The sequence below is a fragment of the Miniopterus schreibersii genome, assembly GCF_964146895.1.
Source record: "Miniopterus schreibersii genome assembly, chromosome: 1".
Classification (NCBI taxonomy): Eukaryota; Metazoa; Chordata; class Mammalia; order Chiroptera; family Miniopteridae; genus Miniopterus; species Miniopterus schreibersii.
Window position 1 is genome coordinate 133322474 of NC_138101.1, and position 101962 is coordinate 133424435.

At 49.1% G+C, this 101962-nt stretch overlaps 15 protein-coding genes across 27 annotated transcripts; 8 read left to right on the forward strand and 7 right to left on the reverse strand.

The window, feature by feature from the left end:
- The first annotated feature begins 8908 nt into the window (after positions 1-8908).
- TINF2 (TERF1 interacting nuclear factor 2) lies at positions 8909-14656 on the forward strand. Of its 3 annotated transcripts, none has more exons than XM_081157386.1 (9): positions 8909-9434; positions 9579-9683; positions 9764-9865; positions 9945-10052; positions 10138-10234; positions 10407-10866; positions 10956-11023; positions 11131-11222; positions 13601-14656. In XM_081157386.1, exons 1-9 carry the CDS (start codon positions 9243-9245, stop codon positions 13679-13681), a joined length of 1305 nt encoding a protein of 434 aa, XP_081013512.1. In that variant the 5' UTR covers positions 8909-9242; the 3' UTR covers positions 13682-14656. The 3 variants fall into 3 exon arrangements, with proteins under 3 accessions (XP_081013512.1, XP_081013510.1, XP_081013511.1); XM_081157384.1 differs by lacking the exon at positions 13601-14656 and adding an exon at positions 11356-11638; XM_081157385.1 differs by lacking the exon at positions 13601-14656 and adding an exon at positions 11356-11638 and having other exon boundaries at positions 9945-10043.
- Positions 10161-18741, reverse strand: GMPR2 (guanosine monophosphate reductase 2). 2 transcript variants are annotated; one of them, XM_081157415.1, is made up of 11 exons: positions 18532-18741; positions 18067-18180; positions 17839-17958; positions 15317-15400; positions 14972-15145; positions 14055-14136; positions 13857-13963; positions 13627-13669; positions 12808-12967; positions 12448-12607; positions 10161-10247 (listed from the first exon to the last, which is right to left on the reverse strand). In XM_081157415.1, the coding sequence occupies exons 2-10, from the start codon at positions 18151-18153 to the stop codon at positions 12451-12453; spliced, it is 1014 nt and encodes a 337-aa protein (XP_081013541.1). In that variant the 5' UTR covers positions 18154-18180; positions 18532-18741; the 3' UTR covers positions 10161-10247; positions 12448-12450. The 2 variants fall into 2 exon arrangements, with proteins under 2 accessions (XP_081013541.1, XP_081013542.1); XM_081157416.1 differs by lacking the exons at positions 10161-10247; positions 15317-15400 and having other exon boundaries at positions 12082-12607.
- A 220-nt stretch (positions 18742-18961) lies between these two features.
- NEDD8 (NEDD8 ubiquitin like modifier) lies at positions 18962-28852 on the forward strand. The gene is made up of 4 exons (XM_081157495.1): positions 18962-19134; positions 27743-27790; positions 27959-28041; positions 28482-28852. Exons 1-4 carry the CDS (start codon positions 19117-19119, stop codon positions 28576-28578), a joined length of 246 nt encoding a protein of 81 aa, XP_081013621.1. The 5' UTR covers positions 18962-19116; the 3' UTR covers positions 28579-28852.
- A 738-nt stretch (positions 28853-29590) lies between these two features.
- On the forward strand, positions 29591-31052 carry MDP1 (magnesium dependent phosphatase 1). 2 transcript variants are annotated; one of them, XM_081157440.1, is made up of 6 exons: positions 29591-29723; positions 29833-29893; positions 29972-30082; positions 30416-30523; positions 30623-30708; positions 30797-31004. In XM_081157440.1, the coding sequence occupies exons 1-6, from the start codon at positions 29687-29689 to the stop codon at positions 30886-30888; spliced, it is 495 nt and encodes a 164-aa protein (XP_081013566.1). In that variant the 5' UTR covers positions 29591-29686; the 3' UTR covers positions 30889-31004. The 2 variants fall into 2 exon arrangements, with proteins under 2 accessions (XP_081013566.1, XP_081013567.1); XM_081157441.1 differs by having other exon boundaries at positions 29631-29723; positions 30623-30718; positions 30797-31052.
- A 574-nt stretch (positions 31053-31626) lies between these two features.
- On the forward strand, positions 31627-35626 carry CHMP4A (charged multivesicular body protein 4A). Its single transcript, XM_081135429.1, has 6 exons — positions 31627-31782; positions 33582-33731; positions 33818-33995; positions 34455-34569; positions 34741-34876; positions 35296-35626. The coding sequence occupies exons 1-6, from the start codon at positions 31677-31679 to the stop codon at positions 35352-35354; spliced, it is 744 nt and encodes a 247-aa protein (XP_080991555.1). The 5' UTR covers positions 31627-31676; the 3' UTR covers positions 35355-35626.
- A 914-nt stretch (positions 35627-36540) lies between these two features.
- Positions 36541-44170, reverse strand: TSSK4 (testis specific serine kinase 4). Its single transcript, XM_081135435.1, has 5 exons — positions 43506-44170; positions 38491-39472; positions 37927-38141; positions 37154-37547; positions 36541-36766 (listed from the first exon to the last, which is right to left on the reverse strand). The coding sequence occupies exons 2-5, from the start codon at positions 38713-38715 to the stop codon at positions 36584-36586; spliced, it is 1017 nt and encodes a 338-aa protein (XP_080991561.1). The 5' UTR covers positions 38716-39472; positions 43506-44170; the 3' UTR covers positions 36541-36583.
- A 13-nt stretch (positions 44171-44183) lies between these two features.
- On the forward strand, positions 44184-49510 carry TM9SF1 (transmembrane 9 superfamily member 1). Of its 3 annotated transcripts, none has more exons than XM_081135415.1 (6): positions 44184-44576; positions 44892-45256; positions 46006-46624; positions 46911-47096; positions 48017-48290; positions 48859-49510. In XM_081135415.1, the coding sequence occupies exons 2-6, from the start codon at positions 44909-44911 to the stop codon at positions 49250-49252; spliced, it is 1821 nt and encodes a 606-aa protein (XP_080991541.1). In that variant the 5' UTR covers positions 44184-44576; positions 44892-44908; the 3' UTR covers positions 49253-49510. The 3 variants fall into 3 exon arrangements, with proteins under 3 accessions (XP_080991541.1, XP_080991543.1, XP_080991542.1); XM_081135417.1 differs by having other exon boundaries at positions 44185-44576; positions 44877-45256; XM_081135416.1 differs by having other exon boundaries at positions 44414-44539.
- Positions 49511-49625: 115 nt separating this feature from the next.
- Positions 49626-59619, forward strand: IPO4 (importin 4). 3 transcript variants are annotated; one of them, XM_081135393.1, is made up of 30 exons: positions 49626-49929; positions 50008-50094; positions 50194-50273; positions 50357-50398; positions 50821-50950; positions 51039-51218; positions 51449-51514; positions 51624-51725; positions 51808-51891; positions 52137-52301; positions 52400-52453; positions 52618-52727; positions 53011-53119; positions 53258-53387; positions 53573-53686; positions 53790-53903; positions 54153-54273; positions 54404-54515; positions 54623-54738; positions 54856-54933; positions 55009-55066; positions 55163-55268; positions 55357-55550; positions 55703-55750; positions 56149-56274; positions 56369-56577; positions 56672-56804; positions 56885-56989; positions 57743-57812; positions 57935-59619. In XM_081135393.1, exons 1-30 carry the CDS (start codon positions 49861-49863, stop codon positions 58063-58065), a joined length of 3243 nt encoding a protein of 1080 aa, XP_080991519.1. In that variant the 5' UTR covers positions 49626-49860; the 3' UTR covers positions 58066-59619. The 3 variants fall into 3 exon arrangements, 2 of the variants coding, with proteins under 2 accessions (XP_080991519.1, XP_080991520.1); XR_013998691.1 differs by having other exon boundaries at positions 49772-49929; positions 56129-56274; positions 56375-56577; positions 57935-58279; XM_081135394.1 differs by having other exon boundaries at positions 49772-49929; positions 56375-56577; positions 57935-58283.
- REC8 (REC8 meiotic recombination protein) lies at positions 58407-64369 on the reverse strand (the record flags this gene model as incomplete). Its single annotated transcript, XM_081135425.1, has 19 exons — positions 58407-58498; positions 58592-58698; positions 58773-58904; positions 59013-59079; positions 59332-59380; positions 59599-59765; positions 59870-59936; positions 60289-60423; positions 60749-60804; positions 60969-61060; positions 61138-61210; positions 61302-61431; positions 61733-61812; positions 62372-62456; positions 63488-63608; positions 63715-63790; positions 63879-64021; positions 64149-64217; positions 64314-64369. 19 exons carry the CDS (start codon positions 64367-64369, stop codon positions 58407-58409), a joined length of 1797 nt encoding a protein of 598 aa, XP_080991551.1.
- Positions 64370-68377: 4008 nt separating this feature from the next.
- IRF9 (interferon regulatory factor 9) lies at positions 68378-73654 on the reverse strand. 2 transcript variants are annotated; one of them, XM_081160580.1, is made up of 9 exons: positions 73252-73654; positions 72129-72309; positions 71666-71849; positions 71289-71419; positions 71107-71200; positions 70940-71011; positions 69989-70330; positions 68949-69064; positions 68378-68807 (listed from the first exon to the last, which is right to left on the reverse strand). In XM_081160580.1, the coding sequence occupies exons 2-9, from the start codon at positions 72306-72308 to the stop codon at positions 68679-68681; spliced, it is 1248 nt and encodes a 415-aa protein (XP_081016706.1). In that variant the 5' UTR covers position 72309; positions 73252-73654; the 3' UTR covers positions 68378-68678. The 2 variants fall into 2 exon arrangements, with proteins under 2 accessions (XP_081016706.1, XP_081016707.1); XM_081160581.1 differs by having other exon boundaries at positions 68385-68807; positions 71107-71197; positions 73252-73365.
- A 279-nt stretch (positions 73655-73933) lies between these two features.
- On the reverse strand, positions 73934-84880 carry RNF31 (ring finger protein 31). 3 transcript variants are annotated; one of them, XM_081160542.1, is made up of 22 exons: positions 84733-84842; positions 84478-84588; positions 84244-84390; positions 83941-84096; positions 83630-83698; positions 83463-83538; positions 83071-83242; positions 82201-82588; positions 81736-82026; positions 81218-81466; positions 80914-81099; positions 80601-80807; positions 78191-78364; positions 78012-78110; positions 77834-77923; positions 76256-76370; positions 76028-76146; positions 75647-75760; positions 75443-75500; positions 74647-74743; positions 74185-74353; positions 73934-74070 (listed from the first exon to the last, which is right to left on the reverse strand). In XM_081160542.1, the coding sequence occupies exons 6-22, from the start codon at positions 83536-83538 to the stop codon at positions 74017-74019; spliced, it is 2658 nt and encodes an 885-aa protein (XP_081016668.1). In that variant the 5' UTR covers positions 83630-83698; positions 83941-84096; positions 84244-84390; positions 84478-84588; positions 84733-84842; the 3' UTR covers positions 73934-74016. The 3 variants fall into 3 exon arrangements, with proteins under 3 accessions (XP_081016668.1, XP_081016667.1, XP_081016666.1); XM_081160541.1 differs by having other exon boundaries at positions 81736-81996; positions 84478-84880; XM_081160540.1 differs by having other exon boundaries at positions 84478-84880.
- A 181-nt stretch (positions 84881-85061) lies between these two features.
- Positions 85062-89162, forward strand: PSME2 (proteasome activator subunit 2). 2 transcript variants are annotated; one of them, XM_081160605.1, is made up of 11 exons: positions 85062-85792; positions 86101-86133; positions 86569-86631; positions 86851-86937; positions 87042-87072; positions 87157-87254; positions 88048-88116; positions 88263-88330; positions 88508-88562; positions 88858-88944; positions 89037-89162. In XM_081160605.1, the coding sequence occupies exons 1-11, from the start codon at positions 85745-85747 to the stop codon at positions 89115-89117; spliced, it is 720 nt and encodes a 239-aa protein (XP_081016731.1). In that variant the 5' UTR covers positions 85062-85744; the 3' UTR covers positions 89118-89162. The 2 variants fall into 2 exon arrangements, with proteins under 2 accessions (XP_081016731.1, XP_081016732.1); XM_081160606.1 differs by having other exon boundaries at positions 85662-85792; positions 86589-86631.
- Positions 89163-90180: 1018 nt separating this feature from the next.
- EMC9 (ER membrane protein complex subunit 9) lies at positions 90181-92396 on the forward strand. The gene is made up of 5 exons (XM_081152300.1): positions 90181-90636; positions 90764-90840; positions 91742-91811; positions 91900-91994; positions 92155-92396. Exons 1-5 carry the CDS (start codon positions 90439-90441, stop codon positions 92333-92335), a joined length of 621 nt encoding a protein of 206 aa, XP_081008426.1. The 5' UTR covers positions 90181-90438; the 3' UTR covers positions 92336-92396.
- On the reverse strand, positions 92393-95318 carry PSME1 (proteasome activator subunit 1). Its single transcript, XM_081152291.1, has 11 exons — positions 94989-95318; positions 94371-94403; positions 94164-94226; positions 93939-94049; positions 93808-93850; positions 93592-93689; positions 93266-93334; positions 93113-93180; positions 92955-93009; positions 92793-92879; positions 92393-92614 (listed from the first exon to the last, which is right to left on the reverse strand). Exons 1-11 carry the CDS (start codon positions 95025-95027, stop codon positions 92534-92536), a joined length of 747 nt encoding a protein of 248 aa, XP_081008417.1. The 5' UTR covers positions 95028-95318; the 3' UTR covers positions 92393-92533.
- A 1827-nt stretch (positions 95319-97145) lies between these two features.
- On the reverse strand, positions 97146-100161 carry FITM1 (fat storage inducing transmembrane protein 1). Its single transcript, XM_081135202.1, has 2 exons — positions 98311-100161; positions 97146-97943 (listed from the first exon to the last, which is right to left on the reverse strand). Exons 1-2 carry the CDS (start codon positions 98574-98576, stop codon positions 97331-97333), a joined length of 879 nt encoding a protein of 292 aa, XP_080991328.1. The 5' UTR covers positions 98577-100161; the 3' UTR covers positions 97146-97330.
- Between the last annotated feature and the right edge of the window lie 1801 nt (positions 100162-101962).

The window sequence follows — 101962 nt, forward strand, 5'->3', positions numbered from 1 at the left end:
AGTGTGAACCCACTGTCTGTCCTGGGGACACACCTGGCATTTCTGGTCCCTGGTTCTGAGATGCATGGCTGGCAGGTCAGATGATACCAGCTCAGCAGCTCTTGAGATTAGGCCTGCTTAGCATCACCACAGCCTCCAGAGCTTATGGGACCAACCCTCCCCCACCCAAGGGTGCTTCTACTGACCAAAGCCCTTTTGAAGCCCCCCGGGTTGGGGTGGAACTGCCCCTTCCATGGCACCCACTGTGGGAGAGAAGGACCTAAATTCCCTTTTGTAAGCACATGTTTGAGGTGGAAATAGGCTGGAGTACTCGCTGAGCAGCAAACGCTACTTTCCACTGTTTATTTTCAAATATCCTTGTGTAAGAATTTGTATAAAAGTAATACATGTTCAGAGTTGAAAATTAAGAAAATACCCAAAGTTGTAAAGAAAATAACAATAATCTTCAGCCACCACCATGTACATAAAAGAACTGTTAACACTGTTTCATATGCTGCTCTTCCCCCACCCCCACCCCAAGTAACCTCTGGTGAGCATTCTCTCCCAGCATTAAATAGTGGTTGACAACATCATGTTTAAAGACTGGATGACAGTCTTCACTTCCAGGCTGCCCTCCTGGTCCTCCTGAGCTGGGCTGCCCTTCTCAGTCTTCTTGGCTGGTGCCTCGCTTCTGCTGGGCCTCGGGGCGGGGCGTTGGAATGACGCCAGCCTCCCCCGCAGGCTCTCTCTCCTCCAGTTCCACTCTGCCTAGGTGAGTTCTGCCAGTCTTGTGGTTTTAAGGACTGCTGGCTTACAAAATTGTTTTCAATTGAACCGCAAATTTGTATATTTACAACTTTTTCAACATCTCATAGATGCCCCCAAGCGAAATATATCTAAGATCAAACTCTGGACCTCCTCCAGCATGTCCTCCTGCAGCCTCCCCTATATCAGTAAATGGCAGCTCTATCTTTCCAGAGCCCCAAAATCTTGGAGTCATCCTTAACTCCTTTCTCTCTCACATCCCACATTCAGTCTGTCAGCAAATCTTAATGGTTCTATTTTCCATTCCTGTGTGTCCAGAATCTGACTACTCATCACTGCTCCAGCTGCCACGCTGCCAAGCTGCCTTCTCCCACCTGGATTATTGCCCCTGCTTCCTAATCATATCCTCACACCCACTCTTGCACTTTTACTCTGCTCTTCACACTGCAGCCAGAATGAGCAGGTGAATTTGATCTTGTCAAACCTCTGCTCAAAACCTACTGGCTTGCACAAATTCCTGAAAGTGCTGTGACTCAGCCCTCGCCTCCCCTTCTGCCCCAGGCTCAGTCTGTTCCAGTCCCGGGCTCCTCTCCTGCAGTTCCAGGCATGCTCCTGCTCTGGGGCCTCTGCGGGGCTCAGCGCTCTGCCTGACAAGTTCTTCCCCAGACGTTTCCATGGTTTGCGCCCTCTTCTCCACCATCTTGCTGAGGTCTTTCCCGCCATCCCATTTTAAAATTGCAATGTCCACCCAGCCGGCATGGCTTAGCAGTTGAGCATCAACCTGTGACCCAGGAGATTGCGGTATGATTCCCAGTCAGGGCACATGCCTGGGTTGCAGGCTTGATCCCCAGCAGGGGGCCCGCAGGAGGCAGCCGATCAATGACTCTCTCATCATTGATGTTTATCTCTCCTCTCCTTTCCTCTCTCTAAAATCAATACAGATATATTTAAAATAAAACAAAAAAAAATAAAACACATATCTTTATTAATTTCAGAGAAAGGAAGGGAGAGAGAGCGATAGAACATCAATGATGAGAGTGTCATCATTGATCAGCTGCCTCCTGCCCGCCCCTGACTGGGGGTCAAGCCCAGAACCCGGGCATGTGCCCTGACCAGGAATCGAACCTCGATCTCCTGGGTCATAAGTTGATGCTCAACCTCTGAGCCATGCCGGGCATGGGCTCACACCCTCCAGTGGCTCCTCACGGCTCAGAATAGCAGTCATGGTCCTCCCTGTGGCACTCGGAGCCCCCCTGATTTTATCCCCCTACTTCCCGTCACACAGCTTTACCTTTCTTGTTGTTTCTTGAAGCCTCCACCTGAGGGCCTTTAAACTTGCTCTTTCCCCTGCCTGTCACACTCTTCCCCCCACCTCCCCATATCCATATGGCTGGCATCCTCCCTCTTTTGAGGTCTTTCCTCAAATATCTTAGTAAGGTCTCTTTTGACCCTATTTTAAATTGCAATCCACTCCACTGCTCACTACCACTTTTCCCTGCTTTATTTTTCTCCATAGCATTTATCCCTATCCAACATACTAAATATTTTAACACTAAATTCGTTTATTGTGTGTCCCCTCCCCCAACCATAATGCTAACTCCATGAGAGCAGAGATTTTTGTCTGATTTGTTCTTTGCTATATGCTCAGAATTTAGTGCCTAGAGATACTTAAATACCTGCTAAGTGAATAAGAATGTAGGCACAGCCTGGCCTGTGTGGCTCAGTGGTTGAGCGTTGACCTAGGATCCAGGAGATCAGGGTTCGATTCCCGGTCAGGGCACATGCCTGGGTTTCAGGCTCAATCCCCAGCACAAGGTGTGCAGGAGGCAGCTGATCAATGACTCTCTCTCATCATTGATGTTTCTATCTCTCTCTCCCTCTCCCTTCCTCTCTCTGAAATCAATAAAAATATATTTAATTAAAAAAAATAATGTAGGGACCAATCTATCTATAATAACTCATGTCATCCTCACAACCACCTCTTTAGGGAGGCTGTATTGTTAGGCTTCCTCTACAGATGAAGAAACTGAGGCAAAAAGGGTTAGGTAGTTTGTCCAAAATCATTCTGCAATCTAGACTAGGACTAGAACCCAGGTAGTCTGGCTCCATAGACTATATTCTATCTCAGACTAAAAGCTCCCTCACAGCCTAGCCGGTGTGGCTCAGTGGTTGCGCATCAACCTATGATCCAGAAGATCATGGTTCGATTCCAGGTCAGGGCACATGCTGGGTTGCAGGTTGGATCCCTAGTAGGGGATGTGCAGGAGGCAGCAGATCAATGACTCATCATTGATGTTTCTATCTCTCTCTCTCCCTCTCCCTTCTTCTCTCTGAAATCAATAAAGATATATTTTGAAAAAATAAAAGCAACCCCACAGAGCTCTTAATTCCACCCTCAAACCATTCTTTCCCTAATTTGTCCCATTTTATTGTTACTATAATGACCCAGTTGTTCAACCATAAACATACAAAGTCACCCCTGATTCCTCTTTCCTCTCCTCCAATATCCATCAGCAAGTCTTCTCAGCTCTTCCTCTGAAATATATCTAATCTGTCATTCTTTCCACTTACACTGTCACATAGCCTCCTCATGAGTTTCCACTCTTGTTCCTGCACAATCCAATTTCTACACAGCCAGTGAGCTTTCTAAACTCTAAATTAAATCCTGGTACTCTCCTACTTAAAACCTTCCAGTGCTTTCCCATCACCCTTGGGACAGTCCAAAATCCTACTCTGATCTACCTGGCCCTGTAGACCTCTTTAACCTCATCTCCACCGCATGCCCTGGCTCTTCTGCCTCAGCCCCAGGGTCCTTCTGCTTCTCAGCTTCACCACCTTCTACCTAAGACTTAGCCCCTGCTCTTCCTTCTGGATGAGCACTGTTCCCCCAGGTGGTATGGGGGAGGGGGATGGGGGGGGACTCCTCTTATTTGGCTCTCTGCTCAAATGTCACCTCCTCAGGGAGCTCTTCCCTGACCATCAATCTGATTCATTTTCCCACCTCCCAGGCTCTTTAGCATATCACTGTTTTATTTTGTGTCCTACATAGCACTTATTGTTTACCATTAGTGTTTATATATTAAATGCTGTCTCTTTTCTCTAAAATGTGAACTTTTTAAGAGTAAAGACCTTATCTGTCTTCTTCATACTCCTATCCCAGAACCTAGAACAGGGCCTAGCACAGAGCTGCACACACACAAAAAAATGTTTGCTACTTTCAAATTTAAAAGCAATAACTTGCAAGATATGGCATGTTTCAGATGGTTGATGACATTTTATTAAATTGGTTTCCAGAAAGATTGAGCAGTAACACAACAGTGTCTTTTTTCAGTGAACACCTGGGAGAAAGTGTGAGACTTTAAGATTTCCAACATCTTTGTAACTTGCTTCACCTTTGTTCATTTTACCCTGGTTCCTTGTATTTATTAGAGCTCAAAGATGCTTGAAATCCTCAAGATTTAAAGTTGGAAAGATTAGTGTGGACTATGGTAGCTTCAACTAAAGCTCAACAGCAGGGAAGGGGATCATCCTAGGCTTGAACTGGGCTGGATATGAGGGTCCCTGAACTCCACGTGAGTGGGTTTGATTTGGCAAAACCTGTGGCTAATGCTGGAAGCTCCTGCAGCCTCTGGGCTCAGGGAGCAAAGTCTGGACTGGGTGTGGAATCCTGAGACCTCAAATACCACCCCCTTCAGCTGGTTTTCTAAGAGGACACAGTGGGTAGAAAAAATATGGCAGACCCCGTGAACAGCAGAGCTCACTCCTAACAAGCATGGAAGCTGCCAGGCCTGCCCCTTTGGTCAGGTTTCTTGGAAAATTCTGGGAGAGGTAAAAACACCAAAAGGAAGATTTTATCTTCCTTATAATGAACAAGTAAGGTGAAACTAATATAAAAAAAAATTTACAAAATGTGACTTATGTTTCTCAGATTTATGGATCAGACTATAGTGGTTGCACTTCATTTTAAACAAAGTTAATTTTAAAAATAATGATTAGCTTCAGCTGTTCTAAGGTCCATTATAGAAAGGGATTTTTGTCCACAGTTGGACCAGAATTTTCTCAGAGACTCTGACTGGCAGGGTCCAGCGATGGTGGTGGCTAATGGACCCATTCCTTCACCTATTTAACAAATATTTAATAACATGTGCCAAGCAATGGGCTAAGTGCTAAAACACAGGACAAACCTAGTTCCTGCCCTATGGAACTTAGAGTCTGAGGGAAAATACAGATTAAAGGAATAAATGCATGAGGCAAAGGAGAGTAGATAGCTCTGAAGTTTACAGTGAAGGTGTGTGACCTAGCCTTGTGGTGGTGGTTAGAAAGGCTTTACCAAAATAGTGGCCCTTAAGGATAGGCAGAGAGGGAAGGGAGATCACTCCAGGCAAAAGGAACAGCCTGTGCAAAGACCGTGTCATATTAGGGAGTCTAAAAGAGTAAACGAGACAATAGTCACGCCACATAATGAAGTTTTGGTCAATGAAGGATTGTATATATGATGGTGGTCCTATAATGTTATAATGGAGCTGAATTTCTTGTAAGAAATGGAAGGATATGTAGTTCAGAAGGAATCTTTTTCTTTGATGGGAACAATATCTGTGGGGTTTAGCAATAGATTTCCTCTCATTCACAGCACCTCAATTTTAACTGCACAGATTATATCCCATTCAATCCCTCACCGACCTGTTTTAGCACAGAGGTGTCTGTCCCCTAGTGCTACATATTCAGAGGGTCCCAGAGCTAGCTGGTGGTCTTCAGAGCACATTGCTATAGATGTTTGAGGACCCAAGGTCTCATACAAGACACAGGTCCATAGGAGCTACCTTAACAAGTATTAAATATCACTGCCACTTCAGTAAAAGCTTTCTGCGGTAGTGTAGAGCCAGCCTGTCCCTGTACTTTGGAAATATCTTTACTTGTAATGATGTAAAGCATAGATAAGTTTTATTTCTTCCATCAATTCAATGTCAGAAAAAGCTCTTTATGCCAGAAAGGGTCAATGGAACCAAAACCAAATGTCAAGAGTCAAAATATTAAATCCTCAGTCCTATATCCTCTCCATGTTAAATATCCTTGTTTTAAAAATAAATAAATAGCCTGGCTGGGCGTGGCTCAGCGGTTGAGCGTCGACCCAGGATCCAGGCAATCCGGGTTCGATTCCCGGTCAGGGCACATGCCTGGGTTGCAGGCTTGATCCCCAGTTGGGGGCATGCAGGAGGCAGCCGATCAATAACTCTCTCATCATTGATGTTCCTATCTCTCTATCCCTCTCCTCTCCATGAAATCAATAAAGATACACTCAAAAAAATAAAATAAGTAAATACCACAAAATTCCTTAATGTGACCACTGCTCCAATATGTAATGGTCAAAACCACATCGCCATGACAATCCGTGTTCCTTTACCTCTCCATCTTGATTTCTTATTCCTACTAATCCTCAGGCCGCCTTTCCCTCCCTCCTGACAGTCACTATTATGATGATCTGCCTGGATAATAATGGGAATACAATGGAAAGATCTGCACATCTCAGATCTTATTTAGAGAACTCCCCAAACAACAGAGGAGACAATAATAACACCAGAGGAAATTTTAGCTTCTGACACCTACAGCTACAGTAAACAATACAGACTAACTCCTAGCCAGGTAAACATACAACTTAACACTAAAGGTTTATTTACCTCAGTTCCTTTTACCAGTACATCTGACTTTCAACAAAAAACTACAAGGCATACTAAAAGACAAAAATACACTTTGGAGAGACAGACTAAGCGTCAAACTGATACCGGACACAACGGGTCCGAAGCCGAGTGCCACTACTTGAGTCAAATTAAGTAGAGACACGGTTGAATCATCATGAGCATTTATTCCAATTACGCTGGCAGTATGGGGAGAGCAGTAGGTCACCCTGGAAATTCTGCTCTCATCCCCCTCGCCAATTGGCTGATTATATATGGGTCAGGGAGAACATAATTATGTGCAGCTGCAAGCTGTGAGTGTAACAGGGAAAAGAGGGTAGGGTCTGTAGTCTGGCCTGCAGGAGCTCGAAGTCTGATAACAAGGTGGCTAACCTTCTATGATGTTACAAACAGCTTAGCCCGTTCCTGGGACTGGAGAATGGTGAGCATTCCTGAAGCAAACTCCCAGATGGGGGTTAGGGTCAAGGCACAGCAACCAAGTAAAAGCATGTCCTGTCCTTGGTCTATTCTCAAAATGTATTTCTTTTCTGTGTAATGGGCCCATCCAGGCATCTTATCTTTTTACAGCCATGTCTCATCCTCCAGTTTCCCAGGGTCTGTAAGACAACCTCTTATCTCTAGTTAGTAAGGTGAATAATTATTCAAAACTGTGGCTCTATTCTTATTATGTGACCTTACCCCTATTAGAACCAGACTCAGATATGGCAGAGATACTGGAATTACCAAACCAGGAATTTAAAACTATGATCAATACGTTAAGGATTTTAATGAAAAAAGTGGACAAAATGTAAGAACAGATGGGTAGTATAAGCAGAAAGATATAAACTAAGAACCAAAAGGAAATGCTAGAAATAAATAACACTGTAACAAAAATGAAGAGTGTCTTTGACAGGCTGATCAATAGATGAGCACGGTTGGGGAAAGAATAAATAAACTTGAATAAATGTCAATAAAAATTTCCCAAACTGAAATGCAAAGGAAAAGACACAACAACAAGAACTGTAGGACAGTTACAAAAGGTGTAAAATACACATGAGAATACCAGAAGAAGAAAGGAACAGAAAAAATATTTGAAGCAAAAATGACCAAGAATTTCTCAAAATTAACGGTAGACACCAAACACAGATGGAGGAAGTTCAGAAAACACCAACCAGGATAAATTTCTTTTTAAAAAAAAATCTACACCCAGGCATATCATATTCAAACTGAAGAAAAGAAAACACCAAAAGAAAATTTTGAAGCCTTGGAGGTAAGAGGGGGAACACCTTACCTATAGAGAGGAAAGATAAGAATTACATCAGATTTCTCTTCAGAAAGCATGCAAGTAAGAAGAGAGTGGAGTGGAATCTTTAGTATATTGAAGGGGAAAAACCACCAGCCTAGACTTCTGTATCCAGCAAAATTATCTTTTACAAGTGAAGGAGAAATAAAGACTTTCTCGGACAAACAAAAAATTTTAAAATTTGTCACCAGAAGACTTGACTTGCAAGACATGTTAAATTTTTTCAGAAAGAAGGAAAATGATATAGGTCAGAAACTCAGATCTACATAAAGGAAGAACTTTATGGAAAGAATAAACAAAGGTAAAATTAAAAGGGAGATAACTAGAATTTCATACATATCCCATTTGAGTACTAAATATATCCAAACCAGATGTCCCACAGACAGTTGAATATGCGGATCATCACCTCAGACCTTGGGTGGAGACCAGGAGAGATGCAGAAGCCATTACTCTAGGGAAGGAGCTAGCCCATGGAAAGGGTAGTGTCACTAAAGCCCTGTAAGGTAGTCAGGGCAGGTAATTCATTCGACCAACAAAGAATATAAGCTGTGTGCCACGTTCTGCACTTGGCGATGGAAATAAGCAGACACCAGGAAGGGTGACAAGGAGACAGACAGACAATACAACAGTCAGTTACATTAGGGGCTGTCTGGACTAAGTACACAACAGAAATTCTTAAAAGGAAACTATTTTACTTTTTTATTTTTAAATTACACGATACAAAAATATATATACAGAAAAGCACATAAGTGTCACCAACCAGAGAAAACCTAAGATTTACAATCTGATGAATCTTTTCAAACTTTTAAAAGGTGGCGCCCTCTCCTGCTTTGTAAAAGGAATGGTTAAATTCTTACTGGAAGAGGTGTGCCAACCCAGAAGGCTTTGCAGCGCGGGTTTGAGGCCTGGGACTTAAGTAATCGGATTTCAGTGGGTGATGATGATGGAGAGGACAAGCGGCATGATCCCGCTTGACTAGAAAGTGACGCCTCAGAGAGAGACGTGACTTTCATGCAGGCTCCGCAAAGAAAGGCAGGCGCTGGGAGGGCCCGGGCCCGCCGCGAAAGCAGCCCAGCAAGGAAACAAGGAACTTGACAGAGGGCGGGGGCGGGGCCGACCCGCCGGGGCGGGGCCTTATGACGTGTAGTCACGTGTCCCCTTGACGGTGGCCCATTGGTTACCCATTACCGCCCTTTTCCGGGGCAAGAAGACTGGTCGCAGGCCCGGAGGCGCGGCAGCTCTCGGGTTCGAGACAACGAAGCCGTTTAAGGCTGAGCGAGCGACCTGGTGCCATTGGAACCGGCTAGATTCTTCACTCAGGCTCCTGCCCCAGTTGGAGAACAACTTCCAAAATTCGGGCGGCCTAGGGAAGGGCGCTGAGTCCGATCGCAAAGTACACGGCGCCCATCGCAACAGCTGAGCTACTGAGAGCCACCGGAAGCCCCGCCCCTGGGAGGAGCCAGAAAGCCTAGCGGTGGAGGAAAGAACCCCACGTACTGCCCCCGGGGCGGAGCACGCCGGCCATGGCTAGGCCCCCGGGGGCTGGTCCCGCGGCTCTCCGCTTTGCTGCGGCTGCTTGCTGGCTGGTTGTACGCGGACGCTATGTGGAACATTTCCCGCGAGTGCTGGAGTTTCTGCGATCCCTGCGCGCTGCTGCCCCTGGCTTGGTTCGCTACCGCCACCACGAACGCCTATGTATGGGTCTAAAGGCCAAGGTATTAAGAGCCCGGGAACCGGGAAAAAAGAGGAAGGGGCGGGATGCAAGGACCTGACTGGGGCAGACCGCTTGGGGAGTTGGACCGGTAGCAAAACGGGAGCTTGCTCGGAAGTGGGAATTCTTAGTTCAGTACCATTCACAGGTGGTAGTGGAGCTGATCCTCCAGGGCCGGCCTTGGGCCCAGGTTCTGAATGTCCTGCATCACCATTTCCCAGAGTCTGGGCCTGTAGTGCGGGACCCCAAAGCTGTGAGTAATGTCTGAAACAGTCCCCACCCCCAGTTAACCCTTGGTGCCCCTAACTTGTCTGCCTTCTTTACCTTGAAAAGACAAAGCAGGATCTGAAGAAGATCTCGGAGGCACAGGAAGCCTTTTGCCAGCAGGTGAAGCGGCTGGCAGAAACCACTGTGGATTTGGCTTGGAAGTTGCAGGTGAGGCTGGCTAGTTTGGAAACTATGATGTGGCTTTCTTCTCTAGTCCTCTTCTGACCTGCTTTTTTCTATTCTGCAGGAACTTGAACAAGAGTATGGGGAACCCTTTCTGGCTGCTATGGAGAAGCTATTTTTTGAATATTTGTGTCGGCTGGAAAAAACACTGCCTACCCCACAGGCACAGCAGGTTTTCCTGGGGCAAAACACAGAGGGCAGAGTGTGGGGTGGTTGGATCAAGGACTGTAGTCTTCATGCTCTTTCCCCGCCCACAGCTTCAGGATGTGCTGAGTTGGATGCAGCCTGGGATTTCTATCACGTCTTCTTTTGCTTTGAGCCAATATGGCGTGGACATGGGGTGGCCATTTCCAGGTACCAGGACCATCTGGGAGAATTAGGAATTTGAGGGTGGAATGTTTAGCTTGAGACCTTTTGAGACAGCCAGTTCATTAGAAGAGTTACATGTGTCTAAGACACAAGAAACCAGACTGAGTTGATATGTTACTCTCTGTTCTCTTTATAAGGAACATTCTTTTCTTTTTAGAGTGCTCTATTACTAATTCAGTTAACATGACAGAGCCCATGGAGCTGAGTCCGCCTCAGCAACCAAGACCAGCACTCCATCAACCTCTGCCAAAAGCCAAGCCTGGCCCATACGTTCCTCAAGGACCAGCTTCAAGGAAGCATCCAGAACTTTTGGCTGGCCACCACTTCAATCTGGCCCCTCTAGGCCAGCGAAGAACCCATTCCCAGTGGGCATCCACTAGGGTAGGCCATAAGGAACGCCCCACAGTCATGCTATTCCCCTTTAGGAATCTGGGTTCACCAACCCAGGTCATATCTAAACCTGAGAACAGGAAAGAACAAGGGACACACATGGCAGTTCCAGCAGGTGATGCCAGCACAGGAGCAACCTCCACTGGGAAGTCTAGGAGTCCATCCCAGTCCCTGGGCGGAAGGACTGTGGAGAACCCAGTTGACTTGTCTGCCTCGGAGCAAAAGGAGTGAGCGCACCAGTTCCTTCTGCCTACTAGCAGCACATTCCTTGCCTGCTTTGCCTTCATCCTATCTTCTTTGCTTGTTTTCACCCCAGGAATAGCTGGGACTGCCCCTTGGAGCCCCTGAGACTGTCATTATCACCTCCTAGGGCCAGGAAGCCAGGTAGGTATACTGTGTCAGGACTGGATCAGACAGCCTCCTCTCTTGGGGGCTCTTGAGGGCCTATGTTCACCTAGAAGAGTACTTTGACTCTAGTTTCCTTCCTGCAGTGTGTTCTCCATCTCTGTGCAGCCCTGTCATTACCATAGGGGACTTGGTTTTGGATTCTGATGAGGAAGAAAATGGCCAGAAGGGAGGAATGGTGAGTAGAGAGGAACAGAACACTGGGGAAGGAAGGGGATGGGGCAGAACAAGACAGAAACTTCCATGCTCCCGAATGCGGAGGGCTCTGGGAATGTTCAGATGACAGGATCTCCCTGCTCCCTTCTCTGCAGGAATCTCTGGAAAACTATGAGAAGACAAAGTTTGACACCCTAATCCCCACCTTCTGTGAATACCTCCCCCCTTCTAGCCCCAGTGCTGTGTCTGTCCCTTCCCATGACCACATAGACTCCTCTGATAAGACTGGAATACCATCTGCATCCTGCCTTTCTCCTTCCTCCTCACCTCTACAGGCAGTTTAGTGGGAATAAAGTGGAATCCCAGGCTTGGGTTGCTTGACTACATGCCCCAAATTACTTTGTAATGCTTGATAATTAAACTTTGGATTTGTTAAAACACTGTGTTGGTGTGAGGGAGGGGAATTAGGCTTCTGTAAGGTCAGTGTAGATCATTCCTTAGAAACAGGCCTCTCCAGGGCTAAAAGAATCCCTTTGCCCTTTACTTCCCTTGGAAAGTGTTCTTCAGTTGTACCAGAAAGATTACCACAGGAAATTTCCTTTTGCTATTCTGAAAATGTTTGTCCTGACACCACAATATATACTCTGTAAATTCTTATGCTGCCAGGTTATCTGAGGGTTGGTGTCACTTGAATGGAGATGCTGCATGAGAAAAGTACTCACTATCCTTGACTCCACTAGGTCAGTGGCACCTCCACCTCCACTTTCCTGGAGCAGCACCTGCATGCCAGGCTTGTGTGGAAAGCCCCAGAATATCTTTATAGTCATTGGGATCTCTATTTATAGAGATATTTTAAAAATATAAACACTTCTGAGCTTTTTAGATTTCAGAGATCATATTTAATGCAGCTGATTAGCAAGACATGATTCTAAAAGCCTACCTCTTAAGACCATGGCCATTTATAAAACATTTATGTATGAATCAGTATATTCCCATTTTATTATCTTAACTTCATTTTCTCAGCCTGTCTTCCTTGCTTGCTCCCCAGTGAGTGCCGCGGGCATTTTGTGGGTGCCAATAGAGAAGTACAGCATTACTGCAGGAATGCTCATGAGTGCAATGACCAAGTAATAGTCATAGTAGCTGGGATGGGTGAGAGGCCTACTTGGGAGGCCCTGTGGTTTGGTGCTGGTGCCTTCGGACGGCAGAACTCAAGCCTAGCTCATGTCACTGAATCTTGGATTCACCTGCTAGGTGACATGGATGAAGGTAGTCCTCCGGCTCAGTTCCTTCAGCTTAGCTGCTCCTACGTAGGTACACGTGGAACGGATGCCTCCAAGTATGTCTCGGATGGTATGTTCCACATCCCCTTTGAAGGGCACCTCCACCGTCTTTCCCTCTGAGGCCCTTAGAGAAGGAAAAATTTTTCTTACCTCTCTAGATTCCTTAAGCCCAGTGACTCTTCCCCAGTCCATAACATTAAACCCTGGTTCACCACTTTTCTCCCAAGAACTATACCATCCATCTCCCAACAGCCCTGAGTTCTGCCACCACCCTACTTGGTGACACCTTCTAAGAACCCTCAGCTTCTGGGCCTCAACACATACCTGTACTCAGCAACTCCCCCAGCATACTTCTTCATGGCTGTTTCAGAACTCATTCCATAGAAGAGCTTGTACTTCTTGCCATCCCTCTCGATGAGCTCACCACCTGACTCACTGTGCCCAGCCAGCATGCCACCCAGCATTACGAAGTCAGCCCCTGCCCCTATCAATGAGGGGGGAAAGAGATGAATCTGGCCCAGATGTCCACTTGCGCACCCACCCTCAAAAGCAATCACACCAAATCTCAGTCCTGACAATGACACCAGCATCTTCCTGGTTTTCTCTAGCTGGTCCACAACCCACACAGGCCTGCTCTACCCTGGCCTCTCTTCCTCCATGGGCCTGACTTCTCCAAAAAAAATTTTAAAGCCACTAGAGATTCCCTGCCTAGCTTTGCTCTCTCTTTTTGCTGCTTTTGCTATCTTTTGTTCATTTCCTTTTACTGTGCCCAGCTGAATAAGACTCACTTCAAGTGTTCCAAGAGCAAAGGTCTTCAACTTTAGTGTGAGCAAGGATCACCTGGGAAGCTGTAAAAAATGCAAATCTGCAGCCCTACTCTCCAGAGCTGGATTTTGTAACTCTGAGGTTTAGGCATTTACACTGCCCAATAGCCCAGGGGATGGTGCAGATGGTCCTGCCCACACTTGGGAGAGGCCATATCAGAGTCTTATCTGGCTCACCCCAGATAACACCACAGGCTTCCGGGTCACAAGTTCATATAATGAAAGAACCTGAATGGCTTCCTCAGCCTTAGCCTGATCCTAGACCCTCAAAGATGATTCATCCTCTTCTATAGGATCCTTCTGTGCTCTCCGTCCTTACCGAAAGCCTTGGCCACATCTCCAGGACAGCTGCAGCCTCCATCCTGCAAAGTTAGAAGCAATGTGAAGAGAGGGCATGATTTCCCAAGCCCTCTTAACAATGTCCCAACAGCCCACCTCAAATCTCACAGGAACCCAGGAGTCCTGATCCACCTCTATCAAAGCTTCCATACCCAGCAAAAAACCCAGATGTTTGGCAGCCTCACACCCTACCCTGCCCTAGGACCTTACTGAAATGATGTGGCCTTTGAGGCCATGAGCAGCATCTGCACACTCCATCACTGCACTGAGCTGTGGATACCCCACTCCAGTTTTCTTCCGGGTGGTACACACAGAGCCTGAGAAGAATATGACAAGGATGAGGGTCAAGTACTCCACAGGTATTTGCCACTAAAGATGTAGCCAATAGCCCCCAATGAGCAAGCTTACCTGGTCCAATTCCCACTTTGATGATGTCAGCCCCAGAGAGGATCAGCTCTTCCACCATCTCTCCTGTTACCACATTCCCTGCCTGAAAGCAATCAAATCAGCATTCTTAGGGTCAGAAACAAAGAGGAGGTTGTGTGCTCTCAGCGTGCCTGGATCAGGACCTTCCAACATTATTACAAAGAAGGGTACCTGGGTTCCCTCTGCTGGGCCCTCTGAAAGCTTTTAGACTAGCCACTTCAAAGGACCCTGCTACCCCAGCTGAGGTAAGGGGGTTAGTGGCCAGTGTCACTGTTGCACTAGGGTAAAGCTGGGGTCCAGCTGGACCAAGATAAAATTAGATTTACAGTGGACTTATCTCTCCCTCCCTACCAAGAGATCCAAACATTTCCTGCCCTTAAGCTGTTATGTGATAAAACCTCTCCAGCTTAGGGAAAAAGGGAAGACATGGTAATGTCTCATCTACTTAATACTCATCTACTTAACTGTATTTTCTTTTGATGGACAGAAAAGACAGATCCCTCAATGCTATGAAGAAAGTGAAGCCTTGCCATCACCCCTAAGCTTGTAAAAAAAAATAAAACATTGTTGCATATGATCCCTTTAATAGGATTATATTACCATGTCCATTTCAGTAGGCAGGTATATATGTATGACAGGTATGTACAATGCATAAACACATCATGGTTTGGTGAGTGATGTCAGGAACACCGGATTTACAAAGACTATGTATCAAGGGTCAAAGACTGCAATGACCAATAAACATTTTAAGTATGGAGCCATGGATAATCACCCAGTGACATGATTAAGCAGACCAGGAAAATCATAAAGCAGCAGAGGAGATATGAACTGACAAAAACTGAGTGGCACAAAAGAGTGGAAGAGCGGGATGTACCAACTACAGGGTAATAGAAACATACCATGATGGTGTGTTCAGGGAAGCGTTTCCGTACATCCTTTACAAATTCAACGAAGTGTTCAGAGTAGCCATTTGCCACGTCCAGGCATATATATTTCACCTGGGGAATAGCTTCCAGGATCTGTTCCAGCTGCTCAAAGTCAGAAGAGCCTGTGCCTGAACTGGCAGCCAGATGCTGTGGAAGAAACGGGCATTGGCATGAGAGGCATTAGACAGCCTCTGGCATGTCTGAAATGACCTGATAAGCAGCCAATGGGTGGGGAGGTAAGGGCTGATCCCCAGGAAGCCAAGAAAAGATTCGTGGAAAAATGGGATAAGGAAGGGATCAGGGGAGGGCCAATATTACCTCAAGACAGTCAGGATTCTGGCTAGCAAACTCTTTCCACTGCTCGAGGCTGTAGTGTTTATGGACAGCAGTAAAGAGGGAGAACTGAAGAGAAGAAAGAGAGCCATCAAAAAGGAGAGAACTTTACGAGGGTCTCTTTTTCCAGAAATAGACCTTTATACTATTCTGAGGGGGAAAAAGGACCAAAGTCTGGAAAGAGAAACTTAAAGAACTCGGGTTGAGGTGAGATTTCTAGTTCAACCATTCATCTCTACAAGCCCCAGTATGACTTTTTACAATAAGCTAATACTGTCAGATACTTCTACCAGAGTACTAAGTTATCTGGTTTGGATTTCAACTGCCAGCACATAGAGTGCTTTTGACTTAAAAGGTGACAGGACAAGCTGTTGGTGCAGTGGGACAAGCAATAGACAAAGAACCCTGAAGATGCTGGACAGAGCCAGTGTCTGCCTACACTGACTCAGCCCTTCCTTCTATGGTAACCCAGTAGAAGACCTAACCTATTTTGGGTATCTTCTGGTCAACTTACCCGCAGTAATTCAGTTAGTCTAAATGCTCACAAAAGGTGCCCTGGCCAGGTGGCTCAGTTAGCTGGAGTGTTGTCCCATGCACTGGAAGGTCGAGGGCACATAACCTGGGTTGTGGGTTCAAACCCCTGGTCAAAGCGTACCCAGGAGGCAACTGATCAATGTGTCTCTCTCACATCAATGGTTCTCTTTTTCTCTGTCTCCCCCTTCCTCCCTCTCTCTAAAAAGATTAATATATTAATAATTGCTCACAGAAGGTAAGGTCTTAAGGTTACCAGAGCCAGTAAGATGCTACCCCATCCTTTCTCCATCTCCACTGGAGTAAAGAACAAATTTACTTGAGACATGGACCAACCTGAAAAGTTTATTTCATTCAGTCTATTTCAGTCAACCAAGTTCAAAGATATAATGACTCACTGGACTTGTATTTCCTAGCTCAGCAAACAAAATAATATCCCAATACTTTGAGAAAGGCATTCAAAGGCCACTGTGAATGCTGGTGTTTGTGCTTTAAAAGTGCATCATGCAAAAAGATGAGGCAGCAGTTGATGGAGACAGCACAAGTCTTACAACTGGCAAGAAATCCAAGGAAGTCATGCATAAGCCAGCAGTAAGGAAATGTTATTGTTATACTCAATCAGAGATCATCATCAACACTACCTAGCTAGTATTGAATTCTACTCTCAGCAACACTCTGCCATCAACATAGTGACAAAGAAAAACCATTCTAGGAGGTCAGCAGACCTTGGAGATACACTGGCATAGTGTGGCATGATAAGCACATCCAATTACATACCAAACTAGAGATCTAGAAGAAGATGCATCGTTGCATTCAAACTTTTTATTATTACTGTGAGACTTGGCTCTATCTTGAAAATCTGATTTCTTTAACACTCAACGGTACTGAAAAGCCAGTCAACATAAAACATCAAGGCAGTGCCCATAAGTTCCATGTGTTACAGCAGGTCTGTTAATACTGAAGTCAGATTCACCATTCCTCAACTCTACAGGGCATCAGCAGGATTCCTAAATAGTTAGTGCACAGCAACAGCAATAACTATCAACCTCAGAGAAATGACAGCAGACATTCCACAAAGACTTACAGCAATAAAAAATAAAGGGAGATGAAGTCCTTAAGGTTAACAGCCTCAAGCAGCAGCAGAATCCATCAACCAAAGGCCACGTGGATCAACTAGAAGTAGTCCTCAAGAGTGCCCAGAGTAATTAACTACCTTCTCAACTACAAGTACAGAGGTAGGGTAACATTACTGACAAAAGTAGCATCATCTACTTTGAAAGTGAACAATAACCTGTACATAGGAAAAACCCATTCCATTTTGGGCACATCCCAGAAACTCCCAGGAACCTAGGGCTTAAAATAAAAAAGAAGATTAAAAAAAAAAAAAAAGAATAGGCATATAATAAAATTAACAAGCTGCTTCTCTCTAGAGTCTTCTAGTTAGGAGTTTTTAAATGCTCAAACTGTATTTAGTTTTTTAACTAAAACAGTGAATGTTTAGTTTCCTAACAGTGGTGTAACTGGAGAGATGCCTGTGATTTGGAGGGGGTGATCAGGTTGGTGGGGAAAGTTGGCAAGGTGTATAAACTCTTGGACAGGAGGAAAAGGGAAAGTTCTTTTTATGTAGAGTGTCCCAAAAAAACGTGAACACACTTTGAATAATTATTAATTCCAATGGGTTAAATCTGAAAAGAAAAACCATCAATTGAACTTTCAGAAAAAAAGTGTGTATACATTTTGGGGGACACCCTGTATATCAGAAAAATAGGGTCAAAACTTAGCTTTGAATCCCATTAACTGACATGGCTCTTTGAACTTACCAGATAAAGGGGGTTTAGTACTGGAGAAAATAGTAAATTGGAGCATCCGGACTAATTGCCAGAGAGTTGACCTGGGATGGGGATGGCGATGCAAATAATTGCAGTCAACCCATAAAGCTGGACACCATTGAGGAAGTGGCATAAGAGAAGTCCTACCTTACAGAGGACCTTGGCCATCTCAAAGGTGCCCACAGTATCCATATTGGCAGCAATGATTGGGATCCCAGTGTATGTCTGCTTTGAGTTGCGAAATGAAAAGGATCTTGTAAGAGCCACCTGCAGATATGAACAGGAAACTGAGTAATTCATCCAAAAAAAAAAAGTATTGGAGGAAAATACCAGGCATCTTTCTCAGTCCTGGCCCACCAAGGGAAGCGAGCTCACCTCACTTCGAGACTTAAGGGTACTGCGTTTGGGCCTCAACAACACATCTTTGAAGTCCAGTTTGATGTCGTTATCGATGTGAGGCATGGCGGGGACCTCGGGGTAACAACGAATCTGAGGGTTGGAAGGTAAGAAAAGACACGAGGCGGGGGTAGCTGAATCAACAACAAGCCTTAATGCCCTGTTAGGGCTGGCAGCAGGGCCCAATTCTTTCCTCTCAAACTGTGGAAAGTCGGGGCATTGGTCACGGAGTGGTCGGTCCCTGAAGACCGTCACCTCCGACCCGTCCCATAGGGAAGAAGAATTAAGATGGAGTCGTGAGTGACTCTAAAAAGGTACATTCCTTACACTACTTTTCCTTCTGCCTCCCCTGCAAAAAAGTAATTTGCGGTAAGAGAGTTATTTGGGGGCGAGAGGAATGGGGAGAGGAATCCCACAACCAGTTTCCGGAATAGGGGTACTCACTTCCTGTCGCCTTGGCCAAGGTAGCAGTTGACCGAAGCTCCCCTTGCTTAGCAACTAACCTAGCGCAGCCCCGCTGAGCCTCGTGGGCCACGCCAACAGGTTCCGCTAATTGCTGGCGAAATCGATTAACCGAGGAATTCCAGCTTCAGCGGTGGCTGTGCGAGGGCTTCTGGTTAACAAAAGTTCACACACTGAGGTTGCCGTTGGTCTGAGGAGCAGGAGACTACAACTCCCAGGGTGGAACGCGCGGAGTTGCCCCCTCGCATGATGGGAGAAGTAGTTCGTTCTGCCCCATCTTTCCACTAGACCCGACTCGCTAGGGACTCTCAGGATCGCGGAGGCCTCATCTCTGCTCTAACTAAACTGGCTGCCTTCTTTTTCTTTAGGACGCCACCGAAAGGGAACGCGTGGAGCATTTCTGAGCCTTTTGGGAACCCTGGCGAAAGAAGGGGGGGGGGGGGGTGGAGCCAGACAGTGACCCGGAAGGAGAAGTGACTCGCAGCGACCGAGCGCTGGGAGCGGCAGCGGCCACCGCAGCGGTAGAAGCAGCAATTTATCTGTGTGCAGACCCAATATTGGACGAAGATGCTAATTAAAGTGAAGGTGGGAGCACCTCCAGCTTTGCCAAGACGCAGTGGTACTGGGCTGGCCGCTGTGCCTTACGGGAGGAGCAGGGAAGGGAAACCACGCCTTTCCCGAGGGCGCTGACAGTCTCAGGGCTACGCGCGAGGGGCCATGGGAGGTAGAGGGACACTAAAGGCTTTTGATTTCTGGGGGGATGGATCAGGTAGATGACCGGATGGATCAGGTAGATGACCGCGGGGTTTCTGCCATTCCTTCTTTCTTGCCAGAAGTAACATGACCCCGAAGGAGGCCTCCTCTGTCCGGCTTCTCGCTATATTCGAACTCCCGAGGTCAGGGAGAAGGCCTAGCAGCAGCTTAGCTCTACTCTCTTAGCTTCTTGGAATAGGCTCTGATCTCCATTCTTCATGCCCAGGTTACCAGCTTCTCCCAGCCCCTAACACAGGCTGCCTTCGAGCACAGCACAAAAACGTTAGCCTGGGATCCGGGGCGCGAGGGGGAGGGGGGTGGCTAGTCTGTAAGCCTTTACTGGTTGTCGCTAAGATGTGGTATCCCAGCCAGCCTTCAGGAGCCAAAGCTGGGAGTGTGTTCAGTCAGCATCTGCCTTTCTGAGCCCAGCAACCTGGACCAGCCTCACTTCCTTGATTGAGGAGGGTTAGTTACCAGTGCCCTAGTTCTTGGTACTAGCAGTGTTTCCTTCATCTCCATCTCTCAACTCCCGTGGTTCTTCAATTCCCAACCCTCATTAGTTCTGTCTGCTGTTTCCTCTTTTGTGCCTGCAGACAGACAAAAACTAACAATTGATGCAGTACATTAGTTTAGCTTCTTTACTGCCAAGTAAGTATCGGTATTTCATCAGCTCCTTAGCGCATTTACCATGTATAATATCCATTCTTTACCTCTTCAGTTCTTCCAACACCTCTTCCATAAGGATTGAGGCCAAACAGCATGGCCAAAATATGTTTTTCAAATTTTGAGTAGTGACCTATAAAAGAGTCACTTAATTGTGAAATCAATTTAATGGTTCATGGGCCATGAGCAATGTTAAAAAAAGAAGAAAATAGCCTGGCCAGCGTTGCCCAGGGGTTGAGCATTGACCAATGATCCAGGAGATTGCAGTTAGGGTTGCAGAATCAATCCCCGGTGGGGGGCATGCAGGAGGTAGCTGATGGATGACTCTCTCATCATTGATGATGTTTCTCTGTCTCCCTTTCCCTTCCTCTCTCTGAAATCAATAAAGACATTTTTTAAAAAAGAAGTAGAAGAAAATAGAAATATCAGGGTATACTTCTGGGTAAGAGTATTTTGTGATTTTTTTCATTTTATATGTATATTACACACATGTATGTGTTACTAGTTCACATGTATTTCTTAGTGTAGATCACTGTCAGAAAGTGTGAAGAACACTAGCAGATCAATGCTTTTATCTTCTTTTCAGTGCATAGGGTTTCTTGTGTTCCCTTAGTATTCTCTTAGTCCAAAGAACAGGTTATTACTATACTTGGTGTTCAGTGTTTTAGAAACTTTTTTTAAAATCTCAATATACACTAAAAAATTTTACCTTGTGCCCCAGACAGACACAAAGAAACTTACTATGTGTGACATGCTTTGACATTTCAATTCTATTCTAAGTTGATTTCATAACCCATTGATGGTTGAGACCTGCAGTGTAAAAAAAAAATACCGTTATAGATGGGCCTCTCAACTTAAAAGTGCTTAAGAATCACCTGGGGATCTTGTGAAAATACTTAATCTAATTCCGTGGGTCTGGAATGGAACCTGAGATTCTGCATTTCTAATATGTTCCCATGTGATGCTAATGCTCCTTGAGTAACAAGGTTCTAGATTTTGTCTCTTTGAATTCATTTTTATTTAGTACTTCTCTTAAATTGTCAGTCTCCTTTACTGAAATACTTTCTGCCTTTAAACAGGTTTCTCTGTCCTTCATTTCTCTTTTGTTTGTTTGCTACATTTCTCTATATGTTAAATACATATAAAACTGATTAGTTAGCTGTTAATTACTGTATAAACGATAGGTTTTATTGGCAGGACTCCTTTATAAATTACTCACTTTTCAACTTTCCTTTCTTCTTGGCTGACTTTTTCTATATCTCTTTCTGCAGTCCTTTACAGATCCTTCTGATTTAAATCTTCTCTTAATACTTTATCTTTCTAAAATTAAATACATCATCTTCTGTCTTAAGCCATCTCCCCAATACTCATCTCATATATTGATCCTGCAAATCTACCAGGTATCTGGAACTCAGTTCTTTGAGTCATTTTTCTCTTTTAGAACCTAATTTTTCTTACTTATTTTTGCTTGATTTTCTTTTCATTCCCATTACCCTTATTCTGGTCTGGGGTCTTATTAACTTATGTCTTCATTTATGTGTGATACCTCCAACCAGATTTTCATACAGCCATGTCCCCTCTAAAGTTTAGAGTCTAAACCAAGGCATGATATACAAAATCATAGTGTACAGATCTTTAAACTTCTTTTTCATCATATTGCTCCCTAACCCCACATCCTGCATTGGTACCCTCTTAGCAGACTACTTTGGGCAACCATTTTTGTTATCTAAGCCCTGTTTTTCTCATTCTGATAGACTTTTTTAAACATAGAATAAAACAAAGTTCTTAAGGGTTCAGTTCAGTGAGTTTTTATGGTTTTTTTTTTCTTTGTTTTATCCTCACCTAAGGATATTTTTTCCATTGCTTTTCAGAGAGAGTGGAAGGGAGAGAGAGAAGAAAGAGAGAGAGAAACATCGATGTGAAAGAGACACATCGATCGGTTGCCTCCTGCAAGCGCCCCAGACCCAGGGCTGGCGATCAAGCCTGCAACCAAGTTATGAGCCCTTGGCCAGAATCAAGCCTGGGACCATGGGCCAATGCTCTAACCACTGAGCCAAACCAGCTAGGGCAGTTCAATGAGTTTTTAACCACAGTACCTACTTATGTAACCATAAGATCTAGAACATTTTTACTACTACCCTCTAAAAGTTTCCATAGGTTAGTTTTGCTTGTTAGAACTTGGCTTCTTTCGCTCAACATTATGTCTGTTGTTAAGTGTATCTGTACTACTTGTAACTGAGTAGTATTCCATTTTGTTTATCCATTCTCCTATTGATGGATGTTTTGGTTGTTTCCAGTTTCTGGCCATTAGGAATAAGGCTCCTATGAACATTGTTATGCAAGTCTTTATGTGGACATATGTTTTTCCTTTAGATAAATACCTAGGAATGGAATTAGTGAGTCATGTGGTAGATATATATAATTTTATTTATTAAATGTATTCACTTTTAAAATTTATTGATTTTAGGGAGATAGAAACATCGATTTGTTGTTCCAGTTACTTATGCATTCATTGGTTGCTTCTTTTATGTGTCCTCACAGGGGATTGAATCTGCAACCTTGATATATTGGAATGATGCTCTAACCAACTGAGCTACCCAGCCAGGGCTTGATATATATAACTTTAAAAGAAAGTACTAAACATTTCTTCAAGGGGTTGTACCATTTTACATTCCCACCTGCAATGATTGAACATCCCAGCTGCTTTGCACCCTTGCTAACTTTTAGTCATGTCAGTCATTTTTATTTTAGCTATAATAGTGGGTGTGAAATGTTATTTTATTCAGGTTTAAATTAATGAGCTTTGATTTTCACTCACCATAGCACTTTGTCATTGCACCTTGTATTTGGACAATACTACTCAATATGGCACTTCCTTGTATATATAGGTTTGTTCTGTTATATGACTCATTGTTTCTTGGTTGTAAATCTTCACTTGAAAAAGATTGTTGGCAAAGGCTGGATCACTTAATTTTTTTTATAGCCCCTCTGGTGACTAAAGCAGTGTGTTGGGCTTAGGTTCACCGCAGACTTGTTAAATAGTATTGAATGCATTCCAGGATCACAGTGAGCAGATCTGAAAGAAGAAACCCAGTATCACATGATATATCAAGAATATCTTTTAAAATTGTTCACTTTAATTATGGACAACTTCAAACATATACAACAGCACAGAGAAAGACATAATGCACCCTTTACCCAGCTTAAAAAACTATCATTTCATGGTCAATCCTACTTATACTCACCAATTCTCCTTACCTGATGTTTTATGAAACAAATCCAAGCATGTTATTCATACATGTTTCAGTATTTAGTTGTAAAAAGGAACTCCTTGTTTCTAACATAATTATAATGATCACACCTAAAATATTAACAGTTATTTCTTGCTATCATCAAATGTACTCTGTCTCATTTATTTTTACTGTTAGTTTGAATCTGAATCCAACTACGATCATACATTGCAGTTGGTTGTTACGCATTTTTAAGCCCCTTTAATCTGTAATGCACCCTTTTCCATATTTTTTCTTGTTGAATAAACTATGTTGTTAGTCCCATAAGAGTTTCCTACGGTTTGGATATTGCTGATTACATCTTCATGTTGTCTTTTAATACATTCCTCTTTGATCTGTTTTTCTTATCAATTGGTAATAAGATCTAGAGGCTTGATTAGTCTTTTCTGTGTGTTCATGTGTGAAAATAATTCATAGGCAGTGGTGTGGTATGTACTTCTTTTATGTTTTGTTAATTCTCACCTGAGGATATTTTTTTCCATTGATGGGAGGGAGGGAGGGAGGGGGGGAAACATTGGTGTGAGAGAGACACATCGATTGGTTTCCTCCCGCACACGCCCCAACTAGGGCCACGGATGGAACCTGAAACCTAGGCATGTGCCCTGATAGGGAATCAAACCCAAAACCTAGTGTACGGGACGACACTCCAACCAACTGAGCCACCTGGCCAGGGCTGAAAAACTTTCAAGTATGTTTGGAACAAGTTGGGTATATAAATCTACTTTTTCAACTGTAAATTACAAAATTTGAATACAGAGCAAGTATTTTAGATGCATATTTACCATTTAAATTGAGATATGCTATAAGTATGAAATACACCATTTTGAAGATTTGGTTTTAAAAACAATGTAAAATATATTAATTTTTATATGGGTTACATGTTGAAGTGATAATAGTTTGAGTATATTTAAGAATATTAAAATTAATTTCACCTTTTAAAATGTGGCTACTAGTATACTTAAAATTGTATATGTGGCTTGCATTACTTTTCTATTTCTATTGGATAGTGCTGCTTTACAGAATTGTTTTATTATACTCTTATCAAAGACAATTTTTTAAAAATATTTTTTTCTCGTTACAATGTATCCATGGTAGAAAAATGGAAAATACTGAAAAGCACAAATAATATGGTTAAAGTTACTCATAATCTCACAACTCAAGGTAGAAGCACTAATGTATACTGTATATCCTTCCCAATTTTTTTGAAAGCAGATACACGTATTTGGGTTGTTTTTTTAGCTGGTTGGTTGGTTTTTGTACAAAATGGGAATTATACCATTATTCTAAACATTATTTGAGGACTGTGATTTTCCCTCTGTGTTTGTGCCATAATTTATTTAAGTCTCAATTGTTTGATATTTAGATTGTGTTTCTAGTTTTTTAGTGTCAAAAGTCTCAGTGACCATTGTCAAAGGTATATTTTTGGACATAGTCATGATTATTTTCCCAGAAGTAGTATCCCAGGAATCCTATATTGCCAGACTGTTTTCTGGATACATTCATGGGCTTCTACAGTCAATTTCAGAAACAAAGGGCCAGGCCTAGAGTTTTAGATTTTACAAGCCAATTATTTTTTTAATGTCATAAGGTCTAAGCGTCTTACTCTTGGTAGAGCAGTTCTAGGCCTTGTCTTAGAATCTTTTTTACTCTTTAAAATTTTTTATTATTAAATCAGAATGAATACCTTTTTATTAATATTCATGTGATAAAGAAATATATTTTCATTAGAAATTTAAATAGTACAGATTAAGGGAGAGTTACCCTTGATAAACCTTCCCTTCAGTTCTCCCCTTCTCAAGGATAATCACTGTTATAAGAGATATGTATACTTTTAATCCTTTCTTCTGTTTGTGTACATATGTATATATCTGCATATAGAAAATAGTATATAATTACACATTCTTTAGATTTTTCCATATTAGTGTACAAATTGTTGCATAATAAATATATCATTCTATGGGTGTACCATAGTTTAATAGTTTTCTTATTATGAGGCTATTTCCTGTGTTTTGCTTTTACAAATGTGCACGTTCCTCTTTGGATACATGCTCAAGTTTTTCCCCCAAGTTACTTACCTAGAAATAGACTTGCCTGTTTGAAGAATCTTTGCATTTAAAGTATTATGATCAATAAGGTGAAATAATTTTTAGACAACACAGAATTGAAATACTTTTCATTTTGTCAGGAAAGGGCCTAAAAAAAATGACCAAATATTGTCACCGTCATTTCACAAAAGAACATTTTAACACTTGAATATATTTAGTTTTATGAAAACCACATTGCTGTCAGTATTTTTCTCATTTTATCATAGACTATTAAAATTTTTCACACAGGCCAGCTTGAGTTGGGGTAGAAACTTCAGAATCATTGTAATTTATTCTTTTTCATCTAAACAGGAAAAGCCAAAGCAGTTACTCTTGCATTTTTGGAAATACTATATACTTAGGACTGACCCATTCTCATAGTTGAGAAATTAGGCCCTAAGTACTTTGTTCATGCTGGTCTGTGTGACCATAAGTAGAAACCAAACATTATTTTGTGAACTTGCCACAGGAGCATACATTGGTTCCCAATGCTAGATCAGCCAGACTGTTAGGCAGTACTGAGTACAGAGCTAAGAGCTCAGACCAGAGAGTCTATGTTTAGATCCACACTCTCCTTTTGACTCCCTAGGCATGCATTTTTTATCTATTTTTTAATCCTCACCCAAGGAAGGGGGAGACAGAGAAACATCAACTGGTTGCCTTCCGTATGCGCCCTGACCAGGGGTGGAATGTGCAACGTAGGTATGTGACCTGACCGGGAATCGAACCCACAACCTTTTGGTGCCCGGGAAGACGTTCCAACTGAGTCACCTGGCCAGGGCTATAGGCACGCTTTTTAACTTGACCGACCCCAATTTTTCTCATTTATAAATTTGTGATAGTGATTGTTCATATCTCAGAAATACTAGCAAGTATTAAATATATTGATGCATGTTAGACAGCATAGTTTCTGATTCTTGGAAAATGTACAGTAAATGTTGGCTGTGATCATAACATGGTCACCGGTGTATTTAGCCCTCCCACAAAATTTTTTTTTTTGTTTTTATGTCAAATACTGTACTTTGTGCTTAGATTAGAACAGTCTCTGTCCTTATAGGACGTTGGAAAGTTTGACACTTAAACAACTAGCTGTAATGGATATTGAAGTGCACTGGGGACAAGTCATCGATCTTATTTTAAAGGGTCCTTGAAAGTTTGAAAAAGAGTGGAGAAGAGTACGACAATAAGGAATACAGTAGAAGCAAAGAAATGCCCCTAAATTAGACCCTGCATTGTGTGTTTGTGGTCTGGATTACTGTAGACTGGTATAGATATGAGCTTTAAGAGCAAGGATGGATGAGAGATCAGATTGAATGGAGCACACATTTTTTCTTTTAATCTTCACCCGAGGATATTTTCCATTGCTTTTTCAAAGAAAGTGGAAGGGAGAGAGAGAACAGGGGTGGGGTGGGTGCAAATCGATGTGAGAGAGAAACATCAACTGGTTGCCTCCTGCACTCACCCTGACCAGGGCCGGGGACTAGCCTGCAACCAAGGCATGTGCCCTTGGCCAAAATCAAACCCAGAACCCTTCAGTCCCAGGGCCGACACTCTAACCACTGAGTCAAACCAGCCAGGGCAATGGAGCACAACATTTTTTTGTTTTGTTTTGTTGTGTTTTTTTAAAATATATCTCTATTGATTTCAGAGAGAGGAAAGGAGAAGGAGAGAGAGAGACAGAAACATCAATGATGAGAGAGTCATTGATTGAGCCCACAACCTGGGCATGTGCCCTGACCGGGAATCAAACCCCCGATCGCCTGGATCCTAGGTCGATGCTCAACTGCTGAGCCACGCCCGGCCGGGCGAGCACAACATTTTTAAGTGCACAATCAGTATATTGTATTTGGATGTCAGCAGCCCTTAGCCTGTGGAAGAAGTCAAGAAGACCAGAGCTGCAGTTTAGGATTACATAGAAGTCTGGAGAAGATATGGGAGAATAGAATGTTAAATTCTAGTGTTACTTTAAAAGCTAGTCAGAGGTGCTCTCTGGTGTCCTTGAGAAACCTTTGAATTATCTAAATGTTAATTTCTATCATTGATATAAAACAAGATCCTTCTGACTCAAAGAAATGCTTTCTTTAGGATACCTCTCATTGCTGTCTCAAGCAAAATAATACCAGTATTCTCATGGATTCTAGTGGGGTGGGGTGGGGTAGTGTGAAATGACCTGTGGGATTAAGGTCAAATCGCTCACAGAATCTTGCCCAAACATGTTCACAGCCTAAAAATGTTTGATGAATTCAGGTGTGGTCAAAGCCTTTTGATTCTTCAGAGAAGCTTTGCCAGAATTGTTCATCTCTTAGAACGTAGTAGATACCCAGAGACCCAGAAAGGATATTTCACCTAGGAAACAAGCTGTGTATTGGACTGTAGGACTCATGAAACGCTTGCCTGTTTCAGACGCTGACTGGAAAGGAGATTGAGATTGACATTGAACCCACAGACAAGGTAATGCCCAACACCTCTTCATGCATATCTCCCTACATGTACATTTGTTTGGATATGCTGATCAACTTAGTCCTTTGCTTTCATGCTATCTGCTAGCTCTGTTCTTTCCACTTCATGGTCCTACCCCTACCTACCACGGGTAGCCCCTGACTGCTTGTACCCCTAAAGGTGGAACGAATCAAGGAACGTGTGGAAGAGAAAGAGGGAATCCCCCCACAGCAGCAGCGGCTCATCTACAGTGGTAAACAGATGTGAGTTTGGAATGGGATTGAGGGTGTGGCAATCTTATGTGAAGATGAGGGAGCGAATAAAGTTATCAAAATACTAGAAAAGCAAATTTGTAATATAATATATGTGCTTTTTTATTAATACATTAAGAACTAATGGTGGGACTAATACCATAATTTTGAAATATTTTCAAGATATCTGCAAACAATTGTAATATGATATGAAAATATCTAATTTCTATTGTTAATAGGTTACCCATTTTGCTAATACCACTGTGGGTTTGCCTATGTTCAAAATTTAAAGAAATATGAGATATCAGTTAGGGGTTAGTAAAAATAGAGATGTGATTTTTTTTTTCCCCTCATCTGAGTTTATAGTCCCCCAGAGAGATCCGTGAAACCCAGGTTAAGAGCCCTGTTCGAGATGATAGTTCTAATCCTTTTTATGCCTTCTTTCCCTGCAGGAATGATGAGAAGACAGCAGCTGATTACAAAATCCTAGGTGGTTCAGTCCTCCACCTGGTGTTGGCTCTAAGAGGAGGAGGTAGTCTTAGGCAGTGATGGACTGTTTCTCCATTTTACCTCCTTACCCTGTCTCTCATAATGAGACATCATATATCCTATCACTCTCTGGGACACCAGAGTCACTGCCCCCTCTCCTGGATGCCCAGTCTTGTGGGTCTACTGGTAGGAGACTTTGAGGACCCCAGGATGCAGTGTTCCTGGCCCAAAGGGCCCTTGCTGGCTATTGGGTTTTAATTTGCAGTCCTCTGTGCTTCCCTCTCTTATGGCTATGTCCCTGGTTGTCAATAAAATATTTCCTGGCCTCCTGGAATCTTTCTTCTGTTTTACAAATATGACTGAAATCAAAATGGACTCAATGCACACCCAGTTATACCAGGCTGAAAGAGTAGGACAATGGAAGGGAATGTGCCCTTAGAAAGATTACCAGACTCTTGGTAGCAGTGGCATACTGGAACCAGCTGTTACCAGTTCATGAGAGCTAATTATTGGCATCTCTTTACAACCCCATGTTAAGTAACTTCATGTTGGTAGCTTGAAATTGGCCATGGTAGGAATATTTATAGTAACTGGCAAACAATGAAAATCAGTCTCTCCCCCCAAACTGGTTGTTACACATCTATCATCATACTACTGATACGGGTGGTAGAAACCGGGAGAGTGAATTCTCTCCCGTTGTGACCCTACTGGACATTTGGGCCTCATTTGATAAAGGCCTGAAGGGTTTTACAGATACCACATTCTTTATGACTGGAATATTGCTGAGGTCTCTCAGCTCAAAACTATGGAAAGACGGTGATATGAACAAAGGTTGAGTGAGGAGTGGCACAGGGTGTGATGGATCACTTTGGTCTTAGTTGGTGAGATGAAATGAGGGATGGGTGCTAGAAGAAAGGTCTTCCTTTCCCTGGCGTCTCTAAGAGAATCTCAGGAGGCTGCATGGAGCAGAGAAGTAAGGGAAGGAGAGAAACTTGGAGACCGCTGCAGTCCCGAGTGCGGTGGCGTTGGCGCTTGCTGCAGTCCTTTCCCCCGTCCACCATCAGATGGCGCCCTTGCGCGGCGTCGGGCTGACCGCAGCCGCCTGGAGGGGCTGCGGCTGCTGGAGAGCCTGGGGCCCCGCCTCCCTGCGTAGCTCCGGGCGCCGGTGATGGCGGCCCTCCCAAAGCTCGCCGTCTTCGATCTCGGTGAGGGTCCCTACCGCGAGAGTTTCGTCGGGCGCTTTCCTTTTCCAAACCCTAGTTGCAGCTCTCGAGGCCCTGCCCCTCCAGGCTGAACCCTCCCTGTCTTCCACAGATTACACACTCTGGCCATTCTGGGTGGACACGCACGTAGACCCCCCATTCCACAAGGGCAGGTGAGGCGGGCGAGGCCGGGCTGGGGAAGACGGTGCAGGGGCTCAGGCAGGAGCTGAGCGCACTTTCGCCTTCTCCAGTGATGGAACTGTACGAGATAGGCAAGGCCAGATCATCCGACTGTACCCAGAGGTGCCCGAGGTCCTGGACCGATTTCGGGGCCTTGGGGTGCCCATCGCAGCCGCTTCACGGTAAGAATGACTGGAAAACACTCAGTCTAACGTTGACAGATGCATGCGTGAGACTTCCCGTGTAACCCCTTGGTTACAAGAATTTAGGCGGTGCAAATTTGCAAGTATTGTACATTTTTATAATTATGACTTCTCCTGTGTCTTTTATTTATTAAACATTGGCTTAGCGCCCCCTGTGTGAGACAGGAAGGATATGGAGTAGAATAAGGGCCCAGGAATCTTACCCATCCATCCTGGAAAAATAGCAAGTTGATTTCCCCCTGGTTATACATAAATTTACTTGCACCTCTGGCCCTTCACTCTCTTGATCCCATCTACTACACCTTTTTGCAGGACAGGTGAAACTAAAGGGGCCAACCAGCTACTGGAACTCTTTGACCTTGCCGGATACTTTGTTCAGCGGGAAATCTATCCAGGCAGCAAGGTCACACACTTTGAGAGGTAAGAGGGAGATGAGGGTAGGAGCAGGGGGACAGAAGAGCAGAGAGACTGGAGGAGCTAAGAGGCCAGAGTGGTTACCCCCTGCCCTGTCTTACGCAGGCTGCAGCAGAAGACTGGAGTTCCTTTCTCCCAAATGATCTTCTTTGATGATGAGAAGCGGAATATTGTAGATGTCAGCAAACTGGGTATTGAGTTGTGAGAATAACCATTTGGGAAATGGGGAGAAAGGGTTCCTAGGAGAAGTTAGGTATAAAATATATCTTTTCTTTCTAGGTGTTACCTGCATTCATGTCAAGAATGGAATGAGTCTTCAAATCCTAAATCAAGGATTAGAGACATTTACAAAGGCCCAAGCTGGACCATGAGATCCAGTCCTGTGGACCAGCCTCATTTGAGGCATAAAACAAAAGGAAACCAGGAAGGCATTTTCAGGTGCTTGTGTAAATTATTAAAGTGTATTTGTGTGACAGAAGAAATCTTACCCACAGTGTGGAGTTTTTTTTCTTGCGTGTGAACCAGGGTTGGCTATCCAGAGGTGCCAAGACTAGAGTGTGAGGCATTAGACTGCATCAGGTTGTGCCTTACAACCTTGTGGCAAACCCAGGACTGTCATCCGCTTGTGCTTGCCCAATCCCCACTCCCTCTCCTGAGCTGTCAAGGGCATGAAGGACTAAACCTTCCACTATCCCCTGCATATTTCCCTCCAGGAAACAAATAGTTTATTTTGGAGTGGGGGTGGGGACGGCCTTTTTATACTTCAAAGTGAAGCAGCCTTAAAAGGAGCCTGGCCCTAACCAGTTTGGCTCAGTGGTTAGAGCGTCGGCCTGTGGACTGAAGGTCCCGGGTGCATTCCGGCCAGAGGGCACATACCTGGCTTGCAGGCTCTGGCCCCCTGGCCAAGTGCAGGAGGCAACCAATGGATGTGTCTCTCTCACATCATGTTTCTCTCTCTCTCCCCCCCTTCCACTCTCTAGGAAAAGCAATGGAAAAAATATCGTCAGGTGAGGATTTAAAAAAAATAAAATAAAAATAAAGGAGCATGTGTTTTGGGGGCTGGTGACTCGTGTCACGTGATAGCAGTGGCTTCCTTGGCGCCTGTTGATGATGCTGCCGATGCCCCAAGAAGGGATTGGCCGAGGCGGGCCTCTGAGTCATGAAATGCACTCTCCCAGGAACTTGCAGAAGTGTGCGGACGCCTCGGGCAGAGGCGAGGGAGGCTGGGCTTGCGATGAGTGGTCTCGGCAGACTCTTCGGGAGGGGTGAGCACGGGCGAGACTAGTCTGCCGGGAGGCGCTGGCCACAGGGGTAGGGGGGAGACCATGGCCTGGGGCGGAGAAGAAACCCAAGAGACAGGCTTTCCCGAAAATCCTGGTGATGGTCCAACAAGGCCTCCAGTGCCAGGAGGCCTTGTCAGGGAGCCTGGCTCTGTCTGCCTGCCTTCCACGGAAGGAAGAGCTCGAGGCCAGGGAAGGCACTGAGTGGATGGCATGGCGGCTGTGCTGGCTCCCGCTGTTTAGGTTTGGGCGACCAGTTTCCTGTCTTTTCCAAAAGTCTGGTGCTCTCTTGATGCTGGGCAAGAGGGAATCTGAGTTGAGGAAGAAAGGGGCCTTCTCAAAGCTCCTATCTGATGGGAGAAGACAAGCAAAAACTGACATTTACAGTATAGTGTGCTAGAAGTATGCCAGGTGGAGAATTGAGATACCCCAGGAAGAGGTAACTGTGTGTGCAAAACAAAGACTGGAAAGAGGATGGTTATATTTAGGGGAAAGAGTAGTTCCAGTTGCCCCATGAATGTGTGCCTGATAAAGGGGAAGAGGAAAGTAGAAGGAAATGTAGTTGGAGAGGTAAACAAGGGCCAGAAAGATCTTGTGTGTCTCATTTTAATAAAGTTTTGATTTTATCCTGTAGGCTGTAGAGAGTATGGAAGGATTTTAAGCAGGCAAGGACATCAGATTTGGGGGACAGAGGGAAATAACTGTTAGAAGTGCAGAAGATGAAAGGAAAATTGAGATCAGGTTGTTTGTTTTTCTCTAGCCCCCTTCATTAAATTTGAACGTGTAGTGTCAGGATCGTGGGCATCTCCTAGGATAGCAAGTGGAAGGAACAGTGATTATAAAAAGTGGCTGAGCCCGGCCGGTGTGGCTCAGTGGTTGAGCATTGACTTATGTATGATCCAGGAGATCTCAGTTTGGTTCCTGGTCAGCGCACATTCCAGGATTTCAGGCTCCATCCTCAGTGGGGGGTGTGCAGGAGGCAGCCAATTAATTACTCTCTCATCACTGATGTTTCTATCTCTCCATCTCCCTTCCTCTCTCTGAAATCAATAAAAATAAATAAACTGTTATAAAAAAAGTGGCTGAACTCTGGTGGGGGTGTGATAATGGGGAGGCTATGCACATGGGGCACAGGGGCCATATGGAAAATCTCTGTATCTTCCACTCAATTTTGCTGTGAACCTAAAACTGCTCTAAAAAATAAAGCCTATAAATTTAAAAAACAAAAGAATGGAAATGACTTGAAAAGCAGCTTGGATAGCAAAAGAATATTGGCTTTGGAAGTCATACTGCCACATTTCAATTACTGCTCAAGCTCTTACTAGTTAGGGTTTTAGACAAAAAAATAAACAGTATCATCATGCCTGTTGTCACATTTGTAAAATGAAGATAGTACATTCGTTGTAGAGAGTCATTTTTGGGATTAAAATAACAGAGTCAAGCCCCAGCCAGTTTTGCTCAGTGGTTAGAGCATCGGCCCAGAGACTGAAGGGTCCCAGGTTTGATTCCGGCCAAGGGCACGTACTTTGGTTATAGGCTTAATCCCGGGCCCTGGTCCAGGTGAGTGCAGGAGGTAACCAATTGAGGTGTCTCTCTCGTGGATGTTTCTCTCTTTCTCTCCTCCTCCCACTCTCTGAAAAGCATTGAAAAAAATATCCTCAGGTGAGGATTTAAAAATAATAATAAATAGCACAGTCAAATGCCTAGCACATACTGTACACACCATGATTGGTGGTTAATTTTTTTCCCCTTTACACAATATGGGCCTTCTCCATTGACTCCAGGGAAGAAGGAGAAGGGGCCAACCCCTGAAGAGGCGATACAGAAACTGAAGGAGACGGAGGCGATACTGATCAAGAAGCAGGAGTTTCTGGAGCAGAAGATTCAACAGGAACTACAAACAGCCAAGAAACATGGGACCAAGAATAAGAGAGGTGATAGGGGAAAGATGCCAATAGGGAGGACCCAGGTGGGAAGCAGGGGCTTCTGACTCTGATGTTCAAGGTATGGGCTGGGTCAGCTGCCCTACAGGCTTTGCGGAGGAAGAAAAGATTGGAACAGCAGCTGGCACAAACTGATGGGACATTATCCACCCTGGAGTTTCAGCGTGAGGCCATTGAGAATGCCACCACCAATGCAGAAGTGCTTCGCACCATGGAGCTTGCTGCCCATAGCATGAAGAAAGCCTACCAGGACATGTGGGTACGGGGGGAGGAGTGGAGGGGGCCCAAGCACTGGGAAGAGTAGCTTGATACTGTACTTTGGATCTTAAAACCTCTCAAAATGTGAATTTACAGTATAGACGCATATAATGGCCAGGCCTCTGTCAGCCTCCCTGCTTCCTGCAAGAATATCTCTTTTCTGGCTAGAGCATTCTAGCCAGAAAAGACGATTTTCCTAATTTTTAAAGATTCTTCAGAGAATGGAGTACAATCTATCTCCCTCCCCCTCCCTGCACCCCACCACCCACACCCCTCAGTATGAATTCTTCCCACTTCTCAGCCCAGACTTGCCTAGTTACAATTTTCCAGGGATCTCTTATACCTGGTAGCCATGGATTTATCAGTCTGAGGCCACAGACAAGGGGCTTCATTCATGTGAGATGAGAAAGTCAGGGGGCTAGTTGCCTGATTTCTTGGCTGTATATATCTTCTCAGGGACATTGACAAGGTGGATGAACTGATGGGCAACATCACAGAACAACAGGAGGTGGCCCAGCAGATCTCTGATGCCATTTCTCGGCCTGTGGGCTTTGGAGATGACGTGGATGAGGTGATTGGGAGTGAGGGGCCAGGAAGTCTCGGAGAAAGCAAGGGACCAACCCAAAGCAATTCCCAAGAGAAGCGTGGGGCAAGTTTAGGGAGGGGGGACTCCAAAAGTGGTATGATTTTAGAAGCAGAAGTTTCCTTTCTTCGTTTTGAAGTCTTGTCGTCCCCTATCCAGGATGAACTGTTGGAGGAGTTAGAGGAGCTGGAGCAGGAGGAATTGGCCCGGGAGCTGTTACGTGTGGGCGACAAGGAGGAAGAACCCCCAGTCAAACTGCCCAGTGTACCCTCTACCCATCTGCCTGCAGAGCCAGGTACCCAGGGCTGTTCTAATGTCTCAAGGACTCAGAGGGTGGGATAGATATGGGGAAAGATTGTTCTTCATCCATCCTGCCTCAAAGGAACCAGGCAGAAAGGGCTGCTGCTGAAGTTGCACAGGTTGTTACCTGCATAAAGGCACCTGGCTAAAGGGGAATGGGGACTGAAATCCAGCCTGTGCACCACTCAGCCAGCTGTGTACCCTGGCTTAGGGCTGCAGATGCTGCGAGAAACAGGCAGCTTTTTAAAATTTGCATGAAGATACGGGATTAGCAGCAGCCCAGCAAGCAGAAGGACCACGCCTTTAGGTTCTTTGCTGGGGAGAGATAATTCAGCAGGTTCTGCGTGTTGTAGGGGTGGTTGGAAGGGGCTAAGGCTTTGACACATCTTTCTCTGGGTCTCCTTGTCCCCAAAGCTCCCAAAGCGGATGAAGATGAAGAAGCACTAAAGCAGTTGGCTGAGTGGGTATCCTGATGAGTCTGGGCTTATCTTCTGGACGCTGCCTTCGTTGGTCTCTTTTCCTTAAGTGCCAAGTGCTGAGCTAAAGGAACATAGCCTTTTTGGGGGACCCTGCTGGGTGGTGGTATTGTCCTGCCTGAGAAAGGGTCTGTTGCCCTCCCATCCCTGGCTCAACTCTGAAGAAGGATCTGGGTGCACGAGGAGCCCCCGGGCTCCCTTCTCCTTGATAGCAGTTACAGTGCCCTTGCTTTCAATAAAATTGGGCAGGTGGAACCCTAGTTCTTATACTACCTTGTCTGCACTTGAAACTCTTCCCCTGGTCCTTGGAGCTTTGTTTCAGGCAATGAATAATAACAGAGTAATCAAGGGGCGTTGGAACATAGAGCAGATGGTTCCAATCTGTTACCTACTAGGTTCATCTTTCAAGTAGGTTTTTCCTAGAGTTGCCTAGTGCCGAGGCTGAGGAAACTATCATCTATTACTTATCTTAGAACTGGAGCTCTCTCTGCATCTTCCCTCATCACTTTTCCCCTGTCAGCCTCTCCCAAGACAGCCCCTTGATTTACTACCCATTTTCCTTTTGAAAAGCCCATTTTCAAGGACAAGGAGGGAGAATACAGGGATAAAGGGGCAAGTAGCTTTCCTTTACCCAGAACCCATGCTTAGTAGACTTGGTTTGAACTGTCACTTCTGTGTCTAGGAACAATAATGTGAGGGGCCATGATTCACTAGGATTTTTTCAATAGTGAATTGAGGAGGAAGAAGGAACCAAGATACTTCACATATCCTGATACCCATTTGTAAAAAACAAACAGTTCTGTCCCTTTAGACTATAGACAGAAGCAGAGCCATGACCAAACAGAGCAACCAGGGCCTCTACCCTATGACTTGAACATTTAAAGTGCCAAGAGATATAAAATAATGAACATATACTTAGCCAGAATAATGAAGCTTCCTTAAAGCAGGTATTCATCTGAGCATCCCCTCCCCTGTGAGCCACATGTGAGCTATGCTGCGAATGACAATGTGGACTTCATGGCTGTCAAGATTATTGGTCACAGGCTCAGGACAGAAATCTACCTCTTATCCTCAACGGTGTTCCCTGCTAAGGTTCCCTGAGGAAAGAATGTCTGACCCCAGCTGATGAAACTAAATCAGAATTAGATTTATTTTTGGTATAAAAGCTTTTTAGCCGCAGATCTCTCCTGCTTTGCTCCTTTCTCAACCCCCTGCCTCAGCCACTTTCAGATACTGATTTCCAAGGATTGGTGACGATTTGCCGTGCTGGGTGGCGGGCACATGGCCTCAAGCAGCCTGATCTCATGGGTGGGTTGCTCAGGCTGGAACTTGAGCACCCAGGGGTCCTTGATGATGTCCAGGATTGTGGCACGCTTGGTGGCTTGGCGTAGCATCTGGAAGATCATGTTCTAAAGCGGGAGAGAGAGGTCTTGGCTGAGGCTCCCATTGTGCCACATAGGCAGTGAACAGGGGACTTAAGAAAGAAGCAGGATAGCCCATCACACCACTCTGATGGAAGGGGGTGTGGCCCTGATTTTATCCTGAGGAGCTAGGCCTTTAATTTCTTGGGGGAATCCCTTGCATAATCCCCTCTGTCCTAAAAAGATACAAGCTGAATCCTCCTCACCACTCACATCTAAATGTGGAGTCCAGTGGTTCCCACTATTCTAGGGCAGGGACTTGAGTGTGAGATGGCTCTGGTGGGGAAGAGCCTTCTCCAGGGTTGGGAGGCCTAGGTTGGGTTCCCTCCCTGTGGGTCATCCCTGAGTCCTTAGTCCTACTGGGGGAGCCAGCACCTTGCACTCCTGGGAGATGGACAAATTAGGTGGAAAAGTGACCTCCTTCTGAGTCTCCTTCAGCAGTTTCTTGAGATTGGTGTCATCAAAGGGCAGACGGGCGACCACTAGAGTGTAGAGGATGACGCCCATGCTCCAGGTGTCGGACAGGAAAGGGTTGTAGGGCAAGCCTAACAAGATCTCTGGGCAGGCATAAGCAAAGCTGCCACAGTAGGTCTGGCTGAGGTGGGTAAAGCAGTTCGTTTGGCGGTAAGAAGGACTACTACGCACAGCGTGGTTAGAAGTCACCATTTTGGCAAAACCAAAGTCCGATATCTTCACGTTCTCCCGCTTATCCAGCAATAGATTCTCCAACTTTAAGTCCCTACAAGCAGCAGAAAGGCTGGGGGTCAGGGAGATGGCTTAGTATTAGACCCAGAGCTGAAAGGCCAGGGTTCAGAGGCTAGAGATGAAGAAAAGCATAGTGGAAAAGAGATGCCATTGTGAGAACACAAGGTAGAGAGGAAGAAAAGCCATGGAGTTGTGAGCAGAGCCCAAAGAGGCGAGAGGACGGTACCTGCGGACTCCTGGGAGCTCACCATTTCATAAAGTGCTCTGCTCACAGTGGGTACTTAATAAATGTTCTTGACCAGATGACTAAAATAGAATGGATGAATGGGCCTAGACACTGAGGAGGGAGGTCAAAGGAGGAAAAAACAGGGCGGGAAATGGGAGATGTGCATAAAACCCCCTTGAGGGCCCAAAGGCCCCAGTCCGGATGGCAGCACACTCACCGGTGCACGATGCCCTTGCTGTGCAGGTAGGCGATGCCCAGGGTCATCTGGGAGAACCACTTGCCAGCAAGGGCCTCAGAGCAGGCCCCATAGCGCTGGACCCATTCAAGGACGTCACCACCCTGAGCCAGCTCCAGAATTATGTACACTCGGGATGTGGTCTCGATGGCCTGATAGAAGTTGATGAGATACTTGTGCCGCAGGACCTTCATTACCTGGCCTCAGAAGAGGGACCCATCAAACCTGAGAAGGGAGAGCCCTGGCTATGCTCCCAGCCCCCCTACTCTCCCAGTGCTGCTTTCATAGAACTTTGCAAAAGGATCAAACCCGAGAAGGTTGGTGGCCTGTGGGCAAACCCTGTGCTTTGCATTTTCCTTTTTTTGAGGGGCTGGAGGTCAATGGGTGGAAAGAGGTTGAATTTATATCAAGTAATTTTCCTAGCTGCATAGTGAGACATTCAGTTCTGGCTTGGGGGTTTCTGGCCCCACCCCCTCCTAACCATACCCCTTCTGAGAAGCCTTAAGCAGCTTGGTACCAGTTCCCTCTTCCAGTCCCCTTTCCAACCTGTATCTCACGGGGCAGGAACTTGTTAAGATAGTCCTCAGAGGCTTTCTTCTTTGAGATGATCTTAACAGCCACCATGACCTTCTGCTTTGTGTAGTAAGCCTCATACACTGTCCCATAGGAGCCATTACCAATGGCCTTGCCCACTTCATAACCATACTCCTCCATGACAGAGCGGTAGGTTGAGGTGGGTGGTGCTGCCTCCTGGGTGTCTCCCTTCCCCATGGCGCTGGGCTTGCTGAGAGCCAGGGAGTTTTGCTTCTTAAAAACCTCCTGTCTGCTCTGAAAGCCAACACCTGAGCCACTGAGGGCTACGGTACCAAAATGAAGTTAGTCTCCAAATGCTTGCCTGTGTAGTCACACAAGTCTGGGATGCTGAGTTCAGCTCTCCACTGGAAACTTGGACAGGGAAAAAGGGAGAAGCAATTCTTTGTCTCCACTAGCTGTTGTTACATCATTCTCCTCTCGGTTATGGAATTCCCCAAGGTCCCATGTTCCACACACATCACAATTCACCTTCTATTCACCGTTGGCCACAAGACTTGAGAATAAAGTACAGTTTGGAACATATTCATTCCTGGAGGCGCATTCACAATCTGGTGAGACTCCAGAGATCTGGTCCCTCCAACCACTCATGTGTTTTGAGCACCTACTATGTGCCAGGTAGAATGCTGAGTACTGGGATAAAATAAGAAAGGCCAGTAGATCCTGTGCTCCCAGATTTTATAGTCCAACATGAGAAACACAAGAGTGTGAGAATATTAAAGAGAATTGCAAGGTATTGTAGAATCATGTTCTAAGGAATCTAACTTTAAAATTCGTACTTTTTCTTTTTTGGCTTAAAACAACTTTTTTTTTTCTTCAAATTGGTCTAGGCTTAGTTGGGTGTTTCATCTGGTGGTCTCATCTCAGCTGGGATGGTCTGTTTCTGCTCCATATTCTTTATCCAGCAGACTAGCCTGAGTTCACTCACATAGTGGCACTGAATTTCAAGAGAGAAAAAAATCACGAGTTGCATGAGCAATTGAGGCTAGGCTCTAAAACCACAAAGCATCATTTCCATACTTTCATATGAGTAAAGACAATTACAAGGTTATAAGGATCACTCAGATCGAAGGTGTGTAGAGGTAGACTCCACCTCTTAACCTTGAAATGCATTCTTATCTTCCCTTCCATGACCCTAAACTACTTCATCCTTAAGTCCAAGGCATAAATCTAATTTTATTTCCATTTAAAACAATTTAATGTGTCATCATTCTCCTCAGGATCAAGTACAAATTCTTTTGTGTAACTTCAAGATCTGATCCTGCCTACTTCTCCAATTTTACCTTCTAACATACACTCAATGCTGCAGCCAAACAATTGCTTTTCCTTCAGTGTTCCTAGTTTTGGCAAGCTCATGCTCTCCCTTCAAGGCTTAACTGATGAGCTATTTTAAGGAAGCCTTTACTAACTGCTCAAGCCCAAATTAGATGTTCCTGCCTCCTGGATGCTCCCAATACTTTCTGTCACAGCACCTGCTGTAGTGTCTGTAATTGCTTTTCTTGGTTACATCTCCCATTAGGCTAACAGGGAGGTCAACTGATGAGGCAATGAAGTCAAGGGTTGAAAATGGGTTGTAGAGAATGGAAGACAGCTGATTTGGAAAATGAGCAGGATTACTGGGCAGCACTGAGGACCCAACTGAGGTTGGAGAGCACAATTTAGAGACACATTATCTTTTTAAAAATATTATTTTATTTTTTCCATCACCATTTTTCCCTTCTATGCCCTCTTCCACCTCCACCCCAACCCTATCCCCATGAGACACATGATCTTAACACATCAGTGTTAAGATTCTTTTAGTCGGCTGGGCGTGGCTCAGCGCTTGAGCATTGACCTAGGGTCCAGGCAATCGGGGTTCGATTCCCAGTCAGGGCACATGCCTGGGTTGTGGGCTCTATCAATGACTCTCTCATCATTGATATTATATATTTTTTAAAAAATTTCTTTTAGCATTCTGGGTATAGGTGCTTGTATATTGACAGATGAATTAACCCAAGATTAAGGTTTCACTTGGCAGCTGCACTGAAAGAATGCAGGCATCAAGAACATAGCAAGGCCCTGGCTGGTGTGGTTCAGTTGGAGCATCATCCCCTACAGCAGAAAGTGGCAGGTTCAATTCCCAGTCAGGCACATAGCCAGGTTGCAGGTTCAATTCCCAGTTGGGGCAAATAGGGGAGGCAATCAATTGATGTTTTTCTCTTTCCCTTCCTCTCTCTAAAATCAATTAAAAAAAAAAATTTTTTTAAAAGCAGGTAAGAATGCGGCTGAAATGATGGAATGCAGAATCTAAGCTGCATGTGTTAGAAAAACAGTGTAGAAAAAAGCCAACAGAGCAGGAGGAGGGGTTCTATGTCCCAATGAAACAGAAGAACAAATTTGGTGGGAATGCCAAGACAAGAGGTTGTGGTCAGAGAGGTGGTCTGGATTTAAGATTTAGAGGGAGGAGCAAGGGGCATGCAGAGGAAAAAACAAGAGAAGAATCAGGTGTCTTTTTTTCTTCCATCCTCCAAAATAAAACAAACTCCAACAACAGATTATGCCATAGGCTACTGCTCCAAGTCCTGTTGAACACTGGATCTACATCCTCAATCTATCAAGATGAGCAGCTGTCCAGGGCACACTGTGGTAAGGGGGTGGGGGTGGGGTAAGCATTTCATTCGAGGATCGTGTATTAAGCTGCCTACTATATACAAAAGCACTACTAGGTCCTGAGGATACCAAGATGGATAAATTTCTGCAAGGAGTTAACAGTTAACAAGGGAGACAGACACATAAGAAATAGATAACAGTACAGTGAGATAAAGTGCTGCAAACCTGGAAGGAGAAATGTAAGGGAAGGCTTTATAGAAAAGGTAGCACTTGCACTGTTCAAAAGAAGTCTCCAGGCAGGTAAGTAGGGAATGGTAGATTGGGCAGTTTAGGCAGCAGGAACCACATGAGGCTTGTAGGCTTGAGAGGACATGACATTTAGAATTTCAATTTGAGCCCTGGATGGGTAGAAGTTGGTTAGAGCATCGTCCCAATATGCCAAAGTTGGGGGTACGATCTCCAGTCAGGGCACATACAAGAAGCAACCAATAAATGCATAAATAAGTAGAACAACAAATTGATGTTTCTCTCCCTAAAATCAATAAAGAAAAAAAAAAGAATTTTAACTTGCATACAGGGTAGGATTATAGAAGGGGAATGTACCTAAAAAAATAATTAAGATCTACGTCTGACAAAAAAAGGCTAAAGGAGTTTATCACCACCAAACCAGCACTGCAAGAAATGTTAAAGGGACTGCTGTAATAATTAGAATACTTGGTAAGGCTCCCCTATGAAGCCATCCAGGCCAGGGCTTTTGTTTGCTGGGAGTTTTTTATTACTGCTTCAATTTCACCAGCTGTTACTGGCCTATTCAGGTCTTCTGATTCTTCCTGATTCAGTTTTACATGATCTCACTCATATGTGGAATCTAATGAACAATATAAACTGATGAACAAAACAGATCCAGAGACACAGAAGCATGCAACAGAATGATGAATCTTAGAGGGAAGGCAGGGAATGGGTGAGTGGGTGGGGAAAGGTTAATCAAAGAACTTTCATGCATACATACATAACCCATGGTCACAGACAACAGTGTGGGGAAGGCCCGGGGGTGGGGCTGACGTGGGATGGAGGAGATCAATGGGAAAAAGGGACATCTGTAATACTTTCAGCAATAAAGATAAGTTAAAAAACAAAACAAGCCCTAGCGAGTTTGCTCAGTGGTTAGAGTGTCGGCCCGCAGACTGAAGGGTCCAGGGTTTCCAGCCACGGGCATGTACCTCGGTTGCAGGTTCAATCCCCAGCTCCAGTCAGGGCAAGTATGGGAGACAACCAATCAATACACCTCTCTCACATCGATGTCTCTCTCCCTTCCACTCTGAAAAGCAATGGAAAAAATGTCCTCAGGTAAGGATTAACAAAACAAAACAAAAAATACTGATGCCCAGTCACCTACTCCCCTAAGATCCTGATTTGGTGGTACCCAGGTATCTGTTTTGTTTTTCTAATATATTTTTATTGATTTCAGAGAGAGGAAGGAAGAGGGAGAGACAGAAACAATGATGAGAGAGAGTCATTATTGGCTGCCTCCTGCATGCCCCCTGCTGGGGACGGAGCCCAAAACCCAGGCATGTATCCTGAACAGGAATCAAATCTCCATCTCCTGGATCCTAGGTCGATGCTCAACTGCTGAGCCATGCCTGCAGGCGGTATCTTTGTTTTTAATAAGCTGTTAGTTAAATCTAATGCACAGGAAGATTTGAGAATCACTGTTGCAGGACACCTTTAGGATTAAAAAATAAATTCTTTCAGCAGCAGAGTGGGAAATGTATCCAAGTGGGGGAGGTGATGAAGAGATTAGCTAGGTGGCTCACTCATGGTAATTTAGATGAAAAGATGGGCCTGAACCAAGACAACCACGGAGGGCAGGTATTTGGAAGATATTCAGGAAATATGCAGAAGGGGCTTGGTGGCATTGATGTGGAGGACGGAAGGAGGGTAGTAACTGAGAAAGAGACGCAAGTTTCTGGCTTTAGAGACGGGTGGTTGTCACTTAAAGACTATTCCAAAGCCACTCTAAACTACTTTCTAATTACAAAATTCACTGATTGTCTAAAAAGATTCAACCCCCTACTTCCTGGAACCTCATCACCTGCAGGAAGGAGGGCTGGATCAGAGAGGGCAGATGTAGATAAATGAAGGACATTTCATGTCAGAAGCCACTTGTGACTTTCAGCATCTTTACCCAGGTGGCCCAAGGAAAGTCACTGCTTCTAGGTCTGATCTCCAGGGGAAATGCCCCTAAAGGCAGATCCCCTTAAAACAGAGTTGAGACAGACAAAGGTAAACTTTTCCAGGATAATCTGCAATACAAAATTAGGAGACGTCCAAATAAACAAGAACAAAAACAGGAAAGAGGAACGCATGGTAAGGTACTTCACCTGCAGTTAACAGTACCCCTGTCAAGGCTGCTCAATTCACAGGGTAAAAGGGCAGACACCCTCTTTGTGCGCCTCTACATCAGACCTCGCTCAGGCTTGCCTATCGTCAGACATTATCGTCGATAATGGCTATATCGTCATTATATAGCCAAGGAGGCCTCCAATACAGCCCCGGGAAGATACTTTTATCTACGTATTTTTTTAGCGGGAAGCGATTCAAGACGGGTAAGAGTGAGGCGAGATCCACACTCCAGGACCTTCGTATAGGCTGTGCCCTCGTTGTCCTAACAAAGCGATGCCCAAAGCCTCACCCCAGCCCAGGTTGGGGACCATGAACCACTCAGGTCTCGGCCTCAGCAGTCGGTGGCGAGTGCCACTGGTGCAGCCGGCAAACGCATGGGGGTGTCCACTAGACGTGGTTAGGGTCGCCGCTGGGGTTCAACGTCCTGGACGGTCACTGGGCGCGTGCGCGGCGGGCACTGCTCTCAAGGCCTCTGTCCTCAACCTTCCCGAGGACAGGAGGGCTTCCCAGCGACAACTCTTTTCCCGAAAAGGCGCCTGCATCTTGGTAGGCAGGCATCGACCACAGGCCCTGCCCAGAAAACCGTCAGCGGGGCCGTCCGTGCGCCCCTCTACGGTATAGGAAGAAGCTTCCAGCCGGGCTGAGGTCCCCGCGGATGAGGGCGGAAGTGGTAAGACTGACGTGTCCTGGGCTGCTCTCCCGATCGCCGGGAGAGGCCCCCTCCGGGGAAAGGCTCGCTGATCCTTGAGCGGTCTGCAGAGCTGGGCCGGGTCTGCCGCTGTACAAAACTCATCGGCGAGCACTGCACTGAGCGGTGTGCGGTGTCCCTCGCGGTGTGACCGCAATCTCTACGATCAGGCACAGCGGCGGCCAACCCCGTGGAGGTCGGTCTTCAGGTCCTCAACAGGCCGCCGCTAGCGCGCAGCTCTGGGGGAGACCCCAGCTGGAGCCCAAGGGCAGCTACGGGGCCGCAGAGGCTTCTGGCGCCGCCTCGGCCAGCCCTTCCCGCAGGGTGAGGACCCCGGGACTTCGGCGGGAAGGTGCCCTAGGTACGAGGCCGCGTGGCGTTACCATGGCAACGGGCTGAGGCGCGCGGGGGTGGGGGGGCGAGGCGGCGGGCTGTGGCTGGCGGGCTGCGGCAGGTGGGGAAGCCCGGGTTAAGTACAAGAGAGCAGAGTACAGCCCAGTCTTTGGGGTAGAAATACGGTGTAGTGTGGTGCGCCAGGAGGTGGCTTCCTGAGGGAGGGTCCATGAGGCCAAGTGGAGGAATAGCAATCATTGAGCATCACTCAGTTTGAAAGGTTTGACCTGGGGCGTCCTGAGTTAATCCCTGGTTTCCATAACCTCAGGACTCTCCCAAACAGGTTCCGCTGCCTTAAGGATGCCAATCCTAGGGCACCCTCGAAGTTGGAGCTGTCAGTGGTTGCCACTCCTGCTGCTGCTGCTGCTGAACACAAGCCATGAGCCAGGGGTGGAAGGTGTGACACACTACAAGGCTGGTGACCCAGTCATTCTATATGTCAACAAAGTGGGACCCTACCATAACCCTCAGGAGACTTACCACTACTATCAGCTTCCAGTCTGCTGCCCTGAGAAGATACGTCACAAAAGCCTTAGCCTGGGTGAAGTGCTGGATGGTGACCGAATGGCTGAGTCTTTGTATGAGATTCGCTTTCGGGAGAATATGGAAAAAAGAATTCTGTGCCACATGCAGCTCAGTTCTGCGCAGGTCAGCCTCTGCACATTGGCTAGAATTTAGCCCTCCCTCCCGGGAACTAATAACAGTGCATCACATTTATGGTTTTCAAAACATCTTTATGGAAATGATCTGACTTCATTTTAACTACAACCCCATGTGACAGGCAGGGCAGGTGGTATTATTTGCATTCAGTTGATGAAGAAACATAATTGCTCAGAGGTGACTTTTTCAAGACTATGTGGATAGTAAATTACAGAGCCGATATTAGAGCCCAGGGCTCCTGACTCCAAGCTACTCTGCTGGTAGTAAGCTCCCAACTATCAATGCTACATAGTTATTTCCTTCCATACTTACTTCATGGCCCTTTCTTAACTGGGTCCTTTACACTCTACCTAATCTTCCCTGTCATGCTATTTTCTTTAGCAAATCTTATATTAGGATACTTTTCCTTAATCTATTCTAGACTTTCTTACACCTTCCCTCTCTCCTTTTTCTAGGCCTTAACCCTGTCAAGTCATACTTGCTTTTGGAAAATCCTAACATACTAGGGTCTAACACAGTGGTTCTGGACAGGGGGCAGTTTTGACTCCCAAGGGACATTTGGCACTATCTGGGGATATTTTTTATTGTCATTATTGAGGGGTGCTACTCTAGTGAGAAGAAGCCAGGGATGATGGAAAGAATTATCCAGCCCCAAATGTCAGTGCCAGAAGTTGAGAAAACCTTCTCTAACCCTGTGCTGGGGAGGCCTTGATTCATTCTTGACTTGCTCTTTGTAGGTGGAACAGCTGCGCCAGGCCATCGAGGAATTGTACTATTTTGAATTTGTGGTGGACGACTTGCCACTCCGTGGCTTTGTGGGCTACATGGAGGAGAGTGGCTTCCTGCCTCACAGCCACAAGATAGGACTGTGGACCCATTTGGACTTCCACCTGGAATTCCATGGAGATAGAATTATATTTGCCAACGTTTCAGTGCGGGACGTCAAGCCCCACAGTTTAGATGGGTTACGACCTGATGAGTTCCTAGGCCTCACCCACACTTACAGTGTGCGCTGGTCTGAGACTTCAGTGGAGCATCGGAGTGACAGGCGCCGTGGTGATGATGGTTTCTTTCCCCGAACGCTGGAAATCCATTGGTTGTCCATCATCAATTCCATGGTGCTTGTGTTTTTACTGGTGGGTTTTGTGGCTGTCATTCTCATGCGTGTGCTTCGGAATGACCTGGCTCGGTACAACTTGGATGAGGAGACAACCTCTGCAGGTTCTGGTGATGACTTTGACCAAGGTGACAATGGCTGGAAAATCATCCATACAGATGTCTTCCGTTTCCCTCCATACCGTGGTCTGCTTTGTGCTGTGCTTGGTGTGGGTGCCCAGTTCTTGGCCCTTGGCACTGGTGAGGTGATAAAAATTAACCAGGGATTTTTCTCAAGGGTTAAATCTAAGTAGTTGGTTTGTTCAGAAAGGATCTGCAGATCTGTCCAAGGTGAGGGGCAGACCTAAGGGTGGGATGACTCTAGCAAGGATGTGTATATTCTAACTGTGAGTTTTCTAGGCAACAGAGTTGGGAGATAGTGTTTTGCTGGAGGCCTTGGGTCTGGGAGAACGGGGCTGATTCCTCTGAAATTGCCAGAAGAGGGATAGGTTAGACCTAACACAGATTTTCCACTACCATCCTGCAGGCATTATTGTCATGGCGCTGCTTGGCATGTTCAATGTGCACCATCACGGGGCCATTAACTCGGCAGCCATCTTGTTGTATGCCCTGACCTGCTGCATCTCTGGCTACGTGTCCAGCCGCTTCTACAGGCAGATCGGAGGCGATCGTTGGGTGTGGAACATCATTCTTACCACCAGTCTCTTCTCTGGTGAGAGCGGCCCTGTCCCTGGTGGGCCAACTTAGGAACTTAGAACACATTATTATGTAACTTGGGATAGAGTCAGAGGCTTCAAGGGATTGAAGATAGGCAAAACAAAACAAAAAACCAAAACAATGAGAAAACCATTCAAAAGACAAGAATGCATTTATTTTGCATAGTTAAAAATATTAAGCCCTTAAAATGTCCTAGGCACATGGTAAGCACTCAACATGCCTTCATCTCATTTAATCCTCACAATAACTGTATGAGGTAGGTAATATTGTCCCCATTTTACAGATGAGGAGATTGAATTTCAGGCTGCTTAAGTAGCTTGCCTGAGACACTTCTAAAAACTAGTGAACCAGGTTTCAGATCCAGGCAATCCAAACTCTAGAGCCTGTATTCTCAACCATTACACTGAAATAACACTCTTGAATTTATTTTTTGATACATATTTTTTTTAGTTTTCTTATTTTTGAGGTGGGCTACCCCACTCTAGCCTTTAAGTTGACTTGTCCTTTCAAAGGCAGTAGTAGTTTGCATTCTAAACCTTTTATGTTCTCAACGCTAAGGGTCTGATTTATATTCTATCACATTTATGGTTGAACCAGGGTTTTCTGAAAACGGCCTCAATCCAAAGGAATGTTTCATGCTAGGAATCATTGATGCCACAGCAGGACAGGCCCTTGGAGGCAGGTGGATTTGTGTCACTCTTAGATCATTATGTAAAGCTACCTTGATCCTTAATGATAATGGGGAGGGGGGCGTTGGTAAGATAAGGAACAAGAAATGGGACATGAAAGGGTGGCATCTGCCCGGGAGCAGGATGTTTCACTCCTCTCTCCTTTAGGTCCAGTCTGAGTGGGTGCCCCCAGGGATATAGTTCCTAGTGCTGACCTTCCCCTCCCTCTGGGGGCCCATCCTTACAGTGCCTTTCTTCCTGACGTGGAGTGTGGTGAACTCAGTACATTGGGCCAATGGTTCAACACAGGCTTTACCAGCCACCACCATTCTGCTGCTTCTGACGGTCTGGCTGCTGGTGGGCTTTCCCCTCACTGTCATTGGTGGTATCTTCGGGAAGAACAATGCTAATCCCTTTGATGCACCTTGTCGCACCAAGAACATCGCCCGGGAAATCCCGCCTCAGCCTTGGTACAAGTCTACTCTCATCCACATGACTGTTGGAGGCTTCCTGCCTTTCAGGTATCCTCCCTTTGTCCTATAGCCATCACTCTCAGGTTTCTGACCTCAACTTTTCCGTTCCCCGCTCACCCCATACCCTAACCCAATGTCAGTGATAATCTCTGGTACAGCTGTACCATTAAGAGATCACTAAAGGGTTCCTCCTTTCTCCAAGCAGGACTGAGCTTGAATCAGTTGAGATGCAAGGTGTCTCACCTGTAAAGCTCTCCAGTAACATTGCTCCTTTCACCACCTCCTGGTTTATGATGTTAGTGTTTGCAAGTGCTATGTGGGTTAAAGCCCATTTGATTACTCATTCAATTTGTTGAGTACTTCTTAGTGATAGGCAAATAATGCAATGGAAAGTAAAACAGACAAGATCCCTGCTCTGAGCCTATCAATGTTTTTAAAATGAAAGCAGCTAATCATAGGTAAAAGAATCCCCAACAAGCCAGGAATTCCTGGGCAGAGAGTAGATTGGACCCACTTGCCCCAGTGACCCAGTAACATGGTGGGGTGATTTTGGCCTGGCTACTGTGCTGGCAGTGCACAGCCCTTTAATGCAGTGTCTTGTCTCTTCTCTTCACAGTGCCATCTCTGTGGAGCTGTACTACATCTTTGCCACAGTATGGGGTCGGGAGCAGTACACTTTGTATGGCATTCTCTTCTTTGTCTTCGCCATCCTGCTGAGTGTGGGGGCTTGCATCTCCATTGCGCTCACCTACTTCCAGTTGTCAGGGGAGGATTACCGCTGGTGGTGGCGATCTGTGCTGAGTGTTGGCTCCACTGGGCTCTTCATCTTCCTCTACTCAGTTTTCTACTATGCCAGGCGCTCCAACATGTCGGGGACGGTACAGACAGTGGAGTTTTTTGGCTACTCCTTACTCACTGGTTACATCTTCTTCCTCATGCTGGGAACCATCTCCTTTTTTTCTTCCCTCAAGTTCATCCGTTATATCTATGTTAACCTCAAAATGGACTGAGTTTTGGGTGGCAAAACTGCTCTTCTCTCCCTTTCTTCACGCCCCTTTTATCTCTTACCAGCATCTCTTCTGATTGACTGAATTGTGTGATGGCATTGTTGCCTTCCCCTATGCCCTTTGGGCCTCCCTTCCCCAGGGAAGTTCCGGAAATTATAAATCTCTATTATATAAGAAGTATATATTTGAACTTTTTAAGTTGCCTTTAGTTTTGGTCCTGATTTTTCTTTTTACAATTATCAAAATAAAATTTATTAAGAAAAAGGATCCTGTGGTTGGAGGGTTTGGTCTGGATATAGGAACTCGAGCCCTGCTGTTGACAGGCAGTGTCTCTCAGGAAGCCCGCTGCCGCGGAATGCGCCAACCTATAGTTCACGGAGCTTGGGAACCTCGGCAGGAGGAACCTACATCGCCAGGGCGCTGTTTCCGCGGCTCAGCCGCGCTTAGCCCAACGGAAGTGGAGGAGCCGGAGCTCTACTTGCGAAGCGAGCTGTCACCCTGGCGACGGGAGGGTCGCGGAGCAACGCCCTTTCCGCCGGAAGTGGGTTTCAGAGCCTCCACGTGCTGTCCCTCCCACCTCCCGGCCAAGTAACGGCCGCTCCGCTGCTGTCATGGACCCTGCCGGCCTGGAGCAGATCCTGCGGGAGCTGCTGCTGCCGGACACCGAGCGCATCCGCCGGGTACGGGGCAGGCGGGGCCGGACTGGGGAAACGGGAGGTTGCGGGAAGAGCCCTATTCTGATCCCTAGCCTCTTCCAGGCCACCGAGCAGCTTCAGACCGCTCTTCGGGACCCGGCCTCGCTGCCCGCGCTCTGCGACCTGCTGGCCTCTGCGGCCGATCCTCAGGTGAGGCTCCTGCCCCTTCCAGCTGAGCTTCCCGAAGTACGCCACTGGTTAAACCTCTGCACCTGCCCGGACTCTCACATGCCTGCTTCCTTGTCCCAGATCCGTCAGTTCGCAGCTGTGCTGACCCGCAGAAGACTGAGCACCCGCTGGCGACGGCTGGCAGCGGAGCACCGGGAGAGGTGGGCAGGCCAGGGGCGGGGTGGGGCGGGGCCAGGCTGAGATGGGCTGGCAGAGTACCAAACACCTTCCACCTGTGTTCCAGCCTCAAGTCCCTGGTCCTGACGACCCTCCAGAGAGAAACAGAGTAAGTGTCTTCGTCGTCCCGTCCTCGTCGTCGTCTTACCCCCCCCCCCCCATCCTGACTGACTCCAGGCTAATAACCACTCAGGGTTTCAGCTCCAGGCTGGGAATTGGAGGGCAGGGACTTCAGTTTTAGACCAAAGATAGAGCAAGGATTCTAAAGCTGGGTTGAAGACTGAAGTTCTTGCAAATGTGCTGTGATGGAACTGAAATTCAATCCGAGTGAGGTCAAGCTCACCAGATTATACATCCCCCGTGCTGTTGATTTCCCTTTGAGCCTCTGTCTTATGTGTCCCAATTTGGCAAAGACCCTGCGCCTCCACCTGGAAGTTTCTCTCCTGGCCACCCCATTGAGGCAGGGCCAGCATGGGCAGGGGAGGGTACTGGAGGGTGATTGGGGATGGGGGAAATCTCTTCTGTTTGCAGGCACAATGTGAGTCTTAGCCTGGCCCAGCTCTCAGCCACTATTTTTCGGAAGGAAGGCCTGGAGGCCTGGCCTCAGCTCATGCAGCTTCTTCAGCACAGTACCCATAGCCCCCACGGCCCTGAGAGAGAGGTACTATTACATGGTTGGCAGGAGGGAGGGGCCCAGAGGCTGGATAGACCATGTAAGCTTTTCCCTCTCATCCCCTACTCCTGGACAGATGGGGCTTATGCTGCTAAGTGTAATGGTGACCTCCCGGCCTGAGGCCTTCCAACCCCACCACCGGGAGCTTCTTCGGCTTCTGAATGAGACCCTTGGTGAGGTGGGCTCTCCTGGGCTTCTCTTCTACTCTCTTCGCACTCTGACCACCATGGCCCCTCACCTCGGCACTGATGACGTGGTGAGTTGTGGGCCCACACCTTCCCTGGCTCCCTATCCTCAGGCCTTTATGTCCTTACCCTTGCAGGATACAGAGCTACTTTAGGTTATTTCTCTGCCTTTTGTCCTTCCTAACAATTGAGAGGGGAGACTGGGTGGCTGCGCCTGGGCTCAAGGAAGCTGCCAGCTTCTGAGGCCTGAGACTAAGCTACATCATGCTTTCTGTGATTCAACTCATCCTTTTTCCTCCAGCCTCTGGCACGGATGTTAGTGCCCAAGCTCATCACAGCTGTGCAGACTCTGATTTCTGTAGATGAGGTGAGGACATTTGGGCAGGAGCTCTGTTGGAAGGAGAGTACAGGAACATCTAGCCTGGATCACTGAATAAAAGCATGGTAACCTTATGAGTTGTCTATCTGTCTGGCAGGCAAAGGCCTGTGAGGCCATGGAGGCCCTGGATGAGTTGCTGGAGTCAGAGGTGCCTGTCATCACCTCCAACCTCTCTGAGATCCTCACATTCTGCCTGGGGGTGAGCCTGGGGTGGGCATGGCCCCTGCTGCTTGTTCTGGATTTTCCTTGCCTGTTTCTGATTTGCCTTAGTCTCTGGGCAGGTGGCTGGAAACGTGGCCCTGGGTGATACAGTGCGTGTACGTATTCTCTGCTGCCTCACTTTTTTGGTCAAAGTGAAGAGCAAGGTGAGTGCCCTCTGACACACACAACCCCACCTCCATCCCTCATCTCACTCCTGGGGCTTTTTGACAATCTTGGGGTATCTAAAGTACCATAGCTAAGATACTTAAGACTTGTTCTGTCCTCACCCTGGCTCCTGGCTCGGAGATTTGGAATCTCTTGCTGGACCCCTTTCTGGCCTGGAAGGTTGGAATTTTTAATGTGAATCCACCTTGGGAGCAGATTGTCAGGGACACCTTTCCCTCTCAAGGCCTTACTGAAGAATCGTCTCCTGCCTGCCTTGCTGCACACCCTTTTCCCCATTATGGCTGCTGAGCCCCCCTTGGGCCAGCTGGATCCTGAGGACCAGGATTCAGAGGAGGAAGACCTGGAGATTGGGCTGGTGGGAGAGACACCCAAGCACTTTGCTGTACAGGTGGGATGTGAGACAAGGCTGGGGGGCAGGTCCTCAGGTGGCTGTGGGAGGTTGGGATCAGAGATGGAGTCCAGCAAAGTTTCCCTATCATTTTCCAGGTTGTGGACATGCTGGCACTGCATTTGCCCCCTGAGAAGCTCTTTACCCCGCTGGTAAGTGTGGATCCATCCTTCTGGTGCCCCAGTGCTCCTACCCCCGGGTGTGCCTACTCCCCAAGGCGGAGGATATTTGGGCCCTGGTGGGTGTGGAGGGCTGTTGCCACAAGAATGGGCAGGCTTGTGCTGGGGTTTCAGGAGAATGCCCTGTGCTCCCCTAGATGCCCATGCTGGAAGAGGCCTTGCGGAGTGAGAGCCCATACCAGCGCAAGGCTGGACTTCTGGTGCTGGCTGTGCTGTCTGATGGAGCTAGTGACCACATCAGGCAGAGGTGCTTATTCCCGTCCTGCAGCGAGAGTGGACCATGGGGAGGAGGACCACATGGCCCATGGCAGTCTTGGTCTGTGCTTATCATTCATGCCTAATCATCAATAGTGTTTACCCTATAATCTCAGAAGTATTCTGATTTGAAAGATAAATTAAATGGCTACCCCAGCTATAGGGACCAAGGGGTGGTAAAGCCTGAATTTTCTCCGGGGAAACAGGAGAACAGCTCATCCTAGGGCTCTTGGTTCCTGCCCCTCAAATATGTTCTCTTATCCTGCTTCATCCAGACTGCTGTCCCCGCTACTGCGGATTGTGTGTAAGGGCCTGGAGGACCCATCACAAGTTGTGCGTAATGCTGCGCTATTTGCCCTGGGCCAGTTCTCAGAGAACCTACAGGTCAGCGGGGCTGAATGTGGGTAGCCACCCGTCCCAGGGACCAGCTTCATGTCTTCATGCCTAAGTGCCTCTGTTGCCATAGGCACTTAGGTGTGTGCCCTGCAGTTGAGCTGACTCAGGGCCCACTCTCTCCTACAGCCTCATATCAGCAGCTATTCAGGGGAGGTGATGCCACTGCTCCTCGCCTACCTGAAGTCAGTGCCTCCTGGGCACACACACCACCTAGCCAGGGCCTGCTATGCCCTTGAGAATTTCGTGGAGAACCTAGGTAGTGATGGCAGTTGGGGGTGCGAGGGAGGGGACAAAGCTATAGCTTTGGCTGAAGGGGGCAGGGTGTGCAACTCCTAGAACCGCTGCCCATGGTGGGACCACAAGTAAGGTCAGCCTGGAGCCAGGTGGACCTCCAGATGGGGAGACCTGGTTTGGTTGTTAGAGGGGCGCCCTTTCCCACAGGGCCTAAAGTGCAGCCCTACCTTCCGGAGCTTATGGAGTGTATGCTGCAGCCTCTGAGGAACCCCAGCAGCCCCCGGGCCAAGGAGCTGGCTGTGAGCGCCCTGGGGGCCATTGGTGAGGAGAAGGAGGCAGGGCATGGGGTTCACCCAGAAAACCTGTAGCAGTTGGTCCCGGCACTTCCCACCCTCCACCCCCCACACCTGATTCTGTCCTGCAGCCACGGCTGCCCAGGCCTCCCTGTTGCCCTACTTCCCCACCATCATGGAGCACCTGCGGGAATTCCTGGTGATAGGCCATGAGGACCTTCAGCCTTTGCGGATCCAGAGCCTGGGTAAGGAAGGGGCTCCCAGGCAGGGTTCCCAGGGCCAGGGAAGGGCCGATGCTCACCTGGTGTTCATCGAGACCTCCCCCAGGGCCACACAGGTGTCTTCCTTCTCGTCGAAGGCATTCCCATTGTGCCTAAGAATAAGTGGGATTTCTGAATTACCTCCAGTTGCCATCTTTGGTAATTTGGACTTGGCCCTGCATTCCTCTGGCCCAGCTCCACATCCCAGTGCTAACCAAGTCTTTGCCCCAACAGAGACGCTGGGGGTGCTGGCAAGAGCAGTGGGGGAGCCCATGAGGCCCCTGGCTGAGGAATGCTGCCAGCTGGGGCTGGGCCTATGTGACCAGGTAGACGACCCTGACTTACGGCGCTGCACGTGAGTGAGCCCTCACTTGTCCCTACTCCAGACCTCAGTCTTCTGGTTCTGGACCATAGGCTTCCCCTGGCTCCCCCATTCTGTCTGGCTGTAGTAGGCAGGACTGTACAGCTTCACCTGCCTCCACTAGGTACAGCCTGTTTGCAGCCTTATCGGGGCTGATGGGTGAGGGCCTGGCACCCTACCTGCCACAAATCACCACACTCATGCTGTTGTCACTGCGTTCCACTGAGGGCATTGTGGTGAGCAGAGTGGGTGGGCCGGGCAGTTGGGGAAGGCCAGCCCTGGTGTGGGATTTATCTCCTTGTCCCAGCTGAACCATAGTTCCCACTGTGCCTCCTCTATCCAGCCTCAGTATGACAGCAGCAGCTCCTTCCTTCTGTTTGATGATGAGAGCGATGGGGAGGAAGAGGAGGAGCTCATGGATGAGGACGAGGAAGAGGAGGACGACTCAGAGATTTCAGGGTGCGGAGGGGTGCCGTTATAGGCATGGTTGGAGGAATCCTAGCTTTGGACAAGGGCCCAGTGCCAGACCTGCTCCTCCTGGTGCCTGAGCGCTGTTATGTCGCTACCTTACTCTAGGTACAGTGTGGAGAATGCCTTCTTCGATGAGAAGGAAGACACCTGTGCTGCCCTGGGGGAGATCTCTGTGAACACCAGGTGAGCATTCGCCCTTTCCTTGCACTGGTACCCTGCCTGGGAAGCTCTTCCCCATGGCCATGTGTTTGTTCACAGTGTGGCCTTCCTTCCCTACATGGAGAGTGTTTTTGAAGAAGTATCCAAACTTCTGGAGGTGAGTGGATGGTGGGTGTAGTGGGTGGGGACTAGAGGTTAGGGGCCCTGTGTTTGCCCTGCACAGAGCAGGCACATTCTACTCCTCATCCCACAGTGCCCTCACCTGAATGTGCGCAAGGCAGCCCATGAGGCTCTGGGTCAGTTCTGCTGTGCGCTGCACAAGACCTGTCAAAGCTGCCCCTCAGAACCCAACACTGCTGGTGAGAAGGATGCAGGGGCCAGGCTGGGGCTTCTGGAACCAGGGGGTAGGAGGGAGAGGGGCAGGGCTTCAGCCAATCATGTCCCCAGCTCTGCAGGCCACCCTGGCCCAGGTGGTGCCGTCCTACATGCAGGCAGTATATGGGGAGCGGGAGCGCCAAGTGGTGATGGCCGTGCTGGAGGCCTTGACAGGGGTATTGCGCAGCTGTGGGACCCTCACACTGCAGCACCCTGGGCGTCTCGCTGAGCTCTGCAACATGCTTAAGGCCGTGCTGCAGAGGAAGGTGAGCAGGGCAGGTGGGCTGCAGGGTGAAGAGGTGGCCTGGCCCCAGGTGGGATGGTCAGGGACTACAAGTCCAGCTCCCCCATGCCCCACCCAATGGAGAGGAGAAGGGGCAAGAGAACCCAGGCTGAGTTGAGCTGCTTCTTCCTACAGACAGCCTGTCAGGACACTGAGGAGGAGGAGGAGGATGACGAGGACCAGGTGAGAGCTATGGATGCAAACTGTGAGACCAGGTCATTTGTTTGGTAGTCTCCACAGGGCAGGGTGGACAAATGCACTTGGGCTTGGCCTAGGGGAGCCAGGGCTGCCAAAAGATTGGTAATGGCTCCGAATGATACAACCCTGCTCCCACTCAGGCAGTGGGGGTTCAGGGAAGGCTTCCTGGAGGTGGAGATTCAGGGTGGGCTTGGATTGATAGGTGAGAGTAGGAGGGCCAAGAGAAATATCTGAGCTACAAACAAGCACAGCCTGGGAGGGGCCAGTCCTGTCACCAAGGGCATATCTCACAAGGACCACCTGTAGCAGTGGAGAAACATAGTGGGAGGTGTCACAGTCACAGAGCTGGTGCTGGTGCTCCAGCCCCTGACCTGGCCCCACAGGCTGAATATGATGCCATGTTGCTTGAGTACGCTGGTGAGGCCATTCCTGCCCTGGCAGCTGCAGCTGGGGGAGACACTTTTGCCCCCTTCTTCGCTGGGTTCTTGCCATTATTGCTCTGCAAGACGGTGAGTGCTCCATCCTCTGGCTTCAAACCCCATTCTGCCCAACACCCCCACTCTCTCCCAGTCCCGGGCTGACTTGCACTCCTCCCTATACCAGAAACAGGGCTGCACAGTGGCAGAGAAGTCCTTTGCAGTGGGGACACTGGCAGAATCCATTCAGAGCCTCGGTGCTGCCTCAGCCCAGTTTGTGTCCCGCCTGCTCCCTGTGCTGCTGAGCGCCGCCCGGGAGGCAGACCCTGAAGTGCGGAGCAATGCCATCTTCGGGCTGGGTGTGCTGGCTGAGCACGGGGGCCGCCCTGCCCAGGAGTATCCTTGGCTTGCAAAAGTGGCTGAGGTGGGATTGGGAGAGTGTCCCTGGGCTCAGGGATGGGAGAGTGCCTTTTCCTTGACTGTGGACCAGGTACTTCTCCAAGCTGGTGGGACTCCTGTTGCCCCTCTTGGCACGGGAGCGCCATGATCGTGTCCATGACAACATCTGTGGGGCACTCGCCCGCCTACTGATGGCCAGTCCCACAAGGAAACCAGAGCCCCAGGTGAGAGATAGGGGCATTGGGCAGTGGTAACATGCTGAGGAAGGTGTAGGGCAAGAGACCAGAACCATCTGTATGTCCAGGTGCTGGCTGCTCTGCTGCATGCCCTGCCACTGAAGGAGGACTTGGAGGAGTGGGTCACCATAGGGCACCTCTTCAGCTTCCTGTACCAGAGCAGCCCTGACCAGGTAACCCCAGTGCTGGAGCTCTCAGGGGAGCTTAATGCTCCCTTCTTAGTCATAGGCAGAGTTGGTATCAGTAGTAGCTGATGCGGAGTGATGGTTTAAGCTGCCCTTTGACATTCCATATTGTGCTTTCTCATTGATCTGCAAGGATTGGCAGCCAGGCCTATCATGTGAGAAGAAGGGCTTCCTCTCACCACATAGCATTTTTCCTCAGGGAGCCTCCATCCTGCCTGGCCATTTCCATCCTCTGGTCTGAGCCAGAAGTCACAACTTGACCGCTGATTTCCTAGACCAGGGATCTTTCAGGCTGTGCCTCATTGAGCCTGGGTACTGGTCTGGGCCACCTCACCATCCATTCCAGTCAGAACAGCTCTGCTTTCTGTTGCGATTTGACTGTACCAAGTGACTAGGTTTGGACTGATGTCCCAGTGTTTCTGTGTCTTTCACCTTTGTCATATACCTTTAGAGATTCTTGTGTTTGTGGAACTCCTGTGTGTTTAGACTTTTGATCTTGAGGCTATGACTTTAATCACCTTTGATCACAATCTCCTGTCCTTCCCATCCCCCAACCCCAAAACTATCTTCATGGTGTTTCATGGGTCCTTCTCATGTTTCACAGTTATCTTGGATTCTTATGAATTAGTGTCAGGCTCCAACAGCCCTGGTGGGAGACTCTGTCTCCTTGGCCCCTACCACCCACCCCAGTTCTAGGGCTCAGGGGTGCTCCTGCCCGAGTTGGCCCTTCTTTTCCCATAGGTTGTAGATGTGGCTCCTGAGCTCCTGCGCATCTGCAGCCTCATTCAGGCTGACGACAAGACTCCACCAGGTGAGGCTGGCCTTCGTTGGCAGGGTGAGGGGAGGCAAGGAGCAGCAGGGCTTATGGAGCCTGGGGCAGCTAGGGATTGGGGGCCAGTCCTCCCTGGATCTCTCTCTCTTCATCCCACCCAGACACCAAGGCCTCACTGCTGCTGCTCCTGACATTCTTGGCCAAACAGCATACCGACAGCTTCCATTCAGCACTGGGCTCACTGCCTGGCGACAAGGCTCAGGAACTCCAGGCCATCCTGGGCCTCACCTAGTAGACTGTGGGCTGCAGCTGGGCGAGAGAGAACAGCCTGCCTGGGCCCCAAGACCACCTGTCAGCCCAGTTCCACCTCATGCCTTACCAAAGATTCTGGAGTCCCAGCCCTGCTTGCTGCCTTATAGGGCTGTCCCTGGGGCTGGATCTGCTATGCTATGGGACAATACAAATGGACCCGTGACAACATACTGTAATAAAGGCAGTTCATTTTCTGCTTAAACATCTCTGGTCTGAGAGCAGGAAGGATAGAAGTGACTGTCCAGAAAGGAGACAGACAGGGTCTAGTAAGGCAGGACATGGTTTAACACAGCTGGTTTCTTGGCAGCTTCTAAATTGGCTCTAACCACAGTGGAATCGGGGCCCTGGCTGGATCAGAAGGCGCCCATATGGCTTCTCTTGTTCCAAGCGAAGGATCTGCTGGGCTGCGAGCACTGTCAAGACATGAAGAGCGGACTTGTCAAGGGGAGTCCCTACAGTGGCCTCTGGCCGATGTGTGTCTCCCACACACACGTGTCCACACTCACCCAAGAGCAGGTAGAAGACCCGGGCGGCCATCCTGCGAGGGCTGAGAGGTGACACCAGGCTGCTGAAATCTGGCTCCCTGTTGGCCTGCAACTCCAGTGCCACTGCTCTGTAGGGGTCAAGAACTGTTTAGCTAAGGCCCCGGGCCAGACCCACCCAGTTGAGGCACTCCCTCGCTGGTACCTGTGCACAGCCTCAAGTGAGAGCAGCTCGGCCTCCGGAGGCAGCTCCAAAGGCATCTCCATGGGCACCTCAGGGAGTTCAGGCACCACAGGCAATGCAGGGGGCTCTGGCTGCTCTGCCTCAGCCCAGGCCCTGGGAGAACATGGGAATCAGGTGGAGCAGGGAAGTGGCAGCTGTGATGGTGACCAGGGGCAAACCCATCCTAGCCACTGCCCCACGTGGCCAGGGCTAACTGCTTACCACCGCTCTTCCGGAGGGATGAGGCTGATGCGAGACTTCTCCTCCTCAGCTGTTTCTATGGAGAGCTCTGTAGGGGGAGGGAAAGGTCCTGATTCAGTCTGCTTAGATCTGAGTAGTTGGGACATTGGGGCCACCTGGTTGACCTGGACGCCAGAGCTGTGCAGTGACTTGTTACAAGCACCCAAGAGGGAGAACTGAAGAGAACCAGCCTATGCCTTCTATGTGAAATACTCCCTCTGAGAAAAACTGTCAGCAGTTGGGATACCAGTTTCCTGGGACAGTGGTTAGGGTAGTGCTTTTCACTTGTTCAGGTGCTTACCTGAAGACAGCATAAGGGGCCCACTGGGCTCCTGGGCCTCCCTCAGGACCTGGGGGCAAAAGAAAGAGAATTAAGACCCCAAGCATCACAGAAACACTTGGGGCAGGATGAGACAGTCCCCACCCTGAACCAGCCTTGGCTCTGGGTTAGGACACTCCAACCCCATGCCCAGGACCTGATACCATTGGCTCACATGGGAAGAAGACAGACTGCTGGAGCTCAAGCAAAGCAGGCTGGTCCTTCAGGAAGGAGTGAGGGTGCAGTTACCTCAATATCACTCAGAGTTTCAGCCTTTCTCCTTTCTTCCTCAGCGGCTGCCTCCCTCTCAGCCGCCGCCTCTTCAGGCTCCAGGGCCGGCATTCGCCTGAGTGCTTTAGGGGGCGGCTGAGCACAACGGGTCCAGAAAGCCAGCAGTTCTGGGGGTAGCCAGCCAGCTGGGTGGGGACAAGGTGGCAGCAGGGACAGGGTTTGAGGCATAAGGAACACCAAGATGAGGAATATGGGGTCAGGATCCCACATGCCAACTTGCACCACTCACAGTAAGTTGAGGTTCGGAACAGCTCCGTGGGGCTTCTGATGGTCCTTTCAGGGGGCTGCACCATTGGCTGCGTGGTAGGGAAGGCCAGAGCCCAGTTAAGAGGGAGTCATTCCACAATGACCCTTCACCTCTGCAATACCTTATTCCAGGGCCTCTGGCCTTCCAACTTCCAGGCTCATGCCCTTGCCTGCTGTGCTCATTGCTAAATTTGGACTTTTAACTGCTGCCAACAGATGTGCTGGGCAGGGTCACTAACGGAGCATGGAGAGTTGTATATGTGCAGACTCCCAATGCATGCACTTAGGGGAATGTTCCCAGTGCCTCCCCAGGAGTTTACAAGGCCCAGCATGTACCTCAGAGTTTCAGTCTTTCCAGGCCCTCCCTGTCTCCAACCCATGCAAAGTCTGGACTGCACTCACACACTCCCAGCAGTGAGCTCTGGTTTGCAGTTGTTTCTGGAAATTCTCTCGGGAAATCTGAGTCTCTTTGTCCCAGAACAATAACTGGCGGCGGCGACGGAGGCGGCGAGCAGGTGGGGAGGTTGGAGGCCTCCTCTGCTGAGTGGGAGGGGTGGTGGGGGCAAGGCTACCAATTACTCCTTGACCCTGGTGGACTGAAGCCCCATACTGTTGTCCCAGAGGTACCCTGGGAAAGGGCTTGGGTGGGCCTTCCAGGAGCATGTGCAGCTCCTACTCTGCAGGGGCTTACCCATCTGCAAGAGCAGCTGGTTAAATTGTATAGGCAGGGTCACCTCTTACTAATTTGCACAAAGGCTTGTGTAGGTTAGCAGTGGCCTGGGGCTTGGGGAAGCTGAAGATAGGCGAGCAGTTCTGGGTGAGGAGGGTGAAGAGAAGGAGGCTTGGAAGGGCTACTACTCACCTCTGGGCTGAGTGGGGCTGGGAGCTGCAGCTCCTGCGGTGGTGGGGGCGTCACCTCTGCAACAACATGCTAGGTCCTAGCTCCACCCCACACCCTCTGCCCTCACAGCCACCCAAGCAAGAAGCTGGAGAGTCCTGCCGTTAGCAAGTGGGAATACAGGGCCCTTTGCAACAGCTGTGCAGGTGCCTCCTGGAAGGATCCAGGCATGGTGAGTACTCACCAGCGAGTAGGGCCTCAGGCTCCCAGACTGCTGGCTTCACTTCCTCTGGGACCAGGACCTGGCCTGGAAGTGGCTCTGCTGCCTCTTCTACCCTGAAGGAAAGTGGGTGAGATGAGAACACTCCTCCCAGCACTGATCCCCTACCTGGCCCAGGGGTTCCTGCCCTTACGGTGGACGAACTAGAGGCGAGAGTGGGGGAACTATAGCTTCCACTTCTGGGGCCCGGGGCTCCTCCTTGGACACTGCAGAGAGAGAGAATCAGGGCTCAGAGCACAGAAAGGAAGAGACAGGAGCATTGCTCAAACCCCAGATTGCCCATGCCCGGGGCCTGACTGTCAAGCACCAGACAGGCCCCACACTGCTGGACAGGCCTGCCTTGTTCCTCCAACAAGATAGCTTCATCTTCCTCAGCAATTAGCAGGTCCAATTCTCGACGGCTAACCTCTGGGAGGTCCCGTTCACCCTGTCATGAGAGGAAGAAAAAGGAGAGGAGGCTAATTCCACTTATGAAAAAAAGAAGTGGATCCAGGAGAGAGTCTGAGAGGCATGCCACAGGGCAGGGTCAAGGAAGCCCAATGGGTACTCAAGTGCCAGGGGCAGGAAGGGGTGAAATGGAGACAGAGAAGGCAGGACTCCAGGGCAGACAAAAGTAGATGCAAGGGAGGCTGAGCTGTCAGAAGTAGGACACCAGCCTCAGGCTCTTTGTGCCGCGGGGGTGGGGAGGGTGGGGGGGGTGGGACGGGACAACAACCGGCTGGACTCACAACTATCTGCAGCATGCGTATGGGCTCTGCCTCCTGGAGCGTGATGGCTTCGGGAGACAGCACAGTGACCAGGGGCCTGTCTGAAGGGGCAGGGAAGTCACACCAACCGCTCTGCTTCTTTCCAAGTTCCCACACCCATGTGAGGCAAAAGCATGGACTCTGGAGTCAAGTCAACCTGAGTTCCAGTCAGGCCCAGGCCAGTCACTGGCATTTTACCCTGAATACATTGCTTAGCCACTATGGGCTTCACTTTTCTCATCTGTAAGATGGGGAATAAAAGTTCTGATCTCATAAAACCAGATCCTTTTTTTTAAAAAAAACTTACTTTTAATCCTCACCTGAGGATATTTTTTTATTGATTTTTAGAGAAAGAAAGGGAGAGAAATGTTGATGTGAGAGAGAAACATCAATCGGCCGCCTCCCGTATGTGCCCCGACCAGAGATCGAACCCGAAGCCTAGCTATGTTCTCTGACCTGGAATCAAACCCTCAGTCCTTTGGTGTATGGAATGGTGCTCCAAAGAACTGAGCCACCTTACCAGGGACAGGGCCTGGCTCTTAAGAGAAGCTCAAAGATGGTTATTTCTTCAGCTGTTAGAGCTTCCTATGCCTCTCACCAGAAAGAAAGCCCTCTGCTCACCTGGCTTCCCAGGCTCTGTAGGGACTTCAGGAGGGATCTCCTCAGGAACTCTCTCTGGGGTCACAGCCTCCAAAAGTTGTCTAATCTTTGGGGAGGGATTGGAGACAAAAGATAAGGTTCAGCTTCCGGCTTCTGCTTTCCTACTTTCACAATCTTATTCACACAATGGACAGCAATACCCTTTTATGCCTAATTCTTGTATTAGCATGCAGTGGACCCACTCACCATCTGGTCTCCTTTCCTCCCGTTCCTACCCTCATAGCCCCCTTCCCCCACACACCAGTTACATAGCTTTTGTCAATTTGACTGTGCAAGAAGTACTGCATCCTTATGTCAGGTATTGTGGGGGACAGCAGGAAAAGAAATGATTCTTGATCTTAAGGAGCATATGGTCTAGAGGGGAGACAAGTTTGTATATGACCTTAGTAAGGGTCAACGCAAAGGATAAAACAAGGCCCTATGTGCTGAGTTCCAGAACAACATCTGGTTCTGGCTGGGAGTGGGACAGAAGCTGCAAGCAAAAGGGTAGCATTTGAGTGAGGTCTGTAAGGATATGTAGGATTTACTAGTAGAGAACAAGGGACGACCATTATGGGCTTAAGCAAAAAACTGAATGTGGCATCTTTTGGATGAGGGGCCAGGCTGGTGTGTTTGGGAGACAAAGATGCCCAGAGAATTTGCTGAGATGTCTGGGGATGGCTAGCTCTGAACCAAGGCAGAGAGTCTGTTTGCAGTGGGGAACCACTGGAGGTGTCTTTGAAGGAAAGAAATAACATTGTCTAAGTTGCAGGGGTGTTGGAAATGGATGGAGAAGGACGTGGATAGGGAAACTTAGTGCTGAAGGGCAATGAGGGCCTGGATTAGGGCCTCAGCAGTGGGAACAGTGTGGAGATGAGTAGGGACAAGAGCTGCCTCTAAGTTGGTCTTGAGTAAGTAAGTGGAGTAGGCTTGTCTGGATTGGTCCACCATGACAGTTCCCCAGCACTGACTCCTGTGGGGCAAAGCTGTGGCAGCTCCCTTTCCCTAACCCCAGTGTCAGACTGGTGCAGGAGCAGCACTGCCCTTCTGTACTGTCAACTCATCAATCTGAGGGTGTCCTGGGAGAATGAGCCCCACCTGAGGTATATCGAAGGGGCTTGGAAGTCTGGGATCTACAGACATCATTCCAAAAAAGGGATCTGGGGCATCTTCCAGGGTCTCCATCATGGCCAGGCAGTTAGGAAGCAGCAGGCTGGGTCTGAGAGAGAATGTGGCTGTCAAGGACTGAGGTTGAGATGGGCTGAGGCCAAGCAGGGAGGTTCCTCACCAAAGGCTGGTGGTCCCAGTCCCAGGGGGACACTCACAGTTCAGTCTCCACCATATCTATGCGGATCTGCAACTGGGCACGGTGCAGGCGCTCCAGGATGTGCTGGATGTCCTCTGTGGGTGGGGAGGGCAAGGTAAAGAGCCAGCCTAGCTGAGGGCCGCTCAGCTCTGCCCCACCTCCCTGGAGCCTTCCCAGCCTTACCTACGAGGTACTGGCATTGTTGTGAGTAGACCCGGATCACGCCGATCTGGAGCTGGGCTGAGAGATAGAGGGAGAAGCGGGGCCGCGGCAGGCCGGGTTGTGGGGGTTCCACTTGTACCAGCACATAACTGAGGATTTCCTCGCTGGGGGAACAAGATGCCCCGATCACTTCCGTGACTGCCCCAGAACCAGCCCCAGAACCTTGCCTACCCCAATCCACCCCCTAACCCACGCCAGCACCAGGTCACCCGTCCCTTTTCTGGGCCTTACCAGGTCTTTACCACATTCACCTTCAGATATTCACGCTTCACCAACCGGCTGCCACGCGTTGCTGCCAGCCTGGACAGGGTGGAAGTGGGGAAGTGGGGGAGGCTGTCAGGCGGGGATCCCGGGGCACCCCGCCCAGCTCGCCTACCCTGGCTCCGCCGCTTTTACCAGATAGTGGAGAAGCAGCCGGTGTGGCGCTGAAGCACATTGGGATAGTAGAACATCGTCCCTCCGGGGTTTCACCCTCTTGTCTCTACCACTCCTCTCTTCTGATCTCAGTCTGAATTCTTTAGGGCACGGGATTTCCCAGCACCGTAGGAGAAAAGTAAGGATTTGGATAGGTGGGGCAGCGGATGGACCCAGAATGCCAAATAAATGAACCGATAAACACGTGATGAATAAACGATTAAGGGGACAAGTAAAAGGAAACGCAGGCTAGATATACAGGGATGCTCCCTCCATCAGCCCTGAAGGGTTCGCACGCCACGTGGGTGCGCGGAACTTACCCGAGCAGGTTGGAGATGCAGAGGTCCCGAGGAACGGCTGCCCTCCGCGGAGATGCCGGGCTCTGGAGCCTTTGCTCTCAGCTAGGGCAGCCACCGTCTCACCGGGTCTCGCGTCTGCGGGCCTAGATCCCGCCGCAGGGAGCACGCGCTCGGATGCTCCTCGCCGCTCTGCTCACTAGAAGACGGTGGCCACCAGAACAGCCAATGGGAACAGGGGTCTGCGTGGCTGAGCTCGTTCCAGAGAGCAAGCTGCCTGCCGGGGTCGAAGCGAACCAATCGGCAGAACCCTGCGCGCTGCTGGGCCATTGTGAGGTGTCCTGACCAATGGGCTCTCGTTCTCTTGTCTGGTAACAAGGGTTCCCCGAAGGTGCTGCTCTGCCGACCAATGAGAGCAGAGCAAATTTCAGCGTCTCTCGCACTCCAGCCTGGTAACAAGTGTATTTCCACCAGGAGGGTCACGCCTGGGGCAACGGCCTTGGCCTTGTTCCGCGCCTGACCTGTGGTTAGTGCTTGCCCTCCTCTCACCAGATCCCCCCAGGCAGCAATTGATTTGTCCATCTTTGTGCCAGCTTTGGGCCTATCCTGAACTGGGCAAGTAGAAACGGTGTGAGGTGGCCTGGGAGCCACCACAGTTCGATGGGGGAAAAGTCAGATCTCACAGGAAGTAATGAGAGGATTTGCTGGGTCGTTTCCTAAACTTGAACAGTTTAGGTTGCAGGCATGCCTGATCTGGCTGTTTTCCAGTTGTGAATGTTTTCCTGGCTGAAATAGAATTTAGCTTTGTTGGAAGCAGGATATACTCTGAGCACCCAAAGACCATTTGTCTCAAACAATTCTTCGTGTAAAATTATGTTCTGGTTACAAATATCTCTTGTCTCCATGCCTCCTGCATTTGCACAGCCATTTCTTTAGTAGATGCCCTTCCCAGGCTTGACTCCAGGGCATGCTTCTGGCTCTTTAAGACTCAGCTTTTATTGCAGCTCAGCTGACACTACTTTATTTTGCTCTTTCAATCTGGGAGCTCTTGAGATTGGGGTCCTGTGTTTTCAATTAGTGCCTGGAACTTATAAGGTTCAGTAAATATTTGCCAAATGACTGTGCAATTACTCTAAACTTACAACCACAGAATGTCAAGGCTAAAAGGGATTTCAAAATCTAGGCCAAACCTTGCCTTTACAAATGAAAAAATGGAGGCCCATAGAGACTCTTTCTCCCGGACCACACAGCTCCTTAGTCACAGCCTGGTTGGGAACTCTGCTCTCTTGAATTTCATGTTCCCAGTCCCTATTCCACCATGTTTGGCTAAATTGGCTTCTACAAGAGACTTACAGTTGTTTCAATCATTGTACATAATTTGTCAGTATTCACAAGTGTTCACATTAGGGCACAAAGATGATAAAATGGGGGCGCCTTCCCTTAAGGCGCTTAGAACCTAGTTTAGGAGATAATTTGTTCACCCATCCATCCATCCATTCATTCAACAAGTATTTATTACACGCCTACAATGTGCCAGGTGCTCCTCTAGGCACTGGGGATATAACAATGAACAGAACAGTCCCCGTTCTCATGGAGTAAGGAAGGAGAGAAGATAGACAAGTAGAAAAGTAGAAGTACATGAAGTGGTCAGTGCTATGAAGAAAAATGAGGCAGCGTAGGAGAACAGAGAGTAGTGAAGACCGCTATTTAGGTAGGGAGCTCAGGGAAGAGAGGGGCCAAGTCATGTGCCTACCTGAAGGAAGAGTATTTTAGACAAAAGAACCAGCGAGTATAAAGGTCCAGAGGCAAAAATGTGTTTGGTGGGTTCAGGGAGCCTGGAGCAAAGTGACTGAGGTGAAGAATGGCAAGGGGTGATGTTAGAGAGGAAGAGAGTGGCCACATCACAAGGACCATGGAGGCCATTGTAAGGATTTGGGCTTTTAACCTGAGTTGAGAGCTAATGGAGGATTTTGAGCAGAGTGACATAAAAGATTTATGTGTTGAGAATAGGCTGCAGGTGGACAAGAGTGAAAGCAGGAAAGATGTGGAAGGAAGCACAAAGAGGTGTGAGAGAGAATGGCGACTAATTCCAAAGTGGTGGTGGTGGAAGCAAAGAGGTCAGATTTGGGATAGCACTTTTTTTTTTTAACATCTTTATTGATTTCAGAGAGAGGAAAGGAGGGGGAGAGAGATAGAAACATCAATGATGAGAGATTCATTGATGGACTGCCTAGCCCGCGACCCGGACATGTGCCCTGACTGGGAATCGAACCCTGATCTTCTGGATCCTAGGTCGATGCTCAACTGCTGAGCTGTGCCTGGCTGGGCTGGGATAGCTTTTGAAGGCATAATGACAGGACTTGCTGATGGATTGGATGTGGGGCCCGAGAGAAAATGGAGATCAAGGAGGTAGCAGGTACAAAGGTCCAGGAGGGATTTCAGCAAGTTGAGGGCACAACAGGGCTTGTGCAGCTGTGCACTCAGTGCCTGATTTCTTCAACACTAATGCATAACCTGTCTAGGTTCCTGGAGAAGGATGGGAGAGACTGAAGAGAAGGAAGGCCTAAGGAGGCAGAAAGGCTCAAAAGCAGCACTGAAGTTTGTCAAGTGAGCCAGCAAGATCCTCAAGGACCTAGGTATTCAGATTTAATCATGTAGGTGATATGTATGATTTGATCATGAGCTATCGAAGGCTTATGAGAGTAACATGACAGGGAGGAATCTGGTCTGGGAGGCCCCTTCTCCTCTAATCTGGTGTCATGTACAGGAAGGAGGAAGCTGGAGACCATGACAATCACATAAGTGGTGACTTAGGTCTAAACTGGAATTGATTACACAGAGGGGAAGGATGACAAATAACCTTGTGAAGAAAAAATTTCCAATTTGGTGGCAAATAAACACAGGGTGAGGGACAGGAGTGTCAGCTTATTTGGACCCCTCAAATCTCAGTGAACAATGTTGGTAACATGGCAGTCTGGGCCAGATTGTCTTTTGTGGAGCTCAGGTAGAGTGAAGAAACCAGTTTGGGAGTACCCTTCAGAGGGGGTGACAGTGCACCATGTGCTGGGAGAAGCCCTGGTCTGCCCCAGGCACACAAGGTTCAGCAACTCTTCCCTCTGATTTTCCCTCCCAGCAGGCCCCAGGGACACCATAGTGTCAGGTCAACTTCAAGTTCTCCTGTTCAGCCTGTCCAGCGTGGCTCAGTGGTTGAGCATCCACCTATGATCCAGGAGATCATGGTTTGATTCCTGGTCAGGGCACATGCGTGGGTTGCAGGCTCGATCCCCAGCAGGGGGTGTGCAGAAGGCAGCAGATTAATGATGACTCATCATTGATGTTTCTATCTCTCTCTCTGAAATCAATAAAGGTATATTAAAAAAAAAGTTCCCCTGTTCATTCAGACCTCCAGTCCTAGGCTTGTTGTAAAGGCCCAAATCAGATAGCTCTAGCAAAGAAATGTGTAGCCCAGATCTTTCCATGTAAAGTTGGTGGCTATAGTGGCTGTAGGATCAGTGTCCCTTTTGGTGGCTGATCCTGACCCTAATCCTGGTTGCGTAGAGGGTACAGAGAGCCAGGCCCCAAACCTGCAGTGTCCAGACTGTTTCCTTGCCAGAACCTGTGGGTGGAGGAGAGGAAAGGGACCCAGAGATGTCAGCAGGAAGAGAACCCACGTGCCCTACTCTCAAGTTACATCTGTTATCTTCCTGCGACTCCTGCTACCTTATTTTCCCAACAAATCAGATACTGATTCCTTTTTCAATAAAATTTTATTTTAAATCCTTAGTGAAGATTTTAAAAGAAAATATAAAGTGCTTGGCTTTAGGGTTGGGGGAAGGGGAAATGGTTCCCCTGAGTTCACACCATTTGGATTTTCCCAGTTCAGTTCCTCAGAGATAAAAGGGGTTATATCTCAAAAATTAAAACAAACAAACAAAAAATGGATAAAAACCAGTCAGATGCCATGAGAAGTTCAAGGACATAACCATCACAGACAACCACTAAGACTTATCACCGAGGGAGGCAGGTCAGTAATGTGGAGAATGAGTCTCTTTCAAAGAAAACAGGAAGAATAGGGCGGAGAGGAGGAAGGTAGGTCTCCCAGGCTCTGCAACAGGGACATAGTGGCTGCCTGGTCCTCTGGACGCTCCGCCAGTAATTGTCGGGCAAAGGCCTGCTCCATCTGTGCCAGGAGAGGTGGGAAGAGGGTATCATGAGCACAGCAGGGGCGGGTAATACCCCTGCCCCACCCCAGGAGGCCCCTTCTCCTCCTGGATTCCCCTTGCCTACACAGGCAGCTATTCGTCCCCTGCCCTGAACTCACCTGAACTGAGATAAGACTCTGTGGGGTGTGGCTGGGCCCAGGGTACTCCTCTAAGAAATTCAGTGTCACCTGGAACTTCGGTGGGGGGCCCAGGCCCCGGAAGTACCTCTCCAAGTCTGAAAGAGAAAAGGTCAAGGGTTGGAAGAAAGAAAAAGAAGGGAGAGGGCCACAGGCAGGGAGGGAGGGATGGAAGAGGGAGAAACCCATAATGGAAAAAGAGAGGTGGCAGCAGGGTCACTTGGAGATGAAGGGCAGAGCAGGAGCTACAGAGTCACAAGGCTGCTGCCTTGTGCCAGGAGAAATGCAAGGAACTAAGTGGCTACTCACTCACGTGTAGAAAGGAAAAAGTACTCCTTCCTCTAGTAGGAAGTATTTAGCAGTTGCGGACTATTACACAACCTGACATGCTGTCTGCTGGGAGAATTGAGAGTCCTCTCAGCAGCAGCCCTGGCTGCTAACAGACATGTGGCCACACCTAAGTTGCCTGCTCCTACTATCTCCCCTATGCTAGGGCACCCGTGGCCCTGGAAACACTCACGCTCTGTGTCCCCTGTTACTCCTGGAACCTGCTCCCAAAGCCAGATTTAGAGTTGAATGGAGGCAGGAAGTGGAATTCCAAGTGTGGATGGGAGAGGGGCAACCTGAGGGGATGCCTGGAGTGTGGTAGGGAAAGGATGTGTGACATGTGCCAGCTCTCCTGAATGTGTGGGTGGGCGTGTGTGCCAGTGTGTGTAGGAGAGTGCCATGGGGCACACCTTCCCGGGATTACTGTATACTTCCATGTGATGGTGCCCTCTGAGCTGTGACACTCTTGTGCTGGCTCCCCTGAGCCTCATCTTCCGTGGCATGGACTGCGGAAGGAGGGCTACCAGACAGCTGCCAGGGCTGAGCATAGGGCCTCACAAGATGTGCAGCCAGCAAGTGCGGCGTGCCATGCATGGGCTGTGATGGTGGATCTGCTGGAGGGAGCACTGGGTGGGGGCAGGGTAAAGGGGGGACTACTGGGGGTGGGTTCAGGACCTGGGCTACAGCAACCTCACCTCTGCAGAAGTGGGAGGTTTTGAAGAGCTCCACACACTTGTTGCTGGGCAGCAGATGCGGGCCTGGACCAGGTGGGGCATGGGGTGCGCTCCAGGAGATGGGGATGGGACAAAGGCGCTGCACGAAGAGGCCTCGGGAGTTGCTAGCCACCAGGACACCTCTCTCGAGCTGGCTCAGCAGGCGCTGGGTGGGTTCTTGCGGGCCAGGCTTGGGAAACACCACCTGCTCCATGCTGTACTGGGAGCTGGAGGGCTCAGCCACGAGTCGGCAGTCCAGGCTCTGCACCTGGGCCTCACCCACCACATGCCCATTGTAGATGAAGGTGAGCATCAGGGAGTAGTCTGTGGACAGAGAGCGACCAACTGCACCAAGTGCCTCTCCTCAGGGGTACACCTGGTCAGCACAGGGCTCTGGGGAAACAAAGAGGGGCTTCTTGCAAATCCAATGTCCTCATTTTGCTGCTGAGGGACATGAGGCCCAGACAGGAAAAACAAGCAAGGGTTGGGGAGGACAAGGCAGGCTGTGGAGTGGGGGCAGCAGCTATACCTTCTGAGGTTGGAGAAGGCACCATCCCTCCTCATCCTCATTCTCCTCACCCTCATCAGCAAGGGGCCTCATGTCAGACTTTCCTATCACTCAGGAGAGTAGCTAATAATCAGATTCTCACCTGGGCCTCAAGGCTTAATGCCCAGGGTCTTACAGCTTACAAGAAGTTCCCAGAGAAATCAGTCTTAAAGTGGGTTTCCGGGGAACAGAATGCACAGGGGGTATTTCTGAGAAACAAGCTGTTTGGAGTCTGGAGCTGGCACACTGCCTAGAAACCAGTGCCTCTACCTGGGTAAGGAGAGCCAAAGTCACTGCCAGCCTGACAGATTAGATAATGCGTGTATAGCCACAGGAAGATGACTTGGGGGGACAGGGAGCAGAGATAAGTTAGACATGCTGAGTACCTGAGTCTGGAGGGGGCAGAAGCTCCAGAGTCACCGGATCTTCTTGGAAAGGGACCTCATTTGTGTTTACACCTGGAAGGGAGAAGCACATCATTCAGAGTGGGACTGGAGAGTCCAAGGGCCAGAGGGTGTGGCACAGGGATGACAAGAGGCAGGGGAGGTGGTACCTTCCTGAGGCTCAGGACTGTTGCTGTTGCTGCTGTTGCTGCTGCTGCTACTTCCAAAGCCTGAATGGCCTGTTCCTCCATTGGCCTCCACCTTCTGCAGACACAGTGTCTATTGTTGGCCCCCTTTCCCTCTAGTTACTGTCCTGCCCTAAGGCCCACCAAGTTCCCTCCCCAGCTCTTACGTTTTTGAGGGGGTCCTGGGGCAAGGAGGGACTGAGTATACAGTTCTTTGTGGTATCCTCATCCTCTTCCCTCTCAGGGGACACACAGCTGTGGTGTCTCTTTGATGGTGATTTCTGGGTTGCTGGTGGGGCTGTGGAATGTTATTGAGGGAAAGAGAAAAGTCAGAGACTTAAGTGGGGACAGAGGGTAGGGGAGAGATAGGAGGCAGTGAAAGGATGGGCAGGACTGGACAGGGGAACCAGGGTGGCAGCTCCCCAAGGATAGGGACAAGGACAGAGGGGCCTAGAGGGAGTCCTACCACCCTCCCAGGAAGTTCATCTCCATCCTTCCTCCCCAGTCTCCTTATTCTAGGAATGGTGGGTAAGGGGACCCTCACCAGGGAAGGTTCCTGGTGGCAGCAGCCGATACACCTTGTAGGGCTCAGCCCCATCTCTATGGCTATTCTCAGGAACTTCCTCAAATTCAGAACTCTTGTTGAGAGCACAGCGCAAACGAGTCTTCCAGATAGCGGGGCCTTCCGTGTCCCCCTCCTTGTACTTTCCCTTAAATATTGCCCAGGCCTAGGAAACAAAGTGAAGAGAGGCAGCATGTTACACTCCACCAGGGCCAGCTTCATGGATGTGTGGCCTGAGCACCTGCACAGAAAGGCCTGTGTTGGGTTCATGATCAGCTGTTGCCTCCTTGAAATCCTTAATAATTTTTGCACTTTCATCTTGCACTGGGCTCTGACAATTATGTAGCTGGTTCAACCCCCTAACCTCCCCTTTATCCGACACCCAGGCAGACACAATCCTTAGAGCATCACTTGGAGGGAGGGGCTGGTTCCCAGGCCCTCTCACCTTGAAGAAGGCAGCATCCTGGTCCTCCCGGAAGTCCTGCTTGCCTGCATGCTTCCAGGGAATCCGGAACATAGTCTTAGCTGCATCTTCCCAGCACACCCCTGGGAACTGTCCACTCTCCACTTGCTCCACTACCCAGCTCCGGAGCTTTCTGGTGCAGCGCGCCCGGCCTGATGCCATCCTGGGAATAAGAGCAGTAGGCAGCATTAGTAGAACCAACCAGCCATTTGGGAGGGAACATGGCTGAAGTCCTGGCCATTTGGGTTGAATTCTGGCAAGAGCCCCCAGAGAGTCAATCCATCTTTTTCTCTAACTCAAAGTTCTGAGTACAAATAGTTTTGTTTCTGTCATCACTAGCAATTACAAAAAAATATGTTCTTTTTAACACCCCAAGCTGTGACATCTCAAAGGTACTGGTCTTAATTTTAAGACTTTCCAGGAACCTGCCCTGGCTGGGTAGCTCTGTTGGTTCGAGCATAGCAGCAATAGGCCAAGGTTGCTGGTTTGATCCCATTAGGCACATACATGAATCAACCAATGAATGCAGAAATAAGTGGAGCAACAAATCAGTGTTTCTCTCTCTCCTTTCTCTCTCTAAAAATAAAATACATTTTAAAAAAAAGCAATATTAAGAATTTTCAGGAATCTATCGCTGGGAAATGAGAATTTCCTTGGTGTTCTATTCCTGGCAAGAGGCCTAGTCTACATTCCTAAATATCACCAACCCTCTTCACCCACCATCCCCACAACCTCTCTTAAGACCCCTAGCCCTCCCCTCTGCTCTCCTCTAGGGGTAGGTGGGGCAGGGTGTGGGGGACAGGGGCGGAGCTGAAGCAGAAGTAGGCAGGGCCAGAAGGCAAGAAAACAAACAGGGTCAAGTGGACTAGAGCCAACAGCCTTCTGCCCTGAAAAACCCAGCAGCAGGTCTTCCTGGCCTTTGCCTGTAGAGCTTGGGACAGGCCTTGGTCAATCTCACTCAGGCCAACCTCCTGTTTCCTGGCTCACAGGCCTTCATTCTATCCCAGTCCAGCAGAAGGGCCCCCAGGAAATCCCACCCATCTCCAATGTGGCTGGGCCTTCCAGCCCTATACCCAGGCTGCCACCAATTCTTGACTGATCTTACCTGAGCAGGAGTGCAGGCAGTCCCAGGGCTCAGCTGACCTCAGCTCAGCTCAGCTCAGCTCAGCTCAGCTCCAGGCTAGGAGCTTCCTGATAACTCCGCCCTGTTTCTACAGTCCCCACCCTAAGTTTCAGTTCTCCTCCGGGGAGGTCCGTTTCCCTGAAATCACGTGGTCTCTTCTGAGTTGCAGGGCGATGGGTGGCCACCAGGGGGAAGCAGCATCTGAGAATCCCGGATGCAGAAGGAACCATCCGAGCTCAGGGTCATTCTTCTTCCTCCCTGGTACACCTTGCTTGTGTCCCACCATCTCTGTGACATTGTTGCTTCCCCAGGGAGGCCACAGGGTGCTGGAGTCTGGCCCCAGGGCCTCTGGATAGCTCTGTACCACCTACACATTTGTTTCCTGATGGTGCCTGCTTAGTAACTATTAGGTGACCTCAAACATCTTCATCTGAATTTGATGAAGAGAGGCAGGGAAGGAGGAAGTCAGCCCAGGCCAAGTGGTTGGATGGGGAGAACCTCCCCTTGCCAGCCATAGTGTCAATTCCTTTCTGGTCCTGGGTCCAGGGAGGATCAGGTGGTGGGTAGTAGGGGGCCCCTTTCAGCAAAGCTCTGTTCACCCCCCTTTTTCCCTGGTGCCCCCCAGATGGTGGGGTCAGGAAGAAGGACCACCAAGAAGCCTGGGCAAGGAGATGCCTCTTTATTGGTGCTGGAGCTGTTCCTGACAGAGTGGGGCCATGGGACCCTCATCAGGACCCTTGCCCTCAGCTACTTCCTCCTGCGGGGTATACTCTGTCCCAAGGGCACCTCTTCCATCAGCTTCTGCAGAGAGAGAGAGAGATGATGATGATCCTGGAAGCCTGGAGCTCAGACACAGGCTGGACAGGGGACTTCCAGAGCATAGGGTCAGAGGTGAGGCTGGAGGGGAAGCTTCACCTGTAACAAGCGGGCATGGTAGGCAGGGGCATCCTCCCCAGCCAGGGGCTGTGGGCGCACATGCAGGTAGCGCTCGGCAGCCGTCTCCAGCTCCTCCACCTCATATAGAGTGGCTGGGTCCAGTGAATGGGCATTGATGAGGCTTACAAGATACTCTTTGTAGTGTGCCCTGGGGAGAGGAGAGGGTGGGATATTTGTTCTGTTCGGCTAATATTAACTGAGAGTGCCCAGCACCTTGCTGGACACTGGCATACTTGGAACATGACTGACAACCTTCACCTGGGTATGCATGTCAACCTGAGCACATTGCTTGCTACTACCTATCCAGGCCCTTGCCCAGAGAGCCCCTCCCTCCTACTCCTTGCAGGACCTACTGCTCCCAGAAACCCACTTTACTGCCCGGGCACACCCTCGGCACTCCTGTCCCTCTCCCCAACACCAAGTTCCCTGTCTGGCACTTACTGGCAGAGGCCAGCATAGCCAGCTGGTGTCTCCTTGCCACAAGCTTCGTCCCGGAGCCCATTGGGAACCTCCTTCTGCTCCATCACTCGGCAGCCACCTATGGGTAAGGGCAGGAAAAGACCCTTTGTTGGGAATAGGCCACTGACAACCAAGCCCTAGGAGAACTGGGATGGAAGCATGGGAGGCAGAGTCCAGGGAGGGGCAGGGGGACAGGAGCCCTTGCTATAACACTGGAGGTGGTGGGGGTACTTATGGCATTGTGGCAGACCAGCTCTGATACAGAAGCAGGGACCTTACTCTCTGTGCTTTTATCCAAGCTGGCTTTTGGGCTATAATCACATACTCCCTGAGACAGTGCTTTTGTGATTTAGCTCTTGCACAGTTAACTTATTCTTTGAAGGTCTTACTCTGTCTAGATGCTAAGAAGTGGGGTATATTAGAACCATATATAACATTTTCTGTTGTCCTCATGGAACCTAAGACAGTGCAACTAGCAAGTCTCAGTAAATACTCATTGAACTAATGAATCATTACCCTTTGCGAATGGGAGAAGAAAGTATCAAGGTGTCAGATGCTTTAATGTGGCCTCACATATAATAGCTGAGCTGGAAGGTGAATATTTACAGAGGAAGAAACAAGGCTCAAATAGGTTAACTCACCAATGGGCACACAAGTCAGCACAGGATGGGTCTTCAGCTCAAGTGTCTGACCCCAGATCCAAGCTTCCCCTTTACCTACTGCATAGTGGGAGCCCAGCCACCCTCTCCCCTTCTCTAAGGCTTGTCCCAACACTCACCTCCAGGGACTGCCCGGGCCCCCGCTGGGGGCTCTGTGTTGAACATGACTTTATTGTCCTGAGAAGGAGCATATGTGTGGGTGTTAGGTTATCCTTGATGCCAGCCCACCAGATTTCCCAGGATAGAGCTTTTCCTTTTCCTTTCTTGTTACCCTAGGCCCTGGCCTCTCTTGGGAAAACCCAGCCAGGTTCACCGCCCCTCACCTGTAGCAGCTTCTGGAGCCGGACAGCACTCCAGTCCCGTAAGTAGAAGAGGCAATCTCGGGGATGGTGTCCATGCAGAGACTTTTTCACCCTGCAGTTAGGGTCTGGGCATTTCTGGTGGAAACCCAGATGGGAGAGGGGAAGTTGGAGACTGTTGGGGTCCTGGCCTCTCAGGAACCCGTGTGAAGGGTGTAGGGGTAGGGGGAGATGGAGAAACTAGAGTGTCTGGAGCAAGCAGAGGGGAAAGGGGACAGAGAGGTAATTTACACCCACCAGCCTCCTCTTCTCTTCCCCTGGGCGGTTACTCAGTGGTCTCTGTCCCTCACACCCAATGGCAGCCCCCTACTCTTTTATCCCTTCCATCCCATTCTTCAGGCTCACATTCTTGGCGTAAAAGGCATTGTAGCATCCACTGCAGAACTGGTGGCGGCACTGGGTGCAGTGAAAGTGCATGCAGCCTCCTCGGGCCAGTGCATATGAGAACTTGCACTTGGGGCAGTCTGCAAGGGACATCAGGGCTAGGGCTATCACTGCTCCATGAGACTCTCAAGAAGAGAGCCAATGGCAACCATATATTACTGGGCAAATAGGCCTAGGAGGCAGCCTTACCAATGCCATTTTCCTGAAGGTACATTGCCAGGCCTTGGGCCTGGTATTCTGGGTCATTGGTGCGTTTCCAGTTCTGGAAATCCTCGCAGCTCCGGCCCCGGTGCTGCTCCTCCCACTGCCAGAAGGAAAGCAAGAGTAACAAGGACGCTCCATCCTAGGCCCTTCTTGCTGGCCCCTCCACTCACATCCAGTGTTCCCTGGCTTAGTGTTCACTGCCATTTACCATTTGCTCTAATCCCAAACTAAGAATCCAGCCTTGGGGCTTTCATTTCCTCATACCACCATATATTCACCAGGAAGTCTTGTTTCTAACACCTAAGCCTAGTTAACATTGTACCAGTGTCTATTTCACAACCCTGTCCTCTTCCTCTTCATCCCTACTGTGACCATCTTACTCTGAGCCAGATCAGGTCTTGCCTCAATTACTTGCCTGTTACAAGTTTCTCTGCCTCCACTGAGGCTCCCCTATGGTCCATCTTCAACCTTGCAGTCAGAGTGCCTTTGAAAGTATAAGTCAGGCAGCTTTAACAGGATTGGGAGTGTTCTAGATTTGAGGTTTGATGGTAGGGTCTCAGGGCTTTTTGGGTTTTGTGTGTGTATGTGTGTTTAAATTATTTATTGATTTTAGAGAGAGAGAAAGGGAGAGAAAGAGAAACAATGATTTGCTGTTCTACTTATTTATGCATTCATTGGTTGACTCTTGTATGTGTCCTGACCAGGGATCAAACCCACAACCTTGGCATATCATGATGACACTCTAACCAACTGAGCTACCAAGCCAGGGCTCAGGGGATTATTTTATTGTGTTTCATAATATAGATATAACTTTGGTATCAAATATTAAACTTTTTAAAAGGTAAATGATAATTTAAAAAATAAAATAAATAAAAGGTAAATGAGATTGTATCACCCCTTGCTTGGTCTTAGAATGGAAGGCAAATACCTTCCTCACTTGGCCTCAAGGCCTCTCCTGATCTGGCAGCTAGCTCCTCTCCAACTGCCTGCCACTTTCACCCTTGCTCTTGAAGCTCCAGCCACACTTTTTTTTTTCTGACTTCAGCCTTTCCATGTGTTGTTCTTCCTGTCCCAAATACTTTTTGCATAGTTGACTTCATCTTAACTTCCAGGCCTGAGCTTAAATTAACCATTTTAGAGTGGACTTGTTTGACCTCTCTATCCTAGGTAGGTCCTTTCCATTACTCCTAATCTCAGTTTCCTTCTGTTTTCTTCACAGAACTTATGTCCATGTATAATTATGCTCTTTCTCCCTCCCTCACTTCTTTCCTTCCCTCCCTCTCTCACCACTACCCTTCCTCCTCCTTTACCCCACCTTTCATCCCTCTTCCCTCCTTCACCCTTCCTCCCCTTTCATCCTTCTTACCCCCTCAGGCTGCTTCCTCTATCTCCCTCCCACCTTTCCTCCCTCATCCTTCCTTTTCCTCCCTCCCCCCCCCCCCCCAGTCTGTAAGCACTTTGAGCCCAGAGCTCATGTCTGTTCTGTTCTCCAACATGCCCCGATCTAACAGAGTACCTGCCAGCAGCTCAGCAAGTATTTCTGGAAGGATGGATGTGCCTCACCTGGCGCTTACAGCGCACACAGAAGGTCTGGTGACACTGGGGACATGTTGCCTCCAGCTGCTCACGCTCATATATGAAGCCAAAGGAGCACTGTGGGTGCAAGAGCATAAAGCTATCTGAGGTGTGACCTGGCACCAACCCTGACCTTCCAGTCAATTCTACTGGGCAGGTCACTTACCTGGGCACACCACAAGAACTTGGGGTCCCGCATGAGTACACCCTCAGTCAGCTTCTTGTGGAACAGGGCATAGGCATCTGGCTCTAGGCTCTCTCGAAGCTGGAGACAGAACACAGAGGTGGTGGGTGGGCAGGGTCCCTATTCAAAGCCCAGGAACCAAGTCTCAGAAACTGCAGTACCTGGATGTCGAGAGTGGAGAAGTAGCTGAGCAACTGTGTGTCATCAGTGAGGTCGGGTCGGCCACAGGCGGGGCACACCATGTCGGTGATGTGCTTCTCCTTCAAGGCGATGGTGAAGTGCTGACGGAAGCAGTCAGGACAGATGGTGCACTCACAGGAAGTCAGGGACTGCATCTAGAGGGTGAGTGGGGAGAGATGGGGGTCAGAAGCCACAGCTGCCAGTCTGGGGAAGGGGCAGTAGCCAGGTGTTTACTGAGAAACCACTAGTTAACAACTGGGCAGGAGAAGCAACCTCAAATGCCAACAAGTGCCAGGCTGGCAACCTAAATGTCTCAAGACTGTCAAGTGGAGGAAAACAGACAATGGTAAGATCTAAGGCAAACTGAACAATGCCCTCTAACGGAATTCACATTCAATTAAAAGGAAATAGCCGGTGTGGCTCAATTTGTTGAACATCCTCCCATGCACCAAGAGGTCGCCAGTTTGATTGCTGATCAAGGCACATGTCTGGGTTTAGGGCTTGATCCCCAGTGTAGGGCATGCAGGAAGCAGCTGATTGATGTTTCTTTCTCATGGATGCTTCTCTCTCTTTCCGTCTTGCTTCCTCTCACTGAAGTCAATAAAAACATCTTTTAAAAAAGCTAGCACACGAATAATCTTGAAATGACAAAATAATAGAGATGGAGAACAGACTAGTGTTTGCCAGGTGACAGGAGGAAGTTGTATAGTTTATACAACTATAAAGGGGTAGCATGAGGGAGTTCCTTTGTGGTGATGGAACAGTCTGTACCTTGATTGTGGTGGCAGTTACATGAATTTCTACAAGGGTTAAAAAAGCATAGAACCCACACACACATTCATGTAAAAAAACCAACTAGGTCTGCAGTCCAGCTGACACTGTATCCATGTCTATTTCTTGGTCTTTATATTGCACTATAATTATACAAGAAGTCACCATGGGGGAAGGTAGGTGAAGAGCACACAGGACTCTGTACTATTTTTATAATTTCCTGTGACTCTACAATTATTTTTAAATAAACAGTAAAAACAAAACAAAAACATACAGAATTAGCCTAACTAAATTGGACTGTATTTAGCCAAAGAACTGCGACTTTTGACCTAGAATAAGTGGGGGCTCAGGAGATAAGAGGGACGTGTTCCTACAAAATGAAAATTTGATGATGATATTGAAGAATTACTGTTGCCCTGGATGGTGTTGCTCAGTGGTTGGAGCATCAACCCATGCACTGAAGGGTGGTGGGTTCAATTCCTGGTCAGGGGTGTGTACATGGGTTGCAGGTTTGATCCCTGGCTCTGACTGGGGCATGTGCAAGGAACAACTGGTCAGTGTGTCTCTCTCACATCAATTGTTCTCTCTTTCTCCCCCTCCCTCTCTTCCACTCTCTCTAAAAATCAATGAAAGGAGTATCCTCAGGTGAGGATTAAAAAAAAAAAAGGAATTACTATTAACTTTTTGGTTGCAACATGGTACTTGTGGCTGTTTTCAAAGAATTTTATATTTTAGAGATACATACTGAAATGTTAGCAAATAAGGCATATGATGCCTGCCTGAGGTTTGCTTCAAAATAATCCTCTGTGGCCCTAGCCAGTGTTGCTCAGTGGTTAGAGTGTCAGCAGAGTACCAAGGGTCTCAGGTTCAATTCCCAGTCAAGGGCATGTACCTGGCTGCAGGTTTGCTCCCCACCCCCAGTCAGGGGGTGTGCGGGAGGCAACTAGTCAATATGTGTGTCTCTCTCTCTTTCTCTCCCTTTTCTCTCTCTTCCCCCCTCCCTCCCTTCCTCCCACTCTCTCTGAAAAGCAATGGAAAAAATATCCTCAGGGGAGGATTAACAAAAAATAAAAATGAAATACAATTAAAAAGTAATCCTCTGTGTGTGGGGGTGAAATAAACATTGGCCATACATTTATAATTGCTGAAGCCTGGTGATGAATACATGGTAGAGGGTGGAGGAGAGAATCTGTAATACAATTTTCTCTACCATTGTATGTTTGAAATTTTCCATAACAGAACATTAAAAAAGGGGGCTAGGCCTGGTCGGTGTGGCCCGCTGGTTGAGCATTACCCCATGAACCTTGAGATCGTGGTTTGATTTCTGGTCAGGGCACATGCCCAGGTTTCAGGCCCAATCCTTGATTTTCTCTCTCATCACTGATGTTTCTATCTCTCTCTCCCTCTCCCTTCCTCTCTCTGAAATCAATAAAAACGTATTTGGAAAAAAAAAAGGGGGTTGGAGGAGGTGGCCTATTTTTGCCCTCCCCTTCCCAGAAGCCTTCAGGGGCACATGGGCAACTGTAGAGCAAACGACAGAACCAGAGACAGGCTGGAGTGGAGTGGGGGTCTAAAGGAAATAGAGTTATTTTAAGGCCAGGTTCAGTGGGAGAGGCTTACCCGGTTGCGGGGCAGGGCCCAACCACATACAGCACACTCCTGGGCAAGCAAGCGACGCAGAAAGGCCCGATCTTGGCTCTGCCTCACAGCTTCTACCACATCCCCCAATTCATAGTTCCTGGGTGTCTCCTGCAGCAGTGACAGTGCCAGCTCTGCGCGGCCCCAGCTGGGGAGTGTGTAGACTGCCAAAAGCCTTCTAACCAGGCTCTGCAATATGATTCAGGTGGAAAGAAGAGTGGCTGTCAGACCCAAGACTCCTACCCTTCAGCCTTCCCTCTCTGCCTCTATGTGACTTTTCACCTCCTCCCAGCACCTGCTTATCTGGACCATCCCATGAAGGACTGGCCTCCGGGCCACTGTCCCAGAGGCGCTGATGGAAGGGCTCTAGACACTGGCGCTGTAGTTCAGTCAGGGCCCGTGTCACATCACCCCCATGTTGGAACAATGCTTGAAGAGACCCCTTCTCAGGCCCAAAGCCCAGGGATCGGAGCTCCTGCACCTGAGAGTTGAGAGTAGAGAGAAGGAATAAAGAGGGAAAAAGCAAGCAAAGGAGAGACTATGAGAGGCTCTGAGACCCACAACCCTCCACCCTGTCCCACCTCCAGCAGAGCTGGTACCTTCCTGCGCCGGGCCCTCACACACTCTTCCACAGCTTCATCAAGATTGCCATGTCGATCCAGCCAGGCTTTCTGGGCCTCCTGACAGGAAAAGGCACCCAGCCCAGGATCCTGTTGTCCGGCCAGTTCAGCCACCATCTCCAGCACGTAGGGCAGCTCTGAGCGCAACCACTGCAAGGGCACTTCAGTGCCAGAGTACTGCAGAGCTGAGAAGACCTCCTCTGGACGGGCGCCTGCGGCTTCTCCTTCCTAAGGCACAGTCCCACCCAGACAGAGGGCCTATGAGGAAGGGTGTGCTCCATCCACCCTCAGACCAAACCAAAATGCTGACAGCTGTTGAGCTCAGGCTATGATCATACGAGCAGAGCAAAACATGACACTTGTCATATGGGAAGTGTTCAATAACAGGTAGTTGTGAATAACAATGACCAGTTTTATAAGAATTTATATTATTCTATTGTAGCCTCTCCCTTCCCCCACCAGTTCAGCCCCACCTCATCCCAGGCCCAAATCCTCACCCGGATCTTGATCACTAGCTGACGGCCTTCCTCTCGCATCTTGTCTTGGCGTTGCTTCTCAGGGTCCCCACAGGAACTGGGCAGGGGGCCACTGAGGCGTCGTAGAGGCCCTGGATCAGGGAGTCGCTCTTCCAAAGAGCTGGCATTGGGCCGGGAGGCATGCTTTACTGGGATGGGGCTGCTGGTCCGGTTGCACATAGCACACACCCAGCCAGGGCCCGAATTGCAGAAGGTACAGTGAATACAGTACCAGACTGGAGTCTGGGAAGAGGAGAGCAAAGTATCTCCCTGCTGAGAAGGCAGAAAGAATTATCCTATTGAAAGCTTGCTGAGGTTCAAGATGGAAATATGGGGAGCTGGTTGGAAGACATGGGGAGATTGAAGGAAAGCAGGGGATGAGGAGGTAGAGAATGGCTTATGGTAGCAGGTGCAAATAAAGAGCTGGGAAGGCCAGGAACAGGTTACCTGAAGGGGCTGCAGGCAAATGCCAGCATCCTGAGAATCCACCACCAAGCTAGGAGGCTGAGCCAGCCGAGGTCGTTCACATATGGCACACAGCACAGCCGCAGCCTCATTCTCAAAGGTGCAGCTTTGGCAGGCCCAGTGACCCCGTGAAAGTTCAGGTTCTAGGTCCCCAGCTCCTTGGGGACCCTCAATCTCCAGCCCCAACCCCTTACAGCCTCTGGGCCGATTACAGGCCACACAGAGCACTGCCCAAGATTTATTTAGCATGGAACAGGTGGCACAGGGCCAGGACAGACGGGCACTCGCAGGATCAGGGGACGAAAGAGAGCTGTCTCCCAGGGCCAGCAAGGACGTTAGCTGGGGCCGTGGTGGAGCTGAGGCAGGTAAGCTGCAATGGAAAAAGCAGACATAGCCTGCTGAGCGTGGCCCTGGTGCCTGGGTCCCTCACCCCAGGCATCCCTCATTCCCTGCATGACGCATGGCTCTGGCCTTTGCACATTTTGTTCTGTCTGGAACACTCCCATACCCACTCCTGTTCAACATTTAAATGACAGCTTAAAGTTTACATCTTGCTGGTAGAGATCCCTAACATAGGGCCTGAGCCATCCTAGGTGCTTAAAATACTGCCAACTGATTGAGCTGATCCTTCAGACTAGGATGCATCCTACTACCTACTTGCACACCATGATAATCTATCTTGTTATGACTGCTACTTGCTTGATATGTATGTCTGTGATCTCCTGGAGGGCAATAACTAGCTGCTTGCCCTCTATAAAACAGTCTTTAGCATAGAATGAGGTACATAGTAGATACTCAAATAATTGTAAGTTCTCTCAACTTCACTCCCTCCCAGAAGAGAAGGTCTCTCACCTAGGGGTCAAGTGGGCAGCCTGGGGGGCCCAGGTCTGGCGGAGGTGATGGGCACGGGATGGGTGCCCATGGAACAGCTGATCACAAGCTGGGCACAAGGCCTGTTTACAAGCTGAGCAGTGCAGTGTGCCTGGGGCAGAACCACAGAGGAAGCAAGGACCAGGAGTGGAGCCTAGAGAACAGGAAAGAAAGAACAGAATATCTTTCTGAAAAAGACCAGGTTACATCTCAATGTGCTATGGAGGGGAAACAGTCTGAGACTACTTTTCAACATATCTGGACAAGGAAACCATTTTAACCTCCTTTAAAAACAGGCAGATAGACAGAGGAAGGCCCCAAATTTCCACCAACGTGGTCTACTAACACTGCCCCTCCCAAAACAGGACCAATACCTGGGGCAGATGGTGTGGTGAGGGGGCCAGGAGCAATCTCTTTCAGTAGGGGGGCAAACTCTGAGAGCTGTAGCATCTGAAGAAAAAGGGCAGGGAATGGGCAAGAGTTTGGGGAGTCCCCAACCCTTGTCCCCTTTGTTCACCAGGCCCCAAAGCCCCATTCCTGCCTTCCTTGCGTCATCTTCAATCTTGTCTTTCAGCAGCTGCTCCAGTGCTTTCTGTCTTGGGTGAGTATTCTGCAAACAAGATTAGAAGAGTTCCCACCTACAGCCCTAGCACAAGGCCCTCCCTCTACGCGTGGTCCCCCAACATGCCCTGGTCCCCCAACATTCAAAGGAAGAACAGTAAGGGGAGCTCCCAGGTTGCTGTGGGGACTATGCCCATGGCTTAGAAGCAAGGGGATCACTAGACTGGCTTTGGAGTTAGGCTGAGCTTCCCAACACTGGGGCTTAAGTCCTCAAGACCAGAGACATCTCACCTGTAACAGCAGACTGAGCTCAGTTCGAAGTAACAGTACTTCTAGTGTGACTGTAGCAACTTGGTGCTCATCTGGATCCTCTTGCCCCTCAGGGAAGCTCAATCCATCCGGCTGCTCCTCTGTGTAGCCATACAATCGCAGAACATCCCGGCCCCCCTGCCACGCATTCACAACCAGTCAACACTCAGCAGGCCCCCCGTCCCAATAGGGCTGAACCCCTTCCCTTTCTACTCAGGTCCTTTCTAGCCAACCCCTAGCCCAGGCCAAATTCCTTTCTCCCATAAGGGACTCCAGGGGCTTCACCTGCACAGCATCCACCGTACTTCGAAAGACGGGGTTATTAAACTTGACCCCGCGCCAGTACCGTGGTCTCTGAGGGCTGAGGAGGTTGCGGCCATATTTCTCCAGGATGTTCAGGGCCGTGGAAAGGGTGCTGAGGTAGGTTTGGGGCTGCGAGCAGTCATAGAGCAGAGAGCTGTGAGCCCCTACCTCGGGCTCAGGTTCTCTGTCCCCCTCCCCAGCGGGACCGAGCCTCACCTCCCCGTGAGCATTGCAGCGGACCAGGCGTGCGGCGTCCAGCTGCAGGTAGCGGGCGGATAGCGGCAGAGAGGTAACCAGTAGCGGCCAGAGCTGCTCCAGGGAAAATGCCTGCCCAGAATCCCTCCTCAGGGCTCTCGCCAGCTCCTCCCGGACAGCCAGGAAGGCCCGCTCCTCCTCCTCCCCCGGCATCCCGAAACAGCAGTCAGTCCCAGCCCCGCGGCCCGCCGGGACCCGGCACAGGTTGAGCCCTACCCAAGGGCCGCCCCTCCTGCCTGATGTCTGATTTCACCGCCCGACCCAGTCTGCGTAGCCTTCCTGGGTCACTCCGGCCACGGTCACTCTTGGGCGCCAGGCCCCCTGCCGGGGTTAGTCGGGAACAGGAAGTACTAGGGTAGAGGGCGGGACTGTCCCCCAGTTTCAGAGGAAGAGGAGGGATTTAAGGTTAAGGAAGGGCGGGGTCATGGAATCATGGGGCGTGGCCAAGAAGGGAGGCCTGGTCCCAGCCAATGAGAAGGGTAAATGGTCTTTGGCTCCTCCCCCAGAGCGTCTCTACTTTTAACCTGGTTCTAGAGCTGTTGCTCGCCTTCCTCCAGGCTGGTCCGCCCCTTTCCGGATAGCCAAAGGAGCCGGGTTACCTTATTTCCCTCAAAGCCTTCCTCGCTACCCTGACCAGTAGTCTTTGCTCGGGTCCCCATCGAGGCCCCAACTCTGGCGGGCCCTCGGCGCTGGCCCGCCTGTGCCAGGCTCAAGCGAGTCCCGCCCCTTCTCCAGTCGGTCTGGAAGGCAGGGAGCTCCCGCGCCTACTCCCTTTCATAGCCTGCTAGCGTTTCTCAGTCCCAGGCCCTTCCTCCTACTCCTCCTCCCAACGCTCTGATCCCTCTCCGGTCTCTCCTCAGTCGCGCCTTCTAGGGGAAGCCCCACCACTGAACACCCCCTTTGCCACTCTCCCACTTCTCTCCGAAACGGACTTCCTGTAAGCCCCGCCCCTTCTCGGGAGGGCCCGCCCCAGTTCAGTGTCCGCGGTCCCGCTCGCCCTGGCCCCTCCCTCAGACAGCCTCCGGCCTTGTAAGCGAGTCAGCACCGCCTCTCCTAGTCTCCACTGGCCGAGTATGGCTGAGGGGCTCCCTATGGTTGGCGGCCTGCCAGGGGGAGGGGGGAAAAAAGGAAGGGGGCGGGGTTAAGGGGGGCGGGCCTGGATGTGGGGAGTGAAAGCGAAAGCTCAAGAGGCGAGCCCGGGGACCCGAGATACTGCAACTGGAGCAGCATGGCCAAACCTTGTGGGGTGCGCCTGAGCGGGGAAGCCCGCAAACAGGTAACGGGGGACCGGGAAGCTAGGAGGGTGTCCGGGAGCCCTCCAGGATAGAGGCCAAGCTGGGTGCTCCAGGGGACCAAGGCCGTGACAGAGAGCAACCCCAGCCTCTCTTTAGTGCTTTCACTTCTGCCCGGGGAATCCCAGATTCCTGCCCTCTGGCCTGTGTCTGCACTGAGGGCATGGACTTCCAGGGAAATCTGGCTTGTGGTGGGAAAGGCCAGAGCCAAGTAGAAGAGCATTCCATTGGGGGTGGGATCTGTTGACAATTGAGACCCTTAACCAACATCCGGGTACTGCTCTCTATGCAGGTGGATGGCTTCAGGCAAAATCTTTTCCAGGAGGTAAGTCTTCTGGATTCAAGCGATTTGACCCAGAATCTCAGTTCAATGCTTGAGGGTCACAACTTCTCAGAGTGACCCCTAAATCCACCCTAGACCTAGGCCCTACTTCTCTTATCAAGCCTTCACCCAAGATAAGATCCTAATTATTGATCTCTACCTTTAATTCGATACCTTTTAATACTCCCCCCACTTCTGCCAATTCTCTCCCCTTTTGGTGTGGAGGGAAACGCTGTGGCCCCGAAGCAGGAATACCACAGTCTTAACCTTGGTTCTGCCACTTCCCAGCTTGGGCAAGTACCTTCACTTTTTAGGGCTTCAGTTTCCTCATTTGTAGGTCTTGGATTCAATAATTTTCAAGGGCCCTTCCAGTCCCACTTCTCAGACATCTCATTGAGTATATTCTCCGATTCCCCACCCTTGCAATATAACCCACAGGCTGAGGAATTCCTCTACAGATTCTTGCCACAGAAAATCATACACCTGAATCAGCTCTTGCAAGTGAGTAGTGTGGACCCCTCTTGCTCCATTCCATGATCTCCATCCTCTCCACCCATCCTCTCTAAGATAACAACTGGGCTCAGCATGCAGAGAACAGTTGTGAGTGGTACACTGGGAACTTTAGGATGGTGTAAGCCCTGAGCCTAGGTTGGGAGGGAGAGGGCATGTGGAATGTGTGGCTGGAAGGTTGGGCAGCCCCTGACAATAAGCTCTGTGCAGGAGGACTCCCTCAACGTCGCTGACCTGACTTCTCTCCGAGCCCCACTGGACATCCCTATTCCAGACCCTCCACCCAAAGATGATGAGGTGAGGCAATCAGGGTGTAGGGCTTGGACTATAAACCCAGTGGAAATGATGGCTCTCCAACCTCCATGACTTTTCTGAAGCTACTTTCACCCTTTCTACTTTAGATGGAAACAGATAAACAGGAGAAGAAAGAAGGTAAGAGAAGAAGGGGTGCTAGGGAAAGGGAAATGGCACAGTGATTGCTGGATGAGAAGGGGCCTAAATCCCTCTTTTTCACAGTCCCTAAGTGTGGCTTTCTCCCCGGGAATGAGAAGCTCCTGGCCCTGCTTGCCCTGGTTAAGCCAGAAGTCTGGACTCTCAAAGAAAAATGTATCCTGGTAAGCCTGAGAACTGAGAGAAACAGAAAGAGAAGACAAGCCAGGCCAGGCCCTGGTGTCCTTCAGAAATGCAAGTCCTTCATTCAGGAGCCTATTCCTAAAATAGGAAGCTTCCTTCTGTGACATGGGTTTAGATACCTTTTGTTCTGCTAGACCTCTGATATCACAGTGGTATCTCTGAAATCAGAGACTGTGCTATATCCACCTCCATAACCTCAGAACCCACTGATACACCAGGTACACAGTGCAGGTGCTATAATACAGTAGTTGATTTAAGAGTCTGGGCCCTGCCCAGGTGGGAGTGGCTCAGCGATTGAGCGTCGACCTAGGATGCAGGCGATTGGGGTTTGATTCCCGGTCAGGGCACATGCCCGGGTTGCGGGCTCGATCAATGACTCTCTCATCATTGATGTTTCTATCTCTCTCTCTCCCTCTCCTTTCCTCTCTCTGAAATCAATAAAGATATATTAAAAAAAAAAAAAAGTTAAAAAAAAAAGAAAAAAGAGTCTGGACCCTAAGAGGAAGACTGCTTAAATTCAAATCATGACTCTATCACTTACCTAGCTGGTTACCTTAAATAAGTCACTTAGATGTTCTATGACTCAGTTTTTTCATCTGTTAAGTGGATATAATAAGAATATATAACTTGAAATATTAAATGAGATGTATAATACATAGCATAGTATTTGGCACAAAATAAATGCTCAATTAAATACAGCTATTAGGAAGTAGCAGAAATAGGAAGAATCCAGTAAGTTTGTTGAATGATTCCAAATGATATCTTTTCACATAGGTGATCTCATGGATCCAGCATCTGATCCCCAAGATTGAGGATGGAAATGACTTTGGGGTGGCAATCCAGGTAAGAAAAGGGTGTGTGAGGACATTAAGAGTGGGGAGTGAGGGATAGGAGCTAGACATAACTGGGAGGAGGAAGATGGTGAGTGAAGGAGGGAGGAGATGAAGTATCTTTTTTGCCTCTGCCTCCCATCTCTTTTGTCACTGCAGGAGAAGGTACTGGAGAGGGTGAATGCGGTCAAGACCAAAGTAGAAGCCTTCCAGACAACCATTTCCAAGTGAGGGCAGCAGGAAGGCCAGCATGGGAGGGGGCAAGGGGGCGCTTTGGTGACATTTTTGGGGACTTCCAAAGCTGGGCAGTCCCATCAGGATGATGGGGGGCTTTGGGAAGGGTTTGAGGGAATATCTCTATCTCTCAACACTCATTCCTGTGGTTACTCCCTTGTTTGTGGCAGGTACTTCTCAGAGCGCGGGGATGCTGTGGCCAAGGCCTCTAAGGAGACCCATGTAGTGAGTGAACTGTCCACCAGACTTTCACCTGAGGCTGACTGGGGGTGGGGTGAGGAAAGGGGGATAGAGGTCCTCTTTCTCTTGTTTATGACCTTCCCAATATGGCAAAACATTGCCTAGGAAAAATGATTTGGGTTTCAAAAACATTGACCCCTTTTTTTGTTTGGTCCTGTGGGAATCCCATTTCTTGTGCTGAGAAGAGCCCATCCTCAAGTTACCTATTCCCTGTATGAGGAAACCAGACTATGTCTCAACCTCCTATGGGGCTGACTCAGCTTTGCCTTCCACATCCCAGATGGATTACCGGGCTCTGGTGCACGAGCGAGATGAGGCAGCCTATAGGGAGCTCAGGGCCATGGTGCTGGACCTGAGGGCCTTCTATGTGAGTGTGGAGTAAGCCCCTAAGGGAGTTGGATGAGGGGGTACAGAGGAAAGGCCAAGAACCTAACTGCTGTACTTCTGGCCTTCTTCCAGGCTGAGCTTTATCATATCATCAGCAGCAACCTGGAGAAAATTGTCAACCCAAAGGGTGAAGAGAAGCCATCTATGTACTGAGCCCGGGGCTAGAAGGGAAATAAATTACTAGTGCTTTGTGTGGATCACCTCTGGTGTGTGTCATTCATTCAGAAAGCATTTACTGAGTTCCACCCTTGTCCAGACACTGAGTGTGAATGTGGTGGTGGGAAAGGAAGGGGGTTCCAAGAAGACAAAGATGAATCAGATGCCCATCCTTTTCTTAAGAAGTCATCCTAAAGAACAGGGTGGAAACCATTACATGCCGTAAAGGCCATGAAGATAACCTGTATTGGAGATTTTCACAAGATTATTTCCATCTGGGGTTCTCATGAGTACTTCCTGGAAGAGGTGGCATTTGGGCAGAGCCCTTATAGGAATAATCAAGCTTTGGACAGACAAGAGGAAAACTCTGTGGCTGAGGTCAGGGAATGAAGAAAGGAAAAGTCTTTCATCAGTTCATCATTTCAGAACAAGCCTGGAGAAAGAATGAAGTTTCACTGGAAGAATTACAGGTTAATGGTTGGACTCCGTCTCAAGGACTGGGAGGTAAAAAAAACACTACCAAGGCATTGTGATGAAGCAAATTACCCCATGAGACATTATTCGAAGGATGGGTCTGTACATTGTTTTGTCCCGTCCCCCCCCTCCCCCCCTTCAGCCAATTGATGTCTTTGTTTCTGCAGATACTACATCAAGGAAACCAAGGGCCAGATAACCTGTAGTTGAAAAGGTAGCATGGCTCATTAAGTACAAGAACGGTCTAGAATACAAATCCACTCATCTGATAGTAGGAGCAAGGTAGTCCGCTGGTCAAAGATCTACTGCTCCCGAACACCTTAGGCAGGGCATGCCCTCCCCCGCGCTGGCTCTGCAGGGCTTTGGGGACCCAGGGGCACAGGTAACAAGCAGCCATTCTGCAATCACTAGCCGAAGTCGGGTAGCCTAGCCAATCAGCGTGCAGGCAGTTCTCTTTCCTTTACAGTTGTGGGTTCTTTCCACTCCCTCTGGAGACAAAGGCGGGGCAAGGTTTGGATGAGGCCTGTGATTGGACACAACGAGAACCTCTAAGCCTATCAAAGAGCACCGTGTGGGCAGTACTCTAGAAGCTGGTCGGGCTAGTAGCAGCCGGCTGCGTCTCCAAGACTGCTGCCACCTCCTGCGGGCAGCGGAGGCGGAGCTCGGTTCTGGAGCGTGCCATCGGGACCACCTGGTTCCGGGCTAGGTCGGAACCGGGCTCCGGAGCGAGGTGCCTTGAGTCAGGGCCACCACCGAACCTAAGTGAGGGGGCACAGGAAGAGCCAGGGAGGGTGCCGGGGCGCTGAAGAAAGATTCGTGGACTCGAGCCGGGGCCCGGTTCGCCATGGGGGAGGTGGAGATCTCGGCCCGGGCCTACGTGAAGATGTGCCTGCACGCCGCCCGGTACCCTCATGCCGCGGTGAACGGGCTGTTGTTGGCGCCGGCTCCGCAGTCGGGAGAATGCCTGTGCCTCACCGACTGTGTGCCCCTGTTCCACAGCCACCTGGCCCTGTCCGTCATGCTGGAGGTCGCTCTCAACCAGGTGCCGCTGCTGTACACCCACCAACCATTTCGAAACCCCCTAACACCCCTAGCCCAAGCCTATCCCGGGCCTCTAGCAGCAGTGCACACCCACAGGGCGGTTACTGATGGCCCCTTTCCCACGGCAGGTGGATGTGTGGGGCGCGCAGGCCGGGCTGGTAGTGGCTGGGTACTACCATGCCAATGCAGCTCTCGATGACCAAAGGTGAGTGGGGTAGCCAGAGGCAGGAGGCTAAGGGTTACGGGGTGGGGCTGGGGGTGGTGTCAAGAGAAGCCCTCTTGGTCATTCCTTCCACCTTTCCTTAATCAAACGTTTAGGAGCAGAAACTGTACACCAGAAATGAGGCTGGGTACTGGAGTGAGGAAATAGAAAGAAATATAAAGACCTTTGGAGGAACTATGGTGGCAGTGGGGAGGACAACTGTGTATCAATAAGAAAAGGCTGACACTTGTTTTAACCGAGGTGCCCCTGCCCCCAAACTGCTAAAAGAGCACAGGAAGCCCAAAAAGCAACTTACCCCCCCCCACCCAAATTTCTTTTCTATAAGTAGAAAAAAATATCTATTTGTATATTAATTGTGTATCTGGATCAAAGTATACGTACTATTTTGTAATTTCCTTTTCTCTCATTTAATAAATATCTGACATCTATCCATTTCTACTCCAAGGTCTACCTTACACTAAGGTTATGTAATATGAATAAGGATGTACCATAATTTATTTAATGCCTATATTGAACATTAAGGTTGTTTCCAATCTTCTATTATAGAGTGCCCCATTATTACAGTAATTTCTTTATATAAGTGGGATTTCTGGATCAGCATATGTATAGTATACAGTTTAAATTTGGATGGTTATGCCAAATTACCCCCAAGAAGACCACCTTTAATTTCCACTCTCACCAGCAGTGTCTGAGCACCTGTTTCCCACAGCACTCAAGCATCAAGCAGTCCTGCATGAAGCATCAAGCAGACCTGAACCCCCCCAGGTTAACTACAGGGAAAGGCAATCACTGCATCCATGTCTGTGAGATCTGGGAGGCACAGCTCAGATGGACGGGGTCTCTCCAGTCGGCTCCTCACTCCTCTGATCTTCCCTCTACACAGCCCTGGGCCCCTAGCCTTGAAAATCGCTGGGCGGATTTCAGAATTCTTCCCTGAGGCAGTACTTATTATGGTGAGGACTGGGTTTGGAGAAGGGAGTTGGAAACAAAGTAGGAAGGGAGATCCTTGAAACCCTCACCTGCCCTTCCTTGTTCACACAGTTGGATAATCAGAAACTGGTGTCTCAGCCTAATGTACCCCCAGTCATCGTTCTGGAGAACCATGGTCTCCGCTGGGTCCCCAAGGACAAGAACTTGTGAGTGCCCCATTCCCTCTACCTCTTCTTGGAACGCCACAGCGACTGAACCCCTGTCCTTGGTCCTGCCCCAAGGGTCATTCGCTAGAGCTAACTACTCTGTTACATGTCTGGCCCCACTGCCTGCTGAGTTTGACCTCCATGAGGGTTATTATTTCAGAGTGATGTGGAGGGACTGGGAAGAGTCACGACAGATGGTGGGAGCATTACTCGAGAGTCGGGCCCACCAGCACCTTGTGGACTTTGACTGCCATCTTGATGACATCCGGCAGGACTGGACCAACCAGCAGCTCAACACCGAAATCACCCAGCGGGTTGGTCCCACCAATGGAAATGCCTGAGCCAGGGCCAGAGGGGCGTGTGTGTCAGGATCCAATAAAGAGACTTGAGCTGATGGGTACCATTATGACTGTATTTATTGTGCCTAAGAGGCAAAGTGAGGGAGAAACCTCAAAAGGCAGAGATGGGACAAAGTCTGGAGTTCCCTGTCAAAGACAGAAAGGTCTCTGCTGGACCCACCACACTGTAAGAGGAGGTTTTCAATAGATCATTCCCTTTGTTTCTCCCCTGGGTTTCTTGAGCTTCTCAAAGTTCTTCAGGATGATGTCATATAACACAGCCTATAGGGCCAGGGAGGAGCGGGGATCAGCCATAAGTCCCCAGTGGCTCTGTGCCTCATTTCTAACCTTGTAGAGAGACTGAGCTTTGTCACCCTTCACCCCCAGCCTGTAGGGTCAGGGGATGGGTGGCCTGGGAAAGCTGCCTCTGCCCACCCCTGCCCCACCCTCTCCTCCTCACATAAGCATTTCGGATCTCCATGACCATCAGCCGGATGTCCCGGTACTCTGCCTCATCCAGCTCATGCACCAGCTGCCGATAATCACCCTGTGGGAGACCTGGGTCAGGGTTGAATTCAAATGTGTCCTTCCCCTCATGCACCCTGACCTGGGTCTCACCTACCACATGGGGCTGCTTGGCTGCTTTGGTCACGGCATCACCCCGTTCAGAGAAATACCTGTGGGAAATAGAAGGTATATTGAGCGAGAATGAGAGAATCCAGTCCTCTATCCAAGCCAAAGGCAGAGTGTGCATGTGAGTGCAGTTGGGCAGACACTCACTTGGAGATTTGAGTGTGGAAGCCTTCCAGTTTGGTGTGAAGGGCAGTCATCAGCTCAAACACCTTCTCCTGGGTAAAGAATGCAAGGGGGAAAGTGGAAAACAGCATGGACTAGAGAGGTAAGGAGGTTGGAAGAGTGAGGCGGTGCTCTAACCTGGACAGCCACTCCAAAATTGTTTCCATCCTCAATCCGAGGTATCTGCAGCTGCAACCAGGTGGTGACCTGGGAGGAGGGAATGGCATCAAAGTCACATCAGCCCTCAACCCAGTTCTCAAGTTCCTGTCCTTCCTTGCTTCCTGCCTGCTTTGGGTGGAGGTATGCCCAGTCCAGCCTGAGCCCCAAGGTCTAGCTTCTGGCTTCAATGGCTGTGCCCTATCCTGCTAAGACCTGGCAGGTGCCACGCCTTAAATGGCAGAGGCCAAGGAAGACAAAGGGTTTGACCTAAATCCTGGAGGTGGAAGTGGAGTGGGAGGGCTCACCAGGTTAAGCTGCTCAATGACATCTTTGATCTCAGGCTTTAGGCGCTGCAGGAGGATCACGATCTTCTCATTGCAGTTCACTGGGCCACAGGGAGGACCTAGAGAGTGGGCAACAGGTCAGTCACATGGCTGGGGCTAAGTGAGGGGTGGGAAAGAGGAATCCTTCAGGAGGAGCTCCTGGAAGATGAGACTCATAACCCTTCCCACCATAGGTACCTTTGTCTTCGTCTTCTTTTTTCTTTTCATCTTTGTCTTCCTTCTGCAGGGAAAGAAGGGCTCTTGGGAGTCAGGTCTAAGGCTAATTTTCCCCATTGTTGGGTCCCTCCTCCCAGCTTGTCTTGGCTTGCCTCCTGCTGTTTCTTCCGCTCCTCCTTCTCTTTCTCCTTGACTGGATCAGGCACTGGGATGTCTAACGGGGCCTTCAGATTGCTCAGGTTGGCTTCATTGAGAGCTGGATCCTGGCACAGGGTAGGAGGAAGGCTGGAGGCAAGGGCATCCCTCTCACCTTACTCTCATGGTGCAGACTCTCCCCCTTGACCCTTACTTTTTAGCTCCCTGCCCAGCCTCAGTACCTTTAAAAATGCATCCAACTCAGAAATCTTCTTGGGGAAATAGCTCCCAAGCAGATTCTCCGTCTAAGAGTGAGGTGAGGGTGGAAGACGGCTGTCAGAATCAAATGCCCTTCCTAGGCAGTAAAGCAGGGCTGATGCTGCCCAGCAAGGAAGGACTAATCCAGTGGGAACTGAGTAGGTGTGGGGTGCTGATGGGGCAGGTCTTACCTTGGTACATAGGTCTTCACGGAACACATCTACCTGTGGGACACAGGCAGCCTTTCAGACACATGGCTTTATGGCCAGTTCCCTCCCTTAGGGCTGTGTAGGGCATGGCCTGGGGAAGGGTGTAGTGGATCCCCGTGGGACTGGATTTTGGGGATGAGAACATTCCTGGCGGCGAAGGGCGACTGGTTCAAGTGAGAACATCCCTCGGGTCTCCTGGGCTGTGTAAGGAGAGGTGTTAAGAGCCTTTCGCGACAGGGGCAGGGACAGAGTGACCTGTGGAATGGGCCCCGGGGCCCTCCCTGTGCGAAAGGCAATGAGATGGCAAGGCAGGTCCCGTACAGCGCCTGTGTGTGGGCCCGGCGCCGGGCCAGCGGACTTCCCCTCCACGCTAGCTCTGCGCTTCGCCTCACCCCGCTGAACCCAGGCCGCCTCCCCTCGCTCGGGGGCGAACCCCGCCGGTCTCCCTGGGCTCAGGTGCTCCCGGCATGAAGGCTCACTTGGGCCCGAAGACTGATCCCCGACAAGTGTCCGGGGCGCTGGGGGGCGGATCACCTACGACCACAGCCTTTCGGCGCCACGCCTCCCTAACGGGCCCTTCCTCGAACCCGCAGCGCTCACCTTGGCTTGGGCTTCAGGCTGGACCCTGAGCGTGGCCATGGCTGGGGCGGGCGGGGGTCCTAGCGCCGCACGAGGTGGGAGGACTGGGCGCCGGGAAGGGAAAGTGAAAGCGGCGCACGCAACCTGCACCGCCAGGCGGCGGAGGAGGCGGGGACAGGCCAGCGAGCAGCGCGGGGCCGTGGTGAGGTGGGGGCTGAGGGTGGGACGCGCGGGGGAAGGCGGCTCGGGCCAGGCTCCCCCTAGAGTCCTAGAGGAGAGTTTCCACTGATCTCCTCCTCGCCACCACCCCCTCGGCCTCCCCGTTCTGGGCTCCCCGCCTTCTGCCTCTGCCCCCCCCGCCCCCCGCCCCCCGCTCCCCGCTCCGCTCTAGACGCTCCGCCTCCTTCTTCCGCCTCCCTCCCCTGCCTTCTTTCCACTCCTGTCCTCTCTCGGTTCTGCTTCTTTCCTCTCGACTTCAGGAGGCCGGTAATCCCTCCCCTCAGCCGCTGCGCGCCTTTGTACTCCCGCCCCCCATATCTCCGCCTCTTGACTCCCCACTGGCTCTTTTCCTCATTTGCTGGCCCTGGGACAGTGATAAGCCTTACCTGGTGCTCTTCCATCTTTCCTCAGCTGTGGAGTAAACCTGGCCTTCCTTTCCTAGCCCTGCCAGCCTGGGTCCCTGGCTCCGCGGGCATCCTCTGGCCAATGCAGTGACTTTCAGAGGCTGGCACAACTCAGACCCCAGTCAGCTGTCTCCTGACCCTTATTGTGGACTCCATTCCTCTATAACCCGCTCTCCACACAGCAGCAGGATCTGGCTCTTTCTTGCTTAGAACTCTTTGGATTTCTAAGAATGAAATCCAAAGGGCTTTCCTGAAATCCGAATGCCTGCCTGGACAGCCTGGCATCTATAGCCAATCAACTTCGCTTTCTACTGCTTTCTCCCCCTTTCATTACACTTGCAAATACCCGGCTTTTCATTTGTTACCAGTGTCACATTCATTCTTGTTTCAGGGTATTTGCCCTGGTTAATCCCTTCGCCTGACATACCCTTCCCCTGCCCCAGTCCCTTCTCAGCTCAAATGTCACTTTTTCAGAGAACTTTCCTTCATCTTTTATAAAGTACATCCCTACAAGTCTCTGCCTTACAAAGTACCTTCATAGCACTTACCTCTGATATCAGTCAGTTTATTTTTTGAGAATAGTGTGGTTTAGACCAGGGGTTGACAAATCTTTTCTGTAAAATATTTTAGGCTTTCTGTGTCATATAGTGTCTGTAGCAACTATAGTACTCAATCCTGCCATTGGAGCAGGTAAGTAGCTATACCTAAATGAATTAGTGTGGCTAGATTCCAATAAAACCTTATCTATGGACACTGGAATTTGAATTTCATGTAATTTTCACATATCATGAAGTATTCAATTTTTTTTCTACCATTAAAAAAAGTAAGACACCTTCTTAGCAATCAGGCAATACAAAAACTGGCCACAGGAGGGCTGTAATTCACTTATCCCTGGTTTAGAGATAGACAACCGAACCACAGTGCCTGGGTTTAGAATCCTGATTCTCATATTCACTAGCAATGAACAAGCTACTTAGCCTGTGCCAGTTTTCCCAACTGTACAATGGAAACACTACCAAACCTACTTCATAGTGTTGTTGCTGTGAGGGCTAAATGTGTTGATTTAAATAAAGAACTTATAGACACTTAGAATGGTGCTTGGCAGGGTAAGCACAATACAAGTGTTTGCTATTGTTATTTGTGAGTTTATCATTTGCCTCCCCCAGTAACCAACCCATAAGCCTCCAAGCAGCAAAACCCTTGTCTTTCTTATTCACAACATGGAACTATGCTTGGTTCAACAAACATCTTTTAAATAAATGAGCACACATGGACGGACCCCTACAGGGAAGACGGGTAGAAAGGATGCCTGGACAGGCAGGCCCCTGAGGAAAGTGAAGGTGGGATTCAGGGGAAGAAGCAGGAAAAATAAATCAACCAGGCTGGAGATGGAGCACCTGTTCAGTAGGAATGCTGCCCATACCTAAGGGCACTGTTACCTGCCCTAGCAGTGCCATTCCTTGACATCAGAGCCTCAGATAGCTCAAAGTCTGCAAGGACTAGGAGAATTAAAGGACAGCAGGAGAAATGGCCATCAAGCATAAAGAAGGACATTCAAGGTTGATATTAGCAAGGAATGGCTGAGGAACCTCAGTGACCACCAGCCTCTCTTTTATTTATTTTAATTTTTTATTCATTTATTTTATTTTCCAGCCTCTTTTTATCCTTTCCACCCTTTCCAGGTCCCCCCAACCAAATGATAAGGGGGCCAGAGCCGCCCCTGATGTGCCTTTATTTCTTTCAGTTATGCTTGCGGCTGGAGTGGCGCCGAGGGAAGAGCCCATGGCCCGGGCTCCCTGGAGACCAGGGCTGATGATACCAGCTGCCGTAGGTGAGGTACCAGGCAAAGGTGCCTATTGCTGCGCCCACCACCTTGTGAGTATACTGGTGGAAATAGATGACGGTACAGAGCAGCAAGAAGTTCCAGAGGCCCAGTAACAGCACGTTGAGTAGGAAGACGAGGCGCAGAGGTGCACCAGCGGGCAGCCCATGGGCCAGGTACTTGGCAAACACTGCTGCTTCCTCGGCCATGAGCAGACAGCAGAAGGTGAGCAGGAAGGTATGGGAGGAGACCGTGTAGCCCCGCCACTGGTGGCCAGCTGCAAGGCAGCTGCGGCGGTCAGGCAGCTCGTGGAGCAGCAGGCCTTGGGGTAGAGGCTCGAAGCAGGAGCCGGTCAGGTCCTCGATGAGCAGGAAGGCCCTGCCAGCCCCCCGCCACACAGCTGCCCCCACCACCAGCCGGCTCAAGTGCCGGGCAGTCACTGCGACTCGCCGTGTAGCCAGGAACACCACCAGCAACACGAAGCCCCCCAGGAAGGTGCATGTCCAGCCCCATGCGGAATTCACAAACTTTCTGTGGGCAGAAAAGAGGGGAGGCTACTGAGACCCCTCAGCCCCATCTCCCCACTTGGGTCTATGTTCCCATCGCCGGGGACAGATCCCCAGTCCTACATTTCATCACTGGCTATTTCCTGTGTCTTATATCTCCCACCCCCATCCACTCATACACCCATTCAACCTTCTGGGTCCATATTTCCTCTTCAGCCCTGCTCCCGACTTCCCCTGTACCCCACAACACTGTCCCCCTCCCCTTCCTCTGACCTTCTCCTCAACCTCCTAGCCTATTTTTAGTGTTTGGACTGGCAAGAGGACAGAAGCCTGGAGGGAGCTAGGATCCCAGAGTGCAGGGAGCCGGCGCCCCTGGCCTCAAGTGCACTCACATGTTGAAGAAGTTTCCGTGGCTGGCGAAGATAGTCCGAGGGTTGACATGGAATTGCAGAAGGGGCCCAAAGATGACCACTGCTGCCAACCAGGCATGGTACAGGCGCCGTAAGCAGGGGCTTCCCAGGAGGCGGGCAGCCTGTTCACTTCCAAAGTACAGCAAGGCAGAGGCTACCCAGAGCAGCACCTTGACCAGGCAGCCCAGCAGTGCCCGGATTCTGGCCCTGGCCCCCAGCCCTACCCCCACTACCGGCCCCCGCTCCATGTTCCCTCCCCTCCCCACTAACTGCTTGCTCTGCTGGGCAGCTGAGGAGGGGCTGATGGGCCCCCCCCACTCCCCGGACAAGGACAGGCAGTGACAGGTGTGGCAGACACAGAGCAGAGCCCTGTTGGCAGCTGGCAGGCGGGGGAGAGGGGCGGGGGGCAGTAAGGGGCCAGGGCAGAGGGCTGCCACGTCAGCAGGGTCCCAGCCTCGGGTGTGTGTCTGGATGGCAGCTTGTGTCCTTTCCTATTAGTGCTGTCTCCTCTTGGCCCTCTAGGTCTGTGTCCCCAGCTCTAACCATGTTCTAGTTCATGTCTCAAGGCCAGGCCTGCTGTTCAGGGTTGTCTTTGACCACAGCCTACTTGGGTCTGCCTGTTTCTGTTTGGTCAGCCAGCCATCCCCACTCCACCCCAACTTTATTGTGTGTTTGATCCACAGGGAAACCAGGGGTCAGAAAGATAAAACTAACCAAACCTTGGAATTTATTAAAAAATGTCTCTCTCTCATCATCAGTGTGGCCCAGCTCCTCTCCTCAGGTTTGAGCACAAGAGCCCACCACTAAGTATGCAGCAAGAAGGCTGTGCACTGCAGTGTTCAATAAAGCCTATCCGCTTTAGGATACTGTGACACCAGGGGCTTGGCTCAGCCCTAGCTCATCTGGTCTGAGGGGCTAGTTTGGTCCCAGGGCTGCTGTGTAAACCATGGTGGTTGTACAATGCACAAGACGTCAGATGTAAAGGGGACCCTTCCTTGGTATGTTTATTATGATGGCCAACAGATTAAATTCAAGTGTCCTGAAAAAGGCATACTGTATGAGATGGTGGTGGTGCCGACTGGACTCTCAAAGACCCAAAGGTTAGGTTTACTCCCAGGTGATGGGGAAGGGGTAGGGGGGTGGAGACCTAGAAGGAAAATCCCCAACCATTGAAATCTTAGGTTGTGTCCTCTAACCAATTATCCTGGGTCTCAGCCACACATGAAACTTGGCCTCCCACCCTGGCCAGGTGGGTTAGTTGGAGTGCCATCCTGTACACCAAAAAGGTTGCAGGTTCGATTCCCAGTCAGGGCACATACCTAGGCTGCGGGCTCAATCCCTGGTCAGGGTGTGTATGGGAGGAAACTGATCGATGTTTCTCTCTCTTCCTCCACCTCTTCCTCTCTCTTTAAAAATCAATAAAAACATATCCTCGGGTAAGGATTAAAAAAAAAGAAAAAAAGACTTGGCCTCCCAACCTGACCACTGGGGCTGGAGCCATAGAACAGGGAGCAGCCTACCTAAGTGAAATCCCTATAATTCAGTAACTGTTTTGAGATCCCTTTTTGTCTTCCTTCCTCATTCCTCAAAGCTGGTGGTGGGATTTCAAAGCACAGTGGAGACTCACAAAGTAGTGACAGGAATGAGGAAGCAAGGACACCTGGGTTCTGGGTCCAACTGTGTGACTTTGGGAAAACATCTAACCCTCCTTGGTCCTCAGCACCCTCATCTGCAAACTGATCCAGATGGATTAGTCAATTAGGCTCCTTCCAGATCCTAAAGCCCATATTTTGGCATAGTTCCTGCTCATGGACCCTATACATGAAGACCTATAGACCCACTCACACATTTGGGGGTTTTTTGGTGCCCTGACCAGGAATCAAACCACGATCTCCTGGATCATAGGTCGATGCTCAACTACTGAGACACACCAGCCAGGCCACTCACATATTTTAAAAAATTGATTTGAGAGAGAGAGAGAAACATTGATGTAAGAGAGATACACCGATCCCTCCCGTACGTGCCCTGACTGGGATTGAACCCACAACCTAGGTATGCGCCCTGACCTGGAAATGAACCCTCCATCTTCTGGTGTACCAGAGGATGCTCCAACCAACTGAGCCATACTAGCCAGGGCCTACTTACATATTCTTAAGTTGACAAAAAGTTTTACATTGTAATTTTAAATAGTTATAAAGGACATAACTTCCAGTGTATTGTATATACTGACATTTCAAAAATAAAGCTATATCAATCTTTTAAGTATATTTAACAGAATCTAAATACTACAGTGATTATATGCCTCACCATTATCCATTTAAAAAACAGGGGACGAGATCTTAATAGTCAGAAATTATATTGCCATTCTACTTCCCCCAAAGAACTTATCCTTTATTCTTGAAAGGCTTTTATTGATTGTACTTCGTTGCAAAAAAAGTATATAATTTGAAATTTACATTTTAAACATTTCCTGCCCTAGCCAGTTTGGCTCAGTGGTTAGAGCGTCAGCCTGCAGACTGAAGGGTCCTAGATTCGATTCCAACCAACAGCACATACATTAGTTGCAGGCTCAATCATCAGACCTGGTTGGGGCGCATGTGGGAGGCAACCAATCAATGTGTCTCTCTCACATCAATGTTTTTCTCTCTCTCTCTCTCCCCCTCCCTCCCTCCCTCTCTCTCCCCCCCCCCCCCTTCTACTCTCTCTGAAAAGCAATGGAAAAATATCCTTAGGTGAGGATTAAAAACAAAACAAAACAAAAAACCAAAACATTTCTTGTGTTCATATGGCCCTAAAAGTTAAATTTTCTTCTAGATTGAATTTGCATAATTGTTAGTAGTATAAAATATATTATTAGTACAAGTATTTCACACATTTTGAAAATAATAAACTAAAATTGTTTTGGAGACACTTTTCTCAATGAGAAAAACGTATGGCCCTTAGGGCCTTGATTAAATGAAGCTTTGAGGACCCTAATAGTTGTTGGTTTAAGATTTTTTATTGATTTTTAGAGAGAGAGGAAGTGAGAGGGGAGAGACAAACATTGATGTGAGAGTGAAACACTGATTAGCTGCCTCCTGCATACCCACAACCTGGGTATGTGCCCTGACTGGGAATTGAACCAGCAACCTTTTGGTGCACAGGATGACACCCAACCAACTGACCCACACCGGCCAGGGAGGACACTAATAGTTTTAATTGGCCTCTAACTTGGGCACCTTGGAAGTACTACAGGTTCTGGGTAAGACGGGTGATGTGGCAGAGGGGAAATCAAAAGGGCTGGAGGGAAAGGAGATCTGGCATGAGTTTCACACTAGGCAGATAACTTGGGGGAAAGAGAATACATGGAGGTTGAGCATCTGAACAACTCATTTTTTAAAAAACTGGTTTCACTGTGAAACAGGTACCCCTTTGACCCCTTGCTGCGTCTTTGAAAACCCCTGTAGGTGTGTATCCCAGTTTGAAAATTGCATTGGAGATAATGAAATGTGGGAAAAGATGGATCAGAGCTGGATGTGAACCCTAGTTCCCCATTGGCCACACCATCAGTCTGCTCTGGGGCATGCTGCCTGACCTCTGCACATTTCCACTTCCTCACTGTATAAGTGATGGCTGTGAGGGTGAAGGGCCCAGG

What these genes read in the sequence shown, in the direction of transcription:
- TINF2 (XM_081157384.1), top strand. Translation starts at nt 9,243, where the DNA reads ATGGCTAGGCCCCCGGGGGCTGGTCCCGCGGCTCTCCGCTTTGCTGCG. An exon ending in TAGTGCGGGACCCCAAAGCT is followed by an intron (nt 9,684 to 9,763) that starts GTGAGTAATGTC and finishes TACCTTGAAAAG; the next exon opens with ACAAAGCAGGATCTGAAGAA. An exon ending in ATGGCCAGAAGGGAGGAATG is followed by an intron (nt 11,223 to 11,355) that starts GTGAGTAGAGAG and finishes CCTTCTCTGCAG; the next exon opens with GAATCTCTGGAAAACTATGA.
- GMPR2 (XM_081157415.1), bottom strand. Translation starts at nt 18,153, where the DNA reads ATGCCTCACATCGATAACGACATCAAACTGGACTTCAAAGATGTGTTG. An exon ending in CCCTTAAGTCTCGAAGTGAG is followed by an intron (nt 17,959 to 18,066) that starts GTGAGCTCGCTT and finishes TCATATCTGCAG; the next exon opens with GTGGCTCTTACAAGATCCTT. An exon ending in TCAAAGGCCACATCATTTCA is followed by an intron (nt 13,670 to 13,856) that starts GTAAGGTCCTAG and finishes CTAACTTTGCAG; the next exon opens with GATGGAGGCTGCAGCTGTCC.
- NEDD8 (XM_081157495.1), top strand. An exon ending in ACATTGAACCCACAGACAAG is followed by an intron (nt 27,791 to 27,958) that starts GTAATGCCCAAC and finishes GTACCCCTAAAG; the next exon opens with GTGGAACGAATCAAGGAACG. An exon ending in ATCTACAGTGGTAAACAGAT is followed by an intron (nt 28,042 to 28,481) that starts GTGAGTTTGGAA and finishes CTTTCCCTGCAG; the next exon opens with GAATGATGAGAAGACAGCAG.
- MDP1 (XM_081157441.1), top strand. Translation starts at nt 29,687, where the DNA reads ATGGCGGCCCTCCCAAAGCTCGCCGTCTTCGATCTCG. An exon ending in CCCCCATTCCACAAGGGCAG is followed by an intron (nt 29,894 to 29,971) that starts GTGAGGCGGGCG and finishes CGCCTTCTCCAG; the next exon opens with TGATGGAACTGTACGAGATA. An exon ending in AAGGTCACACACTTTGAGAG is followed by an intron (nt 30,524 to 30,622) that starts GTAAGAGGGAGA and finishes TGTCTTACGCAG; the next exon opens with GCTGCAGCAGAAGACTGGAG.
- CHMP4A (XM_081135429.1), top strand. Translation starts at nt 31,677, where the DNA reads ATGAAATGCACTCTCCCAGGAACTTGCAGAAGTGTGCGGACGCCTCGG. An exon ending in TGGGACCAAGAATAAGAGAG is followed by an intron (nt 33,732 to 33,817) that starts GTGATAGGGGAA and finishes GGGCTGGGTCAG; the next exon opens with CTGCCCTACAGGCTTTGCGG. An exon ending in AAGAAAGCCTACCAGGACAT is followed by an intron (nt 33,996 to 34,454) that starts GTGGGTACGGGG and finishes ATATCTTCTCAG; the next exon opens with GGACATTGACAAGGTGGATG.
- TSSK4 (XM_081135435.1), bottom strand. Translation starts at nt 38,715, where the DNA reads ATGGGGAAGGGAGACACCCAGGAGGCAGCACCACCCACCTCAACCTAC. An exon ending in TCCTGCCCCGTGAGATACAG is followed by an intron (nt 38,142 to 38,490) that starts GTTGGAAAGGGG and finishes TTCTGAGGCCAG; the next exon opens with GTAATGAAGGTCCTGCGGCA. An exon ending in AGCAAGGGCATCGTGCACCG is followed by an intron (nt 37,548 to 37,926) that starts GTGAGTGTGCTG and finishes CTAAGCCATCTC; the next exon opens with CCTGACCCCCAGCCTTTCTG.
- TM9SF1 (XM_081135415.1), top strand. Translation starts at nt 44,909, where the DNA reads ATGCCAATCCTAGGGCACCCTCGAAGTTGGAGCTGTCAGTGGTTGCCA. An exon ending in GTTCTTGGCCCTTGGCACTG is followed by an intron (nt 46,625 to 46,910) that starts GTGAGGTGATAA and finishes ACCATCCTGCAG; the next exon opens with GCATTATTGTCATGGCGCTG. An exon ending in GGAGGCTTCCTGCCTTTCAG is followed by an intron (nt 48,291 to 48,858) that starts GTATCCTCCCTT and finishes TTCTCTTCACAG; the next exon opens with TGCCATCTCTGTGGAGCTGT.
- IPO4 (XM_081135393.1), top strand. Translation starts at nt 49,861, where the DNA reads ATGGACCCTGCCGGCCTGGAGCAGATCCTGCGGGAGCTGCTGCTGCCG. An exon ending in CCTCTGCGGCCGATCCTCAG is followed by an intron (nt 50,095 to 50,193) that starts GTGAGGCTCCTG and finishes TCCTTGTCCCAG; the next exon opens with ATCCGTCAGTTCGCAGCTGT. An exon ending in GACGACTCAGAGATTTCAGG is followed by an intron (nt 54,739 to 54,855) that starts GTGCGGAGGGGT and finishes ACCTTACTCTAG; the next exon opens with GTACAGTGTGGAGAATGCCT.
- IRF9 (XM_081160580.1), bottom strand. Translation starts at nt 72,308, where the DNA reads ATGGCATCAGGCCGGGCGCGCTGCACCAGAAAGCTCCGGAGCTGGGTA. An exon ending in CAGTCCTGAGCCTCAGGAAG is followed by an intron (nt 71,012 to 71,106) that starts GTACCACCTCCC and finishes TCTCCCTTCCAG; the next exon opens with GTGTAAACACAAATGAGGTC. An exon ending in TCTGCCCCCTCCAGACTCAG is followed by an intron (nt 70,331 to 70,939) that starts GTACTCAGCATG and finishes CTCTGTCCACAG; the next exon opens with ACTACTCCCTGATGCTCACC.
- RNF31 (XM_081160540.1), bottom strand. Translation starts at nt 84,669, where the DNA reads ATGCCGGGGGAGGAGGAGGAGCGGGCCTTCCTGGCTGTCCGGGAGGAG. An exon ending in GCTGCCCACTTGACCCCTAG is followed by an intron (nt 82,589 to 83,070) that starts GTGAGAGACCTT and finishes TTTCCATTGCAG; the next exon opens with CTTACCTGCCTCAGCTCCAC. An exon ending in GGGATGGTCCAGATAAGCAG is followed by an intron (nt 80,808 to 80,913) that starts GTGCTGGGAGGA and finishes ATCATATTGCAG; the next exon opens with AGCCTGGTTAGAAGGCTTTT.
- PSME2 (XM_081160605.1), top strand. Translation starts at nt 85,745, where the DNA reads ATGGCCAAACCTTGTGGGGTGCGCCTGAGCGGGGAAGCCCGCAAACAG. An exon ending in GCGGGGAAGCCCGCAAACAG is followed by an intron (nt 85,793 to 86,100) that starts GTAACGGGGGAC and finishes CTCTCTATGCAG; the next exon opens with GTGGATGGCTTCAGGCAAAA. An exon ending in GGCAAAATCTTTTCCAGGAG is followed by an intron (nt 86,134 to 86,568) that starts GTAAGTCTTCTG and finishes TATAACCCACAG; the next exon opens with GCTGAGGAATTCCTCTACAG.
- EMC9 (XM_081152300.1), top strand. Translation starts at nt 90,439, where the DNA reads ATGGGGGAGGTGGAGATCTCGGCCCGGGCCTACGTGAAGATGTGCCTG. An exon ending in TGGAGGTCGCTCTCAACCAG is followed by an intron (nt 90,637 to 90,763) that starts GTGCCGCTGCTG and finishes TTCCCACGGCAG; the next exon opens with GTGGATGTGTGGGGCGCGCA. An exon ending in CTGAGGCAGTACTTATTATG is followed by an intron (nt 91,812 to 91,899) that starts GTGAGGACTGGG and finishes TTGTTCACACAG; the next exon opens with TTGGATAATCAGAAACTGGT.
- PSME1 (XM_081152291.1), bottom strand. Translation starts at nt 95,027, where the DNA reads ATGGCCACGCTCAGGGTCCAGCCTGAAGCCCAAGCCAAG. An exon ending in TCATTGAGCAGCTTAACCTG is followed by an intron (nt 93,335 to 93,591) that starts GTGAGCCCTCCC and finishes CCCTCCTCCCAG; the next exon opens with GTCACCACCTGGTTGCAGCT. An exon ending in ATTTTGGAGTGGCTGTCCAG is followed by an intron (nt 93,181 to 93,265) that starts GTTAGAGCACCG and finishes TTCTTTACCCAG; the next exon opens with GAGAAGGTGTTTGAGCTGAT.
- FITM1 (XM_081135202.1), bottom strand. Translation starts at nt 98,576, where the DNA reads ATGGAGCGGGGGCCGGTAGTGGGGGTAGGGCTGGGGGCCAGGGCCAGA. An exon ending in CACGGAAACTTCTTCAACAT is followed by an intron (nt 97,944 to 98,310) that starts GTGAGTGCACTT and finishes TTCTGCCCACAG; the next exon opens with AAAGTTTGTGAATTCCGCAT.